Source organism: Panulirus ornatus, chromosome 48, assembly GCF_036320965.1.
Source record: "Panulirus ornatus isolate Po-2019 chromosome 48, ASM3632096v1, whole genome shotgun sequence".
Classification (NCBI taxonomy): domain Eukaryota; kingdom Metazoa; phylum Arthropoda; class Malacostraca; order Decapoda; family Palinuridae; genus Panulirus; species Panulirus ornatus.
Window position 1 is genome coordinate 13,299,916 of NC_092271.1, and position 144,179 is coordinate 13,444,094.

At 40.4% G+C, this 144,179-nt stretch overlaps 5 protein-coding genes and 1 long non-coding RNA gene across 9 annotated transcripts in view; 3 read left to right on the plus strand and 3 right to left on the minus strand.

Moving 5' to 3' along the window:
• Window positions 1-1,667: 1,667 nt before the first annotated feature.
• On the plus strand, window positions 1,668-22,202 carry LOC139764101 (uncharacterized). Its single transcript, XM_071690598.1, has 4 exons — window positions 1,668-1,949; window positions 12,243-12,364; window positions 14,306-14,398; window positions 14,844-22,202. Exons 2-4 carry the CDS (start codon window positions 12,257-12,259, stop codon window positions 14,982-14,984), a joined length of 342 nt encoding a protein of 113 aa, XP_071546699.1. The 5' UTR covers window positions 1,668-1,949; window positions 12,243-12,256; the 3' UTR covers window positions 14,985-22,202.
• Window positions 20,064-22,568, minus strand: LOC139764099 (uncharacterized). Its single transcript, XM_071690593.1, has one exon. The coding sequence runs from the start codon at window positions 22,566-22,568 to the stop codon at window positions 21,720-21,722; it is 849 nt and encodes a 282-aa protein (XP_071546694.1). The 3' UTR covers window positions 20,064-21,719.
• On the minus strand, window positions 20,064-75,684 carry LOC139764100 (protein-L-isoaspartate O-methyltransferase domain-containing protein 2-like). 4 transcript variants are annotated; one of them, XM_071690594.1, is made up of 6 exons: window positions 75,529-75,684; window positions 45,095-45,428; window positions 38,908-39,001; window positions 36,511-36,645; window positions 35,820-35,989; window positions 20,064-22,828 (listed from the first exon to the last, which is right to left on the minus strand). In XM_071690594.1, exons 2-5 carry the CDS (start codon window positions 45,305-45,307, stop codon window positions 35,841-35,843), a joined length of 591 nt encoding a protein of 196 aa, XP_071546695.1. In that variant the 5' UTR covers window positions 45,308-45,428; window positions 75,529-75,684; the 3' UTR covers window positions 20,064-22,828; window positions 35,820-35,840. The 4 variants fall into 4 exon arrangements, with proteins under 4 accessions (XP_071546695.1, XP_071546696.1, XP_071546698.1 ...); XM_071690595.1 differs by having other exon boundaries at window positions 35,807-35,989; XM_071690597.1 differs by lacking the exon at window positions 75,529-75,684 and adding an exon at window positions 75,367-75,422.
• Window positions 75,685-75,928: 244 nt separating this feature from the next.
• Window positions 75,929-92,346, plus strand: LOC139764102 (uncharacterized). Its single transcript, XR_011716313.1, has 3 exons — window positions 75,929-76,139; window positions 91,278-91,476; window positions 92,211-92,346. It is a non-coding gene; the product is annotated as an uncharacterized lncRNA (long non-coding RNA).
• Window positions 92,347-100,752: 8,406 nt separating this feature from the next.
• Window positions 100,753-128,584, minus strand: trsn (translin). The gene is made up of 5 exons (XM_071690599.1): window positions 128,445-128,584; window positions 126,926-127,083; window positions 117,407-117,585; window positions 105,319-105,467; window positions 100,753-102,327 (listed from the first exon to the last, which is right to left on the minus strand). Exons 2-5 carry the CDS (start codon window positions 127,079-127,081, stop codon window positions 102,134-102,136), a joined length of 678 nt encoding a protein of 225 aa, XP_071546700.1. The 5' UTR covers window positions 127,082-127,083; window positions 128,445-128,584; the 3' UTR covers window positions 100,753-102,133.
• Window positions 128,585-129,290: 706 nt separating this feature from the next.
• The window catches only part of LOC139764105 (F-box/LRR-repeat protein 12-like), a 22,108-nt gene continuing 7,219 nt past the window's right edge, over window positions 129,291-144,179 (plus strand). The window contains exons 1-4 of the mRNA XM_071690600.1: window positions 129,291-129,593; window positions 133,482-133,660; window positions 137,035-137,210; window positions 140,823-140,966. Of these exons, the coding sequence (XP_071546701.1) occupies window positions 129,502-129,593; window positions 133,482-133,660; window positions 137,035-137,210; window positions 140,823-140,966 (591 nt within the window). The 5' untranslated portion in view covers window positions 129,291-129,501. The remainder of the gene's footprint in view (window positions 129,594-133,481; window positions 133,661-137,034; window positions 137,211-140,822; window positions 140,967-144,179) is intronic.

Consider the following 144,179-nt stretch of genomic DNA (forward strand, 5'->3'; position numbering starts at 1 on the left):
AGCCAGGTTTTTCCCTGGGCCACACATATGGTTCGTCCACCAGGCCACCACCGGTGAACGACCTGTGGCCTCTTGCTACATGTTCCCCGGGTCACTACCTGTGTCGAGGCTGGCTACTCGTGACCTCTTACTACCTGGTCTTCATTAGATGTGATCATACAGCCAGTTAACAAACGTGTGCAAGAGCTGAAGTAGGATATCATCTAGTGTGGATTCCCCGGGGAAAGGCAGCACACACACACACACACATTAAGGGGAGTTTACCTATTGTGGCGGGAGGCATAGCATAGCCGATTATACAGGTTTCTAGTGACATCCATTGATCTCTTATGTCAGTGATAATACTTTTAAGAAGAATGCATTCTCTGATATTTTACCAATTCATCACCGTGTTATTTACTATGGGACGCAAGTGTTCGTTTGTCATTGGTTGTTGTGTTCAACTCTGTCGAGAACACTGCAAAGTGGCATGAGCGACGAATCAAACCTATCCGTCATTTTATGCTAAATAGTTTGTTCCAACATTATAGAGATACCATACATGTGGTTCCAGTCACGGCTGAGAAAATAGTATTAAGATTAGAGACTAGCTCCCAAGCAACGGGAAAATGATGAAAACAAATGATCCGACACCAAAATATATACAAAAGATGGGGCAAGCAACCAGTAATACAAGGGCCTGGTTAGCCCCCAGATAACACATAAACCCAAGTAAAAACTAAACAAATGAGAAAATAGATATAAAAATTAGGGTAAGCAACCAGTAACACAAGGGGCTTGTAAGCCCCCCAAATAACATCTAAACAAATAAAAATGAAACAACAAAAAAAAAGTTAAGTGATAAATATAAATGATGGGGTAAGCAGCCAGAAACACAAGGACCTAGTAAGCCCCCAAATAACACCTAAACAAAGTAAAAGCTAAACAAATTCAATTAGAAAATGAATATAAAGAATGGGTAAGCAACCAGTAACACAAGGACCTGGAAAGCCCTCCAAATAACAATTAAAAAATCTACATTAAACAACAAACAAACAAACAAACTAAATGACATATAGATGATGGGGTAAGCAACCTCAGACACAAGGACCAGGTAAGCGCCCCCCAACCCCACCCCACCACCACCATGATAGCACAACAAACCAATAAACAACAACTATGAAATATACGGCAAAAGAAACTCGTAACAATAAGTTACATAAAACTCCGACGACTCTTTAACAAAGAACAGACAAATCAAACTACAGCAAATAAAAAAAACAAGAACAGTGTTGATATCAGAGTCTTTTACATTTCTGTACTTCCCATTTCCTACTTTTCTTATCCTCAAACCAACTCCCCACCCCACCCGCTACACCCCACAAACCCTCCAAAACTCTTCCATTCCCCATCCCCCAGACCTCCAAACACAAAATGAATTTACCTTCAGCCAAAATGTATACAGTACTTTCTTACTGGAATGATTATATATATATATATATATATATATATATATATATATATATATATATATATATATATATATATATATATATATATATATATATATTAAAGGAATGCCAGATGGAATACACTAAAGGTACGAAAAGCCAAATTTTCACGAACAACTCGTCAGTCCAGCACCGTGTGGCCACTGGACAGTGTCCTCCGAGCACCAGGAGTGAACGTACTAATCTTTACCTGACAGGTGGTCCATGGTCAACCGAGCGTTTACCAGTGCAGATCTTTTGGATTATGAACTAAGACATCTAGATATATTTTGGCCAAAGAACTCTTCGTAACGTATACATTGAGGGAGAAAACAGGAACAACGACTGACGTTAGCGGAGCAAACTACGGAAGTGTGTTATGAGTGGGTGTTTACAAGCGTCAGGCGCCCGTCGCTCCGTCCTACCACTTGTGGTTCGCGGTTGTCCTTTGCTACACAGTCTTCGTCCTCGGTACAGTCTGTAAGTTTCTTTTACAATCCGTTTTTAATTTACAGTATAAGTTTGTCACTGTCTGTCTCCCCTGTTGGTCCAGGCAGATAGCATGAATAGCTCAGCTGAATACTTCAGACGCGAAGTGATTAATCTCATACAGTATGAGCTGGTTTTCCTCACCCAGCCTAACACTTGAGTTGATACTGATGTAAGATGCAAAACAAACTGAGTTTACACTATTTCTGTGAAGTTTCGCAATAGGAATGGACACAGACGTCCAACACTCTCGTACCTCACAATACCAACTCAAACGTTTCTACTGAACAGGTTCTGGGACTTATTTGCATGTATGATAACTGTTAACGTGTTACGGGGATGACATGTTACATCCGTACTGCTCCGTCTCCCAACCCTGTATATGCTTGACTCGTATATTTGCATACGCACCCACACCCCAACCATAGTTACGTGTATTATTAATGTTACGTGTTACTCCGTCTCTTAAACTTGTTTATGTACATCGTGTATCCACTCTTATATACATACACATACCCAATCTAGGCCTGGTACATATATATCGACCAAGTCTATGAGAGAGGATGAGGAGCTAGGTTGGCTGTGGGCAGATTGCCGCCCTCGGGAATCGAATCTGGGCGGCCCCTCCGGTTAATCATGTCAGCAATGTTAACTAACACACTGCTTGTGTGCATGATTACTGTTGTATGCTACAGGGAGAGAGTTTTGCACACCTGTTACCCCGGCTGTTAAACTTGTATATACGAGTATGTATTGTGTCCCTACACACACACACACACACACACACACACACACACACACACACACACACAAAACTAGACATGTTCAACATGAAGATATACTTGATATTGCTTTACACTTCGTTCTGTAGGCAGAAACATATTCTCAACACTCGCTCGCCGCTGTGTTTTCATCCGCATACCATCTTGCGCTTCTAGAGTAGAAATCAGCCTCCAGTTTCCGTCATTCATCTTGTCGACCCAAAAAACTAGTTGTGATGAGGAATTTGGTTATGATGAATGCGAAGGGTCTTCTACACAGGAAAGACGATTTTTAATTGGTTTAAAAGACTTTATAGGTCTGAGCAAGCAAACACAGACCAAACGTTTATAAGATAGGCAGGGATAGGTAGAGGCGAGCACAGTGTGCAGTAGGTACAATACGTCCACAGAGAAGGGTGACAAGAATACTTGTTATATTTACTGCCCTAGAACCCCTTTTTAGAGGCTCCTGCAAGTTCCTGGCTGCGCAATAATCAGTAGCTGGGAAAGGATGGACTCCTTCGGAGTGAAAAGTCCTTAGACGAGATTGTACTCCTTTTCGTTCTTTGATACCACACGCGTAACCACGCAAACGGCGTCCGGTAACGCCAGGTTTGAATGCGTATATGTACGCAGATACACACTGACACCAGTCATGCAGGTCACGTGACCAGTGGTTGTGTACGAGTTGAGAAATGTCCATGTCATCTAGAGTTTGATTCGAAAGCTTTGTAGGAAAGGCCAAACTCTTGAAACTTCCTTCGCCATTTCTTCACACATTTTGCACGATCATGACCCGTGAACTTGACGCGAAAGTATCATTTAGAGGAGAACAGATATTCCTTGAGTGTCTGTCAGTGTGTGCTGCCAAGAAACCATCTTTACGAAAGTTCGCGAACGCAGATACACCGACGTTTGCTGCGGCAGGTTTGAGTGCGTCCAGTCCTGCTTGACAGGTTCTGTGATCCCTCGTACCGGAGATCTAGGGTCCGGGCTGATGTATTGCCAGAAACTGATCATTCACTTGACTTAACCAGTGACCAAACATTAACAGTGACTACAAAATTTAGTTCACTCGCGTCGTGGTTGCGGGAAATGACCTGATCCTTCCCCTTCCCTCAAACTTCCGGAGGAAGTCGTGGTGCTGTCAAGCACCCCTAGCTGACCTCCTTCACCAGCATGACCACTCCCACAATACACCTGACCTCCTGTAATTCGCATTTACCCAGCACCGTCATGAGTGCATCATACCCCACATCTGGTTTCATTGTGTTGCACTCATATTTTTTTTTTGTGGGGGGGATCTATTTATTTTACATTGGTCATATTTTGACTGTTAGCAATTCTTCCGTCCACTGTGAGGTTCCTGAGGTGTGGCTGACGTAAAACGTAAAATGAGGTGCGCCCTCACTGTGACATGCAAGACTGGTGTATAGTGATGTGCTTTGCTTTTTATGGAAAGGGTACACATCTGTGTCTTGTGGTGTGCATAGCCACTGCTGTCAGTAATACTGTTGGACAGTGATATGTGCCATCACTGCTGCAGGTGTCACATTTTCATAATGAAGAGCACCATCACTGCCGCGGTAGTGATAATGTTAGTAGTGACGTGCACCGTCACTGCTGCAGTTGTCACGTATCCATAGTGACGTGCGCTATCTGCTGCAGGTGTCACGTGCCCACAGTGACGTGCACCATCACTGCTGCAGATGTCTGGTGTCCACAGGGGCGTGCACCATCACTGCTGCAGATGTCTGGTGTCCATAGTGACGTGCACCATCACTGCTCCAGATGTCTGCCATCCATAGTGACGTGCGCTATCTGCTGCTGGTGCCATGTTCCCATAGTGACGTGCACCATCACTGCTGCAGATGTCTGGTGTCCACAGGGGCGTGCACCATCACTGCTGCAGTTGTCACGCTTCCATAGTGACGTGCGCTATCTGCTGCTGGTGCCATGTTCCCATAGTGACGTGCACCACCACTGCTGCAGATGTCACGTGTCCATAGGGACGTGCACCATCACTGCTGCAGATGTCTTGTGTCCATAGGGACGTGCACCATCACTGTTACAGATGTCTTGTGTCCTTAGGGATGTGCACCATCACTGCTGCAGATGTCTGCGTGTCCATAAGGATGTGCACCATCACTGCTGCAGATGGCACATGTCCGTAGGGACGTGCACCATCACTGCTGCAGATGTCTTGTGTCCTTAGGGATGTGTACCATCACTGCTACAGATGTCTTGTGTCCTTAGGGATGTGCACCATCACTGCTACAGATGTCTTGTGTCCTTAGGGACGTGCACCATCACTGCTGCAGATGTCTTGTGTCCTTATGGACGTGCACCATCACTGTTGCAGATGTCTTGTGTCCTTAGGGATGTGCACCATCACTGCTACAGATGTCTGCGTGTCCATAGGGATGTGCACCATCACTGCTGCAGATGTCACGTGTCCGTAGGGACGTGCACCATCACTGCTGCAGATGTCTTGTGTCCTTAGGGATGTGCACCATCATTGCTACAGATGTCTGTGTGTCCAAAGGGATGTGCACCATCACTGCTGCAGATGTCACGTGTCCGTAGGAACGTGCACCATCATTGCTGCAGATGTCTGGTGTCCATAGTGACGTGCACCATCACTGCTTCGAGATACACATTCTTCGTGCACTATCAATGGCAGGTGACTGCATCGACGTGCACCATCAATATTAACACTATAAGGACTCACCATCACATGCACATTATTATAATGACGTGCGCCATCAGTTGCAGGTAACTTTAGTGACGTGAATCATTACTTTTCACTGGAGTGAGTTAAATGTCACCGCTAGCACTAAACTGTTAACATGCTCCGTCACTGCTAACATTATAGTGAGATGCATCAGTACTCTTGGAAGTAACTGTAAGTGACGTGGAGCGGACGAATGTGTGCTGTTCATTTTTATCTCCAAGGTCTATCTCCACCCTTTGTCTTCACTCCCTGTTCTCTTCAGCCACCACCCTACCCTACTGGTATCCTTCAGAAACAAACAGGATGGTACCTATAACGTGACAATCTGCTGATGGATCAGGGATCGATTAGAATGCCTAGGATCGCGTGCTGCTGGATCGCGTATCAACTAAGATACTTAGCATCACGTACTGGTGGCTCGAGTATCAACTAGGATGAGTAGCCTAGCCTCGATCGGTCCTTGTTATCCACCTGCCTTTCACACTTCGATTGTATTTCTCATTTTTTTTGCACCAGAGTGTATGCTAACGTTATGCACCAGAGTGTATGCTAACGTTATGCACCAGAGTGTATGCTAACGTTATGCACCAGAGTGTATGCTAACGTTATGCACCAGAATGTATGCTAACGTTATGCACCAGAGTGCATGCTAACGTTATTTGGCAGTCGTAGTAACAACGTCGAGGCAGTGCATTTAACCGATAACTGAAGCTAGTGTGTTGTGATGGAACAAGGCCATTTCCCACTGACTTGCTGGCCGTAATCCTTCTTGCAATCTTATGGTTAGAAAATAACTTTTCTCCGGACACAAACAGGGCGTATGGACCAGAAGGCATCTACTTTAAACCCGAAGCAGTTTTATTATGCTGTTTGAATGATGGCATTATATTCTGATTAATTAAAGTAGCTCTACTTGTTCTTCAGGTTTCCTGCACGTGTATGACGAGGTTTGGAGTAGAGATGTATGGGGTATCCGAATCATTATTTCAATCCGCATTCGTGTTTGTGATAAGCATTGCATCCGCATTTGTGATTTCATAAACATCCGCATCTGCATTTGTGATTTCATAAACATCCGCATCTACATTTTGATTTCATAAACATCCGCATCTACACCCTTACCATACACAAAGAGGATATGGTGGATATACAATAGAAGACTGAAAAACAAGAAGTGGCATCGGTGAGCGCTTCTTATCAAGTGTTGTGGTGGAGCTGCCGTGAGTCATATGAGTCACCATGCACTGGCCGTTGTGTAGATCACACTGCTTGAAGTGTAATTAAGTTTACTAAACCTTAATGACTCTTCCTTTTTTTTTTTTATGTACAATGGCGTCAATGGCGTCTTTTGTGCGTAAAAAAAGATTATTCACGAAAGGGACGTGGAACTACATCTTTATAAAATCATTTGAAATCGGTGCACAAAGAACAGTTTCATGGGTTAGAAGCAGAAGAAAGAAAGAAGTTATACGAGAAACTAAAGATAGAAAAAATTTTGCAAAAATTGAGGTCAGACATTAAGCGATGTTGAAGAATATTTTCAGTGTAAAACTGTAGGATGCTTCCGACTTTAAATCAAAGAAACTGGATAAGTGTGAGGCAAAATGTTAGTAAAGGATGATTTACCAATCAGTCATGTTGAGGACATAGGATTAATGAGACTAATGCTTGAAGCTGTTCCATAATACAGGCTGAAGCAGCGAAACTTTTATTCTGTTTTCAATTAAAAAGATTGATTGATTGACGTAGTGAAGCTGGACAGCAAGATTTCCTTCACAGCTGATGTGTGGTCATACCTCAGTAGGTGTTTCATTGCTGAGTGTAACTGCACATGCTATCGATAAGAACTTTGAAAGAATGAACTTTTGTGTTAGGTGCAGAGCTACTACAAGAACGGCGCGCAGGAGAGTATATTTCTAGAAAGTTTGATGGTTTCTTGATGAGGTGGGACATGTCTAGTTCAAATGTGCACTGTACTTTGCGTGTGAGGTTTAAATAAATTGGATTGTGCTGTGCATAAAATACAAGTTGTTAAAACTGGAATATCATCACAGGATGAAATAAACAAGATAATTCAGAAATGTCGCAGCATTGCTACTCATTTTCATCACACAACGATGGCACAAGATGAACTAAAAAGATTCAGGACAGGCTGAGAGAACCCAAACTATGTGTTGTCCATGATACACCAACAAGGTGGAGCAGTACCTTGCACTTAGGGAAAAGAACAGAGAAATAAAGGAGTCACTATGTTTGCATGCTGCAACCAACTCCATAAATAGAGCACCTCAGCACCACTGGATGGTTGATAATGTCCAAGTGTGCACAAGTTCTAGAACATTATGAAGATATCACAAAGTGGTTGAGTGACTCAACATCTACAGTAGGTGATGTGACACCTTGAAAACCACACTTCAGCCAAACATATCAGAAGTTGCTGACATAATTGATACCTGTTTCAGGCTCTGAACCTGATATAGAATCAATGATCGAGTCTCCGTAAGATAAAAAAGCAACACAGGTAGTAAACATCATAGACAATGCAAGCTGATGTTGAAAGAGATGTTCCTGGCTCGAAAGTGGAGATTTGTACAGAGTTGCAACATATCTTGATCCAAGATATGAAAGTAAATTCTTTCCCTCTTCTCTCTAAGGCAAATGAAGACGATGATCTAAACAGAAAACGACGAAGAGCCTACGAAACACAAATGACCAACACTGGATGAAGCAATGACCTCTATTCTAGCTTCCAGTAGTGATATTGAAGCGGCAAGGAAAGGTGCAATGGAAGATATTGAGAGGTTATCACAAGGAAAAGAGAGTTGATGGAACAATTGAAGACAGTTTGCGATGGTGGATAGAAAAGATGAGCATCTACCCTGATCTGGCGGGGGTCGCTTGCCGATATCTCTACTGTTCTCCAAGCAGCGTCCCTAGCGGGTACTATTCAGTGGTGCTGGCTTGATCTATGATGCAGACGTAAGCGACTCATAGCAGAAAAGGCAGAGAAACTTTTGTTTTTGAAGAAAACTTGCCTATCATGAACTTTAAATACTGAATGGCTTAGTGATGAAAGAACAGCTGTTAATAGATTTAAATCCATTCTTAGGTACTTCAAGCCAGGTAATCCCTTATACTAGTTTCCGACTAATTGGTTCACCTGTTTCGGAAATTTCCGAAAAAAAAACAAAAAAAAGAAGGAATCTCTAAAACTCTTGGTAAATGTATTTTATTCTTTTTTTCATCTAAATATCAATATTACGCCAGTTTATCGTGTTAAGTTTAACTACTGAACTTGTAGCTCGGTAGATGTCAACCTCACAAAACGCGAAATAATGTAAAGAAAGTTATAGAGAATATTACAAATACAAATTGGTCAACACCTAAGTTTACTGAGCCAAAGGGACCTTGCCTGTTTCTCCTCCTGTGCTATGACATTTATAAACAGTGGACTGATCAGTAAGACGAAGGTTTTACAATTTGCCTGGTGATACACAACTGAAACTTTATCCAGATGTATCACATGGTTCACTGCTCAACGGAGGATGACAAACGCACTAGGACTTTTTTGGAGGAGGATTTAGTTGCTCCGGGAGGATTATGTGAACGGATCTAGGTAGCCATACACACACACACACACACACACACACACACACACACACACACAAAAGTAAGTCCGGGTAGGGAAGACAACAAAAAATAGGTATATGACTTGAGAGAGCCGAGTCACAGGAAGGGCTAGGATTGTCATATTCGCCCACCATGGAAGAGTAGGAGTTGATTTGATCACAACCTAGGTTTAAGATGTTGGAATAACGAAGACACGAAACAGTTAAATGGAAGATGTGGAGGTAAAACAAACAGTGGCCATAACGAAAGCAAGCATGGAACTTGTCAGTAAAGATGTAGAGTTTACGAATAGTATGAATAGTGAGTGAACGGAATAAACCTAGTCATGAGAATATGAATGCAGACAGCATACAAAAGTTTAAAAAAGCTGCATGTTAGTAAAGAAGGTTCAAGGGATGGGGTGCACACAACATACACAAGTGTAAAACTCCCGCCCGTACAGTACAATAGATAATCAAGCACAACAGCCTAGCGCTTTTGTTCCTACTGTGGGGCGATGACTTCTTAAGAAATTGTGACGTGATTTCCCTCCTCCTCCTCCTCCTCCTCCTAGAGAAGATTGCCATGCCTAAGATACTCCTCTTTGGAAAATAAAACTGAAATCGTCCCGACCCATCGTTTATATTCATCGGTTTTCGGAATGTTTCGTCACGTTAAGTTAGGAACCTCATATTGAGAACGCCAGTATGGCGGAGCAGACCAAACCTGTTGGACGTGTGGGAGTGGACGGGGGATCCCGGGCCGTTAGCAGGACTTACGCACCCTCACCAACTTCCTCTCAAACTTACGCGTCGAGTCGGGCTTACGTTGTTGAATGTTGTTGAACTTATGCATTTATGAACCACACTGTTAACCCAGGCGAACCTGAATTCTTTTAACATTGTTTAGATATAAACTTGCAAGAGAAGCACAACAGACATGATCAGCTTGGATCCGTAAGGCAACTGCCTCCTAGCACTGGGCCAGTGTACGTCCCTCACACCCGCATTTTTCTATGGGCACGGCAGGAAGGAACTGTTGATTCTGCCCTCCTTAATCAACCACATCGTCTTCATGGTTATATAGAGAATAAAGTGTGAAGTTGATTTTTTTCTAGTATGAACCCTGACGAAGCTTTCCTGGTAAGATTATCGCCCAGCCAGTAGGTATTTAGTTCATGGTGACTCAAATGTCATCGACATCACTGCCTTACACAGCTCCTTCGTAAACAAGTTATTTTTTGTATTACTCTTCGACTGGGTATTCCCTCGGACTCCCCATCTCTTTTTTAAGTGAGGAGCTTGGCCTTGAACACGCGTCACAATGGCACACCCTCATCCACACATGCCTTTCCTTCATTATGTCGCACAGAACATGCTAACTCCACCTGTCTGTCTTTCTTCCCTGTGATATTTCAACATGCAGCCTACCTATCTCCTCCGCCTTGCCCCTCGTGTTATTGCAACATCTACTGCTAAATTTTTCCTCTTTTGTTTCTGCTTCTTTAACACTTTCGTCTCTTTTTAATACTTCAGGTAAGACCTGGCCCAGATGAAGAACTTTTCCGTGATCAGAACCTCCCATATAAGCATATAGTTCTTCACGTAACCTTCATGTAAACAAACGACTGGATGTGTAACGCTCGAGATGTTATGTTGACGGATGGCTGACCTAAGGGATTACAGGAGTGAGAATTGTGTTAAGGTTTATTCAAGAGGGTAGTTGAGAGAGCGAAGAGAAAAAGTTAATTAAAGGGAAGAAAAATAAAGAGGGTCTAAGACCTCAAAACTCATCCAGTGTGCTTCATTGTCGACCAGTCAAGTATGGTTTATATATCTATCTATCTATATTGATATCTTTATCTATCTATATAGCTGTCTGGATGTTGATAGGGAGCTGTGGTTTCGGTGCATTACACAGGACAGCTAGAGAATGAGTGTGGGCGGATGTGGCCTTTTTTCGTGTTTCCCGGCGCTACTTCGCTGACGCAGGAGGTGGCGATGTTTCCTGTAGATCGGAGTGGCGTCGGGAATGAAGGCGAGCAATTATGAATATGTACATGTGTGTGTGTGTGTGTGTGTGTGTGTGTGTGTGTGTGTGTGTGTGTAAACCTGTCTTTTGAAATGTGCCAGGTCACAGTTATTAGGAAAAACATAAGGTAGAGAGTTCCAAAGCTTCGAGGTGTAGGGAAAGAAGGAGGTATCAAAACGGCCCACCCTTAGTTGCCGATGGCCACACAATAATCATGTGATGCAGAAGCTTGCCGAGTATTGCGTGGTCTAGCTAGTGGTGGGGGCACACAAGCAGCCAGCTCTCGGGAGCAGAAACCAGAGTAATACCTGCAGAAGAGGGATAATGAACCAACATTGATGTGGCAAAGGGCAAGGGGGTCAAGTTTGGAATGATATTTAGTTATGAGGCATGTATAGCAAGGGTATTTAGCGTATGTGGCATTTATAGCAAGAATGCTTACGTATGAGGCATGTATAGATAGTATTATATGTAAGGCTCAGCCGCAGGTAGAATTTGTTCTAATTCTGTATACATACATCTTCCTACAATCCTTTTCTTATTTTTCTCTGTGCCTGTTAATGTTTGTAGCACTTGGTTTTTGGTCGTTTTTTCTAACATATAAGAGAGAAATTCTTCTCTAATTTTAAAACTGCCATGATCAGACCAGGAAGTCTGGTTTCATTGTCAAAAATATTCATATAAATACATTAAAATAAAGAGTTGATACATTATAAACAAAGATGATATAATAGTTCAGCTGAGGCTTCTGCAGTGTTACATGTATACTTCACCGTCTTCATTGCAATGTCCAATTTTGGTGGTATTTTGGTACTTTATATAATTTAGGGGTACTGGATGGGATGTGTATCCATGGCGGGATGATGAGGGATGTAAATGCAAGGGTGTTGGAGATAGGGGCCGAATCTGTAGTCTGTAGGGGGTGATGAGGAGTCTGTGAAAATTTCAGTTTGCTTATACGCTAAGAGATTTTTAGTTTTAAAACCCTTTGTATTTTCCATATAAAACTATTTTTCCATTGAGTGCATATTGCTGCACTTTGATGTATAACTGATTTTTTACCCGTTGAAGAGTTGACATTGTTTTTATGACTGCCTTTTTTCAGTTTACTTACTTTTTTTTTTTTTTCCTGCTGGCCCAACCAATCAGACTTTTGCTGGAATATGTCGGCACAGAATTTGAAGACATACTTTGAATGTGGTCCTGCACCAGACTACAGCAAGTCGCGTTGGATTGATGACAAGTTCACCTTGGGTATCGACTTTCCAAATGTAAGTGATTTTGTAGTTATTCACCAAATTCTTCATAAAGAACGTATGATATATGGCTGGGTGGTTGTAACATAAATTGATAAGCTGTTGTTTCAAACATCTGCTTGGCATGGCCAGTCTTGGTCCTTTAAAAACTTCCTCAGACCTAATCGAGGGCTTGAATACTTTTGACAGTTAAGAGTGCTAACTGTTTTCTTTAGAGATAACCAGAAACAAGCTAAGACGCAATGGAGCGCACTAAGGGTAAGCAGGTCGAGAATAGTCAGTGGCTTATGGCTTAAGGCAATTTCAAAGGAAAATGAGATCTCCAGTGAAATGCACTGGTTCCCATTCGCATGGGACTGACGTTAAGCTTTATGGTAATGGTTTCTATGATTGATGTAGGTAATGAATAGAAAAAAAGCTATTGAGTTATTCATGTTATTCTCCCCTATGTAGTAAATAAGAATTATGGATGCATGGTTAAGTGTGAATTGGAACGATGTGGTATACTAGGGTCAGTGTGCTATCAGTGGACTGAACCAGGGCATGTGAAGCCATAGAAAAGTTCATTGGCCCGGGTTATGGATAGGGAGCTGTGGTTTCGGTGCATTACACATGACAGCTTGAGAATGGATTTATTCGTCTGCTTCTAGCACTACTTTGCTAATGCAGGAAATAGAGAGCATGTATGAAAAAAAAAAAGAATGTGTTAAAGCTGAAAGCCTTTCAACAAGGAAGGAATAGAGTTCAGTCTTCAAGAATACCGAGGAACACATCAGAAATAAGTCAGACCAAAATATATGACAGCCTAATCAGGAAGCTAAATCATCATTCATTGTACTGCCTGGAAAGATGAGGCATACACGGAACTACAGAAACATAGAAAACTTGTTACATGGCTGAAATCAATCTTAGCAGAAACAAGAATTAGTACTTTGGCAGTGCTGCAGGTGGCAGCAGCTGCGGAGGATAGGCTTTTAGATCAAGCAAGACGTGTGATCTTTGTTAGCCCTGCCATTCTGGATTAAGTTTCGTTATAGGTACTCGTTGTTAGGTATTCTCTCTCTCTCTCTCTCTCTCTCTCTCTCTCTCTCTCTCTCTCTCTCTCTCTCTCTCATTAGCAAGGTAGTACCAGGAACAGATGAGGAAAGACCACATTTGCTCCCATCCATTATTTTTTTCTTTTCACGAGCATTGCACACGACATGACACTACAGCCTCCCATCCATCACCAGGCCTCACAGACCGCTCCATGGTGTTTACCCCTGCCACTTCACATGCTTTGGTTCAGTCCGTTGACAGCATGATCATCCCTGTATACCATATCATTCCAATTCTTTACTAATTTGGAGGACCAAAATTTGGATTAGCATTTCAGTTTGATGACTTTCTGCAGACGTTTTCAGAATGTCTCGCCTCTAGTATATTCTGAGACAGTGACGTGTGTCATCCACCAATAGCATTTCCTCTTTTTTTCTATTGTTTGATTACCTACAGATGACAATAAATCTGTTTTACACTTACAAGTAACTGTTCTTCCCTAGACATTTCTGTTTAGTGCAACATCATTATTACCAGTGACAGACTTTCACCTTCGTTATTGTTATGATTTCATGAAACACGAACGAATGCAGATGAAAACGACTGAATATGGGTAACAGGTATCTGCAGACATGTTGCCAAACCACTAGTTAATACTCATTCACTAGTGGTTGTTTTTGTTCTGTAGGTCTGTATGCACCTCTGTGCCAAATATGTACACATTTGTTATGATATTCCATTCTCCAGTGATATGTCTTCCGTACAGTATATACATAAGGATAGTTTCACATAATTAAATAGAAATGTTCTCTTGTGTCTGTGTATGGCACAATACAAATGTTATAGGAATATCACAGTCCTTATGGCTGCTTCCATTAGTGTATTATGATTTGGTAATTTTTTTTTCTTATCCATCAGAATGTTAAGGAGCAGCAGTATTTCGATGCTCTTCTCAAGACTATAAAGCAATTCTCAGATTTTCTTGGAGGAACCTGTTTTGCAGGAGACAGTGTGAGTAGTTATGTTCTGTGCTTTATAAAGATGCTGTTTATTTTCATAGTGATGATTTTACACACAATGTACCTTCACCCCTTAAATTTTACATTTTTTACTATAAGTTCTTTAAAGTATGTTGCAGCATTTATGTACTCCTTCATTTATTTAACCATTCACTTAGTAAATTTCAAGAAAATTAGTACCTTAGTTTATTTAGTCTGTTTGACCTCCTGAGTTGTATCTTCATTTGGCGCAGCTATTAACATCCCCACTTATGAGATTAAAACCTTTTGTCATGGCTCTTCCTTGGATTTTTTGTTCATTTTTCACTCATCATTAATCGCTTATGTGTTAGTTGAATTCTGTGCCATACTGTGGTTCCAGTCACAAGCTTTGTTTTAATGATTGTATGTTGCTGGTGAGATGTGATCATATCAATGATCATCTCCCTTGGTTGCAGGAGTGCAGCTTGCCAACCACTGAAGTGCTGGCTCACTACGCAGCTGTCACTGACCCTCCCTATACCCAGGCGGGTAATACCGGTAATACACCTTCCTGGTCGATGGCTGCTTACTTACCCCTTGATTTAGCATACTTCTGATATTCAAAATGCATTATTTTTAACTGAATTTTTCTGTCAAATCTACCGGAGCATTGAGTAGTACTAGTAGTAGTCAAGGAACAATGAGAAGCGGGAGACCAAATTGGAGGTGGCAGGATGGAGTGAGAAAGATTTTGAGCAGTCGTGGACTGAGCATGCAGGAGGGTTAGAGGCGTGTAAGGAATAAAGTGATTTGGAACTATGTGGTATACCGTGGTCGACGTGCTGTCAATGGACTGAATCAGGGCATGTAAAACGTCTGGGGTAAACCATGGAAAGGTCTGTGGGGCCTGGATGTGGATAAGGAGTTGTGATTTCGGTGCATTACACGTGACAGCTAGAGAATGAGTGTGAACGAATGTGGCCCTTTTTTATCTTTTCCTGGCGCTACCTCGCTGACGCAGGGGGTGGCGATACTGTGTCCTGTGGCGCATGGTGGCGCTGAGAATGTTTATACGTGTGTTTATATGTATATGGCTGTGTATATGTGTATATGTTGATATGTATGTATATGTACGTGTATGAGCGTTTATGTATATATTGTTTCCTGGGACTTCGTCGCTGGCAAGGGAAGTAGCGGCCACACAAAAAGACCACATCCGCTCACATCTCTTCTCTAGCTGTCATGTGTCATGCACTGAAACCACAGATCCCCATCCACAGAGGCCCCGCAGACCTTTCCATGCATGTTTGGCTGTTGCTTTACGTTAGTTGCGTCCCAGCGTGGAGGAAGGTTATGTAACGCTACTTCAATTGTACGTGGTCCTCTCGTTTTATTGCCAATTGTCGTAGTGGTAATCACTTGTTGGTTGGTTATTTTACTTATGACAGACTACCAGGTTCGTTAGAGTCGTTATTTCAGTCATACACGGCACTGGAATTAAGCCTGAATGTCTTTTAAGATGTTCAACATTTTGTCCACTCTCTGATCATTTTACTCGTCAGTGGATAAGAATTTCAGTAACTGGCAACTAAAGTTCAGTTAACAATTCTTCTTATTTTGTAGACTTCTGATTTTTTACCCGTATTTCCATATCGGTAACATGTGCGTCCCAAAGAGGGAGGAATGCGTCTTCATTTGATAGGGTTTCCTGGTAGTGGCGTCAGTCAGCTGCTGGTGGGCGGCATGGGACGTCCCTGGGAGTTCCCGAGGCCGCGCTTGACATGCCATGCTCCACCCTTCCCAGCCGTTGGTTGTGTACTTGTTAATATAGCGGTAGAACCAGGCTTCAATGCCCTTCTTATTTTCATTTATTATGTGTGAGAGGTTGCGGGATTACCAAATTTCAATGCCACTACTCTCGTATGAAGTAATGTTTTAGTTTCTGTATTACATACACTTCTTGTCCATCACTCGAGTAAACAAATTGATTTTCATTTGTCATTATTGCATACCATTTATGAATCGCCAAATGCAGCTGTGTTCGTGTTCGGGTAGTGTTATTAGATAAGCTCCACCAGAAGGGGAGACTTCGACTATATGATAAAGATATTCTGGGAACTGATGGAGTACCAAAAGGATTGAGATTAAGAGAACAGATGACACTTGCAATTTCTTGCATCACGAGTACGTTACCTTAACAAGAAAACACGTACTGTTCATACCAGTATATCGAAGCGGCAGATTATTTTGGTAATAATGACCGGGTTATTCTGCGTATATAGTTGCTGTTCCATTGACGTTACATTCCATTGGTCCCATAACACGTCAAACAAAAGAGTCTTCCTACTGGGATATGTATTAAGTACCAGACATCCACTAAAGTCGGTAATGTAATACGGTATGATAACGCTCTTGATCAACACTTTCATTTCATACTGGAGTAATGACCCCATTTGGTTTGTGAAGTCAAGGACGCTCAACCGGCAGGATAACCAGTGGGCAGTTAGGCCGGGATGGGTTACACTGATGCCCATCAGCATGATGGTCGCTAGCACAAGAGAGATGGGAAATCCCTACCTTGTTTCTCATGAGTGTCAAAATTCGTATCTGATACCCTCCAGCAGTATAGTGGGTTGATACATTAGATCTACCAAGTTTGTGTCTTCTGGTATATACATATGGAGTGGCCCTTGGAGACTGGATAATCATTTAGGGAATAAACAGAAAAAAGATCACTAATAGCCGACATGACACGAGCAAGGTCATGCCCCAGTTGTGTCCATCTTAGATGAAAGGAAAAATGAAGAGTTGGAGACTGTAAATTTTTCTTTTGAGCTCCTCAAATGTTTGTTGACCTGGTCCCTCCTCCTACAGTGCATATAGGTAATTACACAAACAGTTATCACAAATAGTTAACTGATTACACATACACCAAGCACTCCACTGCCACAATGGGCACACACCTCACGCAACACATCCCGGAAGGCTTCAGCCGTCTGCAGCCCCCTTCCCGCATATTACTAGTGACAAGATTTATCAGCCAAGAATTCAACACTCCCAACATATCCTCACCCAAAAGATACTTGACATTCATCCACAGTGGTGCAAACAGGAGGTTGTGGCAAGATGTAATGATGCACTGGGAGGTTTTGGCCAAAATTTCTGATATGCTTGGATGTGGATTTCTTTCTTTTTTCGTGTCTCGAAATACCGGCACGGGCACGCTTTGGCTAGATGTAATGATGCACCGGAGAGCTTTAGCTACCTGTTTATGATCTATGATTTTTTCAGCAGTTAAAGAAAACATAGGGGCAATATTTTTTATTTGGGACTGTGAAATTGAAATTCACAGTACTAAGCAGCTTATGATGTTGCTGTCCCTATTATACGAATCTGGGAGACATCTATGTATTTCATAATCGTAAGGGTTTTATTTGAGCCACTATGGTTATATATTTCAGGAGGTTCTTTCTCCACCTCTTTCTAAGCCATTGTGGAACGAACCGCAAATCATCCATCTCAGTAATTCTCCAGATATCACCTCTCTCTAATTATCCTTCTCTTTCCGCCATGTTGCTGCACTCTGCCAAATATGCAGGTATTTTTCGGTCACTGTTCTCGTGAGTTGTGACTAGCGTCTGGTTATTGCTTCCCCTAGTTACTATGTGGATACATTATCGTGAAAAATATAGAAATATCTAAGAATTGGAACCTTGCATCCAAACCTGAATGTATGAAATCAACTTATGTTCAAAACATTCAACTTGCAATCTGTAAATGTTGCACTAAATTGTATTTTTCAAAGCAGTTCTCTACGCTAGGCTCTTACCTAAATATTTAGGAAAATATGGTTATGGCTGAAGGAGATGAAAGCCTTTACCTAGCACACAAATGCTTGCAATTGCCGTCATTTATAGCCGACAGATTAAGTGCATTCGCCTGGCTGGCCATGCAAATTTGAGTGTTTTATGCTCAATTCTTTAATAATTTAGGTACCTAAGCAATGATATCTGAAAATTTAATTAAAAAAGTATGTAAAATCATCACATCAGTGTAGATGCTCAAAATAATAATGCCATTGAATTTAACCAGGTTTTTGCTTCCACATTTTGAAGTACTCCACAGATCTGAATTAAAAGAGGAGATATATTCAGCACAAGAAAAAGGAAGTTAATTAGAGCAAGAATAACTTACTGGTAGTAAGGATGCTTTCCCTAAGTAACAGGTTTGCAGCATGTCCTATTTTGGCATAATTTTAGCCAAGAACTTGGAGATAATGGTTCTTACCACTGATGACCTATATATCTGAAAATCTGCCTCTAAACCCCATGCCATTTTCCAGCTCTGGTTTCTATGGTTATTTTACCTACTTACCATGACATCTTGCTTCTTTCTCAGTTGTTGACTTTCAAAAGGCACATTCCTGCTATGGGTTTGGACTGTGACGGAGAGCTTAGCACAATGGCTTTCCCTTAGTGGAAGCCTTTCATGCACAGTCTGTGTACAGATTCGAACAAGTACCAATTAAAATGAAGCCATTCATGTGTCAATTTTAGTTTATGGAACAAATCCTGTTACTTGCTTGTGAAGGGGATATGGTACTGAGAAAGGAAGGCTGCATTGCATCACTTGCTCGCCGTCATTTTTTATATTATTGTACCAAGTGATATTTTTCATCATGGGTCCTTAGAAGTTGTCTAAGCAAGAAGAGGCTTGCCTTCTTGCTTGGAAGCAAGAAAATTTGTGTACAAGCAAGATTTCCTTATGTACTGGCAGGGTCAAGATCAGTTTTTTCTTCCCTATCGTATCATCGCTCCCAGAATAGCTGGGTTTGGTAGACCATGGGAGACGTGATATGACTGATGAACTGAAAGGGGGTGAGTTTTTCAGCACCTCATGCTTCTTCAGGTTATCAGTCAGTCACCTGACTGGTCTTAGGTTGACCAGACCAAGCTTTTCAAAGGAAACGAACTCAGCCTTGCACTTATGTCATGAAATCTCACTTATGGACACAATTTCTTACTTCCAAGCATGAATATGGGGCTTTTCTACCTGGGATATCTTCAACTTCTTAGGACCCATGGTTTGTTACAGATGAAGGAAAATATCATCCTGACCAGAAATAGCAAGACTATCACAGGGAAAGGAGGCCCTCCACCCTCAGTGACATAGTAACTGAGGCAGCAAATCATTCATCTGACTAGTAAGATATACAAAATCTTCACCATAGAGCAAGTAACAGGATTTGTTTTGTAAATAAAACGACTTATGAAAGCCAAATTTAAAACAATAATCATTATAGGTTCTGGAAAGTACGAACTTGTAAATGTCACAAACGATCATCCATGTTCTTTCTGATAAAACTGATTTCATTAATGTCAACAGCTAGGTAACAGGTAAAAAGCCCCAATTGATCATAAAAAAAGGAGAGATCCTAATAATTTTCCCTTGCTGTTGTACATGTTTGAATATTGTGCATGGCCAGTTCCATTTGGGCTGGAAATTGTATAGTGGGTTCCAGGTATTAAACACTGAAATCGCATTTAAGTCCTGGACCAAGCAACCAGTTCAAACCCATCCGAGCCTTTTTTTTTTCTTCTTGAGGTTAGTTGATCTATGGTTATCTGTCATATTCAAGCCTGACCCTACTGCCTATGATCATTGTCTTGTTACAGAGCATGTGTGTATCAATAAAATTTGTTTGATGACTTAGTAAAATTTATTTTGCTGTAAAGAATCCAACCTTTGGGAATTAACAAAGTTATACAACATATAATTCAAGTGGATTTAGTCCTCTATTATTCAAATACTGTTTTGGTATCACAATACAACTACTGTATATTAATAAAATTGAAGTACATTGATATGAGTTTTTACAAAAAAGCTATATTTTGAGAACTAATGAACTGAAGCATAAATTTCAATATTACCGGACTCCGCCTGCTCAAGGTTACACTGCGAGAGAAAACTCTCCTTTGGTCCTTTGAGGAGGCTGTAACATTGTAAATGCAATCTCATCAAAGAACTAATCACTCCAAATGAGTCTATGCTTTACTGCTACTGGAAGTAACACAGCCTTGGGCTGCAGGAGCCTTAAGAGAGAGGCCCTGGTTAACACCAGGAGACTCTATAGATATTGGTCCTGGGGTAATTATAAATAATATTAATTCAAATAGATTACCATACTTGCCATACCTTAAATATTTTAGATGATAATTTTGGTCCATGATTGGCTCAAGTATTGTGTTTCCTTTTCTGTTCTGCATAGCCAAGTATACATTACCAGATAAAAAAAAAATCAGTACTGAACTTAATAAAGCTACTGTCATCAGTTTATATAGGGTTTACATGTACAAATTACCATCACACCCTTCATTTTTCAACTACCACTGTTGACATTCATCAGAATGAACCATTCCTCTGAATGAACTATTCTATTCCACTGGCAGTCTGCCACAAAGTAGTATGAGTTCAGCATGTTATATGAACAATAAATTAAACACCTTATATATATCTCAAACAATGTCATATTTCTATGAGTTTCTAATATGATTCTATTAAAAAAGTCAAACAGCCAATGATGGCTACTTGCTCAACTGGCTGTTAGTTTTTTTGAAGTGCTAAAAAATCGCTTGAAAAAATTGGAATATATAATAAAATAATAATGCTACTACCTTTAGGTGTGAGGATATCCTCAGCGAGTTATATCAATATACCTGTTGATTTTTTAGAATATCAAATGGTCCATAAGAATCTGACAAATTGTAAAACACAGTTTTGATCAAGATCCCAAGTACATCTGTGCAGTTTTAGATCAATCCAGCAAACAGTTTTTTGAAATATAAAACTGACAGACACTGACGGACGGCAGGCCATGGCATAAGCTCAGCCAACTGAGGTGAAAAATTAAAACACTGAAAATACACCACCTCCTTCTAAGTTACATTACAACCTCCCAGGATCGAAGGATTTTGTTCAACAACTTAAGAATGGAAAATGTTTAGCTTTGCTCATGATATGAACAAGATGTTATCCATAACTGACATGGACTATGATCATCTGATATTAAAATGGATAATACAGTGTTTACCCCATATTATACAACATGGTAAACAAAATATGAAGTCAACCTCAACATGTACAGAGTTTGACATTACCATGTTTAACATGACTGGTGCCATGAAAGTACATACAAATAACATTTGAAATTTTTGTATGATTATAGTTATCATTTATACCAACAAGACCAAGATGTGTATTGTAAGAAAATAAGCCCAAAACTTAAGTTTTTACACTAGGGAATATATAGACTTTTCACAATTCTTTTAAAGAATGATTCACAAAGCCCTGACTTACAATTCCCTATTATAATTCAGGTACAATTTCAGGGCCTGGGGGAGTGGGAGTAAACTAATCTTCTCCCTCATGTATATTGAATAGGTTTCTGCAGCAGATACAGCTTTGGGACTTTCTCCTTCTTCTTCATTAGTTTCTGCTTCTTCTTCTCTCCTTGTCTGAAATGCCTCACTGCAATCTCCACCACAAGGGCAATCAGGATCATCTGGATCTAAGAGACGAGTCACTTTGGTTCTTGGAGCAGAGTTATCAGAATAATCAGAATCAGTAGAATCAATATCCATGTCAATGTCACCATCATCTCCTTGATCTGATTCTGAGCTAGGTCCTTTTCCATTTTCAATTTCGTCCCCTACTCCACTGTCAAACTTTTCTCGCTTTTTATTAGACTTAACTGGCAACACAGGTGTGGAGGTCATAGGTATAGGATCAGAATGTGGCACTGCAGAAACTGATGGTGATGGTTCTTCACCATTTTGAGGATTAGCTGCAACCATTTCTTCTGTGTCTTTATTCATGTCTTTTTCTTTAAGGATGGCCATCCAACCTGAAGATTCCATAGGTCTTGCTTCTGCAGCATGACTGCTATCATGGTCAGAATTACTGGTACTGTCGTGTGCTATATCTTTTTCACCATCCCTGTCTTCTTCCAATCCATCAATGTCTGTACCTTCATGCTGGTTTTGTCTAGTGTCACTTTCTTCTCTATTCCTCTCGAGTCTTCTCTGCCCAGCAAGATTTCTGGCTAGTTCAATAAAAGCTGATATCTGATTAGCTGTATGACGCTGAGCATCATTTAGCATATCATGATCATCCCTATCATCATTTTCATCATCTGAAACCATCCGATGGTCATCATCAGACTCGTAAAAAGGAACAGGAACATAGGGAACAACAATCCGCCGAATTTGTCTACGATCACTTTGTTTTGAGTGCTTGTTAACTGGTCTATTTGCAGCTGTGACCAAATCTGGGTGCTCTTGCTCAATATTAGCACGGAGGAGTGACCGAAGCTCCTGACGACACAATTCCTGAAGATCTGGTAGTACCACCACAGCTATTGAAAAGAGTATTCCAAAATGAAAGAAATCTGATTAGTGAAGTACTGTTACAAGGAAATACATTTTTTTTTTAAATAGATTTTGTTTATTTCTGAATTTACTGAATATCTGTAAGGAGCAATTTCCCTTAAACTAATTTTTAGTTTTTATTTCTTCCTTGGTCCTTTCTTACCCATATACCTCCCTTCTGTTCTTTCATATTGTCTTTAAACATCCCTCAAATAATACTGCCATTTTTTAATGAAATACACCATTTTTCTCATCTATTCTTTGCACACATACACCATTTTTCTCATCTATTCTTTGCACACTCCTACCATCTTGCATTATAAGCTGCTGCTTTCTTAAATGCTATCTTGCAATGTCTTCATAACAAGGACTATCCACTCTTCTACTTACTCTTAATATACCTGCACACTGTAAAATTTCTTGCTTCACTTACATTATGTATTCCTTTAAAAAAATTTTTGATACATCATTCACTATCCCTGTTACAACTATGCAAACAAACACAGGGAAATGCAGGGTATGATATATGAAAAACAATTTTTCTATCAAAGGCAGAGCCTTATCAGCACCTGAGATAGACCACGTGAGCTATGATCAGCTAGATTCCATTACTCCACAATCTGTGAGAATTGTGCGAATATCCCCTTTCAACCCCAACAAATGATCAGGATCAGACTTGATGCTCCTTCACTGCACTAAAAATCTAATGAGCAACAATCTACATATAATACCATTGCCAACAATGGATTCTGCACATCAAATATCCTCAATTTTCATTTTTTCTATCTGCCTTCAGCTAGTCACTGCCAGAGTAAGTTTTAAACAAAGTATAGGAAGGAAGAGAAAGGGAAATTAAAAAAAATGCTCAGAGCCAAAGAAACATCAGGGAAAAGGCTTCCGTTTACAGCTGACATGACTTCAGTAACAACACCACTATCTGAAGGCAACAACCTCAAGGCCACATCAGAATCTGAGTGAGGTAACACCATTCTGATCTTCTGGTAGTCTTAGAATTTCCTGTAAGTATCAGGAAGAATCCCCACATGAAGGAAGGTGGTCTTTGATAAAAACCTGTCACCCAAAGAAAAATCAGCGAAATGGGTTTCCTTTACTATTTATTTATTTATTTTGCTTTGTCGCTGTCTCCCGCGTTAGCGAGGTACCGCAAGGAAACAGATGAAAGAATGGCCCACCCCACCCACATACACATGTATATACATACACGTCCACACACACAAATATACATCTCAACGTAAACATGTATATACACACACAGACATATACATATATACACTTGTACATCATACTGTCTGCCTTTATTCATTCCCCTCGCCACCCCGCCACACATGTAATAACAATCCCCTCCCCCCTCACTACGCGAGGTAGTGCTTGAAAAAGACAACAAAGGCCCCATTCGTTCACACTCAGTCTCTAGCTGTCATGTAATAATGCACCGAAACCACAGCTCCCTTTCCACATCCAGGCCCCACAGAACTTTCCATGGTTTACCCCAGACGCTTCACATGCCCTGGTTCAATCCATTGACAGCACGTCGGCCCCGGTATACCACATCGTTCCAATTCACTCTATTCCTTGCACGCCCTTCACCCTCCTGCATGTTCAGGCCCCAATCACTCAAAATCTTTTTCACTCCATCTTTCCACCTCCAATTTGGTCTCCCACTTCTCCTTGTACCCTCCACCTCTGACACATATATCCTCTTGGTCAATCTTTCCTCACTCATTCTCTCCATGTGACCGAACCATTTCAAAACACCCTCTTCTGTTCTCTCAACCACACTCTTTTTATTACCACACATCTCTCTTACCCTATCATTACTTACTCGATCAAACCACCTCACACCACATATTGTCCTCAAACATCTCATTTCCAGCACATCTACCCTCCTGCGCACAACTCTATCCATAGCCCAAGCCTCGCAAACATACAACGTTGTTGGAACCACTATTCCTTCAAACATACCCATATTTGCTTTCCGAGATAATGTTCTCGACTTCCACACATTCTTCAACGCTCCCAGAATTTTCGCCCCCTCCCCGACCCTATGATTCACTTCCGCTTCCATGGTTCCATCCGCTGCCAAATCCACTCCCAGATAACTAAAACACTTCACTTCCTCCAGCTTTTCTCCATTCAAACTTACTTCCCAATTGACTTGACCCTCAACCCTACTGTACCTAATAACCTTGCTCTTATTCACATTTACTCTCAACTTTCTTCTCTCACACACTTTACCAAACTCTGTCACCAGCTTCTGCAGTTTCTCACATGAATCAGCCACCAGTGCTGTATCATCAGCGAACAACAACTGACTCACTTCCCACGCTCTCTGATCCACAACAGACTGCATACTTGCCCCTCTTTCCAAAACTCTTGCATTCACCTCCCTGACAACCCCATCCATAAACAAATTAAACAACCATGGAGACATCACACACCCCTGCCACAAACCTACATTCACTGAGAACCAATCACTTTCCTCTCTTCCTACACGTACACATGCCTTACATACTCGATAAAAACTTTTCACTGCTTCTAACAACTTGCCTCCCATGCCATATATTCTTAATACCTTCCACAGAGCATCTCTATCAACTCTCTCATATGCCTTCTCCATATCCATCAATGCTACATACAAATCCCTTTGCTTTTCTAAGTATTTCTCACATACATTCTTCAAAGCAAACACCTGATCCACACATCCTCTACCACTTCTGAAACCACACTGCTCTTCCCCAATCTGATGCTCTGTACATGCCTTCACCTCTCAATCAATACCCTCCCATATAATTTACCAGGAATACTGAACAAACTTATACCTCTGTAATTTGAGCACTCACCTTTGTCCCCTTTGCCTTTGTACAGTGGCACTATGCAGGCATTCCGCCAATCCTTAGGCACCTCACCATGAGTCATACATACATTGAATAACCTTACCAACCAGTCAACAATACAGTCACCCCCTTTTTTAATAAATTCCACAGCAATACCATCCAACCCTGCTGCCTTGCCGGCTTTCATCTTCCGCAAAGCTTTTACTATTTCTTCTCTGTTTACCAAATCATTTTCCCTGATCCTCTCACTTTGCACACCACCTCGACCAAAACACCCTATAGCTGCCACTCTATCATCAAACACATTCAACAAACCTTCAAAATACTCACTCATCTCCTCACATCACCACTACTTGTTATCACCTCCCCATTAGCCCCCTTCACTGAGGTTCCCATTTGTTCCCTTGTCTTATGCACTTTATTTACCTCCTTCCAAAACATCTTTTTATTTTCCCTAAAATTTAATGATACTCTCTCACCCCAACTCTCATTTGCCCTCTTTTTCACCTCTTGCACCTTTCTCTCGACCTCCTGCCTCTTTCTTTTATACATCTCCCACTCATTTGCATTATTTCCCTGCAAAAGTCGTCCAAATGCCTCTCTCTTCTCTTTCACTAATAATCTTACTTCTTCATCCCACCATTCACTACCCTTTCTAATCTGCCCATCTCCCACACTTCTCATACCACAAGCATCTTTTGTGCAAGCCATCACTGCTTCCCTAAATACATCCCATTCCTCCCCTACTCCCCTTCCCTCCTTTGTTCTCACCTTTTTCCATTCTGTACTCAGTCTCCTTCCCAAGCTCATTTACTCTCACCACCCTCTTCACCCCAACATTTTCCCTTCTTTTCTTAAAACCCATACAAATCTTCACCTTCGCCTCCACAAGATAATGATCAGACATCCCTCCAGTTGCACTTCTCAGCACATTAACATCCAAAAGTCTCTCTTTCACATGCCTATCAATTAACACGTAATCCAATAACGCTCTCTGGCCATCTCTCCTACTTACATACGTATATTTATGTATATCTCTCTTTTTAAACCATGTATTCCCAATCACCAGTCCTTTTTCAGCACATAAATCTACAAGCTCTTCACCATTTCCATTTACAACACTGACTCACTTCCCAAGCTCTCTCATCCCCAACAGACTTCATACTTGCCCCTCTTTCCAAAACTCCTTGCATTCACCTCCCTGACAACCCCATCCATAAACAAATTAAACAACCATGGAGACATCACACACCCCTGCCACAAACCTACATTCACTGAGAACCAATCACTTTCCTCTCTTCCTACACATACACATGCCTTTTATCCTCGATAAAAACTTTCACTGCTTCTAACAACTTGCCTCCCACACCATATATTCTTAATACCTTCCACAGAGCATCTCTATCAACTCTATCATATGCCTTCTCCAGATCCATAAATGCTACATACAAATCCATTTGCTTTTCTAAGTATTTCTCACATACATTCTTCAAAGCAAACACCTGATCCACACATCCTCTACCACTTCTGAAACCACACTGCTCTTCCCCAATCTGATGCTCTGTACATGCCTTCACCCTCTCAATCAATACCCTCCCATATAATTTACCAGGAATACTCAACAAACTTATACCTCTGAAATTTGAGCACTCACTCTTATCCTGTTTGCCTTTGTACAATGGCACTATGCACGTATTCCGCCAATCCTCAGGCACCTCACCATGAGTCATACATACATTAAATAACCTTAACAACCAGTCAATAATACAGTCACCCCCTTTTTTAATAAATTCCACTGCAATTCCATATATATATATATAATATATATATATATTTTTTTTTTTTTTTAAATAGATTTTGTTTATTTCTGAATTTACTGAATATCTGTAAGGAGCAATTTCCCTTAAACTAATTTTTAGTTTTTATTTCTTCCTTGGTCCTTTCTTACCCATATACCTCCCTTCTGTTCTTTCATATTGTCTTTAAACATCCCTCAAATAATACTGCCATTTTTTAATGAAATACACCATTTTTCTCATCTATTCTTTGCACACATACACCATTTTTCTCATCTATTCTTTGCACACATACACCATTTTTCTCATCTATTCTTTGCACACATACACCATTTTTCTCATCTATTCTTTGCACACATACACCATTTTTCTCATCTATTCTTTGCACACTCCTACCATCTGCATTATAAGCTGCTGCTTTCTTAAATGCTATCTTGCAATGTCTTCATAACAAGGACTATCCACTCTTCTACTTACTCTTAATATACTGCACACTGTAAAATTTCTTGCTTCACTTACATTATGTATTCCTTTAAAAAATTTTTGATACATCATTCACTATCCCTGTTACAACTATGAAACAAACACAGGGAAATGCAGGGTATGATATATGAAAACAATTTTTCTATCAAAGGCAGAGCCTTATCAGCACCTGAGATAGACCACGTGAGCTATGATCAGCTAGATTCCATTACTCCACAATCTGTGAGAATTGTGCGAATATCCCTTTCAACCCCAACAAAATGATCAGGATCAGACTTGATGCTCCTTCACTGCACTAAAAATCTAATGAGCAACAATCTACATATAATACCATTGCCAACAATGGATTCTGCACATCAATATCCTCAATTTTCATTTTTTCTATCTGCCTTCAGCTAGTCACTGCCAGAGTAAGTTTTAAACAAAGTATAGGAAGGAAGAGAAAGGGAAATTAAAAAAAATGAGAGGGGAGGATTTCCAGCCCCTAGCTCCCATATATATATATATAATATATATATATATTTATATATATTATATATATATATATAATATATATACCGGGGTTGACGTGCTGTCGGTGGATTGAATCAGGGCATGTGAAGCGTCTGGGGTAAACCATGGAAAGCTGTGTAGGTATGTATATTTGCGTGTGTGGACGTGTATGTATATATATGTTGTATGAGGGTGGGTTGGGCCATTTCTTTCGTCTGTTTCCTTGCGCTACCTCGCAAACACGGGAGACAGCGACAAAGCAAAAAAAAAAAAAAAGCATTACAGTTATTATATACAAGTGTGCATTTGAAGAATACACTCACACACATATATGAAATGGTCTGGACATATGGAGAGAATAAATGAGGAAAGACTGACAAAGAGGATATATGTGTCAGAGGTGGAGGGAACAAGAAGTAGGAGGCCCAGTTGGAGGTGGATGGATGGAGTGAAAAAGATTTTGAGCAATCTGGGCCTGAACATACAGAAGGGTGAGAGGCGTGCAAGGAATAGAGTGAATTGGAATGATGTGGTATACCGGGGTTGACGTGCTGTCGGTGGATTGAATCAGGGCATGTGAAGCGTCTGGGGTAAACCATGGAAAGCTGTGTAGGTATGTATATTTGCGTGTGTGGACGTGTATGTATATATATGTGTATGAGGGTGGGTTGGGCCATTTCTTTCGTCTGTTTCCTTGCGCTACCTCGCAAGCGCGGGAGACAGCGACAAAGCAAAAAAAAAAAAAAAAAAAAAAAAAAAGCATTACAGTTATTATATACAAGTGTGCATTTGAAGAATACACTCACACACATATATGAAATGGTCTGGACATATGGAGAGAATAAATGAGGAAAGACTGACAAAGAGGATATATGTGTCAGAGGTGGAGGGAACAAGAAGTAGGAGGCCCAGTTGGAGGTGGATGGATGGAGTGAAAAAGATTTTGAGCAATCTGGGCCTGAACATACAGAAGGGTGAGAGGCGTGCAAGGAATAGAGTGAATTGGAATGATGTGGTATACCGGGGTTGACGTGCTGTCGGTGGATTGAATCAGGGCATGTGAAGCGTCTGGGGTAAACCATGGAAAGCTGTGTAGGTATGTATATTTGCGTGTGTGGACGTGTATGTATATATATGTTGTATGAGGGTGGGTTGGGCCATTTCTTTCGTCTGTTTCCTTGCGCTACCTCGCAAACACGGGAGACAGCGACAAAGCAAAAAAAAAAAAAAAGCATTACAGTTATTATATACAAGTGTGCATTTGAAGAATACACTCACACACATATATGAAATGGTCTGGACATATGGAGAGAATAAATGAGGAAAGACTGACAAAGAGGATATATGTGTCAGAGGTGGAGGGAACAAGAAGTAGGAGGCCCAGTTGGAGGTGGATGGATGGAGTGAAAAAGATTTTGTGTGATCGGGCCTGAACATGCAGGAGGGTGAAAGGAGGGCAAGGAATAGAGTGAATTGGATCGATGTGGTATACCGGGGTTGACGTGCTGTCGGTGGATTGAATCAGGGCATGTGAAGCGTCTGGGGTAAACCATGGAAAGCTGTGTAGGTATGTATATTTGCGTGTGTGGACGTGTATGTATATATATGTGTATGAGGGTGGGTTGGGCCATTTCTTTCGTCTGTTTCCTTGCGCTACCTCGCAAGCGCGGGAGACAGCGACAAAGCAAAAAAAAAAAAAAAAAAAAAAAGCATTACAGTTATTATATACAAGTGTGCATTTGAAGAATACACTCACACACATATATGAAATGGTCTGGACATATGGAGAGAATAAATGAGGAAAGACTGACAAAGAGGATATATGTGTCAGAGGTGGAGGGAACAAGAAGTAGGAGGCCCAGTTGGAGGTGGATGGATGGAGTGAAAAAGATTTTGAGCAATCTGGGCCTGAACATACAGAAGGGTGAGAGGCGTGCAAGGAATAGAGTGAATTGGAATGATGTGGTATACCGGGGTCAATGTGCTACCAATGGACTGAACCAGGGCATGTGAAGTGTCTGTGGCTTAGATGTGGATAGGGAGCTGTGATTTCAGTGCATTACACATGACAGCTAGAGACTGAATGTGAACGAATGGGGCCTCTTTGTCTGTATTCCTGGCGCTGTGGGATGGGGTAGCAACCTCATCCATAAACAAATTAAACAACCATGGAGACATCACGCACCCCTGCCGCAAACCAACATTCACTGAGAACCAATCACTTTCCTCTCTTCCTACACATACACATGCCTTTTATCCTCGATAAAAACTTTCACTGCTTCTAACAACTTACCTCCCACACCATATATTCTTAATACCTTCCACAGAGCATCTCTCTCTCTCTCTCTCTCTCTCTCTATATATATATATATATATATATTTTTTTTTTCCAAACTATTCGCCATTTCCCGCGTTAGCGAGGTAGCGTTAAGAACAGAGGACTGGGCCATTGAGGGAATATCCTCACCTGGCCCCCTTCTCTGTTCCTTCTTTTGGAAAATTAAAAAAAATTGAGAGGGGAGGATTTCCAGCCCCCTGCTCCCTCCCCTTTTAGTCGCCTTCTACGACACGCAGGGAATACGTGGGAAGTATTCTTTCTCCCCTAGCCCCAGGGAAAATATATATATATATATATATATATATATATATATATATATATATTGTTTTGTCATACTATTTGCCATTTCCCGCATTAGCGAGGTAACATTAAGAACAGAGGACTGGCCCTTTGAGGGAATATTATCCCCACCTGACCCCCTTTTCTGTTCCTTCTTTTGGAAAATTAAAAAAAATGAGAGGGGAGGATTTCCAGCCCCTAGCTCCCATATATATATATATATATATATATATATATATATATATATATATATATATATATATATATATATATATATATATTTTTTTTTTTTTCACTTTATACTTTGTCGCTGTCTCCCGCGTTTGCAAGGTAGCGCAAGGAAACAGACGAAAGAAAGGCCCAACCCCCCCCCATACACATGTATATACATACGTCCACACACGCAAATATACATACCTACACAGCTTTCCATGGTTTACCCCAGACGCTTCACATGCCTTGATTCAATCCACTGACAGCACGTCAACCCCGGTATACCACATCGCTCCAATTCACTCTATTCCTTGCCCTCCTTTCACCCTCCTGCATGTTCAGGCCCTGATCACACAATATCTTTTTCACTCCATCTTTCCACCTCCAATTTGGTCTCCCTCTTCTCCTTGCTCCCTCCACCTCCGACACATATATCCTCTTGGTCAATCTTTCCTCACTCATCCTCTCCATGTGCCCAAACCACTTCAAAACACCCTCTTCTGCTCTCTCAACCACGCTCTTTTTATTTCCACACATCTCACTTACCCTTACGTTACTCACTCGATCAAACCACCTCACACCACACATTGTCCTCAAACATCTCATTTCCAGCACATCCATCCTCCTGCGCACAACTCTATCCATAGCCCACGCCTCGCAACCATACAACATTGTTGGAACCACTATTCCTTCAAACATACCCATTTTTGCTTTCCGAGATAATGTTCTCGACTTCCACACATTCTTCAAGGCCCCCAGAATTTTCGCCCCCTCCCCCACCCTATGATCCACTTCCGCTTCCATGGTTCCATCCGCTGCCAGATCCACTCCCAGATATCTAAAACACTTCACTTCCTCCAGTTTTTCTCCATTCAAACTCACCTCCCAATTGACTTGACCCTCAACCCTACTGTACCTAATAACCTTGCTCTTATTCACATTTACTCTTAACTTTCTTCTTCCACACACTTTACCAAACTCAGTCACCAGCTTCTGCAGTTTCTCACATGAATCAGCCACCAGCGCTGTATCATCAGCGAACAACAACTGACTCACTTCCCAAGCTCTCTCATCCCCAACAGACTTCATACTTGCCCCTCTTTCCAAAACTCTATATATATATATATATATATATATATATATATATATATATATATATATATATATATACCGGGGTTGACGTGCTGTCAGTGGATTGAATCAGGGCATGTGAAGCGTCTGGGGTAAACCATGGAAAGCTGTGTAGGTATGTATATTTGCGTGTGTGGACGTATGTATATACATGTGTATGGGGGTGGGTTGGGCCATTTCTTTCGTCTGTTTCCTTGCGCTACCTCGCAAACACGGGAGACAGCGACAAAGCAAAAAAAAAAAAGAATATATATATATATATATATATATACATATATATTATCCCTGGGGATAGGGGATTAAGAATACTTCCCACGTATTCCCTGCGTGTCGTAGAAGGCGACTAAAAGGGGAGGGAGCGGGGGGCTGGAAATCCTCCCCTCTCGTTTTTTTTTTAAATTTCCAAAAGAAGGAACAGAGGGGGCCAGGTGAGGATATTCCAAAAAAGGCCCGGTCCTCTGTTCTTAACGCTGCCTCGCTAACGCGGGAAATGGCTAATAGTTAAAAAAAAAAATATATATATATATATATATATATATATATATATATATATATATATATATATATATATAATCAGATTAGGGAAGAGCAGTGTGGTTTCAGAAGTGGTAGAGGATGTATATACATACACGTCCACACACGCAAATATACATACCTATACATCTCAATGTACACATATATATACAAAGACAGACATATACATATATACACATGTACATAATTCATACTGTCTGCCTTTATTTATTCCCATCGCCACCTCACCACACATGGAATAACAGCCCTCTCCCCCCCTCATGTGTGCAGGTTAGCGCTAGGAAAGGACAACAAAGGCCCCATTCGTTCACACTCAGTCTCTAGCTGTCATGTAATAATGCACTGAAACCACAGCTCCCTTTCCACATCCAGGCCCCACACAACTCTCCATGGTTTACACCAGACGCTTCACATGCCCTGGTTCAATCCACTGACAGCACGTCGAATCCGGTATACCACATCGTTCCAATTCACTCTATTCCTTGCACGCCTTTCACCCTCCTGCATGTTCAGGCCCCGATCACTCAAAATCTTTTTCACTCCATCTTCCCACCTCCAATTTGGTCTCCCACTTCTCGTTCCCTCCACCTCTGACACATATATCCTCTTGGTCAATCTTTCCTCACTCACTCTCTCCATGTGACCAAACCATTTCAAAACACCCTCTTCTACTCTCTAAACCACACTCTTTTTATTTCCACATATCTCTCTTACCCTTACATTACTTAATCGATCAAACCACCTCACGCCACATATTGTCCTCAAACATCTCATTTCCAGCACATCCACCCTCCTGCACACAACCCAATCCATAGCCCATGCCTCACAACCATACAACATTGTTGGAACCACTATTCCTTCAAACATACCCATTTTTGCTTTCTGAGATAATGTTCTCGACTTCCAAACATTCTTCAACGCTCCCAGAATTTTCGCCCCCTCCCCCACCCTATGATTCACTTCCGCTTCCAAGGTTCCATCCGCTGCCAGATCCACTCCCAGATATCTAAAACACTTCACTTCTTCAGTTTTTCTCCATTTAAACTTACCTCCCAATTGACTTGACCCTCAACCCTACTGTACCTCATAACCTTGCTCTTATTCACATTTCCTCTTAACTTTCTTCTTTCACACACTTTACCAAACTCAGTCACCAGCTTCTGCAGTTTCTCACATGAATCAGCCACCAGCGCTGTATCATCAGCGAACAACAACTGACTCACTTCCCAAGCTCTCATCCACAACAGACTGCATACTTGCCCCTCTTTCCAAAACTCCTTGCATTCACCTCCCTAACAACCCCATCCATAAACAAATTAAACAACCATGGAGACATCACACACCCCTGCCGCAAACCTACATTCACTGAGAACCAATCACTTTCCTCTCTTCCTACACGTATACATGCCTTACATCCTCGATAAAAAATTTTCACTGCTTCTAACAACTTGCCTCCCACACCATATATTCTTAATACCTTCCACAGAGCATCTCTATCAACTCTATCATATGCCTTCTCCAGATCCATAAATGCTACATACAAATCCATTTGCTTTTCTAAGTATTTCTCACATACATTCTTCAAGCAAACACCTGATCCACACATCCTCTACCACTTCTGAAACCACACTGCTCTTCCCCAATCTGATGCTCTGTACATGCCTTCACCCTCTCAATCAATACCCTTCCATATAATTTACCAGGAATACTCAACAAACTTATACCTCTGTAATTTGAGCACTCATTCTTATCCCCTTTGCCTTTGTACAATGGCACTATGCAAGCATTCCGCCAATCCTCAGGCACCTCGCCATGAATCATACATACATTAAATAACCTTACCAACCAGTCAACAATACAGTCACCCCCTTTTTTAATAAATTCCACTGCAATACCATATATATATATATATATATCCCTGGGGATAGGGAAGAAAGAATACTTCCCACATATTCCCTGCATGTTGTAGAAGGCGACTAAAAGGGGAGGGAGTGGGTGACTGGAAATCCTTCCCTCGTTTTTAATTTTCCAAAAGAAGGAACAGAGAAGGGGGCCAAGTGAGGATATTCCCTCAAAGGCTCAGTCCTCTGTTCTTAACGCTACCTCGCTAATGCGGGAAATGGCAAATATGTATGAAAAAAAAAAGAAAAAAATATATATATATATGATGCAAAGGTGAAGATTTGTAGAGGTTTTCAGAAAAGAAAGAGAGAATGTTAGGGCGAAGAGAGTGGTGAGAGTAAGTGAGCTTGGGAAGGAGAATTGTGTGAGGAAGTACCAGGAGAGACTGAGTACAGAATGGAAAAATGTGAGAACAAAGGACGTAAGGGGAGTGGGGGAGGAATGGGATGTATTTAAGGAAGCAGTGATGGCTTGCACTCCCTCAAAAGGATGGCCACAGCAAATGAGTCTCTATAACTGGTGAACTCCAGTGCTGCTTCTTAACCTTTTGTGCTTCACCCTTAACAGGCCAATGGCAGACAGCAACTCTTGCAGTGCTTTCAGATTGTATTTCTAATATTCCAACCTCCTACTATTACCTAATGCTACAGACTACTTCTACTTCCTGTCAAATGTTCCTACCTACTACTACTATCTATTGCTCCTACCACTGTGCCAAAAGGCAGGACCAGCTCATAGTGCTCACTGTAGGAAAATCGTGAGTTATGAAAAATGAGTTGTGTGAGTTAGATGTGAGAAGTTAGTTGTGACAAGGAGAGATTATATGTTTTTGGACAGAATGCCAGCAGTCTATATGTGGGTGATGCAAAAAGAAAAGACAGGTACCTCAGTCAGAGAGGTGCAACTTGACAAACAATGGAGTGATGACTCACTATGCAGGCATCATTAACCCTCCCGATACCCAGAAGGGTAATACCAATAATAGACCACCCTCGTTGGTGACTGCCAATCACTACTGTCTACATCAAAAATATTTAGCATGAATAAAACAGTAACCAGATAGTCTTACCTTAATAAGACCCTTCATATACTGTTCATGAGTCTCAGGACAGGAGGCACCACAGTATACTCGATCATATAGACGCATATCCGGAGGCAAACATAAACAATTACCTGCAATTACAAAGATCATTACAACAAATTCTTCAATATATGCATTGCAGCTTTCTGATGTGGACATAAAAAAATAAAAGATGTATCAAATATAGAGAAAAGAGACCAGTTTTTGGAACATCCTCCTAATACACAAAAGGCTGTGGCAGTGGATCTTGTATCATTAATCTGATATCATAAAACATCAAAAACTCAAATACTGTACTGTAGTTAATGTCACTGAAATAGTGGGAAAAATATGAAAGGAATTTTACTCATCTCTAACTGAATTTTTATTCTACTGTTCCTACTCCATTTTAGGAGCATGATCTGGTTGCTTTATATAAGCACTTACAGCTTATCTACTACACAGACAGTAGGGATTACCATGGCACATTAAACTTGAGATGGTTATTCATTCATGCAAAGGGTCATCTAAGGCTAATTCTTTACACGAGATGATGGCACCTCACTTTCTGGGTGATTTTGCACCTGAATGTTTATCACCTGTAACTCGCACCATAATTCTTGATGACAATCACCTTGAACAAACTGAGGATCACAGAATGTGAAAGCATCAATAGCTGGTGAATTCTTCTTAAAGTCCTCTAACCTCTCAAGTCCATACTTCACAACATCTGCATGAAGCTCCACTCCATGATTGATGCCATAAGGACCTGTAGTAAGTAAACCCTTTACAGTACAAATATACAATTACACAAAAAACTGATTTAACCATCAACTACCTACATTTTCCTATAATTCAACTTCAGATGATTCTGTTTCTAATTCTCCATCCATGCCATCTACATATTTTTCATACAAGGTCTTCAGAGTACTCCTAGCTCCAGGGGGAAAAAGTGAATGGTCCCAATGGAATAACCCCTCAACTCCTAAGAAAGCAATAATCCTTTCATGCCCATATTGCCTGTCTTAAAACCCAAAGCTTTCCTTCCTCTTGAAAGCATATGCAGCCTTTTCTTAAGTAAGAAGACTGCTTTAATGCCTCAAACTATCAGTGACAATTTTTGTTATTTTATTTTATTTATTATACTTTGTCGCTGTCTCCCCCGCTTGCGAGGTAGCGCAAGGAAACAGACGAAAGAAATGGCCCAACCCCCCCCCATACACATGTATATACATACGTCCACACACGCAAATATACATACCTACACAGCTTTCCATGGTTTACCCCAGACGCTTCACATGCCCTGCTTCAATCCACTGACAGCACGTCAACCCCGGTATACCACATCGCTCCAATTCACTCTATTCCTTGCCCTCCTTTCACCCTCCTGCATGTTCAGGCCCCGATCACACAAAATCTTTTTCACTCCATCTTTCCACCTCCAATTTGGTCTCCCTCTTCTCCTTGTTCCCTCCACCTCCGACACATATATCCTCTTGGTCAATCTTTCCTCACTCATCCTCTCCATGTGCCCAAACCACTTCAAAACACCCTCTTCTGCTCTCTCAACCACGCTCTTTTTATTTCCACACATCTCTCTTACCCTTACGTTACTCACTCGATCAAACCACCTCACACCACACATTGTCCTCAAACATCTCATTTCCAGCACATCCATCCTCCTGCGCACAACTCTATCCATAGCCCACGCCTCGCAACCATACAACATTGTTGGAACCACTATTCCTTCAAACATACCCATTTTTGCTTTCCGAGATAATGTTCTCGACTTCCACACATTCTTCAAGGCCCCCAGGATTTTCGCCCCCTCCCCCACCCTATGATCCACTTCTGCTTCCATGGTTCCATCCACTGCCAGATCCACTCCCAGATATCTAAAACACTTCACTTCCTCCAGTTTTTCTCCATTCAAACTCACCTCCCAATTGACTTGACCCTCAACCCTACTGTACCTAATAACCTTGCTCTTATTCACATTTACTCTTAACTTTCTTCTTCCACACACTTTTCCAAACTCAGTCACCAGCTTCTGCAGTTTCTCACATGAATCAGCCACCAGCGCTGTATCATCAGCGAACAACAACTGACTCACTTCCCAAGCTCTCTCATCCCCAACAGACTTCATACTTGCCCCTCTTTCCAAAACTCTTGCATTTACCACCCTAACAACCCCATCCATAAACAAATTAAACAACCATGGAGACATCACACACCCCTGCCGCAAACCTACATTCACTGAGAACCAATCACTTTCCTCTCTTCCTACACGTACACATGCCTTACATCCTCGATAAAAACTTTTCACTGCTTCTGTAAAAAGTCCATCATATTCACCATTACTTTTATTATGCTACATGTGATATCACATTCTGAATAATTCACTGGAATCAAGATGGCAATCAAGTGGCTAACTACTGTTGCTCATGAAAATGCTCTTATAGGGAAAGCTAGGGGAAGAGCCCTTTTTTCACTGATATATTCTATATCCACGTTTACGCTGATGATATGCTACACATATTGAATCTCAATGATAAACTTCATTCATTTCTGTTTCTCTATTTCTTTTACCCACATATTCTTAATTCCAAACAATACTTTATACCATAATTTTCTACTTTTGCTCTTTTCTCTTTCCCCTGTATTTCTATTTTTCCATATTCCCTGGTTCTGCAATCCTCTAGTGAATACTTGTTGCAGTACTATCCATTTCTTTACATAATTAAATGACAATCAAAGTTTTTCAGTAAATGTTTTTAATGTTACTGCTGAGTCTTCCACATCAAAAAAAAGTATCAAATTAATAAGCAAACAAAATGTTGCTATATGATCAAAATTTACAGTGTGGATATTGTTGATAGCTATACTGAATGAGGAAATTGTATTGTCTGTTGTACTCTGCACAAAATATGTAAAAAAGGCTATATGATATAGAGAGATAAGATGTATCTAACAGGGTAAAAACCTCCTGTTTTCTTTTGTCTTTTTTCAGATGCCAATGTGCTTAACTTACCAATTATAAGGCCTGCCATAGTAGAAAGGTAGCCTGTGCCAGAGCCCAGATTGAGAAATGAGTGTCCTGGTGCTAAGTCTAAGCCCTCCATCACCTATTAAAGAAATCCAATCAAAATAATAATTATAAAACTTTACAATAATAATTTACTTGGAAATTTTCTCATGAACTTACTGCCTGTTATGAGTAAAACTTTTAATCTCTAGAATTGGGAATTTTTTTCAGTTTTACTGAACTGTGACAAGTATAACTCAATTTACATTTTAAACTCCTCTAAGAATAAAGTAATTTATCACCAATTATGAAGTGGAACTGGATTTTCCTGCATCAAAAAAAATATATGTTCATGCTCCTACATATATGGATGTTTGAAACAAAATTACAAAGTCCCATCTTGTGGCAGATGTTAACTAACCAAATTACAAAACAATTTATGATTGCATTCTAGTCACTAACTCAGTCTCTTTCCTTTTAGATCACATATTACACTTCTCTGGCATTGTTACAGCGCACTACTTCTGTAGTTAACAACACACAATGGGATAGTGTGAATGACACTACGTCTGAATACCTTTGATTCCTCAGTCAAAAAGACCAGGTACCCATGTAGAGATGGGAGGAATATGAGGGGCATGTTCTATGGTAGGCAACAGCATGAAACAAAACTTAAAAGCAAACTTATAAGTTCAGACCTTTAACCACTGAGCTAGTATATCACCATTCTAAAGTTACTCCATGAAAATCAAATTTGAATACTATCATCTGCTAATGTTACCTGTCAGCAGATGTAGCAATAACACAGTCTCTTGGAGTGTCCTATCATTCCCTGTTATATTTCTAAATATATTATGGAGGAAGTGAAGTGTTTTAGATATCTGGGAGTGGATTAAGCAGCAGATGGAACCTTGGAAGCAGAAGTGAGTCACAGGGTGGGGGAGGGGGTGAAGGTTCTGGGAGCGTTGAAGAATATGTCGAAGGCAAGAATGTTATCTCAGAGAGCAAAAATGGGTATGTTTGAAGGAATAGTGGTTCCAACAATGTTATACGGTTGCGAGGCATATGCTATAGATAGGGTTGTGTGGAGGAGGGTGGATATATTGGAAATGAAATGTTTGAGGACTATATGTGGCATGAGGTGGTTTGATCTCGTAAATAATGAAAAGGTAAGAGAGGTGTGTGGTATTAAAAGAGTGTAGTTGAGAGAGCAGAGGAGGGTGTATTGAAATGGTTTGGTCACATGGAGAGAATGAGAGAGGAAAAATTGACAAAGAGGATATATGCATCAGAGGTGGAAGGAACGAAGAGAAGTGGGAGACCAAATTGGAGGTGGAAAGATGGAGTGAAAAAGATTTTGAGCGATCGGGGCCTGAACATACAGGAGGGTGAAAGGCGCACAAGGAATAAAGTGAAATGGAACAATGTGCTATACTGGGGTTCACGTGCCGTCAATGGACTGAACCAGGGCATGTGAAGCATCTAGGGTAAACCATGGAAAGTTTTGTAGGGCCTGGATGTGGAAAGGAAGCTGTGGTTTCGGTGCATTACACATGACAGCTAGAGACTGAGTGTGAATGAATGTGGCCTTTTTTGTCTTTTCCTAGCACTACCTCGCATGCGCGCGGGAGGAGGGGGGTGCTGTTTCATGTGTGGTGGGGTGGCGACGGGAATGGATGAAGGCAGCAAGTATGAATATGTACATGTGTATATATGTATATGTCTGTATATGTATGTATACGTAGAAATGTATAGGTACGTATATGTGCATGTGTGGGCATTTATGTATATGCATGTATATGTGGGTAGGTTGGGCCATTCTTTCATCTGCTTCCTTGTGCTACCTCGCTAACACGGGAGACAGTGACTACATATAATATAATATTAGATAAATCAACTCCCGATCATCTGTGCTGTCTATCATTCGCACACATAATCCTGTAACACCCAAAATTAATCTGTTTCTTACTGTCGCTCTCATCCCAATTTTATTATTACATCCAATAATATCCTTAGTTTGCACTTCCTTAGATCTAATCTCATTTTATCTTCATCAAAGCAACAGTACATTGAACAACTATGCATCAGGTGAAGTCAAACACAACTGCTGAATTGAAAGAAACAATTATTCAGATTATATTGGGATTCATTCACGACACCCTTTATACTGTGATGCCTATCCTGTTGCTGTGTATACAGAAATATATAGAACACAGGGGAGGTCATGCTAAGCATTTTGCTGAAGGGGTTAGATGCAATATGATGTATGACATACCTAGGGTACTAAAAGCTCACTGAATGATACTAACTTTCCCATCTGTATTTGAAAACATCAGTTGCTCTTACATGAAGCATGTATACATGCCATATTTCACCCAAACCTCTACCTTGCCAACAATTAAGTCTTCAAGGTCAGTTACCCACTGACCAAAATGGCAAGGAGATTCTGCAGTGTACACAGATAAGATTTTGTGGAGTTCATATGATGATGATAGCTAGCTATCATATTAGGACTTATCAAGACCCCATAAAGAGTAATCGTAAGTAAACAAGATCAGAAGAGGACTCAATCTCCAAGGACAACAGGTGAAAGTGATGGTAAAGGATGACACGATGAGGTCACTGGGTACACACGGTCTAAATGGTGGCAACATGCCAAGACTTAAATGCCTAGAATTTTACTAAGGTTTAAATGTCTATGATGCACTGGGTTTACATGACTGGTTGTTTTATTGGACTGTGGTTTTTTACTTCATATTAATTTATTTTTCTGTCTGTCTGTGGAGACACCATTTTTTACCAGTGACCCATTCTGAAAGATTGAGTATTAAACTAATTAATTCATTTTTCTGTCTGTCTGTGGAGACACCATTTTTTACCACTGACTTATTCTGAAAGATTAAGTATTAAACTTGAGAACTGCATTAGTATTTAGAATAAAAATTCTTTTGTAAATATCACAGGCACTGAGAAGATTTTTTTTGTATAACGCAACCATCAATACTCACAAGAACATTAAAAACTTGGCTAGTAATGAGGTCACATACTGTCACTTCACTGTATTTCCAAAAATAAATCCGCTATGAAAATTAAACTTTGAAAAATAACAACCATCACATCTTGAGAAATTTAAAAACAAATTATGCAACAGATCAAGTCCTTGTTGTGGGTGGTTTGAATGCATATGTCGGTGATGTGACCATTAAAGGTGTATCTTAGGGCATGTGGTACCTCGTGTTCATAAGAATGAGGAACAGCCTTCTGAGTCATGTGGTGACAAAAGTGTACAGAGAGCTATACAAGTGAGTGGAGCTGAGGTATAATGGGCACTGTTGGTTTATGTACAAATGTAAATTGGTGAAAAAGAAAGGTTCTTGGTTGTGAATGTGTCAATGGGGCAGCTGGCATTACATATGATCATTTCGTGGTGGAGAAGAGATGTATGTTTGTAGTGGTTTTAAGAAAAGATGAAATGACACAAGACGGAAGGAAGGAAATAATGAGAGCTTTGAAAAGAAGCCTGTGTGAAGAGATACTAAGAGAAATCAACTGATGATTGGCATAAAGTTGAAGATGAAACAAGGGGAGTGGATAAGAAGGGAGAATGGATGAAATTTAAGGAGGTAGTGCTGACATATGTGCATAGGGATGAGGAAGTTAAACTGCTATTGATAGAAAAATGTGAGTTGTACTGATGGCATATGCAGGGAGGGAGTGTAAGTGGCAGATATTCAAAAGAAAATGAATTAAGTTCAAGGGGAAAGACAGGAGGAAATGGAAGATGGGATAAGAGAGTTGGTGAACTTTAGGGCAAACAAAAAATGTTTAGGATGTGAATATTGTAAAGAGAGTATGAAAAAACAAGGGAATGATAGTGTGGGGAGCAGATGGGCAAGTGGTAATAAACAAAGATGAAGTGAGGCCTTTGAAGGATTACTGAATGTGTTCAATAATGGGGTACTAAAAATGGTGTTTGAGGCAAGTTGGTATGAGAAGCAATTGAGTCATGGCGACTGGTATGGTGAAAAAAGAGGTGGTGAAAGACCTGTGTAAGATGAAGTGATTAAAGACTGCAGAAGTGGATGGGATTACAGAAAAGTTTCTTAAGAAAAGGGTGAGTGTTGTTGAGTCATTAGTTAAGGTTTTCAATGTATATGTGGCTCAAGGTGAGTTGTGTATGGAATGACAATGCATGTATGAATGACATAGGTACAAAACTTAAGTATAAACATTTAAATTACAGAAGTATAAGTCTGTTGAGGTCACCTAGGAAAGTGTACGAGAGTGTGAAGATAGAAAGGGTTATAGAATGCATACTCAGGAGGAGCAATATGACTTCAGTTGTGTGAGAAATACTTTAGAACGAGAAAGATTAGTATGTAGCATTCATGGAGCAGAGGAAAGTATATGATAAGGATGACAGATGCTTTGAGGAAGACGTTAGAAATATAATGGTATGGGAGTTAAGATACTAAGTGCAGCGATGATGCCTTATCTCAAGTTTAATTTGTTTATGGATGGGATAGTTAGGGAGGTAAACGCAAGAGTTTTGGAGAGGGGGCAATTATGCAGTCTGTTGGGGATAAGATTGCCAGGGAAGCAAGTCAATTGTAGTTCACCGATGATACACCACTGGTGGCTGATTTGAGTGAGAAACGGCAGAAGTTGGTGACTGAGCTTGGAAAAGTGTGTAATAGGAGAAAGTTGAGATTAAATGTAAATAAGAGCAAGGTTATTAGGTTCAGCAGGGTTGAGGGACAAATTTATTGGGATGTACATTTAAATGGCGATGGGAATGAATAAAGGCAGACAGTATGAATTAGGTACATGTATGTATATGTATACGTTGAGATGTATAGGTATGTATATTTGCGTGTGTGGACGTGTCTGTATATACATGTGTATGTGGGTGGGTTGGGCCATTCTTTCCTTTGTTTCCTTGCGCTACCTCGCTAACATGGGAGACAGCGACAAAGTACAATAAATAAATATAATTAAATATACATTTAGATGGAAAAAAATGGCAAAGAATTGTTTTAGATATCTGGGAGTGGACATGGCAGCGAATGGAACCGTGGAAGCAGAAGTGAGACATAGGGTGGGGGAGGCAGCAAAGATTCTGTGATCAAAGAAGAATGTGTGGAAAGAGAAAAGAGAGAACATTATCTTGGAGGGCAAAAATGGGTATGTTTGAAGGAATAGTAGTCAACATTACTATATGGCCATGAGGCAAGGGCTATAGATCTCAGTTGTATGGAGGAGGGTGGATGTGTTGGAAATGAAATGTCTGAGGACAACATGTGGTGTAAGGTGGTTTGATTAAGTAATGAAAGGGTAAGAGAGATGTGTGGTAATAAAAATCAATGAGAAATGAAAGAGTAAGAGATATGTGTGGTAATAAAAAGAGTGTGACTGAGAGAGCAGAAGAGGGAGTGTTGCATTAGTTTGGACATATGAAAACAATGAGTGAGGAAAGGTTGATGAAGAGGATATATGTGTCAGAGGTGGAGGGAACAAGAAGCTGATCAAACTGGAGGTGGAGGGATGGAGTGTAAAAGATTTTGAGCGATTGAGGTCTGAACATGCACGAGGGTGAGAGGCATGCAAGGAATAGCGTGAATTGGAACAATGTGGTATACCAGGGTCGACATGCTGTCAATGGACTGAACCAGGGCACATTAAACATCTGGGGTAAACCATGGTAAATCAGTGGGGACTAGATGTGGATAGGAAGCTATAGTTTTGGTGCATTACACATGAGAGATAGAGACTGAATGTGAATGAATATGGCTTTTTTGTCTTTCCCTGGTGCTACCTTGCTGATGAATAGGGTGGCGATGCTATTTCCTGTGGGGTGGAGTGGTGCTGGGAATGGATGAAAGCAAGCAAGTATGAATATGTACATGTGTATACATGCATACATCTATGTGTATATATATGGTGATATGTATATGTATATGATGTAGATGTATGTGTGTATAATAACATCATTAATAAGAATCACCCACAAAAATATAAGTTAAACTGTTGACCAAAGTAATTTTTCCTAAACTGAACACATGTTGCTATTCTGTCTAGTTAGCTGTAATAGATGCTCACCACAAAAACTACTTGAAAAGGCGAAAAATTAAATCAAAATGATTTTTTTGAAAGTACCTATGATGAACTAAAACAATGAACATATATCACTTACCTTTGCATATATGCAGGGAGCAGATAAATGTAAATTCCCCTTTTTCCAAGCATTGTCTTGATAGGCTTGTTCACGATTCTCTGCTGTGAAATAATTTCCACGATCCACAGCTCTGAAGACACGTTCAAGTAGAGGTGTGGTAATATATTTGGCTGCTTTGAGGTTATCAACAAGGTCATCATTGTCCACACCAGCACTCACTGCTCCCCCCATCTTTGGTTTTATAACTAGGAAAATTAGTGTGCAGTTTTGTCCCACCTAGTCTGAATCTGCACTGCCTTTATATACCATTCTTTGCCAAAAGATCTGTCACCAGCCACTTGTATGAATCTTACTGAAAAAGATATCCAAAGAAAGTAAACATTAGTATTAATGTAATTCAATTAAATTTCATCAAACTGTAATAAAAACTTTCTTTTCTGGTACTGGGCATGCAACAGTCAATGGATTTCAAAGACCCCATTCCCTATCTATCTATTGATTTATATCTCTGATCCCCATTCCCTCCTGGGACTCCCATCAAGGGGGTGGCCATGGCAAGTCTCCACTTATCCTTTTCCTTACTTGTCTCCCTTGCATATACCATTCCATGAATTTTTCCACCATTTATCTCCCTCCGGTACTCTTCCACTCTATATCCCCATGTCACAAGTGGTCTTCCTCTCATGCCAACCCCTTTATTTGTAATGCCATACACTTTCCTTTTAAACTACCCATCTTGCATTTTTTCCACATGCCTAAACCAACTCAAAGTGATATCCTTCCCACTGTGTGTATATAGTACAAGTATTACCAAAACATTGTTGTGAAGAAAAAATTTTTATACTGTGGGCAGATTTGTATTAGCACTAGAGACAGAGAGAGAGAGCTTGCTCCTGAACAGGGGGTTAAAGCACCATTTCATAGCCCAAAACAAGGTATATTCATGATGATTTAATAAAACTGACTGATGGTGTCCATGCCTAGATCTCTTGCTGTCAGAAATCAAGAAATGGTTTCTTTAAAGGAAGGAAAGAATAAAGGGAAGAGATAACAAAAAGATGGTCAAAAGTCACTGCCTATGGTAGAAATATAATTTTTCATCCTTCAAAGCCTACATTTCCCACCTCAGGACAGAGTTATGCAAATATATGGGGCGTACCCAAATGAAGGAGGGACCTCAAAAAAGGACTTACCCCTAGGGATAGCTGAACCCCATTCTGAATCATCCCCTTTTGATGGTGATATAGTTAAAGCTACATTATAAAGGTCAACCAGATAGAAACAGAGGAATCACTGGAAAGGTATTTATCAAATATCAAAGACCCCTTTTGCTTATCTCAACCAACAAAAGATTCCTATAGAAAGCCACAGGAGATGCCACTTTTCTTACACATTGGGCTCTAGCAGACAACCCTGGTTGTTAAGAGGTGTAATAATGAATAAGCTTCTTGATCCAACCAGAGTGTGTCAAGCCGATAAAAGCTTAGAGAAAGCCTGGATGAAAATCAAATGTTCCAGGAAATTTTCTTGATAACGGAAAGCAAAAATGGGCATGTTTGAAGGAATAGTTATATGTTGCGAGTCATGGGCTATTGATAGAGTTGTGCAGAGGAGGGTGGATGTGCTGGAAATGAGATATTTGAAGACAATATGTGGTGTGAGGTGGTTTGATCAAGTAAGTAATGAAAGGGTACGAGATAAGTGTGGTAATAAAAAGTGTGGTTGAGAGAGCAGAAGAGGGTGTTTTGAAATGGTTTGGTCACATGAAGAGAATGAGTGAGGAAAGATTGATAAAGAAGATATATGTGTCAGAGGTGGAGGGAATGAGGAGAAGTGGGAGACCAAATTGGAGGTGGAAAGATGGAGTGAAAAAGATTTTGAGTGATCAGGGCCTGAACATGCAGGAGGGTGAAAGGCATGCAAGGAATAGAGTGAATTGGAACGACGTGGTATACCGGGGTCGATGTGCTGTCAATGGATGGAACCAGGGCATGTGAAGTGTCTGAAGTAAACCATGGAAAGTTTTTTGGGGCCTGGAACGTGGAAAGGGAGCTGTGGTTTCGATGCATTGGGCGCTGTCATTTCATGTGTGGCGGGGTGGCGACGGGAATGAATAAGGGCACAGCATGAATTATGTACATGTGTATATATGTATATGTCTGAGTGTGTATATATATGTATACGTTGACATGTATAGGTATGTATATGTGCATTTGTGGACGTGTATGTATATACAATGTGTACATGGGTGGGTTGGGCCATTCTTTCGTTTGTTTTCTTGCACTACCTCGCTATATGTGAGACGAAGGGTATGCGAGTACTTAGTATTCGAATAGTTATTTCCTATTAGCCAGGCCCATAGCCTAGCGGTTAGCATTCCTGCCTCTTGCACAGGGGTCCCGGGTTCAATTCTGGCTGTTGGGGGTTTGCATGTTCTATGAAGGTGCGCATTCATGTGCACTTTATTTGTATTCATATACCTCTGCGTTGTACAGTTAGGTTCGGTAAAATGCTATCTGCTGGCTATGTGTGCCTGTTGGGAAATAACAGGTGTAGACCCCGTTGCTCGCCAATGTGAGACAAAGGGTATTCGAATACTTAGTATTCGAACAGTTATTTCCTATTAGCCAGGCCCATAGCCTAGAGGTTAGCATTCCTGCCTCTTGCACAGGGGTCCTGGGGTCAATCCTGGCCGTTGGAGGTTTGTATGTTCTATGAAAGAGCACGTTCATATGCATTTTATTCGTATTCATATACCTCCGTGTTGTACAGTTAGGTTCGGTAAAATGCAATCTGCTGGCTATGTGCGCCTGTTGGGAAATAACCGGTGTAGACCCCATTGCTCACCAATGTGAGATGAAAGGTATTCGAGTGCTTAGTATTCGAATAGTTATTTCCTATTAGCCAGGCCCATAGCCTAGCGGTTAGCATTCCTGCCTCTTGCACAGGGGTCCTGGGTTCAATCCTGGCTGTTGGAGGTTTCTATGTTCTATGAAGGTGCGCGTTCATATGCACTTTATTCGTGTATATATATCCATGGGGATAGGGGAGAAAGAATACTTCCCACGTATTCCCTGCGTGTCGTAGAAGGCGACTAAAAGGGGAGGGAGCGGGGGGCTGGAAATCCTCCCCTCTCGCTTTTTTTTTTAAATTTTCCAAAAGAGGGAACAGAGAAGGGGGCCAGGTGAGGAGATTCCCTCAAAGGCCCAGTCCTCTTTTCTCAACGCTACCTCGCTAAAGCGGGAAATGGCAAATAGTATGAAAGAAAGAAATGAAATATATATATATATATATATATATATATATATATATTTTCCCTGGGGAAAGGGGAGAAAGAATACTTCCCACGTATTCCCTGCGTGTCGTAGAAGGCGACTAAAAGGGGAGGGAGCGGGGGGCTGGAAATCCTCCCCTCTCGTTTTTTTTTTTTTTTTTTTTTAATTTTCCAAAAGAGGGAACAGAGAATTGCGCCAGGTGAGGGTATTCCCTCAAAGGCCCAGTCCTCTGTTCTTAACGCTACCTCGCTAATGCGGGAAATGGCAAATAGTTTGAAAAAAAAAGAAAAGATATATATATATATATATATATATATATATATATATATATATATATATATATATATATATATATATATATATATATATATTTTTTTTTATTATACTTTGTCGCTGTCTCCCGCATTTGCGATATATATATATATATATATATATATATATATATATATATATATATATATATATATATATATATATATATATATATTGAGAGGGTGAAGGCATGTACAGAGCATCAGATTGGGGAAGAGCAGTGTGGTTTCAGAAGTGGTAGAGGATGTGTGGATCAGGTGTTTGCTTTGAAGAATGTATGTGAGAAATACTTAGAAAGGCAAATGGATTTGTATGTAGCATTTATGGATCTGGAGAAGGCATACGATAGAGTTGATAGAGATGCTCTGTGGAAGGTATTAAGAATATATGGTGTGGGAGGCAAGTTGTCAGAAGCAGTGAAAAGTTTTTATCGAGGATGTAAGGCATGTGTACGTGTAGGAAGAGAGGAAAGTGATTGGTTCTCAGTGAATGTAGGTTTGCGGCAGGGGTGTGTGATGTCTCCATGGTTGTTTAATTTGTTTATGGATGGGGTTGTTAGGGAGGTGAATGCAAGAGTTTTGGAAAGAGGGGCAAGTATGAAGTCTGTTGTGGATGAGAGAGCTTGGGAAGTGAGTCAGTTGTTGTTCGCTGATGATACAGCGCTGATGGCTGATTCATGTGAGAAACTGCAGAAGCTGGTGACTGAGTTTGGTAAAGTGTGTGAAAGAAGAAAGTTAAGAGTAAATGTGAATAAGAGCAAGGTTATTAGGTACAGTAGGGTTGAGGGTCAAGTCAATTGGGAGGTAAGTTTGAATGGAGAAAAACTGGAGGAAGTGTCAATTGGGAGGTAAGTTTGAATAGAGAAAAACTGGAGGAAGTAAAGTGTTTTAGATATCTGGGAGTGGATCTGGCAGCGGGTGGAACCATGGAAGCGGAAGTGAATCATAGGGTGGGGGAGGGGGCGAAAATCCTGGGAGCATTGAAGAATGTGTGGAAGTCGAGAACATTATCTCGGAAAGCAAAAATGGGTATGTTTGAAGGAATAGTGGTTCCAACAATGTTGGATGGTTGCGAGGCGTGGGCTATGCATAGAGTTGTGCGCAGGAGGGTGGATGTGCTGGAAATAAGATGTTTGAGGACAATGTGTGGTGTGAGGAGGTTTGATCGAGTAAGTAATGTAAGGGTAAGAGAGATGTGTGGAAATAAAAAGAGCGTGGTTGAGAGAGCAGATGAGGGTGTTTTGAAATGGTTTGGGCACATGGAGAGAATGAGTGAGGAAAGATTGGCCAAGAGGATATATGTGTCGGAGGTGGAGCGAACGAGGAGAAGTGGGAGACCAAACTGGAGGTGGAAAGATGGAGTGAAAAAGATTTTGAGTGATCGGGGCCTGAACATGCAGGAGGGTGAAAGGAGGGCAAGGAATAGAGTGAATTGGATTGATGTGGTATACCGGGGTTGACATGCTGTCAGTGTATTGAATCAGGGCATATGAAGCATCTGGGGTAAACCATGGAAAGTTGTGTGGGGCCTGGATGTAGAAAGGGAGCTGTGGTTTCGGGCATTATTGCATGACAGCTGGAGACTGAGTGTGAACGAATGGGGCCTTTGTTATCTTTTCCTAGCGCTACCTCGCACACATGAGGGGGAGGGGGATGTTATTCCATGTGTGGCGAGGTGGCGATGGGAATGAATAAAGGCAGGCAGTGTGAATTGTGTGCATGGGTATATATGTATGTGTCTGTGTGTGTATATATATGTGTACATTGAGATGTATGGGTGTGTAGGTTTGCGTGTGTGGACGTGTGTCTATATACATGTGTATGGGGGTGGGTTGGGCCATTTCTTTCTTCTGTTTCCTTGCGCTACCTCACAAATGCGGGAGACAGCGACAAAGCAAAATATATAAATAAATAAATAAATATATATGTGTGTGTGTGTGTGTGTGTGTGTGTGTGGTGGGATAGCGACGGGAATGGATGAAGGCAACAAGTATGAATATGTACATGTGTATATATGTATGTATATGTTGAAATGTATGTGTATGTATATGTGAGTGTGTGGGCGTGTATGTATATACAATGTGAATGTGGGTGGGTTGGGCCATTCTTTCATCTGTTTCCTTGCACTACCTCGCTAATGTGAGAGTCAGTGGCAAAGTATGATAAATGAATATAAATATAAACTTGTATTAAAACAAGTTTTTCCAAAGTTTAACAGGCTCATTTCGAGCCAGAAATTTTGGGACTCGGTTAATCATACCTCAAAGATGGTCTTCAAACTTTAGTATATACTTAAGCCTCAACGCTGAATGAATATTAGTAACTCTTTTTCCTAAAATGAAATCCCTCAGGAATGGAGTTTTTATAAAAAAACATAATACAGCAACATTACCCCTGAAAACTAACATGTAAAGGTACGGGACTTTCATATGCTTCCACTTAGGCTATGAGGAAGCCTCAGGTTTCCTCAGAAAAAAAATTGATTTCTACAGTGTACTCCACATACAGCTAGAAATACTGCATTAAAATCAGATGCCACAGTCAAAGATCCCTGTGATGCACTCATATTTCAATCAATTCTTATTTCAAAAGGACAACAAAAAAATATCCAAAGATACTAAATCAGTTACAACAGATTATTCAGTCTCGATACTGTCTTTGAGCTAAGAGGTCAACATTATACAAAAGTTCATCAATTAAGAAGTCTTCATACTTTCTTCTAAGCATCTGCCTAAAGAACTCCATGTGTGAGTGTAACTGTCTCCACCTGAATGATGTTATACTGAATAAGTCACCTTTGGCAAGACTGCATCACTGGAAAAATAGCCTCAACCAAGAACTTACCACCCTACAGGAGTCTACATTTCCCTGCTACTAGTATCATCACAGTCCTAGGCAACAGGAGCCTCTAAAAACACATTCGGGGTAACAACAGGACTCTTTCTTAAAAAAATGTCCTTGGAGAATTATGAAGAAAAATAAACAAGAACTCTATGTGTGAAGATGCAATGATCCACATTTGATGCTGGATCACGCTCCACTGGTAGTAACTTTTTACAAAAGGCTAAAAAACTTATAAAGGAACAAGCAAATCTGAAACAGCTCCATGGTTGTGTTACCCACTTTAGAGCTACCATCACTAAACTCTGAAAAATAATCAGAGAAAGAATCATCTTCTTAAGGATCTTTATATTACAGAAAATAAACTTTGATTTCAAACATTCCAATCTAAGGTCCTGGCACTGCCCTCTACTACCTCTGGGTTGACACCTTCTGACATGCTTCCCTAAAGTGTATTGGCAATACATCAAAAGGGATATGGGAACCTTAGACCATGGGGACTGTCTTCACTTCCCTACTGCTGGTAAAGGTTGTGAAATTATTTCAACTTTATCAAAAGTTGAAGAGTACGCCATAACAGTTCTCTACTAGAAGATAAAGCAATATTTTGTTTATTATGAGGTATTGCAAGAACTCCCTCTTGGTAAACACTAGTTCCCTAAGAATATACTGTAATCAATAAAATAGCCAAGACATAAGCAACATCTATGGTTCATGTAATGAGAGCAATTGCACTTTTGTTGAGGTTCTGTAAGGGACAATCCCATCAGGCGATGCATGGACTCTAACTGAGTAGACATCTGTAAACATCGTTTCCCTAAATTATCTCCTTAGAAGCATGCACTGATACAACCCATCCCTAAGAAGGGTGACTGTTCTGACCCCCTATAACTATCAACCTATTGCTTTAACATCTACCATTTCCAAAGTCTTTGAATCCCTCCTCAATTCCCATACCCTTAAACATCTCAAAAATCAGTCTTCTCTCTGATCACCTGTATGGCTTCCATAAGGCAAGATCCATTGGTGATATTCTGTCCTATTTTAATATGTGGTCATCATCCCTGAAAGATTTTAGGGAGTCAAGCACACTTGCCCTTGACATATCTAAGGCTTTTGACATAGTGTGGCATGGGGGACTCAACTCTAAGCTCCCCTCTTTTGGCTTCCCTCCCTCACTCTGCTTTTTCATCTCTGTGGTTGTTGATAGATTAGCCTCCCCCCTTTTCTCCAACAACAGCAGCATCTTTCAAGATTCTGTCCCGTCCCCTACATTTTTACTCCTTTTTTCCAGCGATTTCCTCTCCTCCACAAATAATCCAATGCACTCATTTGCTGATGAATCAACATTGCAGTCATCCACATCCGTCAAATCAGCTCCCTCTTTCATTCGATCTGCATCTTGTCTTGACAAAGCCTCCTCAATACACTCAGACTTGAACAGAATATCTCAGTGGGGTAGAGAAAATCTTATTAAGTTTAATGCCTCCAAGACCCAGTTTCTACCCATCTTTCTGTCAAAAACTCACAACTCTTGTCTCTCCTTTGATGGTTCTGTAATTCCATCTCTTCACTCAATGAACATACTTGACATTATTGTAACATTCACTCTTTCTTGGAAACTCCACATTGCAGTAATAGCTAAGTATGCCCCTAAAAAACTGGATGTCCGGTTTAAACATCGAAACTTCTCTTCTAAACAGTTGCTTCATTTATACAAGGGATTGATTTGTCCTTGTACGGAGTACTGTTCTCACATTTGGGGTGTTTCTGGCTCAGCATCCTTACGTGAGAGAGGTGTTGAAAGTGATCCGACTTATAGACTGTCCTAGGCTAACTTTCAAACTTGACCCCCTTGCCCTATACCACAGTGTTGATTCACTTTCCTTCTTCTATAGGTATTACTCTGGTTTTTGCTCCTGAGAGCTGGCTGTTTGTGTGCCTACACCACTAGGTAGACCACGCAATACTTGGCAAGCTGCTTCATCACATGATTATTGTGAGGCCATCAGCAACTCAAGCATGGGCTCATTTGATACCTGCTTCTTTCCCTACATGTTGAAGTTCTGGAACTTTCTACCTTCTCATGTCTTTCCCAATAATTATGACCTAGCACATTTTAATGGACAAGTTTCTCACTCTCAAAAATTCTTAAATACTTTCCCATGCCTTTTCTTTTTCCGTTTCATAATTTGCATATTCAACTCTATGAAAAAGACCAAAGGACAGATAAAAAAACAATCTCAAACTCTCTCTTTGAAAAAGACCAAGGGAGAGATGAAAAAAATTCTCACTTCCTCTTTGAAAAAGACCAAAGGGTAGATGAATAACATTCTCACAATATTTTCCAATAATTTACCATCTATGATACTCCTAAGAAACTAGTATTTATGGCCAAGAATGTGAATGTAGGTTTGCGGCAGGGGTGTGTGATGTCTCCATGGTTGTTAAATTTGTTTATGGATGGGGTTGTTAGGGAGGTGAATGCAAGAGTTTTGGAAAGAGGGGCAAGTATGAAGTCTGTTGGGGATGAGAGAGCTTGGGAAGTGAGTCAGTTGTTGTTCGCTGATGATACAGCACTGGTGGCTGATTCATGTGAGAAACTGCAGAAGCTGGTGACTGAGTTTGGTAAAGTGTGTGAAAGAAGAAAGTTAAGAGTAAATGTGAATAAGAGCAAGGTTATTAGGTATAGTAGGGTTGAGGGTCAAGTCAATTGGGAGGTGAGTTTGAATGGAGAAAAACTGGAGGAAGTAAAGTGTTTTAGATATCTGGGAGTGGATCTGGCAGCGGATGGAACCATGGAAGCGGAAGTGGATCACAGGATGGGGGAGGGGGCGAAAATTCTGGGAGCCTTGAAGAATGTGTGGAAGTCGAGAACATTATCTCGGAAAGCAAAAATGGGTATGTTTGAAGGAATAGTGGTTCCAACAATGTTGTATGGTTGCGAGGCGTGGGCTATGGATAGAGTGGTGCGCAGGAGGATGAATGTGCTGGAAATGAGATGTTTGAGGACAATGTGTGGTGTGAGGTGGTTTGATCGAGTAAGTAACGTAAGGGTAAGACAGATGTGTGGAAATAAAAAGAGCGTGGTTGAGAGAGCAGAAGAGGGTGTTTTGAAATGGTTTGGGCACATGGAGAGAATGAGTGAGGAAAGATTGACCAAGAGGATATATGTGTCGGAGGTGGAGGGAACAAGGAGAAGAGGGAGACCAAATTGGAGGTGGAAAGATGGAGTGAAAAAGATTTTGTATGATCGGGGCCTGAACATGCAGGAGGGTGAAAGGAGGGCAAGGAATAGAGTGAATTGGAGCGATGTGGTATACCGGGGTTGACGTGCTGTCAGTGGATTGAATCAGGGCATGTGAAGCGTCTGGGGTAAACCATGGAAAGCTGTGTAGGTATGTATATTTGCGTGTGTGGACGTATGTATATACATGTGTATGGGGGTGGGTTGGGCTATTTCTTTCGTCTGTTTCCTTGCGCTACCTCGCAAACGCGGGAGACAGAGAAAAAAAAAAAAAAAAAAAATGGCCAAGAAGTACACAGACATATTGATGTATGATTTGGCGTGTGTTAATTAACCATTCAAACTTGAAAAACTGAAACATACTTATAAATATCTGAACAAAAACTGTCATGAGACATTTGACAGGCAGACAGCACAATGACAATATGCCAATACTGCTTAATTAAGATGGGATAATAAGGAAAAAATACTATATGAATATGATTTATGATAAAAAATATCAAATAACTCTTACTGTGCGAGACACAATGCTTTACCATAAAATCTCACATGAGAGAAGTTCAAGGACAAAACATTGACTTCAGCCTGTAATGATTACATGAAGACATTTTTTCCTTTGAACTATCTCAAGTTACATTTAGTACACTACTTTCTGAAAAATGGAATATGAATAACATATAATGACAAACAGATACAGTATCATGAAAAGCTAAGACAACCAAAATAAAATGTACACCCTGCTGAAACACAAAGTTAAAAGAAAGTTTGAAAGTATACAGCATACAGTAACAAAGGAATTAACAATAAAAAACTGAAATGAACAATAATACAGAAACTGTGAAAAGAAAATAAAGAGCTAAGATTAAATAGAAATGGGGATAAGTTAGAATGAACTTTCTCTAAATATGACATCAACTATCAAATTCCCATTCTGACAGGTGGTACTTGGCAGCTGAACTTGAACATAGGCCAAGTCAGCTGTGGAACTCCAACACTACATGATGCTGCCATCAACGCCCTGCACACATCACCTCTTGGCACAAAACATTGCTTTGTCTTTCTTCTCAAGTGCCAGGAGTAGGAAGTGCAGAGATATACTTTTGGAACATCAGAAATGTACTTGAAACTATTAATATCCCGAAGGTCAACGAACTGTACTGGTGACAAGTGCTGGTGATAGACTTGGCAAACCTAATAATACATCACTTTCATGAACCTATTTCTTTACCATATCAACCGACCTTAATACTGCTCTCCTTCATACAGGAATCTAATAATACATACCAGCACATAGGCTTAAGTTTCATCCTACTGCATGCAAAGTTTTTGCTACTATCACCACTCAATGTCTACACAACTTATGATTCTACACTTCAGCCAATGAACAATAAAACTATTACAGTACTTGTAAAACCAGTTCCTTGTCTGATGGCATGCTTAGAAATTCAATGAAATCCTATCCACCTGTTAATAATTTAATTTATCTACATCTTATTTTCAACACGAGTATCACTCTCAGAACTACATTTTCTTCAACACTTCATTTCATTCCAAGTTCCATGACAGCTGAATCTCTCCAAGAATAAAAACATGTTCCACCATCCTTCTGCTGATTTATACTGTTTTTAACATGTTTACTCCTTTCCTAATCTTACAAAATGCCTCTATGCCGGCCTTTTAATAATGGTATCCATAGTGTTCAATGTGGTGTATAACAAAACTTTTGTGCATCCTCCACAAACTGTCAAAAAAGTACACCCTACTGTTTGTGCAGTGATGCTAGTTACACTACATTCTTAGAATGTAAAGCTCTAACAATTTTTTAAAAGAATTATTCACAACTATATGTATATATATATATATATATATATATATATATATATATATATATATATATATATATATATATATATATATAAGTAAAGTCAGGGGTTAGTGAGGGGACAAGAGCAAGGGAAGGAGTAGCACTACTCCTGAAACAGGAGTTGTGGGAGTATGTGATAGAATGTAAGAAAGTAAATTCTCGATTAATATGGGGAAAACTGAAAGTTGATGGAGAGAGATGGGTGATTATTGGTGCATATGCACCTGGGCATGAGAAGAAAGATCATGAGAGGCAAGTGTTTTGGGAGCAGCTGAATGAGTGTGTTAGTGGTTTTGATGCATGAGACCAGGTTATAGTGATGGGTGATTTGAATGCAAAGGTGAGTAACGTGGCAGTTGAGGGAATAATTGGTATACATGGGGTGTTCAGTGTTGTAAATGGAAATGGTGAAGAGCTTGTAGATTTATGTGCTGAAAAAGGACTGGCGATTGGGAATACCTGGTTTAAAAAGCGAGATATACATAAGTATATGTATGTAAGTAGGAGAGATGGCCAAAGAGCGTTATTGGATTACGTGTTAATTGACAGGCGCGCAAAAGAGAGACTTTTGGATGTTAATGTGCTGAGAGGTGCAACTGGAGGGATGTCTGATCATTATCTTGTGGAGGCTAAGGTGAAGATTTGTATGGGTTTTCAGAAAAGAAGAGTGAATGTTGGGGTGAAGAGGGTGGTGAGAGTAAGTGAGCTTGGGAAGGAGACTTGTGTGAGGAAGTACCAGGAGAGCCTGAGTACAGAATGGAAAAAGGTGAGAACAATGGAAGTAAGGGGAGTGGGGGAGGAATGGGATGTATTTAGGGAATCAGTGATGGATTGTACAAAAGATGCTTGTGGCATGAGAAGAGTGGGAGGTGGGTTGATTAGAAAGGGTAGTGAGTGGTGGGATGAAGAAGTAAGATTATTAGTGAAAGAGAAGAGAGAGGCATTTGGATGATTTTTGCAGGGAAAAAATGCAATTGAGTGGGAGATTTATAAAAGAAAGAGACAGGAGGTCAAGAGAAAGGTGCAAGAGGTGAAAAAGAGGGCAAATGAGAGTTGGGGTGAGAGAGTATCATTAAATTTTAGGGAGAATAAAAAGATGTTCTGGAAGGAGGTAAATAAAGTGTGTAAGACAAGGGAGCAAATGGGAACTTCAGTGAAGGGCGCAAATGGGTAGGTGATAACAAGTAGTGGTGATGTGAGAAGGAGATGGAGTGAGTATTTTGAAGGTTTGTTGAATGTGTTTGATGATAGAGTGGCAGATATAGGGTGTTTTGGTCGAGGTGGTGTGCAAAGTGAGAGGGTTAGGGAAAATGATTTGGTAAACAGAGAAGAGGTAGTAAAAGCTTTGCGGAAGATGAAAGCCGGCAAGGCTGCAGGTTTGGATGGTATTGGAGTGGAATTTATTAAAAAAGGGGGTGACTGTATTATTGACTGGTTGGTACGGTTATTTAATGTATGTATGACTCATGGTGAGGTGCCTGAGGATTGGCGGAATGCGTGCATAGTGCCATTGTACAAAGGCAAAGGGGATAAGAGTGAGTGCTCAAATTACAGAGGTATAAGTTTGTTGAGCATTCCTGGTAAATTATATGGGAGGGTATTGATTGAGAGGGTGAAGGCATGTACTGAGCATCAGATTGGGGAAGAGCAGTGTGGTTTCAGAAGTGGTAGAGGATGTGTGGATCAGGTGTTTGCTTTGAAGAATGTATGTGAGAAATACTTAGAAAAGCAAATGGATTTGTATGTAGCATTTATGGATCTGGAGAAGGCATATGATAGAGTTGATAGAGATGCTCTGTGGAAGGTATTAAGAATATATGATGTGGGAGGCAAGTTGTTAGAAGCAGTGAAAAGTTTTTATCGAGGATGTAAGGCATGTGTACGTGTAGGAAGAGAGGAAAGTGATTGGTTCTCAGTAAATGTAGGTTTGCGGCAGGGGTGTGTGATGTCTCCATGGTTGTTTAATTTGTTTATGGATGGGGTTGTTAGGGAGGTGAATGCAAGAGTTTTGGAAAGAGGGGCAAGTATGAAGTCTGTTGGGGATGAGAGAGCTTGGGAAGTGAGTCAGTTGTTGTTCGCTGATGATACAGCCCTGGTGGCTGATTCATGTGAGAAACTGCAGAAGCTGGTGACTGAGTTTGGTAAAGTGTGTGAAAGAAGAAAGTTAAGAGTAAATGTGAATAAGAGCAAGGTTATCAGGTACAGTAGGGTTGAGGGTCAAGTCAATTGGGAGGTAAGTTTGAATGTAGAAAAACTGGAGGAAGTAAAGTGTTTTAGATATCTGGGAGTGGATCTGGCAGCGGATGGAACCATGGAAGCGGAAGTGGATCATAGGGTGGGGGAGGGAGCGAAAATTCTGGGAGCCTTGACGAATGTGTGGAAGTCGAGAACATTATCTCGGAAAGCAAAAATGGGTATGTTTGAAGGAATAGTGGTTCCAACAATGTTGTATGGTTGCGAGGCGTGGGCTATGGATAGTTGTGCGCAGGAGGATGGATGTGCTGGAAATGAGATGTTTGAGGACAATGTGTGGTGTGAGGTGGTTTGATCGAGTAAGTAACGTAAGGGTAAGAGAGATGTGTGGAAATAAAAAGAGCGTGGTTGAGACAGCAGAAGAGGGTGTTTTGAAATGGTTTGGGCACATGGAGAGAATGAGTGAGGAAAGATTGACCAAGAGGATATATGTGTCGGAGGTGGAGGGAACGAGGAGAAGTGGGAGACCAAATTGGAGGTGGAAAGATGGAGTGAAAAAGATTTTGTGTGATCGGGGCCAGAACATGCAGGAGGGTGAAAGGAGGGCAAGGAATAGAGTGAATTGGATCGATGTGGTATACCGGGGTTGACGTGCTGTCAGTGGGTTGAATCAGGGCATGTGAAGCGTCTGGGGTAAACCATGGAAAGCTGTTTAGGTATGTATATTTGCGTGTGTGGACGTGTGTATGTACATGTGTATGGGGGGGGGTTGGGCCATTTCTTTCGTCTGTTTCCTTGCGCTACCTCGCAAACGCGGGAGACAGCGACGAGGTATAAAAAAAAAAAAAATATATATATATATATATATATATATATATATATATATATATATGAATGAGAGGGCTTGGGAAGTGAGTCAGTTGTTGTTCGCTGATGATACAGCGCTGGTGGATGATTTGGGTGAGAAACTGCAGAAGTTGGTGACTGTGTTTGGTAAAGTGTGTGAGAGAAGAAAGCTGAGAGTAAATGTGAATAAGAGCAAGGTTATTAGGTTCAGTAGGGTTGAGGGACAAGGTCAGGGGGAGGTAAGTTTGAATGGAGAAAAACTGGAGGAAGTGAAGTGTTTTAGATATCTGGGAGTGTATTTAGCAGCAGATGGAACCATGGAAGTGGAAGCAAGTCCCAGGGGGAGGGGGCGAAGGTTCTGGGAGTGTTGAAAAATGTGTGGAAGGTGAGAACATTATCTCGATGACCAAAAATGGGTATGCTTGAGGGAATAGTGGTTCCAACAATGTTATATGGGTGCGAGGCATGGGCTATAGATAGGGTTGTGCAGCAGAGAGTGGATGTGTTGGAAATGAAATGTTTGAGGACAATATGTGGTGTGAGGTGGTTTGATTGAGTAGGTAATGAAAGGGTGAGAGAGATGTGTGGTAATAAAAAGAGTGTGGTCGAGAGAGCAGAAGAGGGTGTATTGAAATGGTTTGGTCACATGGAGAGAATGAATGAGGAAAGATTGACAAAGAGGATATATATGTCAGAGGTGGAGGGAACGAGAAGTGGGAGACCAAACTGGAGGTGGAAGGATGGAGTGAAAAAGATTTTGAGCGATCGGGGCCTGAACATACAGGAGGGTGAAAGGCATGGAAGGAATAGAGTGAATTGGAATGATGTGGTATGCCGGGGTCGACTAGCTGTCAATGGATTGAACCAGGGCATGAGAAGCATCTGAGGTAAGCCATGGAAAGTTTTGTGGGGCCTGGATGTGGAAAGGGAGCTGTGGTTTCGGTGCATTACACATGACAGCTAGAGACTGAATGTGAACAAATGTGGCCTTTGTTTGTCTTTTCCTAGCGCTACCTCACACGTGCTTGAGGGGAGGGGGGTGCCATTAAAATGTGTGTCGGAGTGGCGATAGGAATGGATGAAGGCAGCAAGTATGAATATGTACAAGTGTATATATGGATATGTCTGTGTATGTACAGGTATGTACACATTGAAATGTATAGATATGTATATGTGTGTGTGTGTGGGCGTTTATGTATATACATGTGTATGTGGGTGGCTATTCACACTATCTTATCCATAGATTTACAAGATTGAAAGAAAATGTATTTTCAGGTTAAATTCTAGGTTTACCACTTCAAAAAGTTCAATTAATTTAATGAAAGCCCTGCACAAAGTTGATTGTGCATGCAGTTAACACATCCCAGAAGCAAGGACTTCAGTCAGTACATCAACAGTAATGTGCAGTGTCATGTTCACAGCTGCAAAATTGGACAGCATGTACTCAAAGCCTTGGCAATGTTCCATGCACCTGGCTCTGTCCTAAAATGTCTACCCAAACAAAATTTTCTCATTCCTTCTTAAAAAGCTTTTAAGTAATGACAGTGGTATCTCTTAGACAATGCAGTCACAAAAGGCTAACACCAACATCTTTATTTACCTTCATAGTCCCATATTTTTTTCCCCTTTTCCAATTCAATGTAAGAATCTCCCCCCCCCCCCCCAAAAAAAAAGGTACAAGCAGAATATGCTGTTCTTAATGATATCTGTATGAACAGAAATTAATTAAATATTATATGGAAGTCGAGAACATTATCTCGGAAAGCAAAAATGGGTATGTTTGAAGGAATAGTGGTTCCAACAATGTTGTATGGTTGCGAGGCGTGGGCTATGGATAGAGTTGTGCGCAGGAGGGTGGATGTGCTGGAAATGAGATGTTTGAGGGCAATGTGTGGTGTGAGGTGGTTTGATCGAGTAAGTAACGTAAGGGTAAGAGAGATGTGTGGAAATAAAAAGAGCGTGGTTGAGAGAGCAGAAGAGGGTGTTTTGAAATGGTTTGGGCACATGGAGAGAATGAGTGAGGAAAGATTGACCAAGAGGATATATGTGTCGGAGGTGGAGGGAACGAGGAGAAGAGGGAGACCAAATTGGAGGTGGAAAGATGGAGTGAAAAGGATTTTGTGTGATCGGGGCCTGAACATGCAGGAGGGTGAAAGGAGGGCAAGGAATAGAGTGAATTGGAGCGATGTGGTATACAGGGGTTGACGTGCTGTCAGTGGATTGAATCAAGGCATGTGAAGCGTCCGGGGTAAACCATGGAAAGCTGTGTAGGTATGTATATTTGCGTGTGTGGACGTGTGTATGTACATGTGTATGGGGGGGGTTGGGCCATTTCTTTCGTCTGTTTCCTTGCGCTACCTTGCAACCGTGGGAGACAGCGACGAGGTATAAAAAAAAAAAAAAAAAAAAAAAAAAATATATATAAATTGGAGGTGGAAAGATGGAGTGAAAAAGATTTTGTGTGATCGGGGCCTGAACATGCAGGAGGGTGAAAGGAGGGCAAGGAATAGAGTGAATTGGATCGATGTGGTATACCGGGGTTGACGTGCTGTCAATGGATTGAATCAGGGCATGTGACGCGTCTGGGGTAAACCATGGAAAGCTCTGTAGGTATGTATATTTGCGTGTGTGGACGTATGTATATACATGTGTATGGGGGTGGGTTGGGCCATTTCTTTCGTCTGTTTCCTTGCGCTACCTCGCAAACATGGGAGACAGCGACAAAGAAAAAAAAAAAAAAAAAAAATATAAATTTAGCTGACCATAACTATGATGAATATGTAAGGGAACCAATGATGTAGTCGAAAACATCCTTGACAGTTGTGCAGATGAATTACTTATTGACTGCATGACAAGTTCAACAGGTAAAAGAACCAACGAGAATGGATGAAATATTGAACCTGTTTTGGCACATCTCAAAAACATTTCATCATGCAAATTAACCAAATTACAAATATGCATGGAAACTAAACTACCATAGCTTGACTGGCATCAGAACATACGTATTTTGGGAAAATAAATTCTAGCAACAAATGTATTACATAGAAAGATACACAATTACAATCTGTAGTCCAAAGAAAAGAATGTTTGGAAAGATTCACAATTACAAGGCTCAAAACACACAATGGCTGCATGCCAACGAGAAAGAATTACAAAAGGTCTCACCTCAAATAAGATCAGCACTTTCTTCATGGATGGGAAAACTAGAATCTTAAAATGCCAGTGCTTATTCAACAAAGTAATACAAATCTTGAAAAAAGTGAATATGACTGACTGCATAGATTCAGAGTACACAAAACTCAGAAAAAAGAACAAAAGACAATAAATGAATTACATGAAGGTTAAGAAGTATGAAAGAGCACTTCTCTAATGTAAGCAGAGTGAAATAACTTACTTAAAAGGTTTGCAAATAGAGTGTACCTACCAAAATTTCACTCTCTTCAGCCAATACATCTATGAAGTTAGTTAATGCACTTTCACAGAGGTTAAACAACTGCAAAGCAACCTTCCCTGTCCTCTGGTGTCAATGACATGGTGTGCAGGTGGCACCTCCAAAATACCAACAATCATCACTCACTCCCTACTGGAGTCTGTGCCTCTGGTCTGTTACTACAAGGATCCTCAAGAAATGGTTTTGCAAAAATGATATTGCAGAGGGAAGGGGTGAAAAAACAAAGGATGCTCATTAGCTCTGTCTTTAAAAGTGGATTTTTTTAATGCTTCAGATCCCACTTTCTCATCCTTTAGGCTGAGCCCTGTCAGCATCAGTGGGCATCCCTTGCAGACCATGAGAAAAATCTTATGAAAAAACTTTATCTATAGCGACATACTGGTCATAAACTTGAATTGTCCTCTACTGAAGGTGGCATTCCTACAGATACAAAAGGTAAGCCACATCCTTGAAAATTCCAAGGGTAAAGCCACTTTTTTTTTTTAGCTTCAAGGTTTGAGCAATCACCCATAGTTGTGAAGGAATTAACAACTTCTTGTTCTAACAAGAAATATTCCTTGCTGACAAAGGTTTGAAAGAACTTGGATGAAGAAAGATGCTCCTTAGCTGCTGTCATGCCTCCTATGTCTTGATCTCAAAACAAAGGACAGGACATTATGTCCCATAGGAATTGCAAGAAAGCCAGCAATTAACTAACAGACTGGCTGATTCAACATCTGTTTCTTACCTTAGAGAGTAAGACTAAGAAACTAAAAATTTTAAACTTTCATTTTTTCGATAACACTTTAAGAATCCAGTTATTCGGAATTCAGAGCTCATGGCTAGCCCTTTATCTATCTATCTACATCTCTGACACCTGTTCTAATTGGAACTCCCTCAAAGAGGTGGCCTAGATAGTAGAGTCACCATAACCAGTGAACTCCAGAGCTGCTTCTCAGCCTTTAGTGCTGAGGGCAACTCTAGTGCAGTGTTTGCTGAGGCTCCTACCTAATGTTCCTACTAACTACTACTACCTAATGCTCCAGCCTAAATGTTCCTACTTACTACTTCTATCTACTGTTCCTACCATTTTGCCAAATGGCTGGGCTAGTGCATAGTGCTCACTGCAGGAAATACTGGAGTTATGAAGAATGAGCTGTGTGAGTTAAGTGTTGTTAAAAGTTACGTATGACAAGGAGAGATCGTATGTTTGTGGACAGAATACCAGAAGTCCACATGTTAGTGAGGCAGAAAGAAAAGACAGCTACTTGGGTCAGAGGAGTGCATCTTGACATACACTCATGATGTGAAAGTGAATCATTCTCATTTTCTTCTTAGTACAGCTGCAACTGGTGTTGGATGTAGTAGGAGGTAGTCCATTGGTTGGTTTTGTATTGAGGCAGAGAGTGTTATCAAGTATATTGTGATGAAACCTAAGTGCCTCCTGAGGATATCAGCAGACATGCTCATAGAATTCCTGTGTATCAGGAGGTGGGTGAAAGTTTGTGATATCCAGAAGACAGGGATGGTCCATTTTATCTGGATGCTGCCTTGTGTGGTTACTACTTGTGATGACAATTTTGGTATTACAAGAAAAAGGTTTTATACCCAAGCTGCACTGTCTCCTGATCTTTTAAATATACTCCCACATGTAACACATTATAAAACATAACCAGCTCGGAATCACTCCCTATCAACAGAAATCAGAGATCATATCCCATCCAAACTCCAAATAACACTTACAAATAACTGAAAGGCAAACTACAAACTGGCACTTCTCCTCTCAACAAAATGAACCACACAACACAACCACCAATGCTGGTGCACTTTAAAATAGATCCACGCTTACTACACTAACCCAGCCCTCTCTTATGAGGCACTTCAGATCCACTCCAATGACATCCCTTCTCCCAAAGAAAATACAAACTCATGACATACTACACAAAAATCGGCCATAAAACCAAACTCACCACTAAATAGGAAAGTCAAGTAAAACCTATACATAAACCAACCGAAAAATACTTCCCACTCAACTTTCACTTCCAGTGATACAAGCAATGCAATTAAAAACCTTAGAGAACTCTCCTTCAACAGGCCCTGATAACATATCAAACTTTAATATAAAACACTTTAGTTAAGTAATAGTATTATTATTTTATTTTTATTATACTTTGTCGCTGTCTCCCGCGTTTGCGAGGTAGCGCAAGGAAACAGACGAAAGAAATGGCCCAACCCCCCCCATACACATGTACATACATATGTCCACACACGCAAATATACATACCTACACAGCTTTCCATGGTTTACCCCAGACGCTTCACATGCCTTGATTCAATCCACTGACAGCACGTCAACCCAGGTATACCACATCACTCCAATTCACTCTATTCCTTGCCCTCCTTTCACCCTCCTGCATGTTCAGGCCCCGATCACACAAAATCTTTTTCACTCCATCTTTCCACCTCCAATTTGGTCTCCCTCTTCTCCTCGTTCCCTCCACCTCCGACACATATATCCTCTTGGTCAATCTTTACTCACTCATTCTCTCCATGTGCCCAAACCACTTCAAAACACCCTCTTCTGCTCTCTCAACCACGCTCTTTTTATTTCCACACATCTCTCTTACCCTTACGTAACGTTACTCACTCGATCAAACCACCTCACACCACACATTGTCCTCAAACATCTCATTTCCAGCACATCCATCCTCCTGCGCACAACTCTATCCATAGCCCACGCCTCGCAACCATACAACATTGTTGGAACCACTATTCCTTCAAACATACCCATTTTTGCTTTCCGAGATAATGTTCTCGACTTCCACACATTCTTCAAGGCCCCCAGAATTTTCGCCCCCTCCCCCACCCTATGATCCACTTCCGCTTCCATGGTTCCATCCGCTGCCAGATCCACTCCCAGATATCTAAAACACTTCACTTCCTCCAGTTTTTCTCCATTCAAACTCACCTCCCAATTGACTTGACCCTCAACCCTACTGTACCTAATAACCTTGCTCTTATTCACATTTACTCTTAACTTTCTTCTTCCACACACTTTACCGAACTCAGTCACCAGCTTCTGCAGTTTCTCATATGAATCAGCCACCAGCGCTGTATCATCAGCGAACAGCAACTGACTCACTTCCCAAGCTCTCTCATCCCCAACAGACTTCATACTTGCCCCTCTTTCCAAAACTCTTGCATTTACCTCCCAAACAACCCCATCCATAAACAAATTAAACAACCATGGAGACATCACACACCCCTGCCGCAAACCTACATTCACTGAGAACCAATCACTTTCCTCTCTTCCTACAGGTACACATGCCTTACATCCTCGATAAAAACTTTTCACTGCTTCTAACAACTTTCCTCCCACACCATATATTCTTAATACCTTCCACAGAGCATCTCTATCAACTCTATCATATGCCTTCTCCAGATCCATAAATGCTACATACAAATCCATTTGCTTTTCTAAGTATTTCTCACATACATTCTTCAAAGCAAACACCTGATCCACACATCCTCTACCACTTCTGAAACCACACTGCTCTTCCCCAATCTGATGCTCTGTACATGCCTTCACCCTCTCAATCAATACCCTCCCATATAATTTACAAGGAATACTCAACAAACTTATACCTCTGTAATTTGAGCACTCACTCTTATCCCCTTTGCCTTTGTACAATGGCACTATGCACGCATTCCGCCAATCCTCAGGCACCTCACCATGAGTCATACATACATTAAATAACCTTACCAACCAGTCAACAATACAGTCACCCCCTTTTTTAATAAATTCCACTGCAATACCATCCAAACCTGCTGCCTTGCCGGCTTTCATCTTCCGCAAAGCTTTCACTACCTCTTCTCTGTTTACCAAATCATTTTCCCTAACCCTCTCACTTTGCACACCACCTCGACCAAAACACCCTATATCTGCCACTCTATCATCAAACACATTCAACAAACCTTCAAAATACTCACTCCATCTCCTTCTCACATCACCACTACTTGTTATCACCTCCCCATTTGCGCCCTTCACTGAAGTTCCCATTTGCTCCCTTGTCTTACGCACTTTATTTACCTCCTTCCAGAACATCTTTTTATTCTCCCTAAAATTTAATGATACTCTCTCACCCCAACTCTCATTTGCCCTTTTTTTCACCTCTTGCACCTTTCTCTTGACCTCCTGTCTCTTTCTTTTATACATCTCCCACTCAATTGCATTTTTTCCCTGCAAAAATCGTCCAAATGCCTCTCTCTTCTCTTTCACTAATACTCTTACTTCTTCATCCCACCACTCACTACCCTTTCTAATCAACCCACCTCCCACTCTTCTCATGCCACAAGCATCTTTTGTGCAATCCATCACTGATTCCCTAAATACATCCCATTCCTCCCCCACTCCCCTTACTTCCATTGTTCTCACCTTTTTCCATTCTGTACTCAGTCTCTCCTGGTACTTCCTCACACAGGTCTCCTTCCCAAGCTCACTTACTCTCACCACCCTCTTCACCCCAACATTCACTCTTCTTTTCTGAAAACCCATACAAATCTTCACCTTAGCCTCCACAAGATAATGATCAGACATCCCTCCAGTTGCACCTCTCAGCACATTAACATCCAAAAGTCTCTCTTTTGCACGCCTGTCAATTAACACGTAATCCAATAACGCTCTCTGGCCATCTCTCCTACTTACATAAGTATACTTATGTATATCTCGCTTTTTAAACCAGGTATTCCCAATCATCAGTCCTTTTTCAGCACATAAATCTACAAGCTCTTCACCATTTCCATTTACAACACTGAACACCCCATGTATACCAATTATTCCCTCAACTGCCACATTACTCACCTTTGCATTCAAATCACCCATCACTATAACCCGGTCTCGTGCATCAAAACCACTAACACACTCATTCAGCTGCTCCCAAAACACTTGCCTCTCATGATCTTTCTTCTCATGCCCAGGTGCATATGCACCAATAATCACCCACCTCTCTCCATCAACTTTCAGTTTTACCCATATTAATCGAGAATTTACTTTCTTACATTCTATCACATACTCCCACAACTCCTGTTTCAGGAGTATTGCTACTCCTTCCCTTGCTCTTGTCCTCTCACTAACCCCTGACTTTACTCCCCAGACATTCCCAAACCACTCTTCCCCTTTACCCTTGAGCTTCGTTTCACTCAGAGCCAAAACATCCAGGTTCCTTTCCTCAAACATACCACCTATCTCTCCTTTTTTCACATCTTGGTTACATCCACACACATTTAGGCACCCCACTCTGAGCTTTCGAGGAGGATGAGCACTCCCCGCGTGACTCCTTCTTCTGTTTCCCATTTTAGAAAGTTTTAACAAGGAGGGGAGGATTTCTGGCCCCCCGCTCCCGTCCCTTCTAGTCGCTTTCTACGACACGCGAGGAACACGTGGGACGTATTCTTTCACCCCTATCCCCAGGGATAATATACATATATATATACATATACACACACACACACACACACACACACACATACATATATATACATATGAAAAATGTAAGAAACAATTTAGAAAACTGAAACTTCTAGCTTGAAATGAATGAAAAAATGAATGTCACATAATGGTTCAACCTCTGGCTATGGAAAAAGGAAATGTATAATTTATTTACACAAACGTCAATAGCAGTTCTCATCAATTTAACCCCTGTATCAATAAGCTTCAATGTCTAAGCTACATTTTTCTCCAATTTCACTATTTTCTTGTTAAGTAATAGTACAAGCACTTATATTTTTGAGCACTCCTAGCTACACAACAAAATTCCTCTTTTGAGACCTGCTAATATAATACCAATCCTAAAACCCTACAAACCACCTAACTCTCCCTCCTTGTACCACCCTATATCACTTCAATCTTCAGTATCCAAACTGTGAAAAAATGATCCAAAACAGAATCAACCAAATATCCTATTCTTACTTAAACAAAATGGCTTTAGATCTAACCACTCTACATAATCACCTCACAGAATACATCCTAGATGGCTTCAACCAACCTTAACCCTCATTCCACAATATAATAGTGGCAACAGACAAAGAAAAAAAAGCATTTGGCACTGTTCCCAACATATCCTCACACAAAAGGTACATGACACTACCCTTCACAACAATGAAAAAAAAATGGCTGGCCTGTTCAGAAGAGGCTACCACATCAGTCACTCACAATGGCTTCACCCTTAAAAACCTTAAACACTACAAGGGAGTTCCCAAGAAGCTGTTCTTTATCCAACCCTCTTCAATCTCTTCTCTCAGGACCTCCCATTGCCTCAAGCTAACCATAACATGAAGGTCCTCTCATATACAGACAATCTTACAATCACATCAGAACACACTAACACTACAGTAGCAATAACAAACTTGCAGCACTATATTACACAACTGGAACAATGGCTCACTCAGAACAGAATTTCTGCATCTCCAGAGAGTCCTCAATCACTTTTTATCCTAGACAGACACAAATCTATCTCACATCTTCAAGTCATTCTCACTGGATCACTCTCATATGATACACACATGACATTCACTCCCACCAATAACATCTGCAAAAAGCAACACACATACTAAATATCCTCAGCAGGTTTGGACAAGAGAAAGAATCCCTAAGCATCATCTAAATTCAACTCATCCACTCCACTCCAAACTACATTTCACAAGCTTGGTCTTCCTACCTCTCAAAAGCAAGTAAACAATTCACTCTATTCCTTGCCCTCCTTTCACCCTCCTGCATGTTCAGGCCCCGATCACACAAAATCTTTTTCACTCCATCTTTCCACCTCCAATTTGGTCTCCCACTTCTCGTTCCCTCCACCTCCGACACATATATCCTCTTGGTCAATCTTTCCTCACTCATTCTCTCCATGTGCCCAAACCATTTCAAAACACCCTCTTCTGCTCTCTCAACCATGCTCTTTTTATTTCCACACATCTCTCTTACCCTTACGTTACTTACTCGATCAAACCACCTCACACCACACATTGTCCTCAAACATCTCATTTCCAGCACATCCATCCTCCTGCACACAACTCTATCCATAGTCCACGCCTCGCAACCATACAACATTGTTGGAACCACTATTCCTTCAAACATACCCATTTTTGCTTTCCGAGATAATGTTCTCGACTTCCACACATTCTTCAAGGCTCCCAGAATTTTCGCCCCCTCCCCCACCCTATGATCCACTTCCGCTTCCATGTTTCCATCCGCTGCCAGATCCACTCCCAGATATCTAAAACACTTCACTTCCTCCAGTTTTTCTCCATTCAAACTCACCTCCCAATTGACTTGACCCTCAACCCTACTGTACCTAATAACCTTGCTCTTATTCACATTTACTCTTAACTTTCTTCTTTCACACACTTTACCAAACTCAGTCACCAGCTTCTGCAGTTTCTCACATGAATCAGCCACCAGCGCTGTATATATATATATATATATATATATATATATATATATATATATATATATATATATATATATATGGCAGGGGTGTGTGATGTCCCCATGGTTGTATAATTTGTTTATGGATGGGGTGGTTAGGGAGGTAAATGCTAGAGTTTTGGAGAGAGAGAGAGAGAGAGAGGTGAGTATGCAGTTTGTTAGGGATGAGAGGGCCTGGGAGAGTCAGTTGTCATTCGCTGATGATACAGCACTGGTTGCAGATTCAAGTGAGAAACTGCAGAATTTGGTGACAGCGCTAGTTGCTGATTTAATTGAGAAACTGAAGAAGTAGGTGACAGCAGTGGTTGCTGATTTAAGTGAGAAACTGCAGAAGCTGGAGACTGAGTTTGAAAAAGTGTGTGAAAGGAGAAAGTTGAGAGCAAATGTGAATAACAGCAAGGTTATTAGGTTCAGCAGAGTTGTGGGACAAGTTTGAATGGAGAAAATTTGGAGGAGGTGGGATGTAAGTTTGAATGGAGAAAAACTGGAGGAAGTGAAGTGTTTTAGATATCTGGGAGTGGACTTAGCAGTAAATGGAACAAAGAAAGGGAAGCAGAAGTGAGTCACAGGAGGGGGTGGGATTCTGAGAGCAATGAAGAATGTGTGGAGGGAGAGAATGTTATCTTGGAAAGCAAAAAAGAGTATGTTTGAAGGAATAGTAGTTCTAACAATATTATATGGCTGCGAGGCATGGGCTATAGATAGGGTTGTACGGAGGAGGGAGTATTTGTTGGAAATGAAATATCTGAGGGCAGTATGTGGTATGAGGTGGTTTGATCGAGTAAGTAATGAAAGGGTTAGAAAGATGTGTGGAAATAAAAAGAGTGGTTGAGAGAGCAGAAGAAAGTGTGTTGAAATGGTTTGGACATATGGAGAGAATGAGTGCACAAAGGTTGAGAAAGAGGATATATGTGTCAGAGGTGGAGGGAACAAGGAGAAACAGGAGACCAAATTGGATGTGGAAGGATGGAGAAAAATGATTTTGAACAAATCAGGGCCTGAACATACAGGAGGATGAGAGGCGTGCAAGGAATAGAGTGAATTGGAATGATGTAGTATACTGGGGTCAATGTGCTGTCAATGGACAGAACCAGGGCATGTGAAACATCTGGGGTAAACCATGAAGAGGATTGTGGGGCCTGGATGTGGAGAGGGAACTGTGATTCTGGTGCATTACACATGACAGCTGTATGCGAACGAATGAGGCCTTTTTTGTCTGTTTTCCTGGCGCTTCCTCGCTGAAGCAGGGGATAACAATTCCGTTTCCTGTAGGGCAAGGTAGTGCCAGGAATGAATGAAGGTAAGCAAGTATGAATATATACATGCATATATATGTATTAGTGTGAGCATGCATATGTGTATATGTTATGTATATATGTATGTATATGTGCGTGTAAGGACGTTTATGTGCATATGATGAGGGGAACAGCAATCAAGTATAAATGTGAATAAGAGCAAGGTTGAAATAGTACATGAAATAGCATTTCATGTGCTATTTCATGTGTGGCAGGATGGCAATGGGAATGGATGAAGGCAGCAAGTATGAGTATGTACATGTATATATATGTATATGTCTGTATGTATATGTATGTATATGTCGAAATATATATATGTATGTGCATGCATGAGCGTTTATGTATATACATGTGTATGTGGGTGGGTTGAGCCATTCCTCATCTGTTTCCTTGCACTACCTCGCTGATGCAGGTGACAGCATTTAAGTATAATATTAAAAGAATAAGAGCGAGGTTATTGGGTTCAGCAGGATTGAGGGGCAAGTTAGTAGGACTATAAGTGTGAAGAGAAAACTTAAAGGAACTGGAGTGTTTCAGATATCTTGGAGTGAACATGGCAGTGAATGGAACCATAGAAGTAGAAGCGAGTCATAGGGTGTGGAGAGGGGGCAAAGGTTCTAAGAGCGATGGAAAATGTGTGGAAAGAGAGAATGTTCTCTCGGAGAGCAAAAATGGGTATGTTTGAAGGACTAGAAATTCCAACAATATCATATGATTGTGAGGCATGGGCTATAGATATGGTTGTACGGAAGAGGATGGATGTGTTGGAAATGAAATGCTTGAGGACAATATGTGGTGTAAGGTGGTTTGATTAAGTAATGAAAGAGCAAGAGAGATGTATGGCAATAAAAAGATTTGGGCTGAGAGAGCACTGGAGGGTGTTAGTATGGTCTGGACATATGGAACGAATGAAAGAGGAAAGGCTGACAAAGGGGATGTGTCATATGTGTCAGAGGTGTAGGGAACAAGAAGTGGAAGAACAAATTGGAGGTGGAAGGATGGAGTGAAAAAGATTTTTGAGTGATCGGGGCCTAAACATGCAGGAGGGTGAGAAGTGTGCAAGGAATAGAGTGAGCTGGAACAATGTGGTATATCAGGGGTGATATGCTGTCAGTGAACTGAATCAGGGCATGAGAAATATCCGGGCAAACCATGGAAAAGTCTGTGGGGCCTGGATGCGGATAGGGAACAGTGGTTTTGGTGCATTACACATGACAGCTAGAGACTGAGTGTGAACGAGAGTGGCCTTTTTCTTGTCTGTTTTCCTGGTGCTACCTTACTGATGCAAGAGGTGGCGATGCTGTTTCTTGTGGGGCAGGGTAGCACCAGGAATGGATGAAGGCAAGTGAGTATATGTACATATGTCTGTGCAAGTGTATGTATATGCATATATGTTTATATGTATATGTACATGTGTGTGTATATGTGCATGTATGGAAGTTTATGTGTGTGTGTACATATATATACAAATGGATTTGTATGTAGCATTTATGGATCTGGAGAAGGCATATGATAGAGTTGATAGAGATGCTCTGTGGAAGGTATTAAGAATATATGGTGTGGGAGGAAAGTTATTAGAAGCAGTGAAAAGTTTTTATCGAGGATGTAAGGCATGTGTACGTGTAGGAAGAGAGGAAAGTGATTGGTTCTCAGTGAATGTAGGTTTGCGGCAGGGGTGTGTGATGTCTCCATGGTTGTTTAATTTGTTTATGGATGGGGTTGTTAGGGAGGTAAATGCAAGAGTTTTGGAAAGAGGGACAAGTATGAAGTCTGTTGGGGATGAGAGAGCTTGGGAAGTGAGTCAGTTGTTGTTCGCTGATGATACAGCGCTGGTGGCTGATTCATGTGAGAAACTGCAGAAGCTGGTGACTGAGTTTGGTAAAGTGTGTGGAAGAAGAAAGTTAAGAGTAAATGTGAATAAGAGCAAGGTTATTAGGTACAGTAGGGTTGAGGGTCAAGTCAATTGGGAGGTGAGTTTGAATGGAGAAAAACTGGAGGAAGTGATGTGTTTTAGATATCTGGGAGTGGATCTGGCAGCGGATGGAACCATGGAAGCGGAAGTGGATCATAGGGTGGGGGAGGGGGCGAAAATTCTGGGGGCCTTGAAGAATGTGTGGAAGTCGAGAACATTATCTCGGAAAGCAAAAATGGGTATGTTTGAAGGAATAGTGGTTCCAACAATGTTGTATGGTTGCGAGGCGTGGGCTATGGATAGAGTTGTGCGCAGGAGGATGGATGTGCTGGAAATGAGATGTTTGAGGACAATGTGTGGTGTGAGGTGGTTTGATCGAGTGAGTAACGTAAGGGTAAGAGAGATGTGTGGAAATAAAAAGAGCGTGGTTGAGAGAGCAGAAGAGGGTGTTTTGAAGTGGTTTGGGCACATGGAGAGGATGAGTGAGGAAAGATTGACCAAGAGGATATATGTGTCGGAGGTGGAGGGAGCAAGGAGAAGAGGGAGACCAAATTGGAGGTGGAAAGATGGAGTGAAAAAGATTTTGTGTGATCGGGGCCTGAACATGCAGGAGGGTGAAAGGAGGGCAAGGAATAGAGTGAATTGGAGCGATGTGGTATACCGGGGTTGACGTGCTGTCAGTGGATTGAATCAAGGCATGTGAAGCGTCTGGGGTAAACCATGGAAAGCTGTGTAGGTATGTATATTTGCGTGTGTGGACGTATGTATATACATGTGTATGGGGGAGTTGGGCCATTTCTTTCGTCTGTTTCCTTGCGCTACCTCGCAAATGCTGGAGACAGCAACAAAGTATATAAAAAAAAAAATATATATATATATATATATATATATATATATATATATATATATATATATATATATATATATATATGTGTGTGTGTGTGTGTGTGTGTATATGAGTGGATGGGCCATTCTTCGTCTGTTTCCTGGAGCCCATAGCCTACTCATAGCCAAGTATTCACATTTCCACTTCCAAAAAATGGAAATGGTTTGTAACTTTGCTTTGGGAGTGCATCATGCTATTTTAATATATATATATATATATATATATATATATATATATATATATATATATATATATATATATATATATATATATCACAGAAACTAATCAATTTCACATTAAAATATTCTGCACTTCCAGATTGGGCATCATTAACTTACTTCTTAGATTAGTTTCTTGTACAAAATATAAGAAAATCTACATTTGTCTAATGATCGTTAATAAAAACTTATTAAAGCTTGGTACCAGACGCTTTGCATTACTTCATGCCTTCCACGTCTATAATACACATCAGAGTCCACTATTCTGCAGTTTGCTGAGAAATTTTCTTTACACTAATTCATCAACCTTACTTGTAACTACCGACTCCATACAGTGATTTCATTTTTATCTTATCGTGATCCTTTGCCGAGACACTTATAGAATGTAGTCATAGATCATGCCACACTATTATTTTCTTCGAAATGTATAGCTTGTTTCCTTAACTACTGTCAAAGAGATATTTTCTACAAAATTAGAGAGGAATACCGCAACTACACTGTCTGCGTCACGACAAACTTCCTCACTGGTCTTTGTTGTCAAGGCAAAATGTCAGCTAAATATGCCTGTATTTTAACACAGACTAAAAGCCACTTCGAAGTATTGTGTCAGATATATCATATAAAAGCAACTGAAACAATAAAAACTTACATCAATGAACATTCATGGCGATGTTGGGGTTAAAATGCAAGAAAGTCTCTATTGCGACTAAGCTGGTTAGGCACAGACTCTACATACGATATGTTTTCCTTCGTCAGCTGCTCAGTGACGTCACATCGTATCAAAACATATCAAGTGTTCGCTTTTACATACAAACAACTTTTTTACATTGTTAAGTATCCATTCTACATATCTCATAGCTCTGGAAGGTGTTATATAGTTAAAGGATTTATCATTCGAACACCTTTAGAACCACAGACATAAGAGATTAAAGAAAAAACAATTGTGTGCATGGAAGCCAGTAGCAAGGGTTACGGAACATATGTTGGAGGGGGGGGGAATGATCAGGGGTCACGTGCCAGATCAAAACATTTAGCGGCGGCCCCTTTAAAAATGGCGATAGAAGCTTTTGGACTGGGACTTTAAACTATCATTGTTTTGAAGGGGTATAAACACAGTCGGTAAACTGAATGTGAAGGATTGAGGGAGAATCTCCTCGACAAATAACGTTTCGCAGGTTGTGATTGCCAGTAAAAGTTTAATTTGTGAAAGATGTAGGATGTGGCAGTTGCTGCTGATGGTGAAAAACTGGAAGCAAGTTGGTGAGTTAGGTATTTCGGAGCAAAGTTCTGTGAGGACAGTAATGGGTAAGCTGAGGTTGAGTATTGTCTTGCAGGCGAGAAGATCTCGAAGAGCACTGAAAGCTATGCTACATGGAAAAATAAAAACTTAAGTGGAGAGTGTAGGAAGCTTGCTTAAAGGAATGGAATACTAGTTCCACTTTTTAAGTATGAAAGTGAAACCCATTTGTATTGAGGTCGAAAACGAGTACTGGAGATGCATAGCTCATCTAGTATAATTGAAATAAACAGGAGAGATAAAGATCATAGGGGAAAAGGGTGTGTGGTTTGAAAAAAATAATTAGCAGTCTTGACTGGTAGTGTTAAAGTGGTGTGGGGAACTCTCCATGTCAGGATTGTTAGTTTTACTCTCTGTCTTAAAATGGGACTACCAGGCTAGTCCTACCACCTTCTTACAAGCACCATACACCTACTTAAACCTTTTTTGACATAAGTACTTTTGCCAGTTCCTGTCCACTCACACTTGTGTAAGTACCATCATGACAGAGTCTGTCAAATCTATGGCTCCTAGTCCCTGGCATAATGGGATGCTAAGAATCTCCGGGTTTCTGCGTGACTCTACTGCCAGTGAAGGAGGGCTCTCTCAGTAGTAGTGTTGGCCCCTCCCATGACCTTTCCCTCTCTGTTGGACCTTCTTGTTTTCTATTCACCATACCAACATTTGTGGACTCTCTTGTAAGATATCCTTAGTTTAACACCATCTGTCTGGTACCTTTCCTATCTTACTTGTCTTTGAGATACCGTTGTCTTATGATGTTCTCACTAGCCCCTTTTTCATGTCTAACTTTAAGCTCCACTCATGATTCTGGTTCAAAGGTGGTGGTTTTGCTTATTCCAACATCAACACACCTGTTGCATACCTTAAAGACCTTAAGTCTCCAAACTTTGATGTTATGTGGCTCCAGGTCTCTCTTCTACTTCCACACTTTTCCTCTGTTTTGCCTATTGCTCTTCTAATTCAACAAATTTTATATCCTTCTTCGACTGTCTAAACTACTGCCATGAGACTGTGAGATCCTCTACCCTGGGGCTTTCATTGTTCATCATAGTGAATGGCTGAATTCCTCCCATACAGATGGTGGAGGGAATGAAGCCCTCATGTTTTCCATTCTCACTGATTTGGAGTAAATTATCTTTCAACCTACCCATATTCCTGATTGCTGTGACCACTTTCGTAATATTCCGGATTTGGTTTTCACCTCTTGTCCATCCCATTGTAAATACACAATCTCAACCCCAATTGGTTCATCAGATCACTCTCATAAATGTATCTGTTCTAATGGCAACTCCCCCTCCAGGAGCCCCTTCTAAGTGTAAATATTAGCCCTGCAACATAGCTGACTGGAATATCTTACACAAACTTCTCTTCTGACTTGGGTAAATTACTGTCTCTTATGTGGTGATGCTTCTGTCTCTGCCAAATTCTTAGCAGAGGTTATTCTTATGGAAATGGAAGCATTTGTCCCCTTTTCCTTTAACACAACCTCTTCATCCATTCCAGTTCTCAGGCTATTCAGACAAGGGATCAGGCATATTGGACTTCGAAAAATTCACCAGCTTCTGCAGTTTCTCACATGAATCAGCCACCGCGCTGTATCATCAGCGAACAACAACTGACTCACTTCCCAAGCTCTCTCATCCCCAACAGACTTCATACTTGCCCCTTTTTCCAAAACTCTTGCATTCACCTCCCTAACAACCCCATCCATAAACAAATCATGGCGCTGGTGGCTGATTCATGTGAGAAACTGCAGAAGCTGGTGACTGAGTTTGGTAAAGTGTGTGAAAGAAGAAATTTAAGAGTAAATGTGAATAAGAGCAAGGTAATTAGGTACAGTAGGGTTGAGGGTCAAGTCAATTGGGAGGTAAGTTTGAATGGAGAAAAACTGGAGGAAGTAAAGTGTTTTAGATATCTGGGAGTGGATCTGGCAGTGGATGGAACCATGGAAGCGGAAGTGGATCATAGGGTGGGGGAGGGGGCGAAAATCCTGGGAGCCTTGAAGAATGTGTGGAAGTCGAGAACATTATCTCGGAAAGCAAAAATGGGTATGTTTGAAGGAATAGTGGTTCCAACAATGTTGTATGGTTGCGAGGCGTGGGCTATGGATAGAGTTGTGCGCAGGAGGATGGATGTGCTGGAAATGAGATGTTGAGGACAATGTGTGGTGTGAAGTGGTTTGATCGAGCAAGTAACGTAAGGGTAAGAGAGATGTGTGGAAATAAAAAGAGCGTGGTTGAGAGAGCAGAAGAGGGTGTTTTGAAATGGTTTGGGCACATGGAGAGAATGAGTGAGGAAAGATTGACCAAGAGGATATATGTGTCGAAGGTGGAGGGAACGAGGAGAAGTGGGAGACCAAATTGGAGGTGGAAAGATGGAGTGAAAAAGATTTTGTGTGATCGGGGCCTGAACATGCAGGAGGGTGAAAGGAGGGCAAGGAATAGAGTGAATTGGATCGATGTGGTATACCGGGGTTGACATGCTGTCAGTGGATTGAATCAGGGCATGTGAAGCGTCTGGGGTAAACCATGGAAAACTGTGTAGGTATGTATATTTGCGTGTGTGGACGTATGTATATACATGTGTATGGGGGTGGGTTGGGCCATTTCTTTCGTCTGTTTCCTTGCGCTACCTCGCAAACGCAGGAGACAGCGACAAAGCAAAAAAAAAAAAATGTATTTATCTATTTATTATACTTTGTTGCTGTCTCCTGTATCAGCGAGGTAGCACAAGGAAACAGACGAAAGAAAAGAAAGGCCCAACCCACCCACATACATATGTATATACATACGTCCACACATGCACATATAAACACCTATACATTTCAACGTATACATATATATACATACACAGTCATATACACATATACACATGTACATAACTCATACTTGCTGCCTTTATTCATTCCCGTCGCCACCCCGCCACACATGAAATGACAACTCCTTCCCCCCGCATATGCGCGAGGTAGCGCTACGAAAAGACAACAAAGGCGACATTCGTTCACACTCAGTCTCTAGCTGTCACATATAATGCACCGAAACCACAGCTCCCTTTCCACATCCAAGCCCACAAAACTTTCCATGGTCTACCCCAGACGCTTCACATGCCCTGGTTCAATCCATTGACAGCATGTCGTCCCCGGTATACCACATTGTTCCGATTCACTCTATTCCTTGCACGCCTTTCATCCTCCTGCATGTTCAGGCCCTGATCGCTCAAAATCTTTTTCACTCCATGGCACCTATATATGTCTCAAGAAAGCTTGGTTCTATTCATAGAAGGGTAAGAAATTTAAAAAAATCATCCTCCAAACTTTCCTGGTGCTATATCCAAGGTGTAGAGTACTGAGCTGAAAAAAAATGAGACCCCATGTGGGAAGGTATGGTGTAAGTTCTGTAAACCACACTACCTTATTTTGTACTCGTGAAATGTGAGTCTGCCATATAAGAATATATGCATCAAGATGACTGTTTAAAAGTACGAAAAGTTACCACAAAAATGAGTGAGAATATCAGAGGAAGAGACTTTGTGCCACAAGAAGAGTGCTCAGAAAAATAAAAGTTGGTTACTGAATTACTTATGTGCAATAGATAGGGGTCATCAGAAAGGCATTTCTGAAGGAGATTAATGAAAAAGTCTGAAAAACAGTGGATAAACAGAGTAAGGAAGTGACCACAAGAATCTGTGGAATGAAGAGATACACTTATTACTAGTGTGTACAGCATGAGGGAGTTTAATTGTGGAGACCCATCTCTTGACTTTTTTAATTTTCTGTAAACTGTCTGCAATTTACAGTTTCATTACATACCTCATTCCATTTATCCATATCTCTGGTGCTGCAGAGGTACTTCTTTACACTCTTTCTGATACATTATTGGTTTAATTTCTTGCTATGACCTCTGATTGCTCTCTTTGGATCTTCTTTTAAAGAACTGTATATTGCTGACAATCAGTTGGATCTAGAAACTTGAAGGTTATTTTGACATTTCCTCTTACTCCTCCATGGCGGGGGAATTCATGGCTTCTCACCTCTCCTTGCAAATTGGCTATCTTATTTCATTTACCATCTTTGCATTTAACACTGAGGTGTATGGCTGGAGGTTTTAAAGATACAAAGATAAATATGCTATGTTGAATGGTTCCTTCACTCACAGAAGGGAAGGTGCCCACATAAATTTTATCACTTGTTTTCTTACAATCATCAACCAACAATAACACTCATAGTACACACTGATATGGTCTGCTTAGTCATCTGGGTATTATGCACATACAGCAGTTACTAACCACATGTAATGTAATAAATAGAAAAATGTGGTAATCTTGAGGCCTGTGTTAGTAAGTGCAGAAAAATGAAAATAAAGGTAGAAATAGCTTGTCTCAGTTGACTGGAACAAATATCAATATCTGGAAGTTAGTGTCAGTTCAGATTGAGAAACAAGCACCCTAAACTGGGAAGATGTCAAATGAAGAAAACACACTCCCCATCATTTTTGAAGGATTTGGGTTATTGAAATAGGAAAATAACATTAGGGTCACTTTTAATGTGTAAAAACTAATACATTCAATTGCAAACACTTTTCTCATCTGAAAAGAAAACAAAATTATAAATGTTTTTCTGAACAATGAGCACAATTACTGCAGTAAAAATGTACATTTGGTATAAGTCAATGCTTAAATCAATAATAATGTTATTCTTAAAAAAATATCAAGTTCCTGTCTAAAGTGAAATTCAGTGTAATTCAACCAAATTTCAAACAAGTGACTGAAATCTCTAGTACTTATGATTGGTGGTGCCTCCCACCACACTAACCAACAACAGGAGTAAATTCCAACAGTGTATCAAACCTTACATTAAACTGGATTCCATGAAATAAACAGGAAAATAACAGTGTCATGTGGGTTGATAATGGTGCAGTATATGCCAAAGCACTTATAACTTTTATCAGTGGACCAACCTCATAAGAAATCCTTTGTACAATCCACATTATCCTTTACATGACTACTAGCATTTCACTTTTAATGTGTAAAACTGAAGTAGACAATAAATATGCAATAATGGGATCAAAATATCAAATGCCCCAAGTATGAATTAAGTTTGACAAATGCCAAATGACTAGAGCATATATGGAATTTATCACACAATCTACATCTACTGGAGCTTACACATGAATTGATTATAACATTTTTGTGGAAGAAGAATAATATCATATTCCCAATATAACCTGTATTAATCTGGAATTGGTTAAGAACAATGATAGGAAGGCTTTACCTTGTAGAAAAAAATATACCAACTTTTTAAATCACACTGTGATTCTTTTCAAAACTCAAACAAGTACATATGCATACACACACACACACACACACACAAAAAAAAAAATGATGTACTTACAGATTCACCCTTAAGCATGCATACAGATAATGAAATACTCAGAAAAATTTTGGGCTTGATGAACTCGACTTCTACTTAGTGGATTTTAGTGGACTCGTACCAGAAAGTTTCCCTACTCCACGTCATTTGCAGTGATGAGTAATATAAATACTGCAAGTATGAAAAAGGGTGGGGGAGGGGGCGAAAATTTTGGGAGCCTTGAAAAATGTGTGGAAGTCGAGAACATTATCTCGGAAAGCAAAAATGGGTATGTTTGAGGGAATAGTGGTTCCAACAATGTTGTATGGTTGTGAGGCGTGGGCTATGGATAGAGATGTGCGCAGGAGGATGGATGTGCTGGAAATGAGATGTTTGAGGACAATGTGTGGTGTGAGGTGGTTTGATCGAGTAAGTAACGTAAGGGTAAGAGAGATGTGTGGAAATAAAAAGAGCGTGGTTGAGAGAGCAGAAGAGGGTGTTTTGAAATGGTTTGGGCACATGGAGAGAATGAGTGAGGAGAGATTGACCAAGAGGATATATGTGTCGGAGGTGGAGGGAACGAGGAGAAGAGGGAGACCAAATTGGAGGTGGAAAGATGGAGTGAAAAAGATTTTGTGTGATCGGGGCCTGAACATGCAGGAGGGTGAAAGGAGGGCAAGGAATAGAGTGAATTGGAGTCATGTGGTATACAGGGGTTGACGTGCTGTCAGTGGATTGAATCAAGGCATGTGAAGCGTCTGGGGTAAACCATGGAAAGCTGTGTAGGTATGTATATTTGCGTGTGTGGACGTGTGTATGTACATGTGTATGGGGGGGGGGGTTGGGCCATTTCTTTCGTCTGTTTCCTTGCGCTACCTCGCAAACGCGGGAGACAGCGACAAAGTATAAAAAAAAAAAAAAAATGAAAAAGGGGTGGTGAATGGTGGAATGAGGAAGTTAAACTGCTAGTGAGAGAGAAAAGGGAGGTTTACGGACAGTATCTGTAAGGAGGAAGTGCAAAGACTGGGAGAAGCATGAGAAAGAAACAGCAGGTCAAGAAAAAGATACAGGAGCAAAAAAAAAAATAGGGCAAGTAGGAGATGGGGTAAGAAAGCACTAGTGAACTTTAAAAAGGAGAATATTTTGGAAAGAGCTGAATAGTGAGAGGAAAACAGCTGTGGGTGACAGAGGAGAGCCTAAGGGAAAATCCTAACATGAAGAAAATATGAGGGAAATAAGGTTTGAATATTTTGAAGGATTGCTGAAAGTGTTAAATGACAAGGAGACAGATGTAAAGTGGTAACAAGGTGGCATGCAGGGTTAGAGTCATAGATAACACTGTCGTAAAAAGAGAGGTCATGAAAACCTCACATATGAATTAATGCAGCACATGGCAGGAGTGGGTGGGATCAAACTTGAGTTTTTCAAAAACATGGGTGACAGTGCTGTTGACTGGTTAGTCAGGATGTTCAAAATAACTATTGCCTAAGATAGGGTGCGAGAGAAGTGGCAAAATGCATGCAGAGTGCCATTGTATCGGGGCATGGGGACGAAATGAATGTTCAAACAAAGACAAAAGTTTATTGAGAATACATGATATGTTGTATGGGAAAGTGGTGACTGAGAGGGTTGTGGTATGCACAGATCTGAATAGAAGGGAACATTGAGGCTTCTGGAGTGGCAGAGGATGTGTGGACGAGGTGTTTAGTTTGGGGAGTCTATGTGAAAAATGTTTGGATTTGTACAAATTTATGGATCTAGAAAAAGAGTATGAGAAGGTTGACAGAGGTGCCTAGGGGAAGGTATTATGAATATATGGTGCGAGATAAAGGCTGATAGATACAGGGAATAATTTTTACTGGGACAGTGCATCATTTGTGTATGTGGAAAAGGAGGAGGGTGAGTGGTTCCTGGATGGTGAAGGTAGGTCTGGTGTCAAGGAAGTATCATGCTGTCATTGCTGTTTAATCAATTCAAGAACTGAGTAGTGAGAGAGGTAATGGGATTGTAGTATACAGAAAATCAGTCTTGAGTGACTGATTTCTATTTAAAATCAAGTTCTAAGACACATATGAAAGATAAGAATAACATTAAAGATAATAATATACATGTTGGAACACAATTGGAGCTAAAGTGAACCATAAGGTGGGTAAGGAGGCAAAGGTCCCAGGTGCAATGAGGAGAATGTGGAAAGACAGGTCACTGTCTGAGAGTGCAAGATGGATATGTTTCATGGTATAGTAGTCACAACAGTACCCTATGGAAGATGGAAGATGTATTGACAACATAATGCTTAAGGGCAATGTGTAGTGTGATTGAGAAGGGAATGACTGGGTAAAAAGAGAGGTTTGGTAATTATCAGAATATGTTTGAGAGCTGAGCATGGTCTACTGAAATGGTTAGACATTAAAGAGAATGACTGATGATACACATGTTAATGGTGCTTAAAAGAGCTGATGGCAAAAGAGGATGGAAGTCAGGCACTGATATCAAGCTAGGGGATGGAGGGACAAGAAGGGAAACTTCAGATTCAAGAATTATCCAAGCAAGTGATAACAACAGCTATAAGCAAGCTGAAAATGGTAGATTCATGAGTGGATGGGATAACAAAAATATTGAAGAGCGGAGCTGATGTAACAGAATCAGTGCATAAAATATTTGTCTCCTTGAAGAAGGGGGAGATTGTCAGATGAATGGACAATAGCAGTAAACACTTTTTTTGTACAAAGGATAGGGTCGTATAGTTAAGTGTAAAATAATAAGGGAATGAGCTTGCTGAGCATATCAGTGAAGGTATGTGTCAGAAATGTTACTGAAAGGATGGGAAAGAGTTGTTGGAATTTATTATGGATAGTATTGAAAATCTACAGTGAAGGAGGAAAATTGCTGGATGCAGCAAAATCACTATACAATAGTAAAGCACTTGCAAAAAAGTATGTTAGTTTAAAGGAAAGTTTTGAGGTTGGCATGAAAGAGACAGGGTTGAATGATGTCACCTTGGCTTTTCAATATATATTTTTTTTCATACAAACTTGCCATTTCCCATGTTAGTGAGGTAGCACCAAGAACAGAGGACTGAGCCTTAGAGGGAATATCCTTACTTGGCCCCTTCTCTGTTCCTTTTGGAAAGTTAAAAAACGTGAGGGGAGGATTTCCAGCACCCTGCTCTTAATATAAATATATATCCCTGGGGATAGGGGAGAAAGAATACTTCCCACGTATTCCCTGCGTGTCGTAGAAGGTGACTAAAAGGGAAGGGAGCGAGGGAGCTGGAAATCCTCCCCACTCATTTTTTTTTTCTTAATCTTCCAAATGAAGGAACAGAGAAGGGGGCCGGGTGAGGATGTTCCCTCAAAGGCCCAGTCCTCTGTTCTTAATGCTACCTCACTGATGCAGGAAATGGCGAATAGTATGAAAGAAAGAAAAAGAAATATATATATATCCCTGGGGATAGGGGAGAAAGAATACTTCCCATGTATTCCCTGTGTGTCGTAGAAGGCGACTAAAAGAGGAGGGAGCGGGGGGCTGAAAATCCTCCCCTCTCATTTTTAATTTTCCAAAAGAAGGAACAGAGTGGGGCCAAGAGAGAATATTCCTTCAAAAGCTCAGTCCTCTGTTCTTAACGCTACCTCGCTAATGTGGGAAATGGCGAATAGTATGAAAGAAGAAAGTTAAGAGTAAATGTGAATAAGAGCAAGGTTATTAGGTACAGTAGGGTTGAGGGTCAAGTCAATTGGGAGGTGAGTTTGAATGGAGAAAAACTGGAGGAAGTGAAGTGTTTTAGATATCTGGGAGTGGATCTGGCAGCGGATGGAACCATGGAAGCGGAAGTGGATCATAGGGTGGGGGAGGGGGCGAAAATTCTGGGAGCCTTGAAGAATGTGTGGAAGTCGAGAATATTATCTCGGAAAGCAAAAACGGGTATGTTTGAAGGAATAGTGGTTCCAACAATGTTGTATGGTTGCGAGGCGTGGGCTATGGATAGAGTTGTGCGCAGGAGGATGGATGTGCTGGAAATGAGATGTTTGAGGACAATGTGTGGTGTGAGGTGGTTTGATCGAGTAAGTAACGTAAGGGTAAGAGAGATGTGTGGAAATAAAAAGAGCGTGGTTGAGAGAACAGAAGAGGGTGTTTTGAAATGGTTTGGGCACATGGAGAGAATGAGTGAGGAAAGATTGACCAAGAGGATATATGTGTCGGAGGTGGAGGGAACGAGGAGAAGAGGGAGACCAAATTGGAGTGGAAAGATGGAGTGAAAAAGATTTTGTATGATCGGGGCCTGAACATGCAGGAGGGTGAAAGGAGGACAAGGAATAGAGTGAATTGGAGTGATGTGGTATACCGGGGTTGACGTGCTGTCAGTGGATTGAATCGGGGCATGTGAAGCGTCGGGGGTAAACCATGGAAAGCTGTGTAGGTATGTATATTTGCGTGTGTGGACGTATGTATATACATGTGTATGGGGGTGGGTTGGGCCATTTCTTTCGTCTGTTTCCTTGCGCTACCTCGCAAACGCGGGAGACAGCGAAAAAAAAAAAAAAAGTGAAGTGTTTTAGATATCTGGGAGTGGATCTGTCAGCGGATGGAACCATGGAAGCGGAAGTGGATCATAGGGTGGGGGAGGGGGCGAAAATTTTGGGAGCCTTGAAAAATGTGTGGAAGTCGAGAACATTATCTCGGAAAGCAAAAATGGGTATGTTTGAGGGAATAGTGGTTCCAACAATGTTGTATGGTTGCGAGGCGTGGGCTATGGATAGAGATGTGCGCAGGAGGATGGATGTGCTGGAAATGAGATGTTTGAGGACAATGTGTGGTGTGAGGTGGTTTGATCGAGTAAGTAACGTAAGGGTAAGAGAGATGTGTGGAAATAAAAAGAGCGTGGTTGAGAGAGCAGAAGAGGGTGTTTTGAAATGGTTTGGGCACATGGAGAGAATGAGTGAGGAGAGATTGACCAAGAGGATATATGTGTCGGAGGTGGAGGGAACGAGGAGAAGAGGGAGACCAAATTGGAGGTGGAAAGATGGAGTGAAAAAGATTTTGTGTGATCGGGGCCTGAACATGCAGGAGGGTGAAAGGAGGGCTAGGAATAGAGTGAATTGGAGTCATGTGGTATACAGGGGTTGACGTGCTGTCAGTGGATTGAATCAAGGCATGTGAAGCGTCTGGGGTAAACCATGGAAAGCTGTGTAGGTATGTATATTTGCGTGTGTGGACGTGTGTATGTACATGTGTATGGGGGGGGGGGTTGGGCCATTTCTTTCGTCTGTTTCCTTGCGCTACCTCGCAAACGCGGGAGACAGCGACAAAGTATAAAAAAAAAAAAAAAAAAAAAAAATATATATATATATATATATATATATATATATATATATATATATATATATATCTTTTTCTTTCTTTCAAACTATTCGCCATTTCCTGCATTAGCGAGGTAGCGTTAAGAACAGTGGACTGGGCCTTTGAGGGAATACCCTCACCTGGCCCCCTTCTCTGTTCCTTCTTTTGGAAAATTAAAAATAAACGAGAGGGGAGGATTTCCAGCCCCCCCCCACTCCCTCCCCTTTTAGTCGCCTTCTACAACACGCAGGGAATACGTGGGAAGTATTCTTTCTCCCCTATCATTATTATTATTATTATTATTATTATTATCATACTTTGTCGCTGTCTCCCGCGTTAGCAAGGTAGTGCAAGGAAACAGATGAAAGAATGGCACAACCCACCCACATACACATCCACACACGCACATATACATACCTATACATTTCAACGTATACATACATATACATACACAGACATATACATATATACACATGGACATATTCATACTTGCTGCCTTCATCCATTCCTGTCCCCGCCACACATGAAATGGCACCCCTTCCCCCCTGTATACGTGAGGCAGCGCTAGGGAAAGACAACAAAGGCCACATTTGTTCACACTCAGTCTCTAGCTGTCATGTGTAATGCACCGAAACAGCTCCCTTTCTACATCTAGTCCCCATATATTTATATGGGATAGTGACAGAAATTGAAGAAAAACAGGAAGAAAGGGTGCAAAGCTTGAGCTGGATGGAAAGACCTGACCTTTTGCTGCCTAGTTTATTTGAAGGCAATTTAATGTTGCTAGCAATGCAAGAAGAGCAATCTGAATATTGAAGGATAAAATGCCATTTCTTTACTTTAGAAAGGTGTGTAAAAGGAGATGAAGTTAAATGCCTGTAAGAGTGAGTACACTGATGATTTCTGAAGAGTACTATAAGCATATTTTGCTCACAAGCAGGGTTAGTGTGTAATGCTCACCACATGCCTTGTTTGATGAATAACACTATGAAGTTGAGTTAAGTGGAAGACTGCAATACCACACAGAATAAATAGAAATAGTATGCTGAGGTGGAAATTGAGGACGGTAAACTCTTGGAAGATCTTGAAGAATTTAAGTATCTGGGTTTAGTACTATGCAAATATAATACAATGGAAGCAAATGTAAAGAGGAGAGAGCTTTATAAGAGAGGAAGGTGACTGGATCCTTGGGTAAAAGTATAAAAGGAAAAATGTGATGAATATAAAACTTGTATCACCTGCAAGTTTAACACAGTTAATGAGAGTGAAATAAGAATGGGTGGGCATATTGTTTAAAAAGTATTGAAAAAATATGCAATAAATTCCATACCCAAAGATGGTATTTAATTCACGTCCTTTGTTAAACCTCTATACAAGTGGTATAAAAATCAAACTAGAGTTATCAGTCTGGTGACACTCAATTCTCTAGATGCTGAGAAACAACTGTATAAAGTTTCATGGCCAAAGGTTGAATTTTCTTCAACTTAAGAGGAAGGAAAAATTTAGGGTTAAAAGATATTTATTTATTTATATTTATTATACTTTGTCGCTGTCTCCTGCGTTACCCAGGTAGCGCAAGGAAACAGACGAAAGAATGGCCCAACCCACCCAAATACACGTGTATATACATACACGTCCACACATGCACATATACATACCTATACATCTCAACGTATACCTATACATACACACACAAACACATACATATATACACATGTAGATAATTCATACTGTCTGCCCTTATTCATTCCCATTGCCACCCCACCACACATGAAATAACAACCCCCTCCAACCGCATGTGCGCGAGGTAGCGCTAGGAAAAGACAACAAAGGCCACATTCGTTCACATTCAGTCTCTAGCTGTCATGTATAATGCATCGAAATCATAGCTCCCTTTCCACATCCAGGCCCCACACAACTTTCCATGGTTTACCCCAGACGCTTCACATGCCCTGGTTCAATCCACTGACAGCACGTCGACCCCAGTATACCACATCATTCCAATTCACTCTATTCCTTGCACACCTTTCACCCTCCTGCATGTTCAGGCCCCGATCACTCAAAATCTTTTTCACTCCATCTTTCCACCTCCAGTTTGGTCTCCCACTTCTCCTCGTTCCCTCCACCTCTGACACATATATCCTCTTTGTCAATCTTTCCTCATTCATTCTCTCCACGTGACCAAACCATTTCAAAACACCCTCTTCTGCTCTCTCAACCACACTCTTTTCATTACCACACATCCCTCTTACCCTTTCATTACTTACTCGATCAAACCACCTCACACCACATATTGTCCTCAAACATCTCATTTCCAGCACATCCACCCTCCTCCACACAACTCTATCCATAGTCCATGCCTCGCAACCATATATCATTGTTGGAACCACTATTCCTTCAAACATACCCATTTTTGCTTTTCAAGATAACGTTCGCGACTTCCACACATTCTTCAACGCTCCCAGAACTTTCGCCCCCTCTCCCACCCTATGATTCACTTCCGCTTCCATGGTTCCATTCGCTGCCAAATCCACTCCCAGATATATAAAACACTTCACTTCCTCCAGTTTTCTCCATTCAAACTTACCTCCCAATTGACTTGTCTCGCAACCCTACTGTACCTAATAACCTTGCTCTTATTCACATTTACTCTCAGCTTTCTTCTTTCACACACTTTTACCAAACTCAGTCACCAGCTTCTGCAGTGTCTCACCCAAATCAGCCACCAGCACTGTATCATCAGCGAACAACAACTGACTCACTTCCCAAGCTCTCTCATCAACAACAGACTGCATACTTGCCCCTCTTTCCAAAACTCTTGCATTCACCTCCCTAACAACCCCATCCATAAACAAATTAAACAACCATGGAAACATCATGCACCCCTGCCACAAACCAACATTCACTGAGAACCAATCACTTTCCTCTCTTCCTACATGTACACATGCCTTACATCCTCGATAAAAACTTTTCACTGCTTCTAACAACTTACCTCCCACACCATATATTCTTAATACCTTCCACAGAGCATCTCTATCAACTCAAACATATGCCTTCTCCAGATCCATAAATGCTACATACAAATCCATTTGCTTTTCTAAGTATTTCTCACATACATTTTTCAAAGCAAACACCTGATACACACATCCTCTACCATTTCTGAAACCACACTGCTCTTCCCCAATCTGATGCTCTGTACATGCCTTCACCCTTTCAATCAACACCCTCCCATATAATTTCCCAGGAATACTCAACAAACTTATACCTCTGTAATTTGAGCACTCACTTTTATCCCCTTTGCCTCTGTACAATGGCACTATGCAAGCATTCCCCCAATCCTCAGGCACCTCACCATGAGTCGTACATACATTAGATAATCTTACCATCTTACCAACCAGTCAACAATACAGTCACCCCCTTTTTTAATAAATTCCACTGCAATACCATCCAAACCTGCTGCCTTGCCGGCTTTCATCTTCCACACAGCTTTTACCACCTCTTCTCTGTTTACCAAATCATTCTCCCTAACCCTCTCACTTTGCACACCACCTCGACCAAAACACCCTATATCTGCCACTCTATCATCAAACACATTCGACAAAGCTTCAAAATACTCACTCCATCTCCTTCTCACATCACTACTCCTTGTTATCACCTCCCCATTAGCCCCCTTCACTGATGTTTCCCATTTGTTCCCTTGTCTTACGCACTTTATTTACCTCCTTCCACTATGAAGTTGAGTTTAGTGGAAGACTTTGCAATACCAAACAGAATAAATAGAAATAGTATGCTGAGGTGGACATTGAAATAGTATGCAGAGGTGGACATTGAGGATGGCAAACTCTTTGAAGATGTTGAAGAGCTTAAGTATCTGGGTTTAGTACTATGCAAATATAATACAATGGAAGCAAATGTAAAGAGGAGAGAGCTTTATAAGAGAGGAAGGTGACTGGATCCTTGGGTAAGAGTATAAAAGGAAAAAGGTGAATATAAAACTTGTATCACCTGCAAGTTTAACACAGTTAATGAGAGTGAAATAAGAATGGGTGGGCATATTGTTTAAAAAGTATCGAAAAAATATGCAGTAAATTCCATACTCAAAGATGGTATTTAATTCATGTCCTTTGTTAAACCTCTTTACAAGTGGTATAAAAATCAAACTAGAGTTATCAGTCTGGTGACACTCAATTCTCTAGATGCTGAGAAACAACTGTATAAAGTTTCATGGCCAAAGGTTGAATTTTCTTCAACTTAAGAGGAAGGAAAAATTTAGGGTTAAAAGACATTTTAAGCAGAAAAACTCAGGCAAAGCTTAGAGAGATTTATGGGTCTTATGCCATTCAAATTTTTTTTTAGATACTGGAAAACAATTATATACAATTTGATGTGTATCTAATTTAAAGTTCTTAATCTGAAGGTTACAAGGTGAATCCCAAAGACAAATGGACAGACGGACATACCAACAATGTACAAATGGATGAATGACAGCCTGAAAGATCGACGATGGACGGATGATGGACGGACGGACAGACGATGAATGGAAAATTAAGAAGACAACAAACAAAGCCATTCCTAGGTGTCTGCCATGCTATGCATGCGACACAAAAATGACAGAGGTAAAGCATAATTCTGTGAACCCTAAACTATAATTCAAGCTGCTAAAATGAACTATTCAAGGAAAATTTGCAGTGTTAACAGACATGATGGAATAAGTAATACATAAGTGTATGGGAGATGTGGGATGTCAAATAGAAGGAAAGACAAGATGTAATGTCATAGAGTACACCAAGTAAACAGGTAACAGAAGGCCTACAGGCTTTTAATGAAGGAGCTGAGAATCTTTGTTTACTCCTGCCTATTCCATGATAAATAATGGAAACAATCCTCAGTCCCTTCCTGAACAAGTCCCTGTTTTCGCATTTACAATACAGCAATTTACTTCACTTTTCAGTTCAGACATTTGTAAAGAAGACATTACCTGTACCAGTGGTATACCTTTTACCTCTAACGTTCTGTCTTTTGTTTCCCTCTGGAATTTGAAAAAGAGTTCAGGATCTATACTGTCAAACTATAATTATAAGTATCTAGAAAACTTCCCTTGCATTACCATGGAGGTAATGTACAGAGAGCGGTCTGAGTAGTTTCTTATATCTTACTCCTGGTCTTAAGCTTGTTGCCCCTTTCTATACTAACTCAGGTATGACTTGGTATTTTTGATAACATTGAGACCAAACTACATTTCATACTCAAAATGTTTTACAAGAGAATTACTGAAGGTCAATATGATTTTACATTTTGTGTAGAAAGTTTCACAATGCTGAATCCTAACTCTCTCTGCTTCTGCTTACAGGATTTCACATCAGTGCAGATGATAAACCTTGATCTGAGGGTACAATTACCAAGCTTCCTGTATTTGTATTTTTTGTTTATATCTCTGAAACACATTTATGTAGTACAGTCACACACAGAAGATACATAAAGATATGCTGATAAAAGAATATGAAAGAGTGAAATAGAAGGAGAGTGATAGGAAGACAGCTGGTATCATACGAGGGGTAAACAAGATAAAATACTGGGTAGAATAAGATAAGACAAGACAAAGTTGAGACTTTTATGCTGTGGTCACACTCTCTGCAGGGAGTTCCGTGGATGTGAAATTGAAAGTAAAACTACTAATTGGGCACAGAGAAAGTGAGAATTTGTGCTACAGTGGTACTTCGAAACTTCAACCTAACTGGATGATTAAAGTGCTGAAAATGATAAACAATCACAACTAACTCCATTGTGGTCAATCTGCACACCACCCATCATGTCCTGCTCAAGTAACACACTATCCTCCCCATCTTAGTTGGCCCATGGCATATTTAAAACACAGTATTCTTATAGACACAAATGCATTACCACATACAGTGCATACTCTATACATTCCTAAATAAAATTCACTCACAAATACTCCACAAACTCAAATGCAATACATGTCATTGGTTTATAAAGTAAATACCAAGATTCAGCACAGAGCAAAAGATGCAGACATTTTTAAACACATCTTAAGAGTATGTGACATGTGGATCACTGCATACATAACACCAACAGACTAGGGTGGTGGAAACAGCCTTCATCTGCAGGAAGAGCCAGTGAGGCATGCTTGAAATCTTCCAAGCGGTATCATGTTTGGGTACAAGGAGACACCCACTTGGAGGCCAATTATTATTAACCAGTTATAACTTAAAAATGGGTTGGAAGCTGCAAGGCCAATTTTACCCTTTGCTGCACCAGTCCTAATATATAAAGTACACTCTATGTGCTGAATATATTCAAATATTTTTAAATTGTATCCTCAAACGTTTGTTGTTACTGGAATATGACCGGATAAAATGATAGCAAACTCAAATGGTTGAAACCCTGCTTATGTCTGTTATGTAGTTTTAACCTGTGCTGCTCCTTTACCAAGAATATCAAGTACTTCAGGAGTATTTTCAAGCATATCTAAATAAATGTATGGTATTTCTGGAAGTTTTCATCACAAAAAATGACAGGTGTATATATCTTAGATGCAGTGAACAGAAAAATTACTGTAGTGTACATGCCCCAGCCACAATGTTAATAGATGCAAAGTAACAAAGCATAATGTACAAAGATGATACTGCCATGTGGTAAATAGAAAACTTACCCTGTAGGAGGGGCAATTTTGAAAATGGGACTTTATGTCTCCATTTTTTTTGTATGTAAATCGGTGCATTACACATGACAGCTAGAGACTGAGTGTGAACGAATGTGGCCTTTGTTGTCTTTTCTTAGCGCTACCCCGCACACATGTAGGGGGAGGGGGTTGTCATTTCATGTGTGGCAGGGTGGCGACACGAATGAATAAGGGCAGACAGTATGAATTATGTACAGGCATATATATGTATATGTCTGTGTGTGTATATATATATGTATATGTTGAGTACAGAATGGAAAAAGGTGAGAACAATGGAAGCAAGGGGAGTGGGGGAGGAATGGGATGTATTTAGGGAATCAGTGATGGATTGCGCAAAAGATGCTTGTGGCATGAGAAGAGTGGGAGGTGGGTTGATTAGAAAGGGGAGTGAGTGGTGGGATGAAAAAGTAAGAGTATTAGTGAAAGAGAAGAGAGAGGCATTTGGACGATTTTTGCAGGGAAAAAATGCAATTGAGTGGGAGATGTATAAAAGAAAGAGACAGGAGGTCAAGAGAAAGGTGCAAGAGGTTAAAAAATAGGGCAAATGAGAGTTGGGGTGAGAGAGTATCATTAAATTTTAGGGAGAATAAAAAGATGTTCTGGAAGGAGGTAAATAAAGTGCGTAAGACAAGGGAGCAAATGGGAACTTCAGTGAAGGGCGCAAATGGGGAGGTGATAACAAGTAGTGGTGATGTGAGAAGGAGATGGAGTGAGTATTTTGAAGGTTTGTTGAATGTGTTTGATGATAGAGTGGCAGATATAGGGTGTTTTGGTCGAGGTGGTGTGCAAAGTGAGAGGGTTAGGGAAAATGATTTGGTAAACAGAGAAGAGGTAGTGAAAGCTTTGCGGAAGATGAAAGCCGGCAAGGCAGCAGGTTTGGATGGTATTGCAGTGGAATTTATTAAAAAAGGGGGTGACTGTATTGTTGACTGGTTGGTAAGGTTATTTAATGTATGTATGACTCATGGTGAGGTGCCTGAGGATTGGCGGAATGCGTGCATAGTGCCATTGTACAAAGGCAAAGGGGATAAGAGTGAATGCTCAAATTACAGAGGTATAAGTTTGTTGAGTATTCCTGGTAAATCATATGGGAGGGTATTGATTGAGAGGGTGAAGGCATGTACAGAGCATCAGATTGGGGAAGAGCAGTGTGGTTTCAGAAGTGGTAGAGGATGTGTGGATCAGGTGTTTGCTTTGAAGAATGTATGTGAGAAATACTTAGAAAAGCAAATGGATTTGTATGTAGCATTTATGGATCTGGAGAAGGCATATGATAGAGTTGATAGAGATGCTCTGTGGAAGGTATTAAGAATATATGGTGTGGGAGGAAAGTTGTTAGAAGCAGTGAAAAGTTTTTATCGAGGATGTAAGGCATGTGTACGTGTAGGAAGAGAGGAAAGTGATTGGTTCTCAGTGAATGTAGGTTTGCGGCAGGGGTGTGTGATGTCTCCATGGTTGTTTAATTTGTTTATGGATGGGGTTGTTAGGGAGGTAAATGCAAGAGTTTTGGAAAGAGGGGCAAGTATGAAGTCTGTTGGGGATGAGAGAGCTTGGGAAGTGAGTCAGTTGTTGTTCGCTGATGATACAGCGCTGGTGGCTGATTCATGTGAGAAACTGCAGAAGCTGGTGACTGAGTTTGGTAAAGTGTGTGGAAGAAGAAAGTTAAGAGTAAATGTGAATAAGAGCAAGGTTATTAGGTACAGTAGGGTTGAGGGTCAAGTCAATTGGGAGGTGAGTTTGAATGGAGAAAAACTGGAGGAAGTGAAGTGTTTTAGATATCTGGGAGTGGATCTGGCAGCGGATGGAACCATGGAAGCGGAAGTGGATCATAGGGTGGGGGAGGGGGCGAAAATTCTGGGGGCCTTGAAGAATGTGTGGAAGTCGAGAACATTATCTCGGAAAGCAAAAATGGGTATGTTTGAAGGAATAGTGGTTCCAACAATGTTGTATGGTTGCGAGGCGTGGGCTATGGATAGAGTTGTGCGCAGGAGGATGGATGTGCTGGAAATGAGATGTTTGAGGACAATGTGTGGTGTGAGGTGGTTTGATCGAGTGAGTAACGTAAGGGTAAGAGAGATGTGTGGAAATAAAAAGAGCGTGGTTGAGAGAGCAGAAGAGGGTGTTTTGAAGTGGTTTGGGCACATGGAGAGGATGAGTGAGGAAAGATTGACCAAGAGGATATATGTGTCGGAGGTGGAGGGAGCAAGGAGAAGAGGGAGACCAAATTGGAGGTGGAAAGATGGAGTGAAAAAGATTTTGTGTGATCGGGGCCTGAACATGCAGGAGGGTGAAAGGAGGGCAAGGAATAGAGTGAATTGGAGCGATGTGGTATACCGGGGTTGACGTGCTGTCAGTGGATTGAATCAAGGCATGTGAAGCGTCTGGGGTAAACCATGGAAAGCTGTGTAGGTATGTATATTTGCGTGTGTGGACGTATGTATATACATGTGTATGGGGGGGGGGCATTTCTTTCGTCTGTTTCCTTGCGCTACCTCGCAAACGCGGGAGACAGCGACAAAGTATAAAAAAAAAAAAAAAAAAATATGTTGAGATGTATAGGTATGTATATGTGCGTATGTGGATGTGTCTGTGTATACATGTGTATGTGGGTGGGTTGGGCCATTCTTTCGTCTGTTTCCTTGCGCTACCTCGCTAACGCGGGAGACAGCGACAAAGTATAAATAAATAAATCTATGAAAATGTTCAGCATTATCAAAGAACTCTGCACAAACTTTAGGAAATTCTAGGTAGCAATAAAATACCTTAAGTGTATCATATTCAAGATAACTTATGTCTTGGAAGATCACATAGTAGTACTAAAGTAAGAGGAACAGATGTTTTTTCTAAGAATTTGGAGAATGGCATATGAAAGGCAGAAAAAATGCCTATCCATGTATGGCTGATAACTCACCTAAGTTCATGGAGTCATACGCACAAAAAATATAAGACTGTAAGGCCTTTTGGAGATAAATCAGCTAAGAGATAAAATCAGTTACAACTAAACTCACTAAATCATTGACTGATATTAAGGAGATGGGGAAATGCCATTCAATAATAAAAACACAAACTGAGAAAGAAAGGAATGACAAGGTTGAGATGTGGTTTAAAGGGAAAGCAGCTTTACATGATAATGAGACCATTGAAATATCTGCTGATCTCAAAGAAGTAAACTTTTGAATACAAAAGCAATCAAACCTATAGCTATTGAAGGAATGGGTATAAAGGTTAAAGAATATAAAAATGAATAATGATAGACTACATAGAATTACTCAAAGAAATCCCAAGCAAACTTGGTTGTGAACAATATAGATGTTAATGGGATAAATAAAGAAACAAGAGGGGCAAAGATATGCTGTAGAAGAATGAAGGAATGCTTACTTAAAAGTTAGTTAAGATAGAGAAAACAAAATGGAAGTAATAAGACTTGTCTATATGCTAACAGTGAAAAATTCAATAACATGTACACAGACAAGGACAGGACAAGGGATTGTTTGGGAAAAGAAAATGCACACAAGGGGTGAAAAAAAGGGGCAGTTCCCCCTCCAGTACCACTAGAACCAGGATAATCAGCAAAAGGTCTGTGCTACAATCATTTATGCCTTATAATGCACTGGGTTTTATGCTATTCAATTCTCTATTTGCTGGAAAATAACTGTACATAGTTTCATTAGAATATGATTTACAGTTTTCATGTTGTGATGGAGGTTAATTTGGTGGTTAGAGCCTGAATTACATCAGATGGATGTACAAACACATCCACAACCACAACAGACAAATGGATGAAAAACACAGTCACTAACTTGAATTTATGGATCAAGTACAAGAGATTAGGTAAACATCATTGACAGGGTTGATATTCAACTTGGCAAGGATGTCAAAACAAATGTTCAGATGGATGTATGACAATAAAGAAGGAATCAACAGACAGAAAGGGAGGGAATGGACTAACCCTAATGGACATTGAAATCATAAAATTCTAAAAGGTAAAGTAATGGTAAAACATCAACATTTCAACTGATGTCGAAAACAGTGTAGGTAAAACGTGCCCTCTAAACCAACAAATAAACAATCCCCCCAAACAATCACATGAGTATGAAAAATATTCTGAAGGAACAATCAGAAAGATGCACGATGTAGCTAGGAAATATTTTCTGTCAGGGAACATCAACTGTGAGAAAACAGGTGGGATCTACAAAAGGAATGAAATCATAGGAGATTATCTTGATTCTGCACAAGGATGAAAACATGGATATTCAAGTTCCTACCATAGAGAAATGTGGATTTTTGTAGTAACTCATAAAATGTGCATAAGTGCAATCTAGGCTAGATTTAGTCTTCACTTGCATAAAATTGATCGCTAATATATATTTCACATAAAGAGAGGAAACTTGGAATGGAAATCCTTAAAATCTGTAACAATACAGGTAAACTGGGGTTAAGCTCCCTAAAAGGGAATTAAAAGAAAATACATCTTTATAAATCAAATTTTCAGTTATTATACATTATAAGTCTGATGAAATGTCCTATCTTCACTCATTCTCTCCCATTTCATTCTTTCCATGTGCTCAAACAATGGACCCAAAACATGGACCTAGAATATTCCAGGAACCTTGTCAATTACATCCCTGGTTATTTGCAGATGGTAATCAAGGCCAAAGGAGAGATACCAAAGTAATAAAATGTAAGTAGACACATTACCTTTGTAAATGTTTGGGGAAGTGGACAAGGATTTTGTGGACACTCTATGTATCAGAAATTGAGGTGAAACTGAACTGAAGATGGAAGAGGTAGTGAGTGAGTTTCTGAGCACTCAGGGCCTAAATAATCAGAAGGGTAAAAGACATGCATTGGAGAAATGTGGTATATGGAGGGCAATGTGCTGTCAATGGATAAACCAGGGCATGTGAAGCAGCTGGGGAAAACCACAGAAAGATCTGTGAGGCCTGGTTGTGCATAAGGGGTAGATTCAGTGCATTACACATGACAGCTAGTGAGTGAATGTATGCAAATGAGGACTTTTTATGTTTGTCTGTTCCTGGTGTTACCTTGCTATTGTGGACAATGGCAAACAAGAATGAAAGAAAGAAATTAATATCAATAAAAGATCTTTTAAGTAAAGAGCTCATTAAGAAGAGTTATTAGCACAAATGAGGACGTGTGTGAAGAGAAAAAAAATCTAAAATGCGTTTAACCACAAAGATTTTTAAGTCCACACTGTAAAGAACCATAGATAAAGAAGATACCCAAGAAAATACTTGAGTTAACAAGAAAATATTCATTAGATAAAACATACCAGCAATCAGTCATCAAGTTTTTGGTGGAAAAATAATAAATTATATAACATGCATAAAAGCAACTCACTAAATGCTCAGGCCTAAATCCCATACTTTTTAATGCATTGTCCTGAAGCATCGACAAATCTTTTAAACACTTACTAGAGTGAAAATAGAGGCTGAAATATACTTTTGAAATTTTTTTTCCATATTCATAATTTCTTTGAAACTGTATGGTCAAATACATCTAAACAACCTGAAAAACACAAATTTGAGTTGGAAAGGAAAACTTTGCGAGATGTTTAAGAGTTAAGAATGCTAGGAGGCCTTGGATGATGTACCTACAAAATATGGAAGAAGCTAAACTTCCTGCTGTCATCAGAGAACTATAAAGACTATATCTCTTTTGGGGTGAGAAAAGTGTTTAGTAGAGTTACTCTAGGTTCAGTGTTAAAAAAACAATTTGCCCGAGTTGTGCGCTGAAAGGAACCTAGAAATTGACCATCTATTTTTTTTTTTTTGTTAGCTGAGATGGCAAATGCAATGCCCTAATCAAGGCCATCTCATTAATACTACATATATGCACTGACCTAAGCCAGGTACCCATTTTATTGACCAACCCTTTGGGAAGGATAAACAGCTGGGTTGATGGTGAACTGCTTGCTGCTACAAGGATTTGAATGTATGTGCTTGACCATAGGCTGCTGGTGAATGTGTAATGGTCAACAACACTAACTGCTATCCACCATGCTGAACTTATCACCAAAACATAATAAGAACGATGGCAGAGGAAACAAATTATGTTGAGTTAATGTAAAAATGAATAGTGGATTTAATGTGTGTGGACATCTGATCTTCAATGGGATATGCTCCAACAGTTTGGTCTCCTCACTTTAGAAGTCACAGGAAGGGAGCAATGAAATACAAGAATGGTACCAGTATTGAGTGGAATGAATTTTTAAGTGGGGAGGGAATAAATTCTGCCTAGAATAGGAGAAAGAGGGTTAAGGGAGAATGTGATAACCATGTATAAATCATTTTGGGGAATATGAAGTTAAGACAGAGCATTTCTTTGAAGTCACAAGAGACCTCAAAATAGATTGCATAATGGGAAATCTGACAAAAACAAAATGATTTGGATGGGAAGTGTGGAAGGATTTCTTCAACATTGCAATATACATGGGAAAAAACGTAAGTGAAAAAGAAGTACAAGTGTGTAGAATGGAAAAATAAAAAACTTATGTAACAGACATGTGAGGGAAAAAGGTAAATCCCTATAAGTGTAAAGATGCCTCCCAATATGAACATGTACATAATTACATTAAGTCAATTACACAAACAAATATGTGCAAACAGCATGTATATAATCACACATGTACATGCAGACATAAAATAAAACACCATTCATTTATTTATCCAGATATGACTATGAATGCAGTATATGAACTTGAATACACATAATCTGAAACATTCTTGCATTTCACTCATGCTCATACAAATAAAGCAACAAAACACTCACAAGATTACTGACTTACCCTTTCAATATCAGTGCAGATAATGATACAAAGAAAAATGAGATTTTGACAACTTGTCAGTCATCTGGAGAAAAAATCCTAGTTCTTCCTAGTCTATATCACAAGCAGTACTCTGAACACTGCTAAATTAATATATAAAATACTAAAAAAAATATGTACTATCCTTTGCCTCAACCTCTTATGTTCTGGGCCCTCACACATCATAAGTCTATTGATGGTTGAGTTGGCCAGGCCACTTGTATGTGAGTGATGATATTCAAATGTCTTTAAACTATCTCTATGGCAACTACAATATAGTTTTAGGACATATGACCTATCAGACTAGTTAAGAGCCAATAAGATAGCTTCAAGGAATGATGTTCCTTGTCTTTTGCAGAAACTGAATACCTATTGGAGCTCAGTAACTCTGACAATGAGTTATGACTTCACTGAGGATGATTTAAGTTTTCACAACACTGCGTCTTCTGAAACTATGGAAGATAGCTCACCATCCTCAGGAAAAAGAAAATTTTTAAAGGGAGCTCATCTGGCTACAAAGGCTGTCTGGACTAAAATGAATAACCTTCATCTCTCTCTCTTGCCCCTCCCACCATCTTCTTAGAGAAGTGACCTGTCAAAGGCCACAACATTCTTGAAGGAGAAATTTTGATTTAAATGTTTTCTAAGCTTTTTACATCTGGAATTACTCATAACTGTGATCTCTATTCATTTTTCAGCCACAACATGGTTGACAACACATGCTCATTGTTGTTGAAAAATATTATTATTTTATTAGTTTGTAAAAAAGAAAATCAACCTAATGTATTAAACTTGTCACAGTGATGCTATATGGGTGAAATTTCTTTTCTATATATGTATTGTTGACATCAAAGAAAACACTCAGATCGGCTTACATCATTCACCACATGACCTGCTGATGAATTGACCTTTCGTGATATGTGGAGACTAATGGGCCTGCCACACAGGTATATGTTGCCCTGCCTCACCTCCACTCACCTGTAATAAGCTTGGGAAATATGACCTTTTAATTATAAACTTGAGGAAATTTTTCTATCTATCAATATCTATGATCCCTGTTCCCTCTGGAAGTCCCATGATGGGTATGGCCACAAGAAAAGTCTCCACTTATCCCTGTCCTTACATGCCTCCCTAACATAAGCCATTCCACACATTATTCCTCCATTCTTTCCCTCCAGTACTCTTCCACTCAAGGAAAAAAAGGTTGTACCAAGTGCAAAAGTCACTAAATACACCCATTGGGACTGGAGAGGTAGAGAATTATCTGAGGTGTCATGATTTAAGGGGTTATTAATCATATCATTCATGCTTCCTAAAAGTCTAATTTATACTTAATACAAATCTGTTTCCAAAAAATATTTGTAAACTAAGTAAACTCCTACAATTAACTTATATCACTCATCATATTTTCACATCTAAATACAATCCATTTAAGTCCATAATCCTTAATATTTTGATAAGGTTTAGTAATCAGTAAGGAGTCAGTCACAATTAACATTACTAAACATTTAATAGCAATGACTACTTTCTTTTATCAAATTTCATTGGTGTGTCCTCATATCTCGTGACCGGCCAATAACCATTCAGACCTTGATTAAAGAAATATACCAATTCCATGAATACATTGAAGGTGGCTTATCATTCTACATTCAATACACACATTTCAGGTCACTGAGGTTTCTGTACTTCTGAGATCTTTTGTCGCACATCTTCATTATTACAGGAGCTAGGTAAAAGGTAAAGCCTTTTAACCTGAAGTTTCAGTATCTTGAGGTTTAAGTCCTCGAAGAGTTAAGTTGTACACAACCTCTTCTGTTTTCTTCAAGGCATATTTAAGCTCATCAAATTTCTTTCTTAATTCATTCTTGGGAAAAAGCAGGGAGTAGGCTGCATGAAGATCTCGTAAGAACTGTCGTATCTGGAAAGGGCGAGAATAATCCCCTGCAAGGAAAAAAGACTTTGTGAAATGTGTCACTTGGTACAAGGCTATTCTTCAATACACATGCTATATATTTGATGTGGACAGGGTGGAGGAGCATGATTTGTATGTTTCTATTAAGTACAAAAATGAGTAGCAGTGTACATGATAAGAGGTCTAAAAGAGAGGAGGGTGGGGACTTGTCAAATTATATGAATGATCTGTAAGTTATAGTTTACTATTAGAGGCTTAAATCCAGAAATGTGGATGAAACACTATGTGGATAACAACAGAGAACTTGAGGAATAAAAATATAAAACTTATTCTCTTCATTCTATTCTATCATTCTATCATCCTTTCCAAATTCCACATGGAGAGCCTATCAAACCCAGTGAAAGATTAACCTCCACATCACCGTAAGGATTCTAACATCACTTTGCACAATGAACTTATTTGACACACAAAATACTTCTACTTCGTCTGATCACAATTCGTTCTTATGATGCCTTCGGCTGAAATATCCTTAGCATCAAGGGTTTCTGCATGGCATCTACCAATCTCTTATTATTCCAACTCTCCTCTTTGTACTTTCAACCTTAACTTGTTTAACTTGACCAACCTTTCACCAGTTACTCAATTTTACACGATCATAATATCCTAAAGGTCTGTGGGGCCTGGATGTGGAAAGGGAGCTGTGGCTTCGGTGCACTACACATGACAGCTAGAGACTGAGTGTGAACGAATGTGGCCTTTTTTGTCTGTTTTCCAGGTGCTACCTCGCTGAAGTTGGGGGCAGTGACGCTGTTTCCTGTGGGCTGGGTAGCACCAAGAATGCATGAAGGCAAGCAAGTATGAATATGTACATGCATATATATGTATATGTCTATGAGTGTAAGTATATGGGCATTTATATATATATATATATATATATATATATATATATATATATATATATATATATATATATATATATATATATATATATATATATCTTTCTTTTTCTTTTAAACTATTCGCCATTTCCCGCGTTAGCGAGGTAGCGTTAAGAACAGAGGATGGGCCTTTTTTGGAATATCCTCACCTGGCCCCCTCCGTTCCTTCTTTTGGAAAAAAAAAAAAAAAAAAACCGAGAGGGGAGGATTTCCAGCCCCCCGCTCCCTCCCCCTTTAGTCGCCTTCTCCGACACGCAGGGAATACGTGGGAAGTATTCTTTCTCCCCTATCCCCAGGGATATATATATACATATATATACACATACACATATATACATATATATACATATATATATATATATATATATATATATCTTTCTTTTTCTTTTAAACTATTCGCCATTTCCCGCATTAGCGAGGTAGCGTTAAGAACAGAGGACTGGGCCTTTGAGGGAATATCCTCATATGGCCCCCTTCTCTGTTCCTTCTTTTGGAAAATTAAAAAAAAAAAAAATGAGAGGGGAGGATTTCCAGCCCCCCGCTCCCTTCCCTTTTAGTCGCCTTCTACGACATGCAGGGAATACGTGGGAAGTATTCTTTCTCCCCTATATATATTTATCTATTTATTCACTTTGCTCTGTCGCCGCCCCCCGCGCCAGCGAGGTAGTGCAAGGAGAAGTGACAGACCAAATTGGAGATGGAAGGATGGAGTGACAAAGATTCTGTATGTTCAGGGTCTGAACATGCAGAAGGGTGAAAGTCATGCAAGAGATAGAGTGAATTGGAGTGATGTGGTATACAGGGGTAGACACCCTGTCCATGGACTGAACCAGTGCATATGAAGCTGCTGGGGGAAACCATGGAAAGGACTGTGGGGCCTGGTTGTGGATAGCTGGCTGTGATTTTGGTGCATTACACCTGACAGCTAGAGAATAGATGTAAGCAAATAAAGCCTTTTCTTCATCTGTTCCTGGAGCTACCCTGCTGACACGAGAAACAGTGAATAGGTATGAAAAAAGTACAATGCACTAAAAAGTAATTCACCGTACAAATATATACTCTACACTTCACTCATTCTTGGAAGGGTGACTAAAATCTGAACAAAAAAGGAAAGCTAGAAGACTATCTGACACATCCAGGGATACTGATAATTATGAAGTGACCAGTGCAACTTACACATCAACTGGATGGTGATGAAGTCACTAAAAAATTACTCACCATACAAATATATGCTTTACACTTCACTCATTCTTGCAAGGGTGGATGAATCTGAACAAAAAAGGAAAGCTAGTAGACAGTATTGCACATCCAGTGATATTGAGAATTATGAAATGACCAGTGTGAATAACAAGTCAGCTAGCTGGATGATGAAGTCATGTCCAAGTGGAAGTCGCTGACTGGCAGACAGAGGAGATGGACCAAACTGAAGGCCACAACTACTGAAAGGTAATAAATGAACAGTGGGTGGTATGTGGAGTCTAACCCTTAGAATCTAAAGAGAATATACCACAGCTCACAGGCAGACCAATCCTGGAGAGAAATATTAAAAAATGAAGCTTCATACTCCCTTGACAAATGTACAAACAGCCAATCAAACAGGAATCACACACATGTACACACACACAGAAACTATCATCAACATATTTTTCCTGTACACACTACCTATTTCCTGTATAAGCGAAGTAGCGACAAGAACAGAAGACTGAGATTTAAAGGAAAACTTTCTTACTTGGCCCTTCATTATGTTCCTTCTGGAAATGAATACAAGAAGGGAGGATTTTCAGCCACCTGCTCCCATCCCTTTTGGTCACCTTCCATGACATGCAAGGAATATGTGGGCCATATTCTTTCTCCCCTCTCCCCAAGGATAATCAGCATACTCTTAAACCAATAAATTTTCAATAATTTACATTCTATAGTTTCTGAATTTTCTTCACGTTTTTACAGGACTCCAGCAGCTTTAAGGCTGCATTACAATCAGTAGCAAGCAAATGATAGACTCATTTGGAGAGAGAACAACAACAAAAAATGGAGCAATGATAGCATTACAGCCAAATCTTTGAAAATGATGTATTTTCCTACCTGCACTAACTGAATTGATGGCAAGTCTTGAGAGTTCATGGCTAATACTAAGTGTGCCTTGCAAGTAGTCTTCTAGGTCTAAATGGAAACCCTTTTCACGCTGTGTACACAGGCCTAGGGACTTTGCCACTTCTTCATGTGGAGCCAAGCTGTAAGAGAAAATAAATTTCTCATCAGATAAATAATTCTAGAGACTAGGTATAAAAGAAAACTGTGGCTTACACAGTGGCCTTGGAACAAATATTACCTCAATAAAGACATATACTAAAAACCTTACTGAAATGATCTTATTCCTGTAAATATACTATTATACCTGCTATTAATACATGTGCCTGTTTCTGCTGTGCACCTAATGCTGGATGTGTGTCATGATTTCCCATGCATTCCCTAATGATGCTATTTCAAAATGAATAAATGAAAATACTGTTACAAACCATTTTACTACTTTTCTAACACCAAAAACTTAAGGTTTCTATATCCACTACCTGACAGAGCATGTTTTATCTTAAAGTGATACTTTTTACCACCCCAGGCTAATCTGCTGTGTCCACTTCTAATTTTTTTCAATTATAGGTATAAATAATAATAAATAAATGAGAACTTCAGTGAAGGGGGCTAATGGGGAGGTGATAACAAGTAGTGGTGATCTGAGGAGATGGAGTGAGTATTTTGAAGGTTTGTTAAATGTGTTTGATGATAGAGTGGCAGATATAGGGTGTTTTGGTCGAGGTGGTGTGCAAAGTGAGAGGGTTAGGGAAAATGATTTGGTAAACAGAGAAGAGGTAGTAAAAGCTTTGCGGAAGATGAAAGCCGGCAAGGCAGCGGGTTTGGATGGTATTGCAGTGGAATTTATTAAAATAGGGGGTGACTGTATTGTTGACTGGTTGGTAAAGTTATCTAATGTATGTATGATTCATGGTGAGGTGCCTGAGGATTGGCGGAATGCTTGCATAGTGCCACTGTACAAAGGCAAAGGGGATAAGAGTGAGTGCTCAAATTACAGAGGTATAAGTTTGTTGAGTATTCCTGGTAAATTATATGGGAGGGTATTGATTGAGAGGGTGAAGGCATGTACAGAGCATCAGATTGGGGAAGAGCAGTGTGGTTGCAGAAATGGTAGAGGATGTGTGGATCAGGTGTTTGCTTTGAAGAATGTATGTAAGAAATACTTAGAAAAGCAAATGGATTTGTATGTAGCATTTATGGATCTGGAGAAGGCATATGATAGAGATGATAGAGATGCTCTGTGGAAGGTATTAAGAATACATGGTGTGGGAGGCAACTTGTTAGAAGCAGTGAAAAGTTTTTATCGAGGATGTAAGGCATGTGTACGTGTAGGAAGAGAGAAAAGTGATTGGTTCTCAGTGAATGTAGGTTTGCGGCAGGGGTGTGTGATGTCTCCATGGTTGTTTAATTTGTTTATGGATAGGGTTGTTACGGAGGTGAATGCAAGACTTTTGGAAAGAGGGGCAAGTATGCAGTCTGTTGTGGATGAGAGAGCTTGGGAAGTGATTCAGTTGTTGTTCGCTGATGATACAGCGCTGGTTGCTGATTCATGTGAGAAACTGCAGAAGCTAGTGACTGAGTTTGGTAAAGTGTGTGAAAGAAGAAAGGTGAGAGTAAATGTGAATAAGAGTAAGGTTATTAGGTACAGTAGGGTTGAGGGTCAAGTAAATTGGGAGGTAAGTTTGAATGGAGAAAAGCTGGAGGAAGTGGAGTGTTTTAGATATCTGGGAGTGGATCTGGCAGCGGATGGAACCATAGAAGCAGAAGTGAATCATAGGGTGGGGGAGGGGGTGAAAATTCTAGGAGCCTTGAAGAATGTGTGGAAGTTGAGAACATTATCTCGGAAAGCAAAAATGGGTATGTTTGAAGGAATAGTGGTTCCAACAATGTTGTATGGTTGCGAGGGGTGGGCTATGGATAGAGATGTGCGCAGGAGGGTGGATGTGCTGGAAATGAGATGTCTGAGGACAATATGTGGTGTGAGGTGGTTTGATCGAGTAAGTAATGGTAGGGTATGAGTGATGTGTGGTAATAAAAATAGTGTGGTTGAGAGAGCAGAAGAGGGTGTTTTGAAATGGTTTGGTCACATGGAGAAAACGAGTGAGGAAAGATTGACCAAGAGGATATATGTGTCAGAGGTGGAGGGAACGAGGAGAAGTAGGAGGCCAAATTGGAGGTGGAAAGATGGAGTGAAAAAGATTTTGAGTGATCGGGGCCTGAACATGCAGGAGGGTGAAAGGCGTACAAGGAATAGAGTGAATTGGAACGATGTGGTATACCAGGGTTGACGTGCTGTCAGTGGATTGAATCAGGGCATGTGAAGCTTCTGGGGTAAACCATGGAAAGTTGTGTGGGGCCTGGATGTGGAAAGGGAGCTGTGGTTTCGGGCATTATTGCATGACAGCTAGAGACTGAGTGTGAACAAATGGGGCCTTTGTTGTCTTTTCCAAGCGCTACCTCGCACACATGAGGGGGGAGGGGGATGGTATTCCATGTGTGGCGAGGTGGCGATGGGAATGAATAAAGGCAGACAGTGTGAATTGTGTGCATGGGTATCTATGTATGTGTCTGTGTGTGTATATATATATATATATATATATATATATATATATATATATATATATATATATATATATATATGTGTACATTGAGATGTATAGGTATGTATATTTGTATGTGTGGAAGTGTATGTATATACATGTGTATGGGGGTGGGTTGGGCCATTTCTTTCGTCTGTTTCCTTGCGCTACCTCGCAAACACGGGAGACAGCAGCAAAAAAAAAAAGAAAAAAAAAATATCCTGAAGCTATGAAAAGGCAATCAATAAAATGAATCTAACGGAGCAGGAAAGGCTCCCACCCCATGCAAAGGAGGATTAAATTACAAACCAATATTAAAATATCAAACAACAGTAAATATGAAATCAGTATTACAACATTACTATTACACTTCTAAAAGAAAAAAGTAACTGACCAGATGAGCTTGAATATACCTGAAGGCGTAAAATTTCTATCAACGAGCATAATGAATGAAAAAATTTCTTACCAGATGATGACAGCAGGAAATAATATCTTTGAGTTGTATAACACATTTTCTTAACTCTTTCAAAACTATCACGAATAATAACTACAAAAGTGAAAAGGAATGTGGCTATAAAAGTTGCATGTATGTAAGATGGTTACAATTCAACAAAACTCTGCCGTAGGTAAAGACATACTTCTGAAAATAACACAAATCAAAAAGATTAATACAATATACTTACAGTTAAATATGTTCTGACTACTACTCATCTTGGAATTTCCCCTTTTTAGTATTGACATACAAACAGTTCAAAATTACACTCTACAGCAAAAAACATAGAATGTTTCAAAATATACACTTCTGAGGAATCTTACTTTGAATCTGATTGCAGGTAAAACTTCTCTGAAAAACTTCTCTTTCTCCGCATCTTTATAAAATACTCTATTACCAATTTCCCCAATCCCCTGGGGATTGGGGAAAAAGAATATTTCCCACGCATTCCCAGTGTGTCGTAGAGGGTGACTAAAGGGGATGGGAGCGGAAAACTAGAAACCTTCCCCTCCTTGGAAGGCTCAGATTGGGGTGTCTAAATGTGTGTGGATGTAACCAAGATGAGAAAAAAGGAGAGACAGGTAGTATGTTTGGGGAAAGGAACCTGGATGTTTTGGCTCTGAGTGAAACGAAGCTCTAGGGTAAAGGGGAAGAGTGGTTTAGGAATGTCTTGGGAGTAAAGTCAGGGGTTGGTGAGAGGACAAGAGCAAAGGAAGGAGTAGCACTACTCCTGAAGCAGGAGTTGTGGGAGTATGTGATTAGAGTGTAAGAAAGTAAACCCTAAATTGATATGGGTAAAAGTGAAAGTGGATGGAGAGAGATGGGTGATTATTTGTGCACCTGGTCATGAAAAGAAAGATCATGAGAGGCAAGTGTTTAGGGAGCGGTTGAAGGCGTGTGTTAGCAGCTTTGATGTACGAGAACGGGTTATAGTGATGGGTGATTTGAATACAAAGCGGAGTAATGTGGCAGTTGAGGGTATAATTGGTGTGCATGAGGTGTTCAGTGTTGTAAGTGGAAGTGGTGAAGAACTTGTAGATTTGTGTGATGAAAAGGACTGGTGATTGGGAATACTTGGTTTAAAAAGAGATACACATAAGTATACGTATGTAAGTAGGAGAGATGGCTAGAGAGCGTTATTGGATTACATGTTAATTGATAGGTGTGTGAAAGTGACTTTTGGATGTTAATGTGCTGAGAGGGGCAACTGGAGGGATGTCTGATCATTATCTTGTGGAGGCAAAGGTGAGGATTTGTAAATGTTTTCAGAAAAGAGGAGAGAATGTTGAGGTGAACAGAATGGTGAGAGTAAGTGAGCTTGGAAAGGAGACTTGTGTGAGGAAGTACCAGGAGAGATTGAGTGCAGAATGGAAAAAGGTGAGAGCAAAGGACGTAAGAGGAGTGGAGGAGGAATGGGACGTATTTAGGGAAGCAATGATTGCGTGAGCAAAAGATGCTTGTGGTATGAGAAAGGTGAGAGGTGGACAGATTAGAAAGGGTAGTGAGTGGTGGGATGAAGAAGTAAGATTGTTAGTGAAAGAAAAGAGAGAGGAAGTTGGACGATTTTTGCAGGGAAGTAGTGCAAATGACTGGGAGATGTATAAACGAAAGAGGCAGGTGGTCAAGAGAAAGGCACAAAAGGTAAAAGAGGGCAAATGAGAGTTGGGGTGAGAGAGTATAATTAAATTTTAGGGTATGTTTGAAGGAACAGTGGTTCCAACAATGTTGTACGGTTGCGAGGCGTGGGCTATGGATAGAGTTGTGTGCAGGAGGGTGGATGTGCTGGAAATGAGATGTTTGAGGACAATATGTGGTGTGAGGTGGTCTGATCGAGTAAGTAATGTAAGGGTAAGAGAGATGTGTGGAAATAAAAAGAGTGAGGCTGAGAGAGCAGAAGAGGGTGTTTTGAAATGGTTTGGGCACATGGAGAGAATGAGTGAGGAAAGATTGACCAGGAGGATATATGTGTCGAAGGTGGAGGGAACGAGGAGAAGTGGGAGACCAAATTGGAGGTGGAAAGATGGAGTGAAAAAGATTTTGAGTGATTGGGGCCTGAACATGCAGGAGGGTGAAAGGCGGGCAAGGAATAGAGTGAATTGGATCGATGTGGTATACCGGGGTCGACGTGTTGTCAATGGATTGAATCAGGGCATGTGAAGCGTCTGGGGTAAACCATGGAAAGTTCTGTGGGACCTGGATGTGGAAAGGGAGCTGTGTTTTTGGGCATTATTACATGACAGATAGAGACCAAGTGTGAACGAATGGGGCTTTGTTGTCTTTTCCTAGCGCTACCTCGCACACATGAGGGGGCAGGGGGATGTTATTCCATGTGTGGCGAGGTGGCGATGGGAATAAATAAGGGCAGACAGTATGAATTATGTACATGTGTATATATGTATATGTCTGTGTGTGTATATATATATATGTGTACATTGAGATGTATAGGTATGTATATTTGTGTGTGTGGACGAGTATGTATATACATGTGTATGGGAGTGGGTTGGGCCATTTCTTTTGTCTGTTTCCTTGCGCTACCTCGCAAACGCGGGAGACAGCGACAAAGCAAAATAATAATAATAAAAAAAAAATTTTGGAAGGAGGTAAATAAAGTGTGTAAGAGAAGAACAAATGCGATAATCAGTGAAGGGGGCTAATGGGGAGGTAATAACAAGTAGTGGTGAAGTGAGAAGGAGATGGAGTGAGTATTTTGAAGGTTTGTAGAACGTGTTTGATGATATAGAGTGTTTTCGTCGAGGTGTTGTGACAAGTGAGAGGGTCAGGGAGAACAGTTTGGTAAACAGAGAAGAGGTAGTGAAAGCTTTGGAGAAAATGAAAGCCAGCAAGGTGGCAGGTTTGGATGGCACTGCAGTGGAGTTTATTGAAAAAGGGGGTGACTGAGTTGTTGACTGGTTGGTAAGGATATTCAAGGTATATATGGCTCATGGTGAAGTGCCTGAGGATTGGTGGAATGCATGCATACTGCCACTGTACAAAGACAAAGGGGATAAAGGTGAGTGTTCAAATTACAGAGTTGTTTGTTGAGTAATCCTGGGAAATTATATGGGAGGGTATTGATTGAGAGGGTAAAGGCATGTACGGAGCATCAGACTGGGAAAGAGTAGTGTGGTTTCAGAAGTGGTAGAGGATGTGTGGATCAGGTGTTTGCTTTGAAGAATGTATGAGAGAAATACTTAGAAAAATATATGAATTTGTAAGTAGCATTTATGGATCTGGAGAAGGCATATGAGTTGATAAGGGATGCTTTGTGGAAGGTATTAAAAGTATATGGTGTGAGGGCAAGTTGTTAGAAGCAGTGAAAAGTTTTTACCAATGATGTAAGGCATGTGTATGAGTAGGAAGAGAGGAAAGTGACTGGTTCCTAGTGAATGTTGGTTTGGGGCAGGGGCACATGATCTCTCCATGGTTGTTTAATTTGTTTATGGATGGAGTTGTTAGGGAGGTTAATGCAAGAGTTTTGGAGAGAGGGGTAAGTATGCAGTCTGTTGTGGATGAAAGGGCTTGGGAAGAGAGTCAGTTGTTCGATGATACAGTACTGGTGGCTGATTTGGGTGAGAAGCTGCAGAAGTTGGTGACTGAGTTTGGTAAAGTGTGTGAAAGAACAAAGCTGAAAGTAAATGTGAATAAGAGCAAGGTAATTAGGTTTAGTAGGGTTGAGAGACAAGTTAATTGGGAGGTAAGTTTGAATGGAGAAAAACTGGAGGAAGTGCAGTGTTTTAAATATCTGGGAGTGGATTTAGCAGCGGATGGAACCATGGAAGCCGAAGTGAGTCACAAGGTGGGGGTGAGGGCGAAGGTTCTGGGAGTGTTGAAGAATGTGTGAAAGGTGAAAAAGTTATCTTGGAGAGCAAAACTGGGTATGTTTGAAGGAAAAGGGGTTCCAACAATATTATATGGTTGCGAGGCATAGGCCATAGATAGGGTGGTATGGAGGAGGGTGGATGTGTTGGAAATCAAATATTTGAGGACAATATGTGGTGTGAGGTGATTTGATCGAGTAAGTAGTGAAAGGGTAAGAGAGATGTGTGGTAATAAAAAGTGTGTGGTTGAGAGAGCAGAAGAGGGTGTATTGAAATAGTTTGGTCACATGGAGAGAATGAGTGAGGAAAGATTTACAAAGAGGATATATGTGTCAGAGGTGGAGGGAATGAGGAGAAGTGGGAGACCAAATAGGAGGTGGAAGGATGGAGTGAAAAAGGTTTTGAGTGATCGAGGCCTGAACATACAGGAGGCTGAAAGGGTGCAAGGAATAAGGTAAATTGGAATGATGTGGCATACCAGGGTATACCACAGGGCATGTGAAGCATCTGCGGTAAACCATGGAAAGTTTTGTGGGGCCTGGCTTGTGGAAAGGGAGCTGTGGTTTTGGTGCATTACACATGATAGCTACAGACTGAGTGTGAACGAATGTGGTCTTTGTTGTCTTTTCCTAGTGCTACCTCGCGCATGTGGGGTGGTGCTGTTTTTCATGTGTGGCGGGGTGGCGACAGGAATGGATGAAGGTAGCAAGTATATGTTCATGTGTATATATGTATATATGTATATATGTATAGATCTGGCAGCGGATGGAACCATGGAAGCGGAAGTGGATCATAGGGTGGGGGAGGGGGCGAAAATTCTGGGAGCCTTGAAGAATGTGTGGAAGTCGAGAACATTATCTCGGAAAGCAAAAATGGGTATGTTTGAAGGAATAGTGGTTCCAACAATGTTGTATGGTTGCGAGGCGTGAGCTATGGATAGATTTGTGCGCAGGAGGATGGATGTGCTGGAAATGAGATGTTTGAGGACAATGTGTGGTGTGAGGTGGTTTGATCGAGTAAGTAAGGTACGGGTAAGAGAGATGTGTGGAAATAAAAACAGCGTGGTTGAGAGAGCAGAAGAGGGTGTTTTGAAATGGTTTGGGCACATGGAGAGAATGAGTGAGGAAAGATTGACCAAGAGGATATATGTGTCGGAGGTGGAGGGAACGAGGAGAAGAGGGAGACCAAATTGGAGGTGGAAAGATGGAGTGAAAAAGATTTTGTGTGATCGGGGCCTGAACATGCAGGAGGGTGAAAGGAGGGCAAGGAATAGAGTGAATTGGAGCGATGTGGTATACCGGGGTTGACGTGCTGTCAGTGGATTGAATCGGGGCATGTGAAGCGTCTGTTGGTAAACCATGGAAAGCTGTGTAGGTATGTATACTTGCGTGTGTGGACGTATGTATATACATGTGTATGGGGGTGGGTTGGGCCATTTCTTTCGTCTGTTTCCTTGCGCTACCTCGCAAACGCGGGAGACAGCGACAAAGCAAAAAAAAAAAAAAAAAAAAAAATCTGTGTATGTATATGTATGGATATGTTGAAATGTGTGTGTGGGCGTTTATGTATGTACATGTGTATGTGGGTGGGTTGGGCCATTCTTTCGTCTGTTTCCTTACGCTACCTTGCTAACGCAGGAGACCGACTAAGTATAATAATAACCAATTTTCACCTTACAAATTTCCAGAATCAGTAAGTATCCTTATGTACTATGATCAATTCCTGAGTGACTCTGTGATTAATTATCATCTTGGTGAGTGGAGATGACTTACATCACAAAAGGAATTTCCCAAGCTCAGTGAGCCCTCTTACAGGATCTTTGAATCAACTCTTGGGCAGAGAAACATAAAATCATCAGCAGGTGATTGGCTGATCATTAAGATATACAGTAATACAGCTGAAGGAGCAAGGTAGAATGGCTATGCAAGGGATGGGCAAATGCAATCAGAGAATCAATTAGGGATAAGGATATTTCAGATGAGGATACCAAAGGAATGATAGGGGATTGAATGTGAAAAAGTATTTAGTAGGGTGTAGACAACAATAACAGAGAGATAGAATCAGCCTGATTTTGAAGTGCTCAAGTGATGTCCAGAATCACTGAACACCCTCCATCTCAGAAATGCTGAGTATACCAGGGTATACCACAGGGCATGTGAAGCATCTGGGGTAAACCATGGAAAGTTTTGTGGGGCCTGGATGTGGAAAGGGAGCTGTGGTTTTGGTGCATTACACATGATAGCTAGAGTCTGAGTGTGAACGAATGTGGCCTTTGTTGTCTTTTCCTAGTGCTACCTCGCACATGTGGGGGGGGGGTGCTGTTTTTCATGTGTGGCAAAGTAGCGATAGGAATGGATGAAGGTAGCAAGTATGAATATGTTCATGTGTGTATATGTATATATCTGTGTATATATATGTATGGATACGTTAAAATGTGTGTGTGGGCATTTATGTATGTACGTGTGTATGTGGGTGGGTTGGGCCATCCTTTTGTCTGTTTCCTTACGCTACCTCGCTAACGCAGGAGACAGAGACTAAGTATAATAATAACCAATTTTCACCTTACAAATTTCCAGAATCAGTAAGTATCCTTATGTACTATGATCAATTCCTGAGTGACTCTGTGATTAATTATCATCTCTTGGTGAGTGGAGATGACTTACATCACAAAAGGAATTTCCCAAGCTCAGTGAGCCCTCTTACAGGATCTGTGAATCAACTCTTGGGCAGAGAAACATAAAATCATCAGCAGGTGATTGGCTGATCATTAAGATATACAGTAATACAGCTGAGAGAGCAAGGTAGAATGGCTATGCAACGGATGGGCAAATGTAGTCAGAGAATCAATTAGGGATAAGGATATTTCAGATGAGGATACCAAAGGAATGATAGGGGATTGAATGTGAAAAAGTATTTAGTAGGGTGTAGACAAAAATCACAGAGATAGAATCAGCCTGACTTTGAAGTGCTCAAGTGGTGTCCAGAATCACTGAACACCCTTCATCTCAGAAATGCTGATCTTCCTTTTTCTTATATGTATCAAGCTACTGGGCTAGTTTTTCCATCTCCCTCATCCTTGCTTACTATATTGTAGCTCTTTTCCTCATTTTTCTTATTCTAAATCACATGTTTTTCTTAACAGTTATGACTCCATTTTTTTAAATTACATGTTTGCACTACTTCCCTGCAAATATCGTCCAAACGCTTCTCTTTTTTCATTCACTAACAATCTTACTTCTCCATTCCACCACTCACTACCCTTTCTAATATGCCCACCTTCCACCTTTCTCATACCACAGGCATCTTTTGTGCAAGTCAACACTGCTTCCCTAAATACATCCCATTCCTCACCCAGTCCCTTCACGTCATTTGCTCTCACCTTTTGCCATTCTTCACTCAATCTCTCCTGATGCTTCCTCTCACTTACTCACACCACTCTCCTCTCCTCAACATTCTCCCTCCTCCAGCTGCCCCTCTCAGCACATTAACATCCAAAAGCCTCTCTTTCACAAGCCTATCAATTAACATGTAATCCAATAATGCCCTCTGACCATCTCTCCTACTCACATATGTTTTTTTTTGTTTTTTTTTTTGTCGCTGTCTCCCGCATTTGCGAGGTAGCGCAAGGAAACAGACGAAAGAAATGGCCCAACCCACCCCCATACACATGTATATACATACGTCCACACACGTAAATATACATACCTACACAGCTTTCCATGGTTTACCCCAGACGCTTCACATGCCCTGATTCAATCCACTGACAGCACGTCAACCCCGGTATACCACATCGCTCCAATTCACTCTATTCCTTGCCCTCCTTTCACCCTCCTGCATGTTCAGGCCCCAATCACACAAAATCTTTTTCACTCCATCTTTCCACCTCCAATTTGGTCTCCCTCTTCTCCTCGTTCCCTCCACCTCCGACACATATATCCTCTTGGTCAATCTTTCCTCACTCATTCTCTCCATGTGCCCAAACCATTTCAAAACACCCTCTTCTGCTCTCTCAACCACGCTCTTTTTATTTCCACACATCTCTCTTACCCTTACGTTACTTACTCGATCAAACCACCTCACACCACACATCTCATTTCCAGCACATCCATCCTCCTGCGCACCACTCTATCCATAGCCCACGCCTCGCAACCATACAACATTGTTGGAACCACTATTCCTTCAAACATACCCATTTTTGCTTTCCGAGATAATGTTCTCGACTTCCACACATTCTTCAAGGCTCCCAGAATTTTCGCCCCCTCCCCCATCCTATGATCCACTTCCGCTTCCATGGTTCCATCCGCTGCCAGATCCACTCCCAGATATCTAAAACACTTTACTTCCTCCAGTTTTTCTCCATTCAAACTCACCTCCCACATATGTATACTTATGTATATCTCTCTTTTTAAACCAGGTATTCCCAATCACCAGTCTTTTTTCAGCACACAAATCCACAAGCCCTTCACCATTTCCATTTACGACACTGAACACCCAATGTACACTACTTATACTCTCAACTGCCACATTACTCACCTTTGCATTTAAATCACCCATCACTATAACCCAATCTCATGCATCAAAGCTGCTAATACACTCATTCATCTGCTCCCAAAACACTTGCCTCTCATGATCTTTCTTCTCATGACCAGGTGCATAGGCACCAATAATCTTTATGTATGTAAGAATTAGATTATGGTTTTTTCTCAGTGTAATTTCATTTACATACACCTAACACATTATACACTTTATGTTTTTTTCCATCCATAATTTTATACATCTCCTACATATCATTTGCACACTTTTTTTTACATAATATACATATTCTTTAGATATCATTAAGATTATTTAATATAAACACACGCCTTTCTTCATCTGTTCCTGGGCCCTGGTGCTACCTCCCTAATGTGGGAAATGGCGATACAGTATGAAAAAAAGGACATTATTTACATGAATAAATGAAAACTTAACCATACTTTCACCCTATGTTTAATCAGATACTAATGAAGGATCGCCAAATATATGAATCTGCAGAGGTGTGTGCTGATTGTGATAGGTGAAATTGCTTCTTCATGAGCCACCTTAACATATATTACAACAGGGTGTACAACAACTTTGTACTTAATTTTCATTCTTTCAAAAATGTACGTATGTAAACATATCTGCAATAGAAATATCAAAAAGTGATGTCCTACCGATTTTCTTCCAAGTATGTGATGAGGCAAGTTGCTGCTACAAGTCTCTGTGTGGTACCTCGGAAATTATGGTGATATCGGTAAAACTCTCCAACAGGTACTTTCTCTTGTAGTGCTTCAAAGAGGGCTGGTACCTTTGTAAGTTCTGTGTGGCATTCTAAACAAATTGTCTGGAGATTCTGCAAATCCAGTAAACAGAGATACAGTAACAACAGCAGGAATAAAACCATTACTTCAACAGAAATGTACAGCAGATAACAACACACATTAAAGTATTACATTTCATCTAATTGGAGGTTCACCAATTACCTGGTACCACATCACAAGAGGGATGAAGAAAGAAGGGTGGTGAATGGGGAAATATGACTGAAATATGACTGATAAATGAGGCTTTGGGAAAGTGATAGGTTTAAAAGGTATGGTCTTTATAAAGGACAACACTGATGTATTCATCAGATTTCCATAAAGTTTCTATCGATCTATCTATTATAATCATCATAAGCTTTATGCAGCCTCTCATTTCATTCAAATATCCTTAGGTCCAATTTTTTGAAAATACAAGAATTTCCAAACCAAAATATGCACTTCTCATTTTTCACTTTGAATTATCAAGCGAGACAAATGACTTTATTCATATAACCTACACACAACAATTGTTTCTATTACATTCAAGTCCCAAATTTCATATTAGTTTCACAGTACTCCTCAAGCAACACAACATGAACGAGAATATACTTCTCAAGTGTGGTCACCACGTCCAAAGAAGCACAGGAAACAAAAAGAGACAGTCCATAGGATAGCAACAAAAATAGTATCATAATTAAGACAGCTGAGTTACAGAGAATGGCTAAAGTCTTTATATCTGCCCACCCTGAAACAAAGAGTGAGTTTTTAAAACAGACTGATGATGTAAACAGTGACCAGCAGTTCCTCGAAAGATGTAGGTATAAGATGACCAGAAGATATATTAAGAAATCAAGCAAGTAAACAGTGACCACTACCTCAAACGATGTAGGAATAAGACAGAGGACATGGCAAGAAATTAAGGATAAAACTTATTATACAGATTTAGAGAAGTATTTCAAAAGTATAAGTGATGAATGTATGGATTTAAGTGACCGAAAACATGGTGGTGAGATTTTTTTTTTTTTTTGCTTTGTCGCTGTCTCCTGCGTTTGCGAGGTAGCGCAAGGAAACAGACGAAAGAAATGGCCCAACCCACCCCCATACACATGTATATACATACACATCCACACACGCAAATATACATACCTACACAGCTTTCCATGGTTTACCCCAGACGCTTTACATGCCGATTCAATCCACTGACAGCACGTCAACCCCGGTATACCGCATCGATCTAATTCACTCTATTCCTTGCCCTCCTTTCACCCTCCTGCATGTTCAGGCCCCGATCACACAAAACCTTTTTCACTCCATCTTTCCACCTCCAATTTGGTCTCCCACTTCTCCTCGTTCCCTCCACCTCCGACACATATATCCTCTTGGTCAATCTGTCCTCACTCATTCTCTCCATGTGCCCAAACCATTTCAAAACACCCTCTTCTGTTCTCTCAACCACGCTCTTTTTATTTCCACACATCTCTCTTACCCTTACCTTACTTACTCGATCAAACCACCTCACACCACACATTGTCCTCAAACATCTCATTTCCAGCACATCCACCCTCCTGCGCACAACTCTATCCATAGCCCACGCCTCGCAACCATACAACATTGTTGGAACCACTACTCCTTCAAACATACCCATTTTTGCTTTCCGAGATAATGTTCTCGACTTCCACACATTCTTCAAGGCTCCCAGGATTTTCGCCCCCTCCCCCACCCTATGATTCACTTTCGCTTCCATGGTTCCATCCGCTGCCAGATCCACTCCCAGATATCTAAAACACTTTACTTCCTCCAGTTTTTCTCCATTCAAACTTACCTCCCAATTGACTTGACCCTCAACCCTACTGTACCTAATAACCTTGCTCTTATTCACATTTACTCTAACTTTCTTCTTTCACACACTTTACCAAACTCAGTCACCAGCATCTGAAGTTTCTCACATGAATCAGCCACCAGCGCTCTATCATCAGCAAACAACAACTGACTCACTTCCCAAGCTCTCTCATCCACAACAGACTTCATACTTGCCCCTCTTTCCAAAACTCTTGCATTCACCTCCCTAACAACCCCATCCATAAACAAATTAAACAACCATGGAGACATCACACACCCCTGCCGCAAACCTACATTCACTGAGAACCAATCACTTTCCTCTCTTCCTACACGTACACATGCCTTACATCCTCGATAAAAACTTTTCACTGCTTCTAACAACTTGCCTCCCACACCATATATTCTTAATACCTTCCACAGAGCATCTCTATCAACTCTATCATATGCCTTCTCTAGATCCATAAATGCTACATACAAATCCATTTGCTTTCTAAGTATTTCTCACATACATTCTTCAAAGCAAACACCTGATCCACACATCCTCTACCACTTCTGAAACCACACTGCTCTTCCCCAATCTGATGCTCTGTACATGCCTTCACCCTCTCAATCAATACCCTCCCATATAATTTACCAGGAATACTCAACAAACTTATACCTCTGAAATTTGAGCACTCACTGTTATCCCCTTTGCCTTTGTACAATGGCACTATGCACGCATTCCGACAATCCTCAGGCACCTCACCATGAGTCATACATACATTAAACAACCTTACCAACCAGTCAATAATACAGTCACCCCCTTTTTTAATAAATTCCACTGCAATACCATCCAAACCTGCTGCCTTGCCGGCTTTCATCTTCCGCAAAGCTTTTACTACCTCTTCTCTGTTTACCAAATCATTTTCCCTAACCCTCTCACTTTGCACACCACCTCGACCAAAACACCCTATATCTGCCACTCTATCATCAAACACATTCAACAAACCTTCAAAATACTCACTCCATCTTCTCACATCACCACTACTTGTTATCACCTCCCCATTTGCGCCCTTCACTGAAGTTCCCATTTGCTCCCTTGTCTTACGCACTTTATTTACCTCCTTCCAGAACATCTTTTTATTCTCCCTAAAATTTAATGATACTCTCTCACCCCAACTCTCATTTGACCCTCTTTTTCACCTCTTGCACCTTTCTCTTGACCTTCTGTCTCTTTCTTTTACACATCTCCCACTCAATTGCATTTTTTCCCTACAAAAATCGTCCAAATGTCCTGCATAGAGGACAGAAGGTATCAGAAATGCTGTGGAAGAGAAGAAAAAGGCATATGAAAAATTGTTCAATGGGAATGTACCAGTGGAGGTTCAGCAAAGGAGGAGGGAAGAATACAAAATATATAAGTGAAGTGTTAAGAAGTTGATAGAGGAAAACAAAGAAAAAGTAGATGAAGATTTTGGAAGAAAGTTAAGTGAAAAGTTTTGGGATAATAAGAAACTACACTGGAAGGAGGTGAAAAAGGAAAGAGATGGATGTAATATTGGAAATGCTGAGAAGGAAGGGGAATTGCTGAATCAAAAGGTGGAAGTGAAAGGACAATAGAAAGAGTATTTTGAACTGATGAATGTGGGAGAAAGGGAGGCAGCAAATGTTTCATGCATGGGTATAGAGGAGGGAAAGAAGAGGATACAAATGCAGGGGCCTATAACAAATAGGGAGGTAAGAAGGTCAATAATAAGGCTGAAAGTAGGAAAGGCATCTGGAAAGGATGGGATTATGGCCGAAATGTTGAAGTATGGGGGAGAAAGTGTGATAGAGTTGATGCATCTCATATCAAGCATGGAAGGAAATGGTTGTGCCTGAGGATTGGGTGAATACTATTACTGTTCCTTTATTCAAAGAAAAAGGCGCTAAGGATGTATGTAGCAGTTATAGGGGAATAAGTCTGTTAAGTATACCAGGAAAATTGTATGCGAGTATATTAACTGACAGAGAGACAGAAGTGACTGAGTGCAGAATAAGTGAAGTCAATGGGGGTTTTAGGAAAAGTAGGGGATGTATGGATCAGATTTTTATATTAAAGATGACTGGAAAAGTATTTAGTGAAAAGTAAGTTGTATGCAGCTTTTATGGATCTGGAGGAAACATATGACAGAGTCAAGTGGAATGCTTGCGGGATATGTTAAGGATATATGGTATAGGGGGACAACAGTTGCATGGTGTAAAAGCCTTCTACATAGGAGCAAATGTGTGTGTAAGAGTGGATGGAGAGATGAGCGAAAGTTTTGGGATACATGTAGGTGTGAGGCAGGGCTGTGTGATGTCATCATGGCTTTTTAATATTCAGTGTATGTATGGACCATGGTGAATTGCCTGAAGATTGGCGGAATGCATGCAGAGTGCCACTGTACAAAGGCAAAGAGGATAAGGGTGAGTGTTCAAACTACAGAGGCATAAGTTTGTTGAGTATTCCTGGGAAATTATATGGAAGGGTATTTATTGATTGAGAGGGTGAAGGAATGTACAGAGCACCAGACTGGGGAAGAGCAGTGTGGTTTCAGAAGTGGTTGAGGATCTGTGGATCAGGTGCTTGCTTTGAAAATGCATGCAAGAAATACTTAGAAAAACAAATAGATTTGCATGAAGCATTTATGGATCTGGAGAAGGCACATCATAGGATTGATAGAGATGCTTTGTGGAACGTTTTAAGAGTATATGGTGTGGGAGGTAAGTTGCTAGAAGCAGTGAGAAGTTTTTACCAAGGATGTAAGACGCATACGAATAGGAAGAGAGGAGAGTGATTGGTTCCCAGTGAATGTCGGTCTGCAGCAGGGGTGTGTGATGTCCCCATGGTTGTTTAATTTATCGATGGGGTGGTTAGGGAGGTAAATGAAAGAGTTTTGGAGAGGGGTGAGTCTGCAGTCTGTTGTGGATGAGAGGGCCTGGGAAGTGAGTCAGTTGTCGTTGACCGATGATACAGCTCGTAGCCGATTTGTGTGAGAAACTGCAGAGGTTGGTGACTGAGTTTGGAAAAGTGTGTGAAATGAGAAAGCTGAGAATAAATGTGAATAAGAGCAAGGTTATTAGGTTCAGTCGGGTTGAGGGACAAGTTATTGGGAAGTAAGTATGAATAGAGAAAATTGGAGGAAGTGAAGTGTTTTAGATATCTAGGAGTGGACTTAAAAGCAGATGGAACCATGGAAGCAGAAGTGAGTCACAGGGTGGGGGAAGGAGTGAAGGTTCGGGGAGCGATGAAGAATAAGTGGAAGGAGAGAACGTTATCTTGGAGAGCAAAAATGGATATGTTTGAACGAATGGTAGTTCCAACAATGTTATACGATTGCGAGGCATGGGCCATAAATAGGGTTGTACAGAAGAGGGTGGATATGTTGGAAGTCAAATGTTTGAGGTGGTTTGACTGAGTAAATAATATAAAGGCAAAAGAGATATGTGGAAATAAAAAGACTATGGTTGGGAGAGCAGAAGAGTGTGTGTTGAAATGGTTTGGAAATATGGAGAAAAATGAATGAGGAAAGACTGACAAAGAGGATATACGTGTCAGAGGTGGAGGGAACAAGGAGAAGCAGGGAGACCGAACTGGGGGTGGAAGGATGGACTGAAAAAGATTTTGGGCGATCAGGGCCTGAACATACAGGAGGGTGAGAGGGGTGCAAGGAAAATAGATTTGGAACGATGTGGCATACCGGGATCGATGTTCTGTCAATGGACTGAACCGGGGCATGTGAAGCGTTTGGGGTAAACCATGGAAAGGTCTGTGGGGCCTGAATGAGGATAGGGAGCTGTGGTTTTGGTGCATTATGCATGACAGCTAGAGACTAAGTGTGAATGAATGTGGCCTTTACGTCTGTATTCCTGGCGCTACCTTGCTGAAGCAGGGGATAGCGATGCTGTTTTCCTGTGAGGCGGGTCAGTTACAGGAATGGATGAAGGCAAGCAAGTATGAATATGTACATGTGTATGTATGTAATGTCTGCATAGGTGTGTGTACATGTTGATACATTTATGTATGTGAGCATTTATGTGTATATATATATGAGCATCAGATTGGGGAAGAGCAGTGTGATTTTAGAAGTGGTAGGGGATGTGTAGATTAGGAGTTTGCTCTGAGGAATGTATGTAAGAAATACTTAGAAAAACAAATGAATTCGCATGTAGCATTCATGGATCTGGAGAAGGCATATGATAAGGTTGATAGACATGCTTTGTGGAAGGTATTAAGAGTATATGGTGTGGGAGGTAAGTTGCTAGATGTAGTGAAAGATTTTACCAAGGATGTAAGGCATGTGTGCAAGTAGGAAGAGAGGAAAGTGATTGGTTCCCAGTGAATGACGGTTTGTGGCAGGGGTGCATGATGTCTTCCTGGGTGTTTAATTTGTTTATGGATGGGGTGGTTAGGGAGGTGATTACAAGATTTTTGGAAAGGGGCAAGTATGCAGCCTGTTGTGGATGAGAGGGCTTGGGAAGTGAGTCTGTTGTTGTTTGCTAATGATGCAGCACTGGTGGCTAATTTGGGTGAGAAATTGCAGAAGTTGGTGACTGAGTTTGGTGAAGTGTGTGATAGAAGAAAGTTGAGAGTAAATGTGAATAAGAGCAAGGTTATTAGGTTCAGTAGGGTTGAGGGACAAGTTAACTGGGAGGTAAGTTTGAATGGAGAAAAACTGGAGGAAGTGAAATGTTTTAGATATCTGGGAGTGGATTTAGCAGCGGATGGAACCATGGAAGTGGAAGTGAGTGACAGGGTGGGGGAGGGGGCGAAGGTTCTGGGAGCATTGAAGAATGTGTGGAAGGTGAGAACGTTATCTCGGAGCAAAAATGGCTATGTTTGAAGGGAAAGTGATTCCAACAATGATATATGGTTCCGAGTCATGGGCAAAGATAGGATTGTGTAGAGGAGGGGGATGTGTTGGAAATGAAATATTTGAGGACATGTGGTGTGAGGCGGTTTGATCAAGTAAGTAATGAAAGGGTAAGAGAGGTGTGTGGTAAAAAAATAATGTGTGGTTGAGAGCAGAGGAGGGTGTGTTGAAACTGTTTGGACACATGGAGAGGATGAGAGAGGAAAGATTGATAAAGAGGATATATGTGTCAGAGGTGGAGGGAACAAGAAGAAAAGGGAGACCAAATTGGAGACAGCAATTAAGTATAACATATCATAATGTGTATACGAGTGGATGGGCCATTCTCTGTCTGTTTCCTGGCGCTATCTTCCTGATGCGGGAAATGGCGATTATGTATAACAACAATAATAATATAAATATATCTTTTTATTATACTTAGTCACTGTCTCAGGCGTCAGTGAGGCAGCACAAGGAAACAGACAAAAGAATGGCCCAACCCACCCAAGTACACATGTATTTACATAAATGCCCACACACACACACATATACATAATTATACATTTCAACATGTATGTACATATAAGTAATGAAAGGGTAAGAGAGATGTATGGGAATATGGGGATTGTATGGGAATAAAAAGAGTGTGGTTGAGAGAGCAGAAGAGGGTGTATTGAATTGGTTTGGTCACATGGAGAGAATGAGTGAGGAAAAACTGGCAAAGAGGATATATGTGTCAGAGGTGGAGGGAATGAGGAGAAGTGGGAGACCAGATTGGAGGAGTTAAAAAGATTTTGAGCGATTGGGGCCTGAATATACATGAGGGTGAAAGGCGTGCAAGGAATAGAGTGAATTGGAACAATGTGGTATACCGGGGTCAACATGCTGTCAATGGATTGAACCAGGGCATGTGAAGCATCTAGGGTAAACCATGGAAAGTTTTGTGGGGCCTGGACATGGAAAGGGTGCTGTGGTTTCAGTGCATTACACATGATAGCTAGAGGTATTCCCAATCACTAGTCCTTTTTCAGTGCACAAATCTGAAAGCTCTTCACCAATTACATTTACAACACTGAACACACCATGTACACTAATTATACCCTCAACTGCTACATTACTCACCTTTGCATTCAAGTCACCCATCACTAATAACCTGGTCTCGTGCATCAAAGATGCTAACACACTCAGCTGCTCCCAAAACACCTGCCTCTCATAATCTTTTTTCTCATGACCATATGTGTGGTTGTAGTGATAAAGAGATGAAAGCACTACTAGGGAAAAGGGGTGCACAGATATAGTGTGGCAGTGAGATATGGTGGCTAGTGGTAAGCCTCTCTGCAGATGTTACTGTATTGTTTACAGAGAGTGAAGAGAAGTTGCAGAAGGTTGTTAAGCATTTTATGATGTGTGTAAGCATAAGAGATTGAAGGTAAGGGCAAGTAAAAGTAAGGTAATGATATATGAAAGGAAATGGGGGGAAAGTGTAGATTTTGGAAAACCATATAAAGTGAAAGAAGAAAGTGTATTAAATTGTGTTGTGGATTTTTTTGGGGGAAAAGACTGGAAGGAAGGAGGGAATTTTAAGTATCTATGAGCTGTCCTGGATAACTGTAGTGATATGGAAGGAGAGATAAGGGAGAGAGCTGTAAGGGTAGAAGAGTCATTGAGTCCCTTAATAGAATAATGAAGGGTAGAGGTGTAGGTATGGAAGTGAAGAGAGGATCAAGGGACAGTATAGTCCTCCCAACCCTGACCTAAGCAGCTGAAACATGGACATGGAATGGTTCATAGAGGTCAAGGATCGAGGCTGTGGAAATGAGCTATTTAAGAGAAGCATGTGGAGTGACTAGATGGAATGAAGAAAGAAATGAAAGGGTGTATGAGAGAGATGTGATATGGCAAGGAATGCAAAGAGAGTGTATTGTGGAGTGGTAGAATGGGTGAAACATAATACTCTGAAGGGGTTGGGGCATGTTGAAAGAATGCAAGACTGGGAATTTACAAGGAGAGCGTCTGATAGTACAACTGAAGGGGTAGGTGTGAGGAGAAGACCACCTGTGACACGGGCAAACAGAGTGGAAAAATACTGGACGGAGAGAAAAATAGGAAGAATGTGTGGAATGGTGTAAGCGAGGGAGGCAAGTAAGGACACGGAGAAGTGGAAACTTTTGCAGTGGCCACCCCTTGATGGGAGTTGCTGGAGGGAACAGGCATCAGAGATATAGATAGATTGATAGGTTAATGCAGACAGCACAACTAAAGTTAAGGAACTGTATGAGAGCAGAGTATGTTCAAAGGATAGGGCCCCAAAGGTGTAAGTCTCTCTTTCTCTACAGTACAATAGGGAATTACTATACTAATAAATGCAGTTCCAAAAACAAGCTCTTTTAGTACTACCATTTTAGACTAAAAAGCCTCTTGTATCAGTGCTGAAGGTTCACAATAAAGGCATTCCCCACTTAAAGTAATATATACGTTCTCAAAAACTTGTTAACCAAACCATGCTTTCCCTTATGCTTTCATTACATAAATCAAGATGCATTCTAGGATCAAATTCTTTTAGCCCAATTGATTAAACTACCACCAAGCTGCAATGTTATTTCACTAGTAGGTGTATTAAAGTATAAATGAAAAATTTTGAAATATAATAAAAATGTCACATAACAGTATTAAAAGGTGTCAAGTTACAGTAATTTCATACCTGTACTCCTTGTGAATGATGCATCTTCTCAAGGATTGTACTGATAGCATATGAAGTTTTCTCAAGATCCCTCACAGCTGCCTGTACATTTTCACGCACCTCTGTTTCTCTTTCCACACATGATCCATAAGTTGAAAAAGCTGCTGTGATATCCATGACTGTGAAGAATATCATGTTCCTTGGACAACCAGTATATAATATCAAAAAAAAATTTTTTAAAAGGAGGATGGGCTTAACTATTCCTGTGTAAACTATGACACCAAACTCAAAAGAAAGATCAGCAAAACTACATAACACAATGTTCTTGTTGAACTGTATGAATTCTATAACTTTAGGGTCTTTTAGAAAAAAAAAAAAATCAAGGGCTCCCACTATAATTCTGCAGGGTTGCAAGTCCAAGTTTTCAAACTAGGAACATCAAAATCTTAAGTCCTTGCTATTATACTTACTCTAAGAAGTCCATTACTTTGTGTTCCCCCCAAATGTATGTTCTTTCAGATCACCAAATGATTCCTTTCCCCCCCCCCTGTTTTTCTAGGCTAGGTTTGGTTTAACCTATCAAAATCTAACCTCATCTAACTTAGTATAGAAAACAGTAAGGGAGTAATCTTTTATATATGAAGCTTTTCTAATCTCTTATTCAAAAATGGTAAATGTTTTAGTGGACAGGGATATGATGATCAGCAAAAAATGTGGATCAGATTATGTAAAACAATTCTAGAAGTCAGAACTTATGAAAACCTCTCCTAAGTTCACCTAACACCTATACATACATTACTTTCAAAGTTGTTTGTAAAATATTAATGTCACAATGTCATTTGCATTCAATTACCTGGGGGTTTATTCAGTGACTGTGTTTGATGTGTTCACCATGATTATCCCTCCCAGTGTACAAAACCACTAATAACAAAGGAAATGATAATATTAACCATATAATTCGGCTATAATACTACAAACTAAAGTAAATCTCATACCCACACCCTCTGTAGTGGCAAGGTCAAGTTAATATCAGTTTTTTTTAGGTTCTGCTGGATTACCATACTTTTATTCAGCCTTGCCCATATCTTCCTTTGGTCATTATAGCTGCCCCCTATTCTCTTTCATTCATTAATCATAAGTTCAAAATAATATTCAAGATCACACTCCCCACGCCTATATCTCTTTAGCTGAAAATAGCATCTACTGATTAACGTGCCTTCCAAATCTATCTATTTCCGTGAAGCTCCTAAACAGGAATTTTTCCCTAATAAGCACATATATATCTGTCAGTTCAAAATAACTTTCAATTCTAGTTTATACACAAAAAAATAATCACGTGCAAAAATCATTTGCTTAGTATTTCTTACAAGGTATAGTCAGTTTGCCACATCAAGTATATACATCTGTCATCTTCTGCTTAATAAATCATTCATAAGGCCTAGATATATAAACATTTATTTCCACGTTGAAATGTAACCTGTCCCTAATGGTAACCTTCCAACACATTTTCCTCAAGTTCTCATTCCTAGACATTACTCACCCGTCGCAAAGTGACTTCTAGCGACGCGATACCTCTATGTAATCACAGGAATGATTTCTTGTATATTAAGGTAGAACGTTTGAAATGTCTGTGAGGTTGACGTTTCCCACGTCATACGGCAGAAGGATGGTTCTCCTGTGTTTATTACGGGGCAAACATGTTAGCATCATGACGTCACTCTCGCTCGTGAATCCATTGAATTCGCATGTAATCCAGGAACGTTCTGGATTTTCGTCCACTCGACATAAGATGAAAAACTGGCTCAATAATGCCTTTTCTAATAAAAAAATATTGATAAAATATTTCTGAAAGTCTTTTAATAAAATTATTTGTATTACAATAAATGCAAACTAAATGTTGTCACTTTGTTTACTCATTTTGACAGTTTATTTCAGAAAACTAAGGCTGTGTCACTTCCCTCCCATAGTTTCTTCATATATGGCTTGCTCCGTGAAGTGCTTATTTGAATGGTACAGTGAGTTTTACACCCGTGAGTCTTCATCTGTTGCACATGATCGACTATCACACACCTTTGAAATTTCTGAATGCCATCTGCATTTACCATGTCTAGTTTTCATTCCTCCAACATTCTTATTTATATGTATATCTTAATGCGTGTATACCATCGACAAATTAGAGAAGGCTCCTTAATATATTTTTCTAGCCTTAAGATTTTGTGTAGTCAGTCCAGTACATTTTGTCTGATTGAAGAACAGTTGATAAAACATTATAAATTGTGATTGATGTTAATCATGATCATTTTTATGTTTTCCCTCGGAATGATTTTTTTCTCTCTTCAATTTTGCATCAGAAATGCAGAAATGAATCCTTGAAATGTTTACGCTCGTTGTCACTTTGTTTACTTCCGTCGAAGGGAGATCCTTGCGCCTGCGGGAATAAGGATTTCGGATAAAGTCTCATATCTTACTTTTGATGGATAGCTTTTCTGTTCCCTGGAGATAAAGGTGTATTTTGTAGAACATCAGCTATTAGGAGGTAAAAAGAGTATTTTGTAGACTATCAGGTACAAGGAAAACATGCCTTGAAAGGTACTACAATGTCAACTGTCAGCTTGTTATTTTTGCCCGAGTCAGTTTTGTTGAAAATATTTTCTTCGCTTTGTGCCGTCGACCTCTATTCTCTTTGCAGGTATGTAAACTTAGTTGACATATAAAGGTTTGGCTCAAGTAGAATTTAGGTATAGATTATGTGATTTTAGTAAATATGTAGCTGGAAGAAACGCGATTATTTACACACGAAAATTCTGTCAAACATTCTTGTCAGAGGTTATTCTTATTGAAAGCAGCCTCTATTTATATTACTTTATGTGTCTTGAATATTTTGGTAATTGTATGCATATAGTAATTATGGTTCCTTTAATGATTCCTCTCCCTCCCCCACTCTTCTGTGTTTGGTGAGGCCAGGTTACGGTATATATCTAATGAAATCCAACTTAAAGTAACAGAAATTCTTTAAGGGGCATATCCTCAAGCATGCCATGATTATTTACTTGGTAATTGTCGAGAATAATTTTGCATTACTGTTTGCTCTGAATATTGATTTTTGTTTATAAAGCCAGGGTAGGAGGGTAGGTTTTAGATGTAGATATAGCAATAACAGTTGCACAGCATAATTTAGAACATTACATTTTATTTATATTGCAAAAGATGATTAAGGTTATGTATATAAGGAAAGGTTTGGGTGTAATTAATGTAAAATTTTGTAATGTACTTCTAGTATATCAGCAAAGGCTATTATAACCTTGTGATCTCAACAAATAACCAAACTGGTAATGTATATAGTTGGCCAACACTTTGGCCCCAGTCAGTATTTTGTCCCGTACATACCATGATTGCACATGCATCATGCTAAGAATTGCATGACTGCTTGCTGTATCATTTGTTGACCATCAGCACCATGTTGGTGGGGGGGTATTTTCATGGTTGTGACTGATATATTTCAGTTAGAAAATTAGACATTAATTTGAATTTTGATTGTTCTGGAAATTAGGTATGGTTTTCATTAATTCTTTTTATCTGCTAAAAGTGCATTAGTTACATTTTGGATTAGTTAACTCCACAGTTTCCCCTGAACTGCTGTTATGACTGTACTTTTGTAATCACTATACAAGGCACTTAAGAATATAAGCAGCCATTTCACAAAGTGTTTGGTAATTATGTAATTTAAGGGTACCAAGGATCTACACTGTGAATATCATTAATTTCACCTTGAAGTAGTGGTGTAGTAAATGGAGTGACAACACTACATCTGACTGGTTTGGCTGATAATTTTGGGAACTTAAAATTTTGCTATGAATAGAAATATAAGTCACATTGATTATAAGAAAAAAATAGGAGATAAAACAGAATAGTAATGAACTAAAGATTTTTAGTTTTTTTTAATATTAAGTGAAAATAGTGGTTGACATGCTTCTGAATATATTTATTTTATTGTTGTATGAATATCTGAAACTGTGATATTAAAACAATTTTTAATCCCCCTTCAAAATCACTTGAGTTGGAAAAACATAAGTCCAAAATGAAAGGTTTGCATAAGGTGATAAGAATAAGAGTACAGGACATCAGGGAAAATTACTTTAAGGTTGATTAATGTAAAAGTAGGTAATAGACTTGTAAAAAGATAGCTGAACCTAGGTGTTGAAACTCATACCCTGAACAGTTTCTCTGATTTGAATTTGATATTAGCTTTACAAACCTCACCTAATGTTCCAAACTGTCGTGATTTATCATAATTGTCAATACTGTACTCGAAATATACAGTTTACCCTCACAAAAATACTTCATGAACATGATACTGGAATAGAGTTAGTAGGGAGAGGTCAGCACCTTCACAGTAACCAACTTCATCTCTCTTGTTCTTTTTTAAAACCAACTATGGCAAAGTGGACCCCTTTGCTTTCGAGAACATTACAGTGCAGTGATCAGGCTCTGCACTTCCAGTTGAACTGGCAGAGCATTTTCTGTGTGCATGAGTGGCCAGTCACATGTCCTCATCTGTAATCTCAAAGTAAGGTTTCCATTCCTAGTTGGAAAGTTATCACCTTAGAAAATGTACAAAATTGCTGAAGGGAAATAAATTTCAGTTTTCTGGTAATTGTTAATGTAAAAGGAGACAGAAAGTTGGTATGAGGATAGACAGATCAAAGGATTAGATGTTCGACTGTCGATGAATGTGTTAAAGGGTTTTGTGGGTGAATTCCTAACTGTGAATATAAGCATTGATGTGTTGAGTGATTTGGGCCTGAACATACTGGAGGGTGAGAGGCTTGCTAGGAATAGAGCGAATTGGAATGATGTGGTATACCAGGGTTGATGTACTATCAATGGTCTTAACCAGGTCATGTGAAAACATCTGGGGTAAATCATGGAAAAGTCTGTGGGGCCTGAATGTGGATAGGGAGCTGTGGTTTCAGTGCATTACACATGACAGCTAGAGACTGAATGTGAATGAATGTGGCCTTTTTTGTCTGTCTTCCTGGTGCTACCTCGCTGAAGCAGTGGGTAGTGATACTATTTCCAGTGGGATGGGGCAGCACCAGGAATGGATGAAGGCAAGCAAGCATGAATATGTACATGTGTATATATGTATATGTCTGTGTATGTCTATGTATATGTATGTATATTTTGGTATGTAAATGTATGTATATGTGCATGTATAGGCATTTATGTATATATATGTGTATATGAATGGATGGGCCATTCATTCTTCATCTTTCTTAGCGCCACCTCGCTGATGTGGGAAATGGCGATCAAGTATGATGAATGAATAAATAAATATAGTGTTGATTCTCATAGATTGATCACTTTTTCTGATTTGTTAACATTGTTGGTAGTAGTTGGTAAGCAGCCAACAACCAGGGAGGTATATTACCAGTACTGTCTGCCTGGCAATCGGTAGGGTTGGTGACAGCTGCATGTGTGTCAGCCCTTCAGTTTTTGTCTAGTTGCATTCCTCTGATCCAGGTAGCTGTCTTTTCTTTCTGCTGTACCCACACATGGACTACTGGCATTCAGTCCACAAACATACTATCTCTCCTTGTCTTACATAACTCTTGACAACACCTAACTCGGCTCATTCTTTATAACTAGATTTTTCTGTGATGAGCATTGTGTACTAGCCCTTTGTTTTTTCAGAAAGGTAGCAGCAGTAGATAGATGTAGTAATTAGAAGCATTTAGGCCAGAGCATTAGATAGAAACAGTAGATAGAAGTAGTGGGTAGGAGCATTAAGCTGTAGTCAGTAGGAACATTAGGTAAGAGCCTCTGCAAATACTGCACTAGAGCTGCCCTCTGCCAGTGGCCTATTAAGGGTGAGGCACTAAAGGCTAAGAAGCAGCACTGGAGCTCACTAGTTATGGAGAATCAGATATATAGATAGATAGAGGTGGAAGGATGGAGTGAAAAAGATTTTGAGCAATCGGGTACTGAACATACAAGGGGGTGAAAGGCATGCAAGGAATAGAGTGAATTGGAACGATGTGCTATACCGGGGTTGACGTGCTGTCAGTAGATTGAACCAGGGTATGTGAAGCGTCTGGGGTAAACCATGGAAAGTTTTGCTGGGCCTGGATATGGAAAGGGAACTGTGGTTTCGGTGCATTACACATGACAGCTAGAGACTGAGTGTGAACGAATGTGGGCTTTGTTGTCTTTTCCTAGCACTACCTTGCATGCGCGTGCGGGAGGGATGCCATTTCGTGTGTGGTGGAATGGATGAAGGCAGCAAGTATGGATATGTACATGTGTATATATAGGTGTGTCTGTGTATGTATATGTATGTATACGTTGAAATGTATAGGTATATACATGTGTGTGTGTATGCGTTTATGTATATACATGTGTATGTGGGATGGTTGGGCCATTCTTTCGTCTGTTTCCTTGCACTACTTCGTTAATGCAGGAGACAGCGACCAAGTATAATTAAATAAGATAGATAGATAGTTAACATAGTGTTACAGTTAATGTATGTCAACATTTGAAAGTATTTTTTCAATAAGAATTACTTTATTTTTTGCAGTGTTCACCCTCGACTTGCACGTCTTGTGGGTGATCTATCCCTCTGGCGCCATGTAGATTTTGGTCGAACACCCTTGAGTCTTCAGTTTCTCCATAAGTTTATACGATTTCTAGGTCCACATACCCTCACCATCACTGTAACAGGTTTTGTCAAGTCCAGTATTCGCTTGCCTCCAAAAGGTAAGAATTAGAAAATTATTGTTGGATTAAGCGTAAAGTGCTTTCATTATGAATGTGAGCTGGAAAAGAGGTTTTTGAGAAGTGATAACTGGAGAAACTGAGTAAAGATTTGGCGTAAATGAGGAATGGGAGGTAAATAAGGTGTAAGAAATATGTCATGTGGAAAGTGTGAGGTTGGCATGTGAGAAAAGGTGAAGAGTATGTGAATGGTGAGATAAGGAATTTAAGCTGCTTGTGAAAAGAGAGGTTTATAGGCATTACTTGCAGGGAGGGAGACATACAAGGGAAAGTAGCAGGAGGCCAAGAGGAAGATGCAGGGGCAGAAAAAGAGGGCAAGTTAGAGGTGGGTTGAGCGAGTATTAGCGAACAACAGGACAATAAGAATATGTTTCAAAAGGAGATTAATTATGAGAAAGACAAGAGAATGAATATTAACATCAATGTAGGGGGGCAGATGAGGAAATGGTAACAGGCATAGACGATGTAGAGTAGACGAGGTGAGTATTTTGAAGGACTCTTGAATGTGTTCGTAACAGGGTGGCAGATATGGGAGATTTTTTATTTTGAGGTAGGTGAAGTGAGATAGTCATGGCAAGAAGTTTGGTGAAAAAAGAGGTGGTGAGAGAATGGCATAAGATGAAATGCAGAAAAGGATTTTTTGTGGATGGGATTGCAATTGAATACCTTAAGAAAGGGGATGACTTGTGTTGTTGACTGGATAGTTGGGATCTTTATTGTATGTATGGCTTGTGTGATCGGGGCCTGAACATGCAGGAGGGTGAAAGGAGGGCAAGGAATAGAGTGAACTGGAGCGATGTGGTATACCGGGGTTGACGTGCTGTCAGTGGATTGAATCAAGGCATGTGAAGCGTCTGGGGTAAACCATGGAAGGCTGTGTAGGTATGTATATTTGCGTGTGTGGACGTATGTATATACATGTGTATGGGGGTGGGTTGGGCCATTTCTTTCGTCTGCTTCCTTGCGCTACCTCTCAAACGCGGGAGACAGCGACAAAGCAAAAAAAAAAAAAAAAAAAAATGGCTTGTGGTGAGGTACTTAAGGATTGGCAGAAGGCCTTTATATTGCCACTGTATAAAGGCAGTGGGATGAAATTGAATGTTTGAATTATTGAGGTATAAGTTTGTTGAGTGTACCTGGTATGTTGTAATGGGAACAGAGGTGATTGAGAGGGTGGTGTCATGCTCAGAGCATCTGACAGGGAACAGAGTGGAATGGTGGAGAATGTGTGCATCAGATGTTTGCTTCGGGGATTTTGTGTGGCAAATACTTAGCGAGACAGTTGGATTCATGGTAGCATTTATGGATCTAGAGAAAGCATATGATTGGGTTGATAGAAATGTTTGGGAAATCCCATTGCCTTGTTTAGATGAAGTGACTGGTTTGTCACCTGGCTATGAAGTTGGCCAGCCATTGTTTGTCATTGCTGTGGAGGGTTTTGTCTAGTATTTTTTGTATGCGGATGTAAACAGCTTGCTAAATTTTTCCTTATCCATGAACTTAAATTTAATAGTGTTATTTGCAAGCAGACAGTTGGTCTCGTGAACTATTCTTGTAATATGGGACTCTGGTGATTGGTTACAGACAGTCTCTCTCTCATCTTATTTTTTGCTTGATGATATTCATAATGAGGTCTTCTTCTACTGTGGCCCATCCTCATTACTTCACATTTGCTCAGGTTGAATTTGATGCATTCTTCCTTGCTTTTCACTTCTCTCATGACCTTTGCTTCATCTGCAAACAGACATAGGAGTCCATACCTTGTGGCAAGTCATTTACATATATCAAAGATTAATGGTCCTGTAACAGAACCCTGTGGACTCTGTTGGTGACCCCAACCCATTTTGAGAAGGTTACTCTAACATGCATCCTTTGTTCCCATCCATCAAGATGATCAGTCCATTGTAGGAGTTAACCATTATTCCAGCTTTGTATTCCTTTTTCTTGGGACACATCCCCATGTGTTACATGATTTTTCATTTCATCTGCAACCTATAACATTCTCCTTCTGTTAGTAATGTGACTTACAAATGATGACTGTGGTAACCTTTGGCAAATAAGACACAGGTCGACTATTGGAGACTTTTTTTCAGGAATAAAAGTACTACATTGTTTGTACCAGAAAATATGATATATCACATAATGTACATAATGAGAAAAAATTTAGATGTGATACAATACAGCCTATTCGTTGAAGTTTAGTGAGTTGGGAACAAGCATTTTGTAAGTCACAAGTCAGAATAACATCTCAAAGGAAGTTATGCATATTATGTTTATGATAAAAATAACATTTGAAATGTATCAGATACAGTAATGCAGAAAATGAAAGAAAACTTAAATGTGATGCTGTACACTACAGTATAAAATTAAAGCAAATTTTTAAAGCCCTTGAAATTTATGTTGTTACTACAGTCACTGTTACCACATATTGCAAAACTCAGTCTTTTCCCAGTTTCATGACAAACTGGTCCCTTTAACTTCTCAGTCTTCATCATCTTCACTGAGACCAACTACTGAATGTCTGTCTTGGTCTGTATCATTATCTACAGTTTCACAGTCATCATTTTCTAGGTCACTATCATCATGTGTTACCTCACTGATTCATCCCTTTGAAAATTATCACTCATTTCTTTCTAATTGTTGATTATGGTATTGGAGGAGTGATATGGAATATGGTCTCTGAACTAGTGCTATTTTCTTTCTCAATTTTCCTGATCACTGTCATTTTGAATAGGCACAGTTTTAATGTGATCTGTTTTGCCTTTTTTTCTGTGGCCATGACAGTACTGCATTGTAACTGACAGTGAACAAGTGATATGTTCAGCTCTACTGTACATAACTAGAAGTAAAATGACATTGTATAACATGGATATCACTATTGTGTCACGAGGACTCTTTAATCAAATGCATGTATACTGATCATGAACCAATGGCACACGTGGCATTAATCTTTGGCTAGTCAGAAGTGAGTTAAACCTGCTGTGGCTTTTGTTAGTATATTACATTTCTTTTTTGTTGGTATTTTTTTTGCATTTTCACAAAAATTCTTGGTCCCAGGAACCTAACCCCCCTTTTTCCCATAGGGTCTAGGTTATAGCATTCATGTTTTCTATTTCATTTTCAGCTGCTCCAGCTGGACAAGATTAGAAAAAATCTATTCATTCCTCTTCTGTCAGGGTGCAGGAATTAGTCTGCACACAGTTTATGTTCTCCATAACAGCTTCCTATACACATTCATTCATGGATATGGTAATGAGGATAGCTAAGATTTTGGGGGTCTTTCATATTGCTTTATCTGTTTTCAAGAATATTTAATGGAAATTCTGCCCCATAAGTAATACTTTGGTGTACTGTAGGGTCACAGTGTATCTCAGAAGCATTCTTGACAAGCTTAAAACGTCGTTGCCCACATCTTCAAGAACTCAACCTTCACCGTTGTTATATTGATGCCTCCACCACAAAATTCTCAGCTTTGCCTGCATCTCTCAAGAAGTTGTCTCTCTGTGGGTCAGCACTTTTTAATTTGCCACAGGTTAGTGTTATTCTAATCTTTTAAGCATTTAGCTTTTTTTATGAATAATAAAGAGGTTATAACATTATAACGAGTCTCACTCTTGTGCTAAACTTAATAACCATACTTTTATTCTTATTAACTCTTCAGCTTTTTCCTTTCACAGTTTCTCTGACTTAGACACAAGCTTCTGCAGTTTCTCACCCTAATTTACCACCAGAACCAGCAAACAGTAAGACTAACCACCCCACCATCTCCAGCAGACTGCAGATCTTCCCCTCTCCCTGAAACTCTCACATTCATCTCTTTCACCACCTCAGCCATAAATTGATTAATTAGCTATAGTGACATCACACTCCTTTGACTTAGACCCACCTTCACCTGGAACCACTCACCTTTCTCTCTTCCTACTTTCATATAACTTTTTTTTTTTTTTTCTTTTTTTTGCTGCTGTCTCCCGCGTTTGCGAGGTAGCGCAAGGAAACAGACGAAAGAAATGGCTTAACCCACCCCCATACACATGTATATACATACGTCCACACACGCAAATATACATACCTACACAGCTTTCCATGGTTTACCCCAGACGCTTCACATGCCCTGATTCAATCCACTGACAGCACGTCAACCCCGGTATACCACATCGATCCAATTCACTCTATTCCTTGCCCTCCTTTCACCCTCCTGCATGTTCAGGCCCCGATCACACAAAATCTTTTTCACTCCATCTTTCCACCTCCAATTTGGTCTCCCACTTCTCCTCGTTCCCTCCACCTCCGACACATATATCCTCTTGGTCAATCTTTCCTCACTCATTCTCTCCATGTGCCCAGACCATTTCAAAACACCCTCTTCTGCTCTCTCAACCACGCTCTTTTTATTTCCACACATCTCTCTTACCCTTACGTTACTTACTCGATCAAACCACCTCACACCACACATTGTCCTCAAACATCTCATTTCCAGCACATCCATCCTCTTGCACACAACTCTATCCATAGCCCACGCCTCGCAACCATACAACATTGTTGGAACCACTATTCCTTCAAACATACCCATTTTTGCTTTCCGAGATAATGTTCTCGACTTCCACACATTCTTCAAGGCTCCCAGAATTTTCGCCCCCTCCCCCACCCAATGATCCACTTCCGCTTCCATGGTTCCATCCGCTGCGAGATCCACTCCCAGATATCTAAAACACTTTACTTCCTCCAGTTTTTCTCCATTCAAACTTACCTCCCAATTGACTTGACCCTCAACCCTACTGTACCTAATAACCTTGCTCTTATTCACATTTACTCTTAACTTTCTTCTTTCACACACTTTACCAAACTCAGTCACCAGCTTCTGCAGTTTCTCACATGAATCAGCCACCAGCACTGTATCATCAGCGAACAACAACTGACTCACTTCCCAAGCTCTCTCATCCCCAACAGACTTCATACTTGCCCCTCTTTCCAAAACTCTTGCATTCACCTCCCTAACAACCCCATCCATAAACAAATTAAACAACCATGGAGACATCACACACCCCTGCCGCAAACCTACATTCACTGAGAACCAATCACTTTCCTCTCTTCCTACACGTACACATGCCTTACATCCTCGATAAAAACTTTTCACTGCTTCTAACAACTTGCCTCCCACACCATATATTCATAATACCTTCCACAGAGCATCTCTATCAACTCTATCATATGCCCTCTCCAGATCCATAAATGCTACATACAAATCCATTTGCTTTTCTAAGTATTTCTCACATACATTCTTCAAAGCAAACACCTGATCCACACATCCCCTACCACTTCTGAAACCTCATATAACTTACTTTCATGATTAAAAACTTCAGTAGCTTTGTTCCCACATTATATATTTGTGACACCTCCCACAAAGCATCTTGATCAACCACACCATACACTTTCTCCAAATCCATAAATGCCACATACAGATGCCTTTGTTTCTTTAAGTATTTCTCACTCAGATTCTTATGAGCAAACACCTAATCCATACATCCTCTACCACTTTAGAATCCACATTCTTCTTCTCCAGGCTGATGCTCTAAGCATGTCACCACACTCATGTACAACTTACCATGTATACCTCTGTAATTCAAGCTCTCACTTTTGTATGTCTTGCCTTCAGACAGTAGCAACAATCCTTGTGTACCTAACTTTGAGCCATACATAGATTAAAAATTCTAACAAACCAATCAACTTAATATTCACTCCCTTTCTGAAGAAATTTAGCTTCAGTCTGATCCACTCCTACCACTTTCACCTCTTCTGTTTTCACACACCCCCTTGCCATGACTCTCACATTGCATACATTCATGTCGAAAATATCCCACATTTTTCAACTTATCATCAGATACATTTAACTTCTTTAAAATACTCACGCCATCTTTTTTTCACATCTTAATTTCTTATCAATTCCATAGGTTTTCCTTCTTACATATTCTCTCATTTCTTTTGACCTCACACTTTTAACCTCCTTCCAAAATATTTTCTCGTTCTTCATGAAGTTTGCAGATACTCTTGCCTCATGGCTCTCATTTGGCCTTTTTTTTCTAAACCCCTGCACCTTTATCTTGACCTCCTGCCTCTTTCTCTTTCATATCTTTCAATGATTAGCACTCTTACCTTGAAGGCAACACCCAAACACCTCTTTTTTCTTTTTCAGTAGCAACTTAATTAGCTCATTCCACCACTCACTACCTTTTCTGAAATGCCCACATCCCACCTTGTACATGCCACACTTTTCTCACACATGTTAGTAGTGCTTCCCTAAATACCTCCCAATCCTTGCTTACTCCCTTAGCTGCATTTACTGATATCCTTTCCCATTATAACCCTATCTATCCTGGTATCTCTTTATTCAAGCCCCTTTTCCAAACTCCCTCAATTTCTTCACCCTCTTCCTACCCACATCATTTCCTCTTTTTGCTACACCTCTACATTCTTTCACCTCAGACCCACCAAGCAGTGATCAGACATCCCACCAGCTGCCACTTTACACATTCACATTCTTATGCACACCTATCACTTGGCACTTACGGTTGATAATACTCCCCATCTACTCCAGTTACCCATATATACTTATGTATGTCCCTTTCATTAACCCAGTTATTCCTAATCGCCAGTCCTTTTTTAGCACAATTTATCAGGCTCTTCCCCATTTTTCTTTACACTGGAGAACCCAAGCCCTCCAGTTCTACTCTCAAATGCCAGTTTACTTACTTTTGCATTCAAATCCCCTTTCACTTACAGTCTATCCCTAGCATCAAAATTGTTGACACCCTCATGAGACTCCACCCATAATTCTTACCTCACTTCCTCACTCCTCTTGTTACTAGGTGCTTAAGATTAATAATTGCCCATGTCTTGTAATCCAGGTTCACTTTTACCCACTATTATCTGGGGTTCACTTCTCTATAGTTTTCACACATTCCCACAACTCCTCAGCAGAAGTGCCACCCCTTCTTTAGCACTCATCATCTTACTAACCAATGACTTTACCCTAGGACATACTCAAACCATTCTTCTCCCTTCCCCTTAAGCTTATTTCTTGAAGAATTAGATTATTTTTCTCTTCATTGATACTCTATGTATTTTTCTACCTATTGAATATTATTAGAATCGCTTAGTGGTGGTGACATCTCCATTTTTCCGGCTGGAGAAGCATTTACCAGCGTTGGAGGAAGTGATACTTGAAGGCTGTGGTGCATGGCTAACAAGACAAGACCTCACTCTTCTCATGACCCATTGTCCAGCCTTACAAGTAGGTGCTATATGTAAAATTTTACTTTTTTTTTCTAAATGAAATATTTGAGGGCAATATGTGGTGTGAGGTGGTTTGATCGAGTGGGTGATAAAAGGGTAAGGGAGATACAGTGATGGAAAGAGTGTGATTGAGAGAGCAGAAGAGGGTGTGTAGAGGTGTTTGGACATGTGGAGAGAAAGAGTGGGGAGAGGTTGACAAAGAGGATATATGTCAGAGGTGGAGGGAATAAGGAGAAGCGGGAGGCCAAATTGGAGGTGGAAGGATGGAGTGAAAAAGATTTTGAGTAATCGGGGCATGAACATGCGGGAGGGTGAAAGACACGCAAGGAATAGAGTAAATGGAATGATGTGGTATACTGGGGTCAATGTGCTGTTAATGGACTGAACCACATTATGTGAAACATCTGGAATAAACCATAGAAAGGTCTGTGGGGCCTGGATGTGAATAGGGAGCTGTGGTTTCAGTGTATTACACATGACAGCTAGAGACTGAGTGTGTAGAGACTGAGTGTGAATGAATATGGCCTTTTTTGTCTTTTTCGTGGTGCTGTCTCACTGACACAGGGTGGTGATGTAGTTTCCTGTGAGGTGGGGTGGCAACGGGATTGGATGAAAGCAAGCAAGGATGAATATGTACTTGTGTATATATGTATATGTCTGTGTATGTATATGTTGATATGTACATGTATGTATATGTAAGTGCATGTGTGTGTATATATATATGAGTGGATGGATTTTTCTTTATCTATTTCTTGGTGCTACCTTGCTGATGCGGGAAATGGCAATCAAGTATAATAAGTTGGTGAGAGGACAAGAGCAAAGGAAGGAGTAGCACTACTCCTGAAGCAGGAGTTGTGGGAGTATGTGATAGAGTGTAAGAAAGTAAACTCTAGATTGATATGGGTACAACTGAAAGTGGATGGAGAGAGGTGGGTAATTATTTGTGCCTATGCTCCTAGTCATGAGAAGAAAGATCATGAGAAGCCAGTGTTTTGGGAGCAGCTGAGTGAGTGAGTTAGCAGCTTTAATGCACAGGACCAGGGTTATAGTGATGGGTGATTTGATTGCAAAGGTGAGTAATGTGGCAGTTGAGGGTATAATTGGTGTACATGGGGTGTCCAGTGTTGTAAATGGAAATGGTGAAGGGCTTGTAGATTTGTGTGCTGAAAAAGGACTGGTGATTGGGAATACCTGGTTTAGAAAGAGAGATATACATAAGTATACGTATTTAATTAGGAGAGATGGCCAGAGAGCATTATTGGATTATGTGTTGATTGATAGGCACATGAAAGAGAGACTTTTGGATGTTAATGTGCTGAGAGGGGCAACTGGAGGGATGTCTGATCATTATCTTGTGGAGGCGAAGGTAAAGATTTGTAGAGGTTTTCAGAAAAGAAGAGAGTGTTGAGAGTAAGTGAGCTTGGAAAGGAGACTTGTGTGAGGAAGTACCAGGAGAGATTGAGTGCAGTATGGAAAAAGGTGTGGGCAGTTGACATAAGGGGAGTGGGGGAGGAATGGGATGTATTTAAGGAAGCAGTGATGACTTGCGCTAAAGATGCCTATGGCATGAGAAAGGTGGGTGGCAGGCAGATTAGAAAGGGTAGTGAGTGGTGGGATGAAGAAGCAAGATTGTTAGTGAAAGAGAAGAGAGAGGCATTTGGACGATTTTTGCACGGAGGTAGTGCAAACGATTGGGAGATGTATAAAAGAAAGAGGCAGGAGGTCAAGAGAAAGGTGCAAGAGGTGAAAAAGAGGGCAAAGGAGAGTTGGGGTGAGAGAGTATCATTAAATTTTAGGGAGACTAAAAAGATGTTTTGGAAGGAGATAAATAAAGTGCAAAAGACAAGAGAACAAATGGGAACATCGGTGAAGGGGGCTACTGGGGAGGCAATAACAAGTAGTAGTGAAGTGAGATGGAGTGAGTATTTTGAAGGTTTGGAGAATGTGTTTGATGATAAGAGTGGCAGATATAGGGTGTTTTGGTTGAGGAAGTGTGCAAAGTGAGAGGGTTAGGGAGAATGGTTTGGTAAACAGAGAAGAGGTAGTGAAAGCTTTGCGGAAGATGAAAGCCAGCAAGGTGTTGGGTTTGGATGGTATTGCAGTGGAATTTGTTAAAAAAGTGGGTGACAGTGTTGTTGACTGGTTGGTAAGCATATTCAATGTATGTATGGTTCATGGTGAAGTGCCTGAGGATTGGATTGGTGGAATGTATGCATAGTGCCATTGTAAAAAGGCAAAGGTGAGTGTTCAAATTACAGAGTTTGTTGAGTATTCCTGGGAAATTATATATGAGGGTTTTGATTGAGAGGGTGAAGGCATGTACAGAGTACCAGATTGGGGAAGAGCAGTGTGGTCTCAGAAGTGGTAGAGGATGTGTGGATCAGGTGTTTGCTTTGAAGAATGAGGAATATTTAGAAAAACAAAAGGATTTATACGTAGCATTTATGGATTCGGAGAAGGCATATGATAGAGTTGATAGAGATGCTTGGTGGAAGGTATTAAGAGTATATGGTGTGGGAGATAAGTTGCTACAAATGGTGAAAAGTTTTAATCGAGGATGTAAGGCATGCGTACGTGTAGGAAGAGAGGAAAGTCATTGATTCCCAGGGAATGTCTGTTTGCCGCAGGGGTGTGTGATGTCCTCATGGTTGTTTAATTTGTTTATGGATGGGGTTGTTAGGGATGTGAATGCAAGAGTTTTGGAGAGAGGGCTTGGTAAGTGAGTCAGTTGTTTCGCTGATGATACAGCGCTGGTGGCTGATTTGAGTGAGAAACTGCTGAAGCTGGGGACTGAGTTTGGTCAAGTGTGTAAGAGAAGAAATCTGAGAGTAAAGGTGAATAAGAGCAAGGTTATTAGGTTCAGTAGGGTTGAGGGACAAGTCATTTGGGAGATAAGTTTGAATGGAGAAAAACTGGAGGAAGTGAAGTGTTTTAGATATGTGGGAGTGGATGGAGCCATGGAAGTGAAAGTGAGTCACAGGTTGGGGGAGGGGACGAAGGTTCTGGGAGCGTTGAAGAATGTGTGGAAGGCAAGAATGTTCTCTCAGAGAGCAAAAATGGGTATGTTTGAAGGAACAGTGGTACCAAGTGTTATATGGTTGCAAGGCATGGGCTATAGATAGGGTTGTGTAAAGGAGGGTAGATGTGTTGGAAATGAGATGTTTAAGGACAATATGTGGTGTGAGGTGGTTTGATCGAGTAAGTAATGAAA

What these genes read in the sequence shown, in the direction of transcription:
- LOC139764099 (XM_071690593.1), bottom strand. Translation starts at nt 22,568, where the DNA reads ATGGTTTCAGATGATGAAAATGATGATAGGGATGATCATGATATGCTA.
- trsn (XM_071690599.1), bottom strand. Translation starts at nt 127,081, where the DNA reads ATGGATATCACAGCAGCTTTTTCAACTTATGGATCATGTGTGGAAAGA. An exon ending in ATCATTCACAAGGAGTACAG is followed by an intron (nt 117,586 to 126,925) that starts GTATGAAATTAC and finishes CTGGATTTGCAG; the next exon opens with AATCTCCAGACAATTTGTTT. An exon ending in ACATACTTGGAAGAAAATCG is followed by an intron (nt 105,468 to 117,406) that starts GTAGGACATCAC and finishes TTTCTCTTACAG; the next exon opens with CTTGGCTCCACATGAAGAAG.
- LOC139764100 (XM_071690594.1), bottom strand. Translation starts at nt 45,307, where the DNA reads ATGGGGGGAGCAGTGAGTGCTGGTGTGGACAATGATGACCTTGTTGAT. An exon ending in CTCCCTGCATATATGCAAAG is followed by an intron (nt 39,002 to 45,094) that starts GTAAGTGATATA and finishes TTTCTTTAATAG; the next exon opens with GTGATGGAGGGCTTAGACTT. An exon ending in TATGGCAGGCCTTATAATTG is followed by an intron (nt 36,646 to 38,907) that starts GTAAGTTAAGCA and finishes TACTTACTACAG; the next exon opens with GTCCTTATGGCATCAATCAT.
- LOC139764101 (XM_071690598.1), top strand. Translation starts at nt 12,257, where the DNA reads ATGTCGGCACAGAATTTGAAGACATACTTTGAATGTGGTCCTGCACCA. An exon ending in TGGGTATCGACTTTCCAAAT is followed by an intron (nt 12,365 to 14,305) that starts GTAAGTGATTTT and finishes CTTATCCATCAG; the next exon opens with AATGTTAAGGAGCAGCAGTA. An exon ending in CCTGTTTTGCAGGAGACAGT is followed by an intron (nt 14,399 to 14,843) that starts GTGAGTAGTTAT and finishes CCTTGGTTGCAG; the next exon opens with GAGTGCAGCTTGCCAACCAC.